The sequence below is a fragment of the Ranitomeya variabilis genome, chromosome 7 (assembly GCF_051348905.1).
Source record: "Ranitomeya variabilis isolate aRanVar5 chromosome 7, aRanVar5.hap1, whole genome shotgun sequence".
NCBI classification, from domain to species: domain Eukaryota; kingdom Metazoa; phylum Chordata; class Amphibia; order Anura; family Dendrobatidae; genus Ranitomeya; species Ranitomeya variabilis.
Genome location: NC_135238.1, coordinates 236,284,810 through 236,411,956, shown reverse-complemented (window position 1 = coordinate 236,411,956; position 127,147 = coordinate 236,284,810). Strand labels below are relative to the sequence as shown.

General features: G+C 48.9%; 3 protein-coding genes across 9 annotated transcripts; 2 read left to right on the top strand and 1 right to left on the bottom strand.

Moving 5' to 3' along the window:
* Positions 1 to 7,558: 7,558 nt before the first annotated feature.
* Positions 7,559 to 24,894, bottom strand: PECR (peroxisomal trans-2-enoyl-CoA reductase). 2 transcript variants are annotated; one of them, XM_077273244.1, is made up of 8 exons: positions 24,725 to 24,894; positions 20,413 to 20,546; positions 19,981 to 20,146; positions 19,145 to 19,226; positions 18,474 to 18,570; positions 18,217 to 18,327; positions 14,840 to 14,951; positions 7,559 to 8,887 (listed from the first exon to the last, which is right to left on the bottom strand). In XM_077273244.1, the coding sequence occupies exons 1-8, from the start codon at positions 24,834 to 24,836 to the stop codon at positions 8,799 to 8,801; spliced, it is 903 nt and encodes a 300-aa protein (XP_077129359.1). In that variant the 5' UTR covers positions 24,837 to 24,894; the 3' UTR covers positions 7,559 to 8,798. The 2 variants fall into 2 exon arrangements, with proteins under 2 accessions (XP_077129359.1, XP_077129360.1); XM_077273245.1 differs by having other exon boundaries at positions 24,577 to 24,767.
* A 5,227-nt stretch (positions 24,895 to 30,121) lies between these two features.
* TMEM169 (transmembrane protein 169) lies at positions 30,122 to 47,779 on the top strand. Of its 2 annotated transcripts, XM_077273243.1 has the most exons (4): positions 30,122 to 30,271; positions 38,891 to 39,126; positions 42,497 to 42,884; positions 43,319 to 47,779. In XM_077273243.1, the coding sequence occupies exons 3-4, from the start codon at positions 42,572 to 42,574 to the stop codon at positions 43,939 to 43,941; spliced, it is 936 nt and encodes a 311-aa protein (XP_077129358.1). In that variant the 5' UTR covers positions 30,122 to 30,271; positions 38,891 to 39,126; positions 42,497 to 42,571; the 3' UTR covers positions 43,942 to 47,779. The 2 variants fall into 2 exon arrangements, with proteins under 2 accessions (XP_077129358.1, XP_077129357.1); XM_077273242.1 differs by lacking the exon at positions 38,891 to 39,126 and having other exon boundaries at positions 30,123 to 30,271.
* Positions 47,780 to 55,759: 7,980 nt separating this feature from the next.
* On the top strand, positions 55,760 to 120,282 carry XRCC5 (X-ray repair cross complementing 5). 5 transcript variants are annotated; one of them, XM_077273240.1, is made up of 22 exons: positions 55,760 to 55,839; positions 57,230 to 57,382; positions 87,990 to 88,103; positions 90,275 to 90,458; positions 92,136 to 92,184; positions 93,220 to 93,342; positions 93,780 to 93,956; positions 94,136 to 94,250; positions 94,857 to 94,995; positions 97,036 to 97,148; positions 98,304 to 98,366; positions 99,147 to 99,284; positions 100,002 to 100,092; positions 100,183 to 100,310; positions 103,124 to 103,320; positions 111,834 to 111,918; positions 114,577 to 114,646; positions 115,306 to 115,415; positions 115,499 to 115,595; positions 116,681 to 116,748; positions 117,029 to 117,100; positions 119,711 to 120,282. In XM_077273240.1, exons 3-22 carry the CDS (start codon positions 88,008 to 88,010, stop codon positions 119,723 to 119,725), a joined length of 2,130 nt encoding a protein of 709 aa, XP_077129355.1. In that variant the 5' UTR covers positions 55,760 to 55,839; positions 57,230 to 57,382; positions 87,990 to 88,007; the 3' UTR covers positions 119,726 to 120,282. The 5 variants fall into 5 exon arrangements, with proteins under 5 accessions (XP_077129355.1, XP_077129352.1, XP_077129351.1 ...); XM_077273237.1 differs by lacking the exons at positions 55,760 to 55,839; positions 57,230 to 57,382 and adding exons at positions 65,371 to 65,435; positions 86,957 to 86,987; XM_077273236.1 differs by lacking the exons at positions 55,760 to 55,839; positions 57,230 to 57,382 and adding exons at positions 65,424 to 65,435; positions 86,957 to 87,026.
* Positions 120,283 to 127,147: the final 6,865 nt, after the last annotated feature.

Below are 127,147 nucleotides of genomic sequence, written 5' to 3'. Positions count from 1 at the left end.
ACATTTTTAGTTTTTCTTTGTATTGAAAATGAATGGAGTTTAACACAACCTTATATTTAAAAATAGCAGTCACTCATTTATCCCACGCACTACTATATTATATATATTCAGTTCCAGGGAACACCACTTTGCTGTTTATAGCGAATCTTTTGAGTGTTTGTTTTTTCTTAGCTTCAGGTTATGAAAATCATCTTTTGGGGGCGAAAAGGTGCATGGCGCAACCAGAAAACACGTTCTGGTGGAAAAAAAATCTCCAAACTGGACACTGAAAGTTACAGAAAAGAATAATTCAAAGCTTTGCCAAAACGCGCGTCGGAGTGGACACACGTCTCTTCAGGAGCCTCGGAATATGTGGTGAGATTTATCCCCAGGTGATTGCTTGCACTGTTACCATTTAGATTTATGTGCTACATCTTGACTAATGCTATGACACAGCTAACCTGCGGTGTAGATAATTACATTGTATGTATACTGTGCCATTCTGCACTGAGCTATGAAGCCATCATTGGATTATTTGATATATGGCCATAGGCCAATACTTGTATGTGATGTGCGTCCACGCTCTCCATGTGTCTATATACCCTCCCTGCCCCCAGCGCCTGACCTTACAATACACTTTTGTATTTGGATTGTTTGAGGACATTATATCCTTTTTTTTCTTTCTTGTTTGTGTCCATTCTGCTATTTAACAATTTGTCCTGACATTTTTAATAAGTCTGACTCCATGTTATATTTTCTGTTTAGTTTTTATATACACACTATAGACATGCTGTATTGTTCGATTAGTAATCTCCATTACCCCCTGTATATAACCTCCGGCCCCCCGCCATGCCATCGCCTTTACTACCATGTGACTGATCGGCCTGTGGTGCGGAGATCACTGGTACCAGCACAGTCCTGTAATAGGAGCCACTGGAGTAACAATTCCGTCCATGACATTTCTTCCTCCATCACATCCATATTATGTAGAACTGGAAGGAACTGCAGCAGCTCAGCCACGAAGTGAAGACCACGTAAAATTACTGAGCGGGGGGCCGAATGCTGAGGAGCAGAGGATAGAAAAGACATCACCGCTCTGCTGCCCCCATAACTGCAGAGTCCCGACCTCCTCTGGTATCAGCACAAACACTGCGCCCCCCGCTGGGAGCTTCATGGCCGAGCAGCTGCATGCAGCCGTACATCACCAAGCACAATGCCGAGCGTCGGATGGAGCGGTGTAAAGCCGCCACCACTGGACTCTGGAGGAGACGTGTTCTGTGCAGTGATGGATCACACTTCTCTATCTGATGGAGGAGTCTGGGTTTGGTGATTCCAGGAGGACGTTCCCCCCTGACTGCATTGTGCCCCCTGTACAGATGATGGAGGGGGATAATGCTATGGACTGTTATCAGGGGGGCTGCGGACCCTCAGCTCCATTGATGGGAAAGCTTAATTTTCAGCACCAGAAATTGTGGACAATTTTAGCTTCAGCTTTGGGGGAAGTTTGGGGAAGACCCTTATCTGCCCCCCACGACTGTGCCCGGTGCACAAGCTCCATACAGACATGAGGGGAACATAAATGGCCGCACAGAGCCCGGACCCTCAATCCCATCCTCCACATATAATAGAGATTGTGAACCCGGCCTCCCCCCCAACATCAGGGTCTGACCTCACAAATGCTCTTGTGGATGGAGGCCACCTCCAAAATCGTGTACAATTCCTTCTAGAAGAGCGGAGCCATTGTATCTGCAGAGGAGGGACTCCATATTAATGTCTATGGATGTAGATGAGGACAGAGAAGCCCCCGGAGGAGGATGTGGGGGGCACATACTTTCTCCATATTAATGTCTATGGATGTAGATGAGGACAGAGAAGCCCCCGGAGGAGGATGTGGGGGGCACATACTTTCTCCATATTAATGTCTATGGATGTAGATGAGGACAGAGAAGCCCCCGGAGGTGGATGTGGGGGGCACATACTTTCTCCATATTAATGTCTATGGATGTAGATGAGGACAGAGAAGCCCCTGGAGGTGGATGTGGGGGGCACATACTTTCTCCATATTAATGTCTATGGATGTAGATGAGGACAGAGAAGCCCCCGGAGGAGGATGTGGGGGGCACATACTTTCTCCATATTAATGTCTATGGATGTAGATGAGGACAGAGAAGCCCCCGGAGGAGGATGTGGGGGGCACATACTTTCCTCCATATTAATGACTATAGATGTAGATGAGGACAGAGAAGCCCCCGGAGGAGGATGTGGGGGGCACATACTTTCTCCATATTAATGTCTATGGATGTAGATGAGGACGGAGAAGCCCCCGGAGGAGGATGTGGGGGGCACATACTTTCCTCCATATTAATGTCTATGGATGTAGATGAGGACAGAGAAGCCCCCGGAGGAGGATGTGGGGGGCACATACTTTCTCCATATTAATGTCTATGGATGTAGATGAGGACAGTGAAGCCCCCGGAGGTGGATGTGGGGGGCACATACTTTCTCCATATTAATGTCTATGGATGTAGATGAGGACAGAGAAGCCCCCGGAGGTGGATGTGGGGGGCACATACTTTCTCCATATTAATGTCTATGGATGTAGATGAGGACAGTGAAGCCCCCGGAGGTGGATGTGGGGGGCACATACTTTCTCCATATTAATGACTATAGATGTAGATGAGGACAGAGAAGCCCCCGGAGGTGGATGTGGGGGGCACATACTTTCTCCATATTAATGTCTATGGATGTAGATGACAGAGAAGCCCCCGGAGGAGGATGTGGGGGGCACATACTTTCTCCATATTAATGTCTATGGATGTAGATGAGGACAGAGAAGCCCCCGGAGGAGGATGTGGGGGGCACATACTTTCTCCATATTAATGTCTATGGATGTAGATGAGGACAGAGAAGCCCCCGGAGGAGGATGTGGGGGGCACATACTTTCTCCATATTAATGTCTATGGATGTAGATGAGGACAGTGAAGCCCCCGGAGGTGGATGTGGGGGGCACATACTTTCTCCATATTAATGTCTATGGATGTAGATGAGGACAGAGAAGCCCCCGGAGGTGGATGTGGGGGGCACATACTTTCTCCATATTAATGTCTATGGATGTAGATGAGGACAGAGAAGGCCCCGGAGGTGGATGTGGGGGGCACATACTTTCTCCATATTAATGTCTATGGATGTAGATGAGGACAGAGAAGCCCCCGGAGGAGGATGTGGGGGGCACATACTTTCTCCATATTAATGTCTATGGATGTAGATGAGGACAGAGAAGCCCCCGGAGGTGGATGTGGGGGGCACATACTTTCTCCATATTAATGTCTATGCATGTAGATGAGGACAGAGAAGCCCCCGGAGGAGGATGTGGGGGGCACATACTTTCTCCATATTAATGTCTATGGATGTAGATGAGGACAGAGAAGCCCCTGGAGGTGGATGTGGGGGGCACATACTTTCTCCATATTAATGTCTATGGATGTAGATGAGGACAGTGAAGCCCCCGGAGGAGGATGTGGGGGGCACATACTTTCTCCATATTAATGTCTATGGATGTAGATGAGGACAGAGAAGCCCCCGGAGGAGGATGTGGGGGGCACATACTTTCTCCATATTAATGTCTATGGATGTAGATGAGGACAGAGAAGCCCCCGGAGGTGGATGTGGGGGGCACATACTTTCTCCATATTAATGTCTATGGATGTAGATGAGGACAGAGAAGCCCCCGGAGGTGGATGTGGGGGGCACATACTTTCTCCATATTAATGTCTATGGATGTAGATGAGGACAGAGAAGCCCCCGGAGGAGGATGTGGGGGGCACATACTTTCTCCATATTAATGTCTATGGATGTAGATGAGGACAGAGAAGCCCCCGGAGGAGGATGTGGGGGGCACATACTTTCCTCCATATTAATGACTATAGATGTAGATGAGGACAGAGAAGCCCCCGGAGGTGGATGTGGGGGGCACATACTTTCTCCATATTAATGTCTATGGATGTAGATGAGGACGGAGAAGCCCCCGGAGGAGGATGTGGGGGGCACATACTTTCTCCATATTAATGTCTATAGATGTAGTGAGGACAGAGAAGCCCCCGGAGGAGGATGTGGGGGGCACATACTTTCCTCCATATTAATGTCTATGGATGTAGATGAGGACAGAGAAGCCCCCGGAGGAGGATGTGGGGGGCACATACTTTCTCCATATTAATGTCTATGGATGTAGATGAGGACAGAGAAGCCCCCGGAGGAGGATGTGGGGGGCACATACTTTCTCCATATTAATGTCTATGGATGTAGATGAGGACAGAGAAGCCCCCGGAGGAGGATGTGGGGGGCACATACTTTCTCCATATTAATGTCTATGGATGTAGATGAGGACAGAGAAGCTCCCGGAGGAGGATGTGGGGGGCACATACTTTCTCCATATTAATGTCTATGGATGTAGATGAGGACAGAGAAGCCCCCGGAGGAGGATGTGGGGGGCACATACTTTCTCCATATTAATGTCTATGGATGTAGATGAGGACAGTGAAGCCCCCGGAGGTGGATGTGGGGGGCACATACTTTCTCCATATTAATGTCTATGGATGTAGATGAGGACAGAGAAGCCCCCGGAGGTGGATGTGGGGGGCACATACTTTCTCCATATTAATGTCTATGGATGTAGATGAGGACAGAGAAGCCCCCGGAGGTGGATGTGGGGGGCACATACTTTCTCCATATTAATGTCTATGGATGTAGATGAGGACAGAGAAGCCCCCGGAGGTGGATGTGGGGGGCACATACTTTCCCCATATTAATGTCTATGGATGTAGATGAGGACAGAGAAGCCCCCGGAGGAGGATGTGGGGGGCACATACTTTCTCCATATTAATGTCTATGGATGTAGATGACAGAGAAGCCCCCGGAGGAGGATGTGGGGGGCACATACTTTCTCCATATTAATGTCTATGGATGTAGATGAGGACAGAGAAGCCCCCGGAGGAGGATGTGGGGGGCACATACTTTCTCCATATTAATGTCTATGGATGTAGATGAGGACAGAGAAGCCCCCGGAGGAGGATGTGGGGGGCACATACTTTCTCCATATTAATGTCTATGGATGTAGATGAGGACAGAGAAGCCCCCGGAGGAGGATGTGGGGGGCACATACTTTCTCCATATTAATGTCTATGGATGTAGATGAGGACAGAGAAGCCCCCGGAGGAGGATGTGGGGGGCACATACTTTCTCCATATTAATGTCTATGGATGTAGATGAGGACAGAGAAGCCCCCGGAGGTGGATGTGGGGGGCACATACTTTCTCCATATTAATGTCTATGGATGTAGATGAGGACAGAGAAGCCCCTGGAGGTGGATGTGGGGGGCACATACTTTCTCCATATTAATGTCTATGGATGTAGATGAGGACAGAGAAGCCCCCGGAGGAGGATGTGGGGGGCACATACTTTCTCCATATTAATGTCTATGGATGTAGATGAGGACAGAGAAGCCCCCGGAGGAGGATGTGGGGGGCACATACTTTCCTCCATATTAATGACTATAGATGTAGATGAGGACAGAGAAGCCCCCGGAGGAGGATGTGGGGGGCACATACTTTCTCCATATTAATGTCTATGGATGTAGATGAGGACGGAGAAGCCCCCGGAGGAGGATGTGGGGGGCACATACTTTCCTCCATATTAATGTCTATGGATGTAGATGAGGACAGAGAAGCCCCCGGAGGAGGATGTGGGGGGCACATACTTTCTCCATATTAATGTCTATGGATGTAGATGAGGACAGTGAAGCCCCCGGAGGTGGATGTGGGGGGCACATACTTTCTCCATATTAATGTCTATGGATGTAGATGAGGACAGAGAAGCCCCCGGAGGTGGATGTGGGGGGCACATACTTTCTCCATATTAATGTCTATGGATGTAGATGAGGACAGTGAAGCCCCCGGAGGTGGATGTGGGGGGCACATACTTTCTCCATATTAATGACTATAGATGTAGATGAGGACAGAGAAGCCCCCGGAGGTGGATGTGGGGGGCACATACTTTCTCCATATTAATGTCTATGGATGTAGATGACAGAGAAGCCCCCGGAGGAGGATGTGGGGGGCACATACTTTCTCCATATTAATGTCTATGGATGTAGATGAGGACAGAGAAGCCCCCGGAGGAGGATGTGGGGGGCACATACTTTCTCCATATTAATGTCTATGGATGTAGATGAGGACAGAGAAGCCCCCGGAGGAGGATGTGGGGGGCACATACTTTCTCCATATTAATGTCTATGGATGTAGATGAGAACAGAGAAGCCCCCGGAGGTGGATGTGGGGGGCACATACTTTCTCCATATTAATGTCTATGGATGTAGATGAGGACAGAGAAGCCCCCGGAGGAGGATGTGGGGGGCACATACTTTCTCCATATTAATGTCTATGGATGTAGATGAGGACAGAGAAGCCCCCGGAGGAGGATGTGGGGGGCACATACTTTCTCCATATTAATGTCTATGGATGTAGATGAGGATAGAGAAGCCCCCGGAGGAGGATGTGGGGGGCACATACTTTCTCCATATTAATGTCTATGGATGTAGTTAGGACAGAGAAGCCCCCGGAGGAGGATGTGGGGGGCACATACTTTCTCCATATTAATGTCTATGGATGTAGTTAGGACAGAGAAGCCCCCGGAGGTGGATGTGGGGGGCACATACTTTCTCCATATTAATGTCTATGGATGTAGATGAGGACAGAAGCCCCTGGAGGATGTGGGGGGCACATACTTTCTCCATATTAATGTCTATGGATATAGATGAGGATAGAGAAGCCCCCGGAGGAGGATGTGGGGGGCACATACTTTCTCCATATTAATGTCTATGGATGTAGATGAGGACAGAGAAGCCCCCGGAGGTGGATGTGGGGGGCACATACTTTCTCCATATTAATGTCTATGGATATAGATGAGGATAGAGAAGCCCCCGGAGGAGGATGTGGGGGGCACATACTTTCTCCATATTAATGTCTATGGATGTAGATGAGGACAGAGAAGCCCCCGGAGGTGGATGTGGGGGGCACATACTTTCTCCATATTAATGTCTATGGATGTAGATGAGGACAGAAGCCCCTGGAGGATGTGGGGGCCACATACTTTCTCCATATTAATGTCTATGGCTGTAGATGGAGGACAGAGAAGCTCCCGGAGGTGGATGTGGGGGGCACATACTTTTCTCCATATTAATGTCTATGGCTGTAGATGGAGGACAGAGAAGCCCCCGGAGGTGGATGTGGGGGGCACATACTATATTAATGTCTATGGATGTAGGAGGAGGTCAGTGAAGCTGGAGGTCCAGCCATCTTCCTTCTAATGTGTATGGAGGGCTTCCTTCAGAGAACCAGACACTCAAGGACCAACCTCGGCTAATGCGCTAGTTCTCGAGCGATTTTCTGCATGGACTGATGGGACACATTTGCAGAACTTTTAATTCGCATCATGATTTATATTGGAAAAGTCTGGACAATCCCCTTCATAAAATAGATTTATAAAGTGATCCCAAAACATGCGAAAAAAGGAAAATCTAAAAACGTGCATTAAAATAAACTTTATTATTATACTATTACATATTTTCAAAATTAGCATACTGACTTATTCAAAAGTCACAGATCATGAAGTGAAAACAAAATAATTTAGTCATAAGCTACAATGGGGGAGGAGGCAGTGTGACATTTCATTTCTCACCATTTTCAAAATTGCTGCTTGCTGTCAGTGAATGGCAACAACTGACAGAAAATCTAAACTTAACATCTACGTATTCAGTTCTCACAGCTGAGGGTTTGCTGCAATTTCATCTGCTCTCCAGGAGCCCTTGTGAACTGCTGCACAGACACATTGAAGCCACGTATGGACAGATGGAGGTCACAGGACGTCAGCGAGCCTCCTCCTAGGGGAAGTCATTGGGGCTGTTCTTTAGCCTCTGATTGGAAACCAAATTGTTTACATTCACTGACAGCAAGGAGAGGTCTTGACAGGAGGTGAAGATGTGCGACATTGAGCCAGAAAGCTACAGAATATTTATTCACATAAACTAGAGCCCCCTGTGGGTATTGTCAGCTGTCATCCCGGCTCTGATGGGACCCACAGCCATCTTGAAAATTGGGGGTCCCCATCTCAAGGCTGCGGTTAATAGAGAGGAGGCCTCATGTACAACTTTCTCCATTGATTTCTATGGGAGTTCTGAAAACAGTTGAACCAGCACTTAAGATATACCCTTATGTTACTGCCATAAAAGGCTGAGATGAGAATAGCCCTTTAAGGCAGCCATAACAATAAGGCACTGATCGGTCAGGCATTTTCGTTCCCCCCTTACATGTGTAGCTTTGATAGTGTACGACCATTATAAGTACAGGCGGATTTACTGCAATGTTTTAGTTTCTAAGTGCCCCCTCCCCCGATGATCACTATCGGATGTATTAAAGGTCCATTACACGGGCGCTAATTGATGGTTACGAGACGATCTGCGCTGGTTTATTCACAATCCTGCATGGGGCAGAATGACGGATGATAGGACGGCTCCTGCCCCGTACAGTCTGCATGCATCCTGTGCATGTGCAGCGCTCAGTGTCTGCATCAGGCACATTTGGCTCAGCTACATCTCGTCCTGCGCAGCTGCGCCTTTATCTTTATGTCTGAGCGCTAAAAGTCAATTTTCCCATTCATCTGATAATAAGGCCTGTTAAGAACCTGCGACGCTTTAATTAGTGCTCATTATGGCATTCATTCAGCTCGGCAATTAAGCCAGGCGGCTGCGAGAATCGTGGCTTCGGACATCACAGCTTTGATGGCGGGAGGTCTGCAATCATTTTCTTCAAAGCTTCGGCGTTCTCCCCATCTGGAGCTGGCGGCCATCTATCGTGGTCTAGACAGAAATGACATGTGGCTGGTTAATACCTGTGATTATCACCTAATAAAACACAGATTACATCCCCCACTGCGACCGGTGGCCATTAACGGGTAATTGCCAACACGGAAAACTACTGTCAGAATGGAGCCACGGACGAGCCTGTGCATCCCCCCCCCCATACTGAGAAAAATGGAGTACTGTACTCCTCTCCGGAGGTCCCATAAAGAAAGAAAGGAGTGGTGGCAACCATGGGGGTCCCAGCATTCAGAGGTAGTACCCATCCTATGAAAAGTGACAACTCAATGTTGGGAATACGCCTTTAATTACATGTGAGACCCTAAAAACTGATTTGTATTCATTACCACTGATCCTCCACTGGGGGGCACCAAAGGACGGAATTTCCACCTCTGATGTTAACCCCTTCATGACCCAGCCTATTTTGGCCTTAAAGGGAACCTGTCACCACGTTTTTGGAAGATGGGATAAAAATAGCGTTAAATAGGGGCAGAGGTGGGCATTACATTAGTGTGTTTGTTATGCGTTTATTACCCACCTAAGTTGCCGAAATACCTTTGCAAAGTCTCCGTTTTCGCCTGTCAATCAGGCTGGTCTGGTCAAAAGGGCGTCTTGTCTTCCCCCAGATTTTGCGTAGTTTTCCGTTGGTGGCGTAGTGGTGTGCGCATGCCTAAAGTCCTGAATCCTCTGCCAGGGGATTTAAAAGAGCGCGCTGTTCGTTTTCATTGGTGATCGGTGGGCGCGGCCATCTTCCTTTGGCCGCGCGTGCGCAGAAGCGGCGCTCTGCTGGCCGCGGCTTCAGGAAAATGGCCGCGGGATGCCGCGCGTGCGCAGATGGATATCGCGGCGGCCATTTTCCTGAAGCCGCGGCCAGCAGAGCGCCGCTTCTGCGCACGCGCGGTCAAAGGAAGATGGCCGCGCCCACCGATCACCAATGAAAACGAACAGCGCGCTCTTTTAAATCCCCTGGCAGAGGATTCGGGACCTTGGGCATGCGCACACCACTACGCCACCAACGGAAAACTACGCAAAATCTGGGGGAAGACAACGCCCTTTTGACCAGACCAGCCTGATTGACAGGCGAAAACGGAGACTTTGCAAAGGTATTTCGGCAACTTAGGTGGGTAATAAACGCATAACAAACACACTAATGTAATGCCCACCTCTGCCCCTATTTAACGCTATTTTTATCCCATCTTCCAAAAACGTGGTGACAGGTTCCCTTTAATGACCTTGCCGTTTTTTGCAATTCTGACCAGTGTCCCTTTATGAGGTAATAACTCAGGAACGCTTCAACGGATCCTAGCGATTCTGAGATTGTTTTTTCGTGACATATTGGGCTTCATGTTAGTGGTAAATTTAGGTCGATAATTTCTGAGTTTATTTGTGAAAAAAAACGGAAATTTGGCAAAAATTTTGAAAATTTCGCAATTTTCACATTTTGAATTTTTATTCTGTTAAACCAGAGAGTTATGTGACACAAAATAGTTAATAAATAACATTTCCCACATGTCTACTTTACATCAGCACAATTTTGGAAACAAATTTTTTTTTTGCTAGGAAGTTATAAGGGTTAAAATTTTACCAGTGATTTCTCATTTTTACAACAAAATTTACAAAACCATTTTTTTTAGGGACCACCTCACATTTGAAGTCATTTTGAGGGTTCTATATGGCTGAAAATACCCAAAAGTGACACCATTCTAAAAACTGCACCCCTCAAGGTGCTCAAAACCACATTCAAGAAGTTTATTAACCCTTCAGGTGTTTCACAGCAGCAGAAGCAACATGGAAGTAAAAAATGAACATTTAACTTTTTAGTCACAAAAATGATCTTTTAGCAACAATTTTTTTATTTTCCCAAGGGTAAAAGGAGAAACTGGACCACGGACGTTGTTGTCCAATTTGTCCTGAGTACGCTGATACCTCATATGTAGGGGTAAACCACTGTTTGGGCGCACGGCAGGGCTCGGAAGGGAAGGAGCGCCATTTGACTTTTTCAATGAAAAATTGGCTCCAATCTTTAGCGGACACCATGTCGCGTTTGGAAAGCCCCTGTGTGCCTAAACATTGGAGCTCCTCCACAAGTGACCCCATTTTGGAAACTAGACCCCCCCAAGGAACTCATCTAGAGGCATAGTGAGCACTTTAAACCCCCAGGTGCTTCACAAATTGATCCGCAAAAATGAAAAAGTACTTTTTTTTCACACAAAATTTCTTTTAGCCTCAATTCTTTCATTTTCACATGGGCAACAGGATAAAATGGATCCTAAAATTTGTTGGGCAATTTCTCCTGAGTATGCCGATACCTCATATGTGGGGGTAAACCACTGTTTGGTTGCATGGCAAGGCTCGGAAGGGGAGGCGTGCCATTTGACTTTTTGAATGGAAAATTAGCTCCAATCGTTAGCGGACACCATGTCGCGTTTGGAGAGCCCCTGTGTGCCTAAACATTGGAGCTCCCCTACAAGTGACCCCATTTTGGAAACTAGACCCCCCAAGGAACTTATCTAGATGCATAGTGAGCACTTATAACCCCCAGGTGCTTCACAGAAGTTTATAACGCAGAGCCGTGAAAATAAAAAAATAATTTTTCTTTCCTCAAAAATGATTTTTAGCCCAGAATTTTTTATTTTCCCAAGGGTAATAGGAGAAATTGGACCGCAAATGTTGTTGTCCAGTTTGTCCTGAGTACGATGATACCCCATATGTGGGGGTAAACCACTGTTTGGGCGCACGGCAGGGCTCGGAAGGGAAGGCACGCCATTTGGCTTTTTGAATGGAAAATTAGCTCCAATCATTAGCGGACACCATGTCGCGTTTGGAGAGCCCCTGTGTGCCTAAACATTGGAGCTCCCGCACAAGTGACCCCATTTTGGAAACTAGACCTCCCAAGGAACTAATCTAGATGTGTGGTGAGCACTTTGAACCCCCAAGTGCTTCACAGAAGTTTATAACGCAGAGCCATGAAAATAAAAAATAATTTTTCTTTTCTCAAAAATGATTTTTTAGCCCACAATTTTTTATTTTCCCAAGGGTAATAGGAGAAATTGGACCCCAAAAGTTGTTTTCCAGTTTCTCCTGAGTACGATGATACCCCATATGTGGGGGTAAACCACTGTTTTGGCACACGTCGGGGTTCGGAAGGGAAGTAGTGACGTTTTGAAATGCAGACTTTGATGGAATGCTCTGCGGGCATCAGGTTGCGTTTGCAGAGCCCCTGATGTGCCTAAACAGTAGGAACTCCCCACAATTGACTCCATTTTGGAAACTAGACCCCCAAGGGAACTTATCTAGATGTGTGGTGAGCACGTTCAACCCCCAAGTGCTTCACAGAAGTTTATAACGCAGAGCCATGAAAATAAAAAATAATTGTTCTTTCCTCAAAAATTATGTTTTAGCAAGTAATTTTTTATTTTTGCAAGGGTAACAGGAGAAATTGGACCCCAACAGTTGTTGCCCAGTTTGTCCTGAGTACGCTGGTACCCCAAATGTTGGGGTAAACCACTGTTTGGGCGCACGTCGGGGCTTGGAAGGGCGGGAGCACCATTTGACTTTTTGAACGCAAGATTGGCTGGAATCAATGGTGGCGCCATGTTGCGTTTGGAGACCCCTGATGTGCCTAAACAGTGGAAACCCCTCAATTCTAACTTCAACACTAACCCCAACACACCCCTAATCCTAATCCCAACTGTAGCCATAACCCTAATCACAACCCTAACCCCAACACACCCCTAACCACAACCCTAACCGCAACACAACCGTAACCCTAATTCCAACCCTAATCCTAACCCTAATCCCAACCGTAACCCTAATCCCAACCCTAACCACAACTGTAACCCCAACACACCCCTAACCCTATCCGTAACCCTAACCACAAGCCTATTCTTAACCCTATTTCCAACCCTAGCCCTAATTCCAACCCTAACCCTAAGGGTATGTGCCCACGTTGCGGATTCGTGTGAGATTTTTCCGCACGATTTTTGAAAAATCTGCAGGTAAAAGGCACTGCGTTTTGCCTGCGGATTTACAGCAGATTTCCAGTGTTTTTTTGTGCGGATTTCACCTGCGGATTCCTATTGAGGAACAGGTGTAAAACGCTGCGGAATCCGCACAAAGAATTGACATGCTGCGGAAAATACAATGCAGCGTTTCTGCACGGAATTTTCCGCACCATGGGCACAGCAGATTTGGTTTTCCTTAGGTGTACATGGTACTGTAAACCTGATGGAAAACTGCTTCGAATTTGCAGCGGCCAATCCGCTGCGGATCCGCGGCCAATCCGCTGCAGATCCGCGGCCAATCCGCTGCCGATCCGCGGCCAATCCGCTGCCGATCCGCGGCCAATCCGCTGCCGATCCGCGGCCAATCCGCTGCCGATCCGCTGCCGATCCGCTGCAGATCCGCGGCCAATCCGCTGCGGATCCGCTGCGGATCCGCTGCGGATCCGCGGCCAATCCGCTGCGGATCCGCGGCCGATCCGCTGCCGATCCGCTGCGGATCCGCGGCCGATCCGCGGCCGATCCACTGCGGATCCGCGGCCGATCCGCTGCCGATCCGCGGCCGATCCGCGGCCGATCCGCGGCCGATCCGCGGCCGATCCGCTCTGTGTGCACATGCCATAACCCTACCCCTAACCCTACCCGTAACCCTAACCCTACCCCTAGTTCTAACCCTAACCCTAGTGGAAAAAGAAAAAAAAATATTTTCTTTATTTTATTATTGTCCCTACCTATGGGGGTGATAAAGGGGGGGGTTTATTTATTATTTTTTTATTTTGATCGCTGTGGTAGAACCTACCACAGCGATCAAAATGTACCTGTAATGAATCTGCCAGCCTGCAGATTCGGCGGGCGTACTGAGCATGCGCCCGCCATCTTGGAAGATGGCGGCGCCCAGGGAGAAGACGGACCGACTTCGGGAGGATCGGTAAGTATGAGGGGGTGGTGGGGGGGTGGATCGGAGCACAGGGGGGGGGATCGGAGGACGGGGGGAGCGGACAGGAGCACGGGGGAGCGGACAGGAGCACGGGGGAGCGAACAGGGGGACGGAGGGGGGTACCTGACAGAACGGAGGACTGGGGAGGAGATTGGGGGCGGTGGGGGGGGCCAGTACATGATTTCCAGCCATGGCAGATGCTATTGCAGCATCGGCCATGGCTGGATTGCAATATTTCACCATTTTCATAGGTGAAATATTGCAAATTGCTCTGATTGGCTGTTGCACTTTCAACAGCCAATCAGAGCGATCGTAGCCACGTGGGGGCAAAGCCACCCCCCCCTAGGCTGAAGTACAACTCCCCCTCTCCCTGCAGATCGAGTAAAATAGGAATTAACCCTTTCACCCGATCTGCAGGGATGCGATCATTCCATGACGCCGCATAGGCGTCATGGGTCGGGAAGGGGTTAAAGGCAATGTCCAGAATTAGACAAATATGGCTGCCGTCTGACAAGTCTATCATAGAAGAAGGCCCACTGGAGTGAATGGGGTCCTGAAAACCGGGGGGGTTGGCAACCTCTGGCACTCCAGCTGCTGAGAAACTACAAGTCTCAACATGTCCTGATGGCCAACTGTGTGATACTATAGAAGAATGCTGGGACTTGTAGTTTTAGCACAGCTGCTGATCTCTGCTGTAAACAGGTGTGGCGCTGTTTTTGAACACATCCTGCAAACCCCTTTAATCTTCAATAGCCTCCATGTAATACGTGATCTCGCACGAACCTGCTTTCTAAAGGTAAAAATATTCACATTTCTGTGAGAAACCACGTAATAGCATCCACGTATCACATGAGACTTTTATAAGACCCCATGTAATAAAACTCAGAGATCTGCATATGGCTCCACGTCCTGTGATACAATAATATATACAACCCAGAATTATATAATAAATGTGACTTCATTCTGCAAGGAAAGATCTCGGAGAATCTCCGGTCTACAGCGCACGTCGCCTACCTGGCACCTCCCAATGGCTGTGGTACAAGCTCTGCCCGGCGTCCACCTTCACGGTCTCTCCAGAGATGAAGGAGGCGGCAGGAGACAGCAGGAAACAAACCATAGGTGAGATCTGCGCAGGAAAGAAGAAGCGGGGACAATTAGGTCTTGTTCACACTAGGTTTTATCGCTTGATGTTACTGTATATACTGGGAAAGCTCGAAACGTAGATGTGAGATGTCGGCTCAGACTGATGTCCAAGGCCATGTTCACATTAAGATTTAAGGTCAGAAAAAGTTCCCGACATGTTATACAGATGCTCAGACAGATTCCTAAAAGAGACCTCCACCAGTCAGAGATCCCTCCCGGAGACCTCCATCAGTCACAGAGATCCCTCCCGGAGACCTCCATCTGTCACAGAGATCCCTCACGGAGGCCTCCATCAGTCACAGAGATCCATCACGGAGGCCTCCATCAGTCACAGAGATCCCTCCCGGAGGCCTCCATCAGTCACAGAGATCCCTCCCGGAGGCCTCCATCAGTCACAGAGATCCCTCCCGGAGGCCTCCATCAGTCACAGAGATCCCTCCCGGAGACCTCCATCAGTCACAGAGATCCCTCCCGGAGACCTCCATCTGTCACAGAGATCCCTCAGGGAGACCTCCATCTGTCACAGAGATCCCTCCCGGAGGCCTCCATCAGTCACAGAGATCCCTCCCGGAGGCCTCCATCAGTCACAGAGATCCCTCCCGGAGGCCTCCATCAGTCACAGAGATCCCTCCCGGAGGCCTCCATCAGTCACAGAGATCCATCACGGAGGCCTCCATCAGTCACAGAGATCCCTCCCGGAGGCCTCCATCAGTCACAGAGATCCCTCCCGGAGGCCTCCATCAGTCACAGAGATCCCTCCCGGAGACCTCCATCAGTCACAGAGATCCCTCCCGGAGACCTCCATCAGTCACAGAGATCCCTCAGGGAGACCTCCATCTGTCACAGAGATCCCTCACGGAGGCCTCCATCAGTCACAGAGATCCATCACGGAGGCCTCCATCAGTCACAGAGATCCCTCCCGGAGGCCTCCATCAGTCACAGAGATCCCTCCCGGAGGCCTCCATCAGTCACAGAGATCCCTCCCGGAGACCTCCATCAGTCACAGAGATCCCTCCCAGAGACCTCCATCAGTCACAGAGATCCCTCACGGAGGCCTCCATCAGTCACAGAGGTCCATCACGGAGGCCTCCATCAGTCACAGAGGTCCATCACGGAGGCCTCCATCAGTCACAGAGGTCCATCACGGAGGCCTCCATCAGTCACAGAGGTCCATCACGGAGGCCTCCATCAGTCACAGAGGTCCATCACGGAGGCCTCCATCAGTCACAGAGGTCCATCACGGAGGCCTCCATCAGTCACAGAGGTCCATCACGGAGGCCTCCATCAGTCACAGAGGTCCATCACGGAGGCCTCCATCAGTCACAGAGGTCCATCACGGAGGCCTCCATCAGTCACAGAGGTCCATCACGGAGGCCTCCATCAGTCACAGAGGTCCATCACGGAGGCCTCCATCAGTCAGAGGTCCATCACGGAGGCCTCCATCAGTCAGAGGTCCATCACGGAGGCCTCCATCAGTCACAGAGGTCCATCACGGAGGCCTCCATCAGTCACAGAGGTCCATCACGGAGGCCTCCATCAGTCACAGAGGTCCATCACGGAGGCCTCCATCAGTCACAGAGGTCCATCACGGAGGCCCCCATCAGTCACAGAGGTCCATCACGGAGGCCTCCATCAGTCACAGTTGTCCATCACAGAGGCCTCCATCAGCCGTGTGCAGGTCCTTCCTCCTATTTGCACCATATTACAGACATGCCAGGAGCTTTTTCAGATTGTTGGGAGATTTAACCCTCGGAGTGACAGACACAGCAGGGAGGCCGCCTTTCAATGGCTCCATCATTAAACAGCTACGATAAAGCCTCCATTACTGACAGGCGGTGGCAGATACATTTTTTTTTACTAGACTTTGTAGGATAAAGAAGCAGAGTCTACAAAACAAATGGATTCATTTTTGCAGCAAGACAGAAACTACAATGGCCCTCGGGACAACAGAGCCCTACGGACACATTCAGCATTTGCATCAGGAGATTTCACCAGTGACCTCAGAGGCTCCCACTGTGGGTGTGCGGCACCAGAAGGACCCGAGCTGAGACCTTAATGTACAGATGAAAGTTGCTCCAACTCAATGATTCCGGCCGGACATCTGAATAATCTGATAATTGGGTCTCAACTCTCCAAAGATTGTCGGGGACACAAGGATTGGGCAGTTCTGATTTCAATGCAAGACCCACATGTTCACTTAAGAGATAAGCTGGGGACAGATGACCCCCCAGAAAGGGGCAGACGTGATGCTCAAAGGGGCGACATGAGTCACCGTAGAGGAAGGGGGATTTAGACGAGCCGCCCAGAAGAGGGGTGGGGAGGACAATCCACGAACCGCCCTGAAGGGGACAGAAGTGACGCCTGAAAGGACTGGGGGTGGGGAAATAGGGACAGACGAGTGTGAGAGGAGACGAACGAGTCGCCCGGAAGGGACAGATGAGCTACCCAGAAGAGACAGATGAGCTACCCAGAAGGGACAGATGAGCTACCCAGAAGGGACAGATGAGCTACCCAGAAGGGACAGATGAGCTACCCAGAAGGGACAGATGAGCTACCCAGAAGGGACAGATGAGCTACCCAGAAGGGACAGATGAGCTACCCAGAAGGGACAGATGAGCTACCCAGAAGGGACAGATGAGCTACCCAGAAGGGACAGATGAGCTACCCAGAAGGGACAGATGAGCTACCCAGAAGGGACAGATGAGCTACCCAGAAGGGACAGATGAGCTACCCAGAAGGGACAGATGAGCTACCCAGAAGGGACAGATGAGCTACCCAGAAGGGACAGATGAGCTACCCAGAAGGGACAGATGAGCTACCCAGAAGGGACAGATGAGCTACCCAGAAGGGACAGATGAGCTACCCAGAAGGGACAGATGAGCTACCCAGAAGGGACAGATGAGCTACCCAGAAGGGACAGATGAGCTACCCAGAAGGGACAGATGAGCTACCCAGAAGGGACAGATGAGCTACCCAGAGGGGACAGATGAGCTACCCAGAAGGGGGAGGCACAGACAAGCATGGCAGCAGCCCTCTCAAACACAGGTCAGGACAACTTAGCTGAGGGTTCTTGTGTCTGGGGATCCAGGAGAGAAAGCTGTTGGAAGAACGCACGGCCGACATCTCTCTTGGGCCTATTCACTTATCTGCCCCAGGGTGGAGGTTTGTTAGTTACTCCAGGCTGTGGCTTCCAGTGTATTACATGGATGACAGGGGAGCAGCAGACCTCGGCCTGGGTAACATCCTACCTCTTCAGGGAGGCCGAGTCTCTTGGCTGGAATTTTAGGGATGTAATTAAAAAACATTGCAGGCCCTCCATCTTTATAATTCTCAACGGCAGTCTTCGAAAAGATGGTTCCCTGCAAAAAAAGAGAGAAGACCGTGAAATGAAACTGAAGAGACAATCTGCAATGTGTAGATGAGATGCACGTACGGGGTACACGTCTCCGGTCCAAGCAGTCGCTGGTATGGTGAGAGTAAAAGTAGCAAACATCCAGATACTTACCGGAGCAACAGAATTTACCCGGACCCCGGAGTGAGCCCACTCAATAGCGAGGCTTTTTGTCAGGTTGTCCACAGCGGCTCGTGCTGCTCCCGTGTGACTGCCGACAGCAAACACAGCAATGAATGGAAGTGCTGAACACAGAGACCACAACCCTACTCATGCTTCGCAAGAAATGGACCATCATGTAAACAGCCTCAATTTATTAAGAGAGTTTTAAGTATTATGCTCCAGAGCAGTATTCACAGTTCAGTTTTAAGCCACTGCAAACAGTCAGCAATATTGTCATCAGACATGCACCTAACAGCTTAATAATAATAATAATAATAATCTTTATTTTTATATAGCGCTAACATATTCCGCAGCGCTTTACAGTTTGCACACATTATCATCGCTGTCCCCGATGGGGCTCACAATCTAAATTCCCTATCAGTATGTCTTTGGAATGTGGGAGGAAACCGGAGTACCCGGAGGAAACTCACGCAAACACGGAGAGTATACAAACTCTTTGCAGATGTTGTCCTGGGTGGGATTAGAACCCAGGACTCCAGCGCTGCAAGGCTGCAGTGCTAACCACTGAGCCACCGTGCTGCCCAACAGCTTAGCAGAGCTCCTACAATGCAGGCTCGGGGGCTACATAACATTAAAGCAAGAGGTGATAAATTATATCTTACGCCATGATGGGAAATCCTCGCCACATGTCTGCTACAATATTCACTATGGCGCCGCCATGTTCTTTCATCCAGGAATTGTACACTAGAGGAGGACACAGACAATCAGACAAGTCTACCACCGGCAGGAGAACAGAGGACATCTGTATGGAACCTTATAATGTACTAAACCCCGTGATATTCATGGCCACTGCCCAATGGCCAAGACTGTTCAGTTCTGGTGCACTGCAGCCCCGTCACGTACTATAGACTCCAGAGCTGCACTCACTATTCTGCTGGTGCAGTCACTGTGTACAGACATTACATTACTGATCCTGAGTTACATCCTGTATTATACTCCAGAGCTGCACTCCCTATTCTGCTGGTGCAGTCACTGTGTACATACATTACTGATCCTGGGTTACATCCTGTATTATACTTCAGAGCTGCACTCACTATTCTGCTGGTGCAGTCACTGTGTACATACATTACATTACTGATCCTGAGTTACATCCTGTATTCTGTTTCAGAGCTGCACTCACTATTCTGCTGGTGCAGTCACTGTGTACATACATTACTGATCCTGAGTTACATCCTGTATTATACTCCAGAGCTGCACTCACTATTCTGCTGGTGGAGTCACTGTGTACATACATTACATTACTGATCCTGAGTTACATCCTGTATTATACTCCAGAGCTGCACTCACTATTCTGCTGGTGCAGTCACTGTGTACATACATTACATTACTGATCCTGAGTTACATCCTGTATTATACTCCAGAGCTGCACTCACTATTCTGCTGGTGCAGTCACTGTGTACATACAGCACATACTGCATTATCCTCCTGACATATTTACCGGCTTTGCAGCAGTAGAAAGTACCGGTCAGGTTGGTCTCCACCACGGCGTTCCATCCTTTAGAATTAATCGCTTCACTTGGACACGGGAATTGACCTCCTCCATTGTTGACTAAGAAGTCGATACGGCTGTAGATGCTCAGTGTGGACTGAACCAGCGATTCTACCTGTTCTCAGAGGATAGCAGATCAGAATGAAAACAAGGAGCCAGCATTGCAGAGGTTAACATGTCTGCACACAAAACCTTATAGTTCTGCTGGAGCTCAATAAAGTATAACTCCTTGTCACGCAGCAACCACATCATCACAGGAAGGGACCGAATCCCAAAAGATCAGCAAACGTTTCTCCTGAAATACTCTGCACAGCAGGCCTGCTGCCGCCGCACTCCCATCATGACCCACATGAAGAAAGAAGCTGTTGGGCGTCCGCTCACCTCCTCCTCTTTGCGGATGTTACACTGCAGCGCTGTCACCATAGACGGGTTTGTGGGGGAGAACTGGGACACCAGGTCATTGGCGGCTTTCTTCAACCTGTCAAGTTTCCGGGAGGCGATCACCACATTGCAACCTGCGAAGCACAAATAAAGGATAAGCATGGATGATTGGAGTTACAGCCGTGGAGCCCCCAATCCCCAGGATCAGCAGCCTGCGAGACCGCTGCAGCCACAAGACAGATCGTCATTGCTTCAGAGGGGATAATATTGCTGGGTGACACAAGGCGAGACACCAGAGAGTGAAGCTAAATGTATCCCCTCCGAGCAGGGGAGAGTAACAGCACGTTACAGCATGGGGAACCCCTGAGGACATGTCTGACACATCCCAAATACTCCCTGCTCCTCCCACTCTCCTGAGATACTCTGTGCTGCTGTGACCCTGCTCCTCCCACTCTCCTGAGATACTCTGTGCTGCTGTGACCCTGCTCCTCCCACTCTCCTGAGATACTCTGTGCTGCTGTGACCCTGCTCCTCCCACTCTCCCGAGATACTCTGTGCTGCTGTGACCCTGCTCCTCCCACTCTCCCGAGATACTCTGTGCTGCTGTGACCCTGCTCCTCCCACTCTCCCGAGATACTCTGTGCTGCTGTGACCCTGCTCCTCCCACTCTCCCGAGATACTCTGTGCTGCTGTGACCCTGCTCCTCCCACTCTCCCGAGATACTGTGCTGCTGTGACCCTGCTCCTCCCACTCTCCCGAGATACTCTGTGCTGCTGTGACCCTGCTCCTCCCACTCTCCCGAGATACTCTGTGCTGCTGTGACCCTGCTCCTCCCACTCTCCCGAGATACTCTGTGCTGCTGTGACCCTGCTCCTCCCACTCTCCTGAGATACTCTGTGCTGCTGTGACCCTGCTCCTCCCACTCTCCTGAGATACTCTGTGCTGCTGTGACCCTGCTCCTCCCACTCTCCTGAGATACTCTGTGCTGCTGTGACCCTGCTCCTCCCACTCTCCCGAGATACTCTGTGCTGCTGTGACCCTGCTCCTCCCACTCTCCCGAGATACTCTGTGCTGCTGTGACCCTGCTCCTCCCACTCTCCCGAGATACTCTGTGCTGCTGTGACCCTGCTCCTCCCACTCTCCTGAGATACTCTGTGCTGCTGTGACCCTGCTCCTCCCACTCTCCTGAGATACTCTGTGCTGCTGTGACCCTGCTCCTCCCACTCTCCTGAGATACTCTGTGCTGCTGTGACCCTGCTCCTCCCACTCTCCCGAGATACTCTGTGCTGCTGTGACCCTGCTCCTCCCACTCTCCTGAAATACTCTGTGCTGCTGTGACCCTGCTCCTCCCACTCTCCTGAGATACTCTGTGCTGCTGGGGGGGGGGGGGGGGGGGGATTACTACACCCTTGTCATAAACAGCCTTGCTACAAAGGTCATTTCTGCATTAGAGACTGTATCCAGTCCAGACAATCCCCTGTGATACAAAGTGAAGACTCCAGACTGATACATTGTAACAAACTATCAGGACAGCATTGAGATTGTCACAGTACACACTGAAGCTGCTACAAGTAGGAAGCTAAAATCACCAGAAACCCTACAGATAATGGGAGAGTGCAGATCTGACGTCTTATACAAGGCCTTGACTACCAGTAAGAGAAGGAAGGTGTAACGTCCACGTCACTCCGATCCTTGGAGGCCACGGCAGGATGTCGTCACTGCACATGTTCTGTGCTGCGGTGATACTGGAGATTGCCCTGAACTTTGCACATCTCAGACACCTCAAGGAGCAGAGCACCGGCCTCCCCCGACCGCCATGCTCCCCTCCATATTATACAGCATACACTTCTCTTACTGGAACACCTCTTTAATCCATGTACACTGGATGCACCAATACATTAAAGGGGTTTCCCACACTATACCATCCACGAGCTGTAAGCTGTAAGGAGAGCCACATACTTAGAGCTATAGCGGCAGTATTCATATAAATAGCGCTTACATCTGGTCTTCTGCGGCTGCAGGGAGAAAATGACATTTTATTGTCCTTGCAGCCGATGGCCTCTAGGGCAGTGTAATCACTCCCTGTACACTGATCGCCTGCACTGCAGCCAGTGTGCAGCGCGTGCTCCTAATCACTGTGACGGGGAGCGACTGAAGCCACGCCCCAGTATACAGAACAGTGACGGTTACTCCTCCCTGTATGGCTGGAAGTGAGCGGCTGCAGGGAGATTATATCTTCGTTTTCTCTCTGCAGCTGCTGCCCACAGTATAGAGGAGCAATGACGGCTACTCCTCCCTGTATGGCTGGAAGCGAGCGGCTGCAGGGAGATTACATCTAGCTCTACCCTCACCCATCCCTTGTAGATTGTGAGCCTTCACGGGCAGGGTCCTCTCTCCTACTGTATCCTCACCCATCCCTTGTAGATTGTGAGCCCTCGCGGGCAGGGTCCTCTCTCCTACTGTACCAGTTATGACTTGTATTGTTCAAGATTATTGTACTTGTTTTTATTATGTACACCCCTCCTCACTTGTAAAGCGACATGGAATAAATGGCGCTATAACAATAAATAATAATAATAATCTTCGTTTTCTCCCTGCAGCTGCTACTCCAGTTCCCTTCCAAGGGACACAAGGCTCCTCTGCATTTCTGAGATAGGACCATCTCTTCCTTGTAAATAACTCTAGGGGAGGTTTTAAGCCAAGTGGGTGTGGTCTACTCCTCATTGACCACGCCCTCTCAGTGCAAAAGACTGGATTTACATACCAGACAGAAGAGGAATTCAGGAGGACGGCATTTACTGCCGGGGAGAACAGGACATAACGGAAAGTGTCAGGGAGAGATAACGAGGTCGGGACCTGGAGGGATGTCTTTTAGGGTGCTTACCCCCCAATCAGTAGTTTGGAGGCAGCGACAATACACTGCGTCCAAAGCGGTGCGATTTCCTGACCGCGGCCATGTACCTTACCATTTTCTTCGGTGAATATTTCCGCGGCGGGGCCTTATACTGAGCCTTGTATTGACCCCTCTCAGGTCAGAGGTCGCGTCATTAGCACAGACGACATGAACGTCCCGTTCTGATCCCAGCAGAGACGCAGCCGAGTGCCGCCACCACTGCTTCTTACTAGGGGCTGAGGACAGACACCGGCGGTGACAGGACCCTACACTGGGGCCAGAAGTAATCCTGGGCCGCCGCCGTGTACGTGGGGACATAAAGGCTGAAGAAACGATATCGCCACTTATAAAGCCGCATAGTGGACAGCCCCTTTAAGAACAACGCTCTGCGCTGGCGGGTGCACCCAGAGAATATTGGTGTCCACGTACCAGGGGCACAATCAGTCCCCACCACCGCAGACACACGAGTGGGGCCGAGGCCTCACAGAGGACACGTCCCGGCCTCCCCTCACCGCGGACACGTCCCGGCCTCCCCTCACCGCGGACACGTCCCGGCCTCCCCTCACAGAGGACACGTCCCGGCCTCCCCTCACCGAGGACACGTCCCGGCCTCCCCTCACCGCGGACACGTCCCGGCCTCCCCTCACCGCGGACACGTCCCGGCCTCCCCTCACCGAGGACACGTCCCGGCCTCCCCTCACCGAGGACACGTCCCGGCCTCCCCTCACCGAGGACACGTCCCGGCCTCCCCTCACCGCGGACACGTCCCGGCCTCCCCTCACCGCGGACACGTCCCGGCCTCCCCTCACCGCGGACACGTCCCGGCCTCCCCTCACCGCGGACACGTCCCGGCCTCCCCTCACAGAGGACACGTCCCGGCCTCCCCTCACAGAGGACACGTCCCGGCCTCCCCTCACCGTGGACACGTCCCGGCCTCCCCTCACCGTGGACACGTCCCGGCCTCCCCTCACCGTGGACACGTCCCGGCCTCCCCTCACCGTGGACACGTTCCGGCCTCCCCTCACCGCGGACACGTCCCGGCCTCCCCTCACCGCGGACACGTCCCGGCCTCCCCTCACCGCAGACACGTCCCGGCCTCCCCTCACCGCGGACACGTCCCGGTCTCCCCTCACCGAGGACACACGAGTGGGGCCTCCCCTCACCGTGGACACGTCCCGGCCTCCCCTCACCGACACATTGTGTCCATTGGTCTCATACACATGTTCCGCACAGCAGCTGAAGAACTACAAATCCCAGCAGAGCACACCGACCTCCCACAGCGCGGTTCCCACTGTGTCGCCAGCATGGCATGCCGGGACTTGTAGTTCTATAGCGAGCTGAGCGGCGCCGGGTCTCTCTGCTGTCACCACGAGGAATACCAGCAATGAAAGTGTTAACAAGAGCCGCTGCACACCGGACCTAGTCCCAGCAGCTCCGCCGCTATGGCCTTCCCGATGCCGGTGCCGCCTCCGGTCACAATGGCGACTTTGTTCTTGAACAGTCCAGGAGAGAACACACCGCGGGCCGCCATGATCGCAGCAATCACGTGACGCTTCCGGATCAGGGGTCACGTCACAGTGTTTCCATGGAGACCAATGCAGCCTTAGCAACTGGTAAAGATGTCCCAGAGCAACCTGTGAGCCGGAAATACATCCCCTAATAATGTACAGGCTACAGCCCATAATATATACACCCATAATATATACACCCCGTAATGGTGCAGGGGCCATAGATGCACCCACAGATCCCCCATAACAGTGCGTCCTCCACAGATCCCCCATAACAGCATGTCATCCACAGATCCCCCATAACAGGGCGTCACCCACAGATCCCCCATAACAGTGCGTCCTCCACAGATCCCCCATAACAGGGCGTCATCCACAGATCCCCCATAACAGTGCGTCCTCCACAGATCCCCCATAACAGTGCGTCCTCCACAGATCCCCCATAACAGTGCATCCTCCACGGATCCCCCATAACAGGGTGTCCTCCACAGATCCCCCATAACAGTGCATCATCCACAGATCCCCCATAACAGTGCATCATCCACAGATCCCCCATAACAGTGCGTCATCCACAGATCCCCCATAACAGTGCATCATCCACAGATCCCCCATAACAGTGCGTCATCCACAGATCCCCCATAACAGTGCATCATCCACAGATCCCCCATAACAGTGCGTCCTCCACAGATCCCCCATAACAGGGCGTCCGCCACAGATCCCCCATAACAGGGCGTCCTCCACAGATCCCCCATAACAGTGCGTCATCCACAGATCCCCCATAACAGTGCATCATCCACACATCCCCATAACAGTGCGTCCTCCACAGATCCCCCATAACAGTGCGTCATCCACAGATCCCCCATAACAGTGTGTCCTCCACAGATCCCCCATAACAGTGCGTCATCCACAGATCCCCATAACAGTGCGTCATCCACAGATCCCCATAACAGTGCGTCCTCCACAGATCCCCCATAACAGGGCGTCCTCCACAGATCCCCCATAACAGGGCGTCCTCCACAGATCCCCCATAACAGGGCGTCATCCACAGATCCCCCATAACAGGGCGTCCTCCACAGATCCCCCATAACAGTGCGTCATCCACAGATCCCCCATAACAGTGCGTCATCCACAGATCCCCCATAACAGTGCGTCATCCACAGATCCCCCATAACAGTGCGTCATCCACAGATCCCCCATAACAGTTCATCATCCACAGATCCCCCATAACTGTGCGTCCTCCACAGATCCCCATAACAGTGCATCATCCACAGATCCCCCATAACAGTGCATCATCCACAGATCCCCCATAATAGTGCGTCCTCCACAGATCCCCTTAACAGTGCATCATCCACAGATCCCCATAACAGCGTGTCATCCACAGATCCCCCATAAGTGCGTCATCCACAGATCCCCCATAACAGTGCGTCCTCCACAGATCCCCCATAACAGTGCGTCCTCCACAGATCTCCCATAACTGTGCGTCATCCACTGATCCCCCATAACAGTGCATCCTCCACAGATCCCCCATAACGGTGCGTCATCCACAGATCCCCCATAACAGTGCGTCATCCACAGATCCCCCATAACAGTGTGTCATCCACAGATCTCCTATAACAGTGCGCCCCCCACAGATCCCCCATAACAGTGCGTCCTCCACAGATCCTCATAACAGTGCATCATCCACAGATCCCCATAACAGTGCATCATCCACAGATCCCCCATAACAGTGCATCATCCACAGATCCCCCATAATAGTGCGTCCTCCACAGATCCCCATAACAGTGCATCATCCACAGATCCCCATAACAGCGCGTCATCCACAGATCCCCCATAAGTGCGTCATCCACAGATCCCCCATAACAGTGCGTCATCCACAGATCCCTCATAACAGTGCGTCCCCCACAGATCCCCCATAACAGTGCGTCATCCACAGATCCCCATAACAGTGCGTCATCCACAAATCTCCCATAAGGGCTTGTTCACACGCTGCGGATTCCATTGTGGAATTTTCCTCAGCGGATTTGATAAATCCGCAGTGCAAAACCGCTGCGGTTTTTACTGCGGATTTATCGCAGTTTCTATTGCGGTTTCCTCTGCGGGTTTTCACCTGCAGATTTCTATTGGAGCAGGTGTAAACCTGCAGCGGAATCTGCACAAAGAATTGACATGCTGCGGAATGTAAACCGCTGCGTTTCCGCGTGTTTTTTTCCGCAGCATGTGCACTGCGGATTTCGTTTCCCATAGGTTTACATTGTACTGTAAACTCATGGGAAACCGCTGCGGACCCGCAGCTGTAGAAACGCTGCGGTTCCGCAGCAAAATCCACAGCGTGTGCACATACCCTAAGGCTACTTTCACACTAGCGTTAACTGCAATACGTCGCAAATGCGTCGTTTTGCCGAAAATACGCATCCAGCAAAAGTTCTTGCTGGATACGTTTTTTCGTCATAGACTAACATTAGCGACGCATTAGCGACGCATTTGCGACGCATTGCAAAACGTCGCGTCCGTTTTGCGACGCTTGGGCGTGTGGTAGCGGACCGTCGGGAGAAAAAAACGTTACATGTAACGTTTTTTGCTCCCGACGGTCCGCTTTTTCCGACCGCACATGCGCGGCCGGAACTCCGCCCCCACCTCCCCGCACTTCCCCGCACCTCACAATGGGGCAGCGGATGCGTGGGAAAAATGCATCCGCTGCCCCCGTTGTGCGGCGGAGACCACGCTAGCGTCGGGAACCTCGGCCCGACGCACAGCGACGGGTTGTTCCCGACGCTAGTGTGAAAGTAGCCTAAGGGTATGTTTCCACGGTAAGTAAACGCTGCGTGATTGACGCTGCAGCGTCACACAAGCAGCGTCCAGATGTTCCAGCATAGTGGAGGGGATTTTATGAAATCCCGTCTCCACTATGCGTGGAAACCCGCACGCGGCGGCCCTGCGACTCCGGACATGCTGCGCGTCTTTTCAGATCGCAGCATGTCCGTACACCTTGCGGGGACGCAGCGTCCCCGCAAGGCATATCACAGGGCCCTATGGCGAGGGGTGCGATGATCCCGGATGTGTACTGTACACATCCGGCACCATCGCGTCCCAGAAAGGGGGCGGGGCTTCGCCGCTGCGGCGATACCGCCGGCCATCCTGAGCGTGGAGACATACCCTAAGGGTATGTGTCCACGTTCAGGATTGCATCAGGATTTGGTCAGGATTTTTCATCAGTATTTGTAGCCAAAACCAGGAGTGGGTGATAAATGCAGAAGTGGTGCAGAGGTTTCTATTATACTTTTCCTCTAATTGTTCCACTCCTGGTTTTGGCTACAAATACTGATGTAAAATACTGACCAAATACTGATGCAATCCTGAATGTGGACACATACCCTTACAGTGCATCCCCCACAGATCCCCATAACTGTGCATCCTCCACAGATCCCCATAACAGTGCGTCATCCACAGATCCCCCATAACAGTGTGTCCCCCACAGATCCGCCATAACTGTGCATCCTCCAGAGATCCCCATAACAGTGCGTCCTCCACAGATCCCCCATAACAGTGCGTCCCCCCCACAGATCCCCCATAACAGTGCATCCTCCACAGATCCCCTATAACAGTGCATCCTCCACAGATCCCCCATAATAGTGCATCCTCCACAGATCCCCCATAACAGTGCATCATCCACAGATCCCCCATAACAGTGCGTCATCCACAGATCCCCCATAAGTGCGTCATCCACAGATCCCCCATAACAGTGCGTCATCCACAGATCCCCCATAACAGTGCGTCATCCACAGATCCCCCATAACAGTGCGTCATCCACAGATCCCCCATAACAGTGCATCATCCACAGATCCCCCATAACAGTGCGTCATCCACAGGTCCCTCATAACAGTGCGTCATCCACAGATCCCCAATAACAGTGCGTCATCCACATATCCCCCATAACAGTGCGTCATCCACATATCCCCCATAACAGTGCGTCATCCACATATCCCCCATAACAGTGCGTCATCCACAGATCCCCCATAACAGTGCGTCATCCACAGATCCCCCATAACAGTGCATCATCCACAGATCAACCATAACAGTGCGTCATCCACATATCCCCCATAACAGTGCGTCATCCACATATCCCCCATAACAGTGCGTCATCCACATATCCCCCATAACAGTGCGTCATCCACATATCCCCCATAACAGTGCGTCCTCCACGGATCCCCATAACAGTGCGTCCTCCACAGATCCCCCATAACAGTGCGTCATCCACAGATCAACCATAATAGTGCGTCATCCACAGATCCCCCATAACAGTGCATCATCCACATATCCCACATAACAGTGCGTCATCCAGAGATCCCCGATAACAGTGCGTCCTCCACAGATCCCCATAACAGTGCGTCCTCCACAGATCCCCATAACAGTGCATCATCCACAGATCCCCCATAACAGTGCGTCATCCAGAGATCCCCGATAACAGTGCGTCCTCCACAGATCCCCCATAACAGGGCGTCCTCCACAGATTCCCCATAACAGGGCGTCCTCCACATATCCCCCATAACAGTGCGTCATCCACAGATCCCCCATAACAGTGCGTCATCCACAGATCCCCCATAACAGTGCGTCATCCACAGATCCCCCATAACAGTGCATCATCCACAGATCCCACATAACAGCGCGTCATCCACAGATCCCCCATAACAGCGCGTCATCCACAGATCCCCATAACAGTGCGTCCTCCACAGATCCCCATAACAGTGCATCCTCCACAGATCCTCCATAATAGTGCGTCCTCCACAGATCCCACATAACAGTGCGTCCTCCACAGATCCCCATAACAGTGTGTCATCCACAGATCCCCATAACAGTGCGTCCTCCACAGATCCCCATAACAGTGCATCCTCCACAGATCCCCCATAACAGTGCATCATCCACAGATCCCCATAACAGTGCGTCCTCCACAGATCCCCATAACAGTGCATCCTCCACAGATCCCCATAACAGTGTGTCATCCACAGATCCCACATAACAGTGCGTCCTCCACAGATCCCCATAACAGTGTGTCATCCACAGATCCCCATAACAGTGCGTCCTCCACAGATCCCCATAACAGTGTGTCATCCACAGATCCCACATAACAGTGCATTATCTGCAGATCCCACTGCTCTGGATGGGGCACTTTCTGGGGGGTCTCATTTTCTTGCTTCCCATCATCAGCTAACCAGTAATAAGCAGTGATGAGCAGTAGCTGGGGTCAGTGCCTGCATGACGTCATGTGTAAGCGCTCAGGCCCCTCCCAGGGATGTGCCCGGTAGGCGGGGCTATGTCTGTAGAGGGGCTACCCTCTGCTCTTTGTGCAGGAGCAGCAGTCCTGGGATGGACACTGCTGTATCCTGATCTACCTCACATATGGGGGTCTCCCTCGCCTCCATCACCCAGGGGATAGCAGAAAAGACCCCCTTGCGCTTGGTACCAGGTGAGCAGCACTTGTATTCGTTCCTCCTAGTCTCCTGTACAGCAGCTTTGCTGCAGATCACTGCACTGACTATTGCTTCCATTAGGAGGATGAGGAATAGGAAGCTTTTGTAAGCAGCTAATTAAATGTCTGCCTCATTAATTGCTGAGGGATTTATAATTAAATTATTGGAGTGTGGGAGGAAGAGGTTAATAGGCGCCTATATAAAGCGCTGCGGAATATGTTGGCGCTATATAAATAGATTATTATTATAATATAGTGCGCTGAGGGGAGGCGAGGAGGGAGCACAGTAAATATTTCTGTTCCACTGATCCACTGTTTCTACAATGTGGATACAATGTATCAGTGCAGCCAGTGCCCCACAGATCATGTGATGGGGCTGGTAATGTGGATGATACAATGTATCACACTGGATTTAAATCTGAATATTGTTACAATGAGTCGGTGTTTATTATAGCGATCTTTGCTACATGTAGCCCTTTACAGTGACCCCTTTATCTATCTCATTACTCCCAGAATTGCAGTAAATAGAATAGGGAGTCGTCTGTTTTCCGCTGAGGTCTTCGTTCTGCCTCCCAGTGAGGGAATTTCCTATCTATTATTATATATAGCCCTACAGTCGCGCTCCCCATCCCCCCACCCTTAGGCCACATACACCAAATTTCCCCTATTAAGAGATCATGGCTCCAATATTTTATTCTGTACTGTATAGGAAAGCTTGTTTGATATTTGGTCAGTAGGAAGACTTTGCAAAAATTGTATGAAAGAATTTGTGCGTTGCCTTTAATTCTCAGCCAAATATTAAAGTGATAATGAGCCTTATAAATGTAATTATCCCATCTGTAGACTGGCTTTCCATTGTTTCATCACCATGAACACAGTGTAATCCCCAAGTATCATTCATAAAATGAATGCTGCACTTCTTAGATTGAGGATGATCACATGGCTCAGATTGGAGGCTGTAATTTCAGCCAGATCTCTTCCCTACATGTGAATGTGGTGTAGCAGGTGCATGGATTTCTGCAAGCCCCAGTAGGAGGCACCAATGTCTGCATCAGACCTGCCACACATCACTTTATGAAGGAGCATCCTGGAAGTGTCTGAAGGCTCATTGTACTGCAAAAATGGTAAAAACCACAAAGTGTGTACCATAAAACTCATCGTACGGCCACCAGAACAGCTCCAGTAAGTTGTCATACAGCTACATTATACATAGGATCCTGGATTGCTAGCCTCTGAGTGACGATGCAAAGGGGGGACAATGCAGGGATGTTATGCAGGTATGGACCCCAACCAACCGACTCAGAGGTTTCCTAGCAGAATTTTCAATGTGACAGAAGAGGGCAACTCAAGGACTTTTATATTTACAGGGAATTCTTCTATTTTGGCAATTTTTATCGATCTCCATAGGATGCAGCCGCATTAAACTCATGAAAGACCATAATTTGGAGCTAAATCCATATGTGTAACATATTTGCTTAGCTTTGATCATTTGCCTTGCAAATTCATGATGCACTTGTTATGTTTCTCATTTGAAAACCTACATCATAAGTAAATTTATTTTTTTTTCCCAAAGGCCAATAGATTCCATTATATTGCATTTGCCTCAACCTCAATAGCCAGCACTATGGCTATGTGCACACGTTGCGGATTCGTGTGCGGATTTTTCCATGCAGATTTTAAAAAATCTGCAGGTAAAACGCCCTGCGTTCTACCTGCGGAATTACCGTGGATTTCACCTGCTTTTTTACACCTGCGCATTCCTATTTTGGAGCAGGTGTAAAACGCTGCAGAATCTGCACAAAGAATTGACATGCTGCGGAAAATACAACGCAGCGTTTCTGCGGGGAATTTTCCGCAGCATGTGCACTGCAGATTTTGTTTTCCATAGGTTTACATGGTACTGTACCATGCATGGAAAACTGCTGAGAATCTGCAGCATCAAATCCGCAGCCAAATACGCAATGTGTGCATATACCCTAAAGGTGTCCCCACACAGGAATGATACTGTGTAGAAAACTGGACATGGAAAACCACAACGAACCGTGTAACAAAATTTTTTTTTTTTTTTTTGCTGGAAAAGCTACAGTTTTGGCCCATTGCATAGTGCAAAATCTGCAGTGAAATTTCTCTGCATTAATTTATATACTGCAGTTTAATTAATGTGCAGATTTTTCCCGCAGTGTGTGAATGAGACTTCATATAACCGTATCCACCTTGCTGCCACTATTATAATATGCAGGACTTTTCCTCCAGGAATATCCTGATACAAAGACCACAGCATATCTGTCTCATGTGAACATGGCCCCAAAAATCAGCATGTGTGAATTTGACCATATAAAGGGATGACTCCTTGTCCGGGCGCCGCAGATTTTTCTTTATGTTCTCTGAATATCCTGTGTTACAGCTCATTGTATAGGAAGGAAGGATCAGTCATTGATTTTTCCTCGGTGAAATCTTTCTACTTTGCCTCATTGTGCAGCTCACACTCGCCTGTTTATGCAAGTAATTGTCAAACTAAAAAGGCAGCAGTTGCTTGGGGCCCATATGGAGCCATTACTAGTGCTAGGCGTTTGTTTCCAACTTCCAGTCTGAAACCTGCTTTTCTGGGCATCAAGTGTCTTGCTACAGCTGCAGATCTCTTAAATTGCAAATTTGGGGATGCACAGGCTTTGGAGGGATAAATTGCACATTAACAAATTGGGGAGAACCCCAAATAAACACTCAATAAAAAAAAGCCTAAAAATTAACTTTTATTGATTCAATCATTAAAAATGAGTTAGGGTACATACAATATATATGTCCCTAATCTACCTATATATCCTTATATTGTTATTGCTCACTGTTAGCTTTTAGAGCAAATTCAGTAGCACCCTGGGGTGCCAGCCCCTACTTGGCAGAATAGGACATAAAGTTTAGCACACTAGTCCCCCCCCCCAATATGTTTCGCTGCAGCTGCAGTGTCATCAAGGGATCATTTCTAGCTTATGTCCCATCCCCTGATGATGCCGTGGCTGGGGTGAAACGTTGGGGGAAATAGATGAGAGAATCGCAGCACAGCTGAGGAGACGATGGAGAACAAGATTTCTCCATTGTGTGAGCCGGCGGACATTGGAGTGCAGTCCGAGGTTTTCCACGCACACAGTGACTTGAATGGTTGGGTGTGATGCAATTTGCGCAGCTGAATCGTCACTGCCCCATAGTATAACATGGTCCGAGTGCTCTCCTATAAAACATCAGCAATCTCCGGTGTGCATGCTCCTGTGAGCAAACACTTACCATGAAAGATTTTCTAGTTCTCTTTAGAATAAAAAATGACATAGCTTCTCCTATTCTCTCCAATGTTAAATGGCGTCCATGCGCTGTCCGTTGTGTGCTGTCCACGAGTAATATTGTAAGTCTATGTTCACACCACTGTACTTTCTGTCTGCGTGCTGTCTGTGGAAAATACTGACTGTGCTTGGGAAAATGTTATTCAGTAGGGCCGTGCAGGTGACCGTTTGTTGTGTGTCTGATTGAGGCTTAAACTGCAAAACTTCGATCCTTTTTATTTATTTTTTTCCCATCAGTGAATGACCACTTATCATAAACTGAAACAGTGACCAAACGCTGATGAACCTCTGATTCCGAACATTGGTGAACAAATGTTCATGTTTTTACACACGAGAAAGATTAACATCAACAATTTTTTGTGTTATGCAAAAGAAAAGAAATGGACATGTGAATAATGCAGACATTATGGGTACGGCTATTCTTTTTTGTGCGGATTCTGCATCTCTTGGCAGAAAACGCAGGTGCGGATTTGACGCATTTTTTGTGCGGATTTGCTGCGGATTTTGTGCGGATTTCTTGCGGTTTTACCCCTGCGTATTTCTATAATGGAATGGGTACAAAAACGCTGCAGATCCACACAAAAGAAGTGACATGCTACTTACCGCAAAAAAACGCTGCAGATCTGCAGAAAATCCGCAATGTGTGCACATAGCCTAAATGTTCTGTCCAAGATTCACAGGCTTGTACATGTAGCCTTACACTCATGAAGGAAGTTCTACTAATTCTGAAATGTCTCTTCTGTGGGACCTAACAGGACTTCACCCTCATTGCACTATGTGTACAAGGTGCGGATTTCCTGCGGATCCGCAGCGGTTTTTTTCCGTGCAGAAATGCTGCAGAACCGCAAGTGAATTACAGTACAATGTAAATCAATGGGAAAAATAAAAATGCTGTGCTGATGGTGTGGAAAATTCTGTGCGGAATTCGCAGTGGATTTTAAAAAGGAGCATGTCACTTTTGTGCGTTTCTGCACCCTTCCATTATAGCAAAACGCAGGGGTAAAAGCACATGAAATCTGCACAGAATCCGCAGTAAAAACGCACAAAAGCCAAGAGATGCAGAATCCGCACAGAAAACTCCACAGGCAAATCCGCAATGTGTGCACATAGCCTTATAGCCAGTGTGGATCTGTCCCATCTGCTTCCTTATCATCCCAATGACCAGACCCCTAGCATCCCCTAGTGCCCCCTCCTCCGCTGCCCAGTGACAGTCACCCAGCTGCCCTGAGAAGTCACCGCCCGGGGTCACATCTTGTCTGCGATGGTCACATTCTTCTGTTGTGGAAATTAATGCTAATTCCTGAAGCCACATTCATCATTGTCTATAGATAGCAGCCCTCACATAGCAGACCATGGGCTGTCCTCCCTTAAAGGGGCGCTGTCACTTCTTGTTAATATCTTTATAGGGATAGTTAGGTTTTGTCTTTGTGCAGAAGAACAATTGCGTAGTTCGGTGTGGAGCCATATTTAACAAGGTGATCAGAAACATCAATGTTATATATACTGGTTAGTAGATTTTATTGTTCCCCGGTATCAGCCATTGCAGATTTATTTAAAAAAAAAATTACAAAAATTGAAGCCTTCCTTCTAATATGTGTGATAAAAAAAATCACACGTCCCTTCCCCAACCATCATGATCACTACACAGTCACTACCTCCAGGGCTGAGATCTTCCAGAGTGATTTTTAACTACTTTGATATTATTTTTTTTTTTTTAAGAGACTGCTTAAGTGAAAATTGACCGATCCAGGGGCGGACATCAGAGTGGTGCGCCCGCAGTCAGAGGGCCACCGCCATCCCCAAAGCAGAGGGAATTGTGCATGATGATGATCTATTGAGCGGATATACTGGTCTTGCAGAGCGGCCCTTTTCTGTCTGTGTCCGGCAGTGGTCCGATGATATGGGGTCCCATCTTTGAGACCCTCGCTGATCTCTCTTTGGTCAGGACTGAATGAAGCAGCAGGGTCCTGCGTGGCCACTACCGCACCATCCATGCAGCGTCGTCCTTGCCCATCTCCATGGCTCCTATGAACGGCACCGCGGTGCTCGTGTGTTTGGCAGGATGCTGTTTATGGAATAGTGCAAAATACAAAAATGGTGCATCAGTGGATACCAGCACAACCGAGACCATAAGAGCACACTTTGGCCCACATCATGTGAGTGGGAACCCATGAAAGGTTGATGGGCGGCACTGAAAGCAATGGCCGCATATTGGGTCTGATATCGAGGATTATCATAGCTCTATCATCGTCATGCAGGGAGAACACCAGGCCTCGTCCTCCTGTCACATTAATGTCTGTCTTTCTGGGAAAACCTTCCATAAGGGGGTGATATTTGCACTCGCTCTTCTGGTCAGTGGAGAACGATTGACAGAACAACCACAGGCTCATGATGTAGGGTTTTAATGTGCATGAAAATGGCGTCCAATCTGCAGGCCCATGTCATAGATCGGGAGGAGCTGAGCAGATTGATATATAGTTTTGTAAGAAAAGATTCAGTATAACCTGTGATAACATCATTTAATCTTCTGCCTCTTCTAGGATTGAGTCCAGTGAGCGGAGGCATCAGTGACTGACAGCCTTCTATGTATAAGGTAGCTGTCAGTCACCGATGGGACCAAAAAACCAGAAACAGCAGAGGATTCAATGATGAAAACACAAGTTATAGGGAACATTTTCCCACTAAACTAAAAAACAATTATATGTGTGTGTGCCTTAAAGGGAGACCATATACCCCCACCACACATAATCCCACCCCCCACCACATCACCACACACAATCCCACCCCCAACCACACCACCACACATAATCCTGCTGCTCACCACATATAATCCCGCCCCCCCACCACATCACCACACACAATCCCGCCCCCCCACCATATCACCACACACAATCCCGCCCCCCCACCACATCATTACACATAATCCTGCCTCATCACCACATCACCACACATAATCCCACCCCCCACCACATCATCACACATAATCCTGCCCCCACCACCACATCACCACACATAATCCCACCCCCCCACCACCACATCACCACACATAATCCCGCCCCCCCACCACCACATCACCACACAATCCCCATAATCCCGCCCCCACCACATCATTACACATAATCCCCATAATCCTGCCCCCCACCACATCATTACACATAATCCCGCCCCCCACCACATCATTACACATAATCCCGCCCCCCACCACATCATCACACATAATCCCACCCCCACCACATCATCACATAATCCCGCTCCCCCACCACATCATTACACATAATCTCGCCCCCCACCACATCACCACACACAATCCCGCCCCCACCACTCATAATCCCGCCCCCCACCACATTACCACACATAATCCCGCCCCCCACCAAACATAATCCGTCCCCCCACATTACCACACGAGGCTCCGTCCCCCCACATTACCACACGAGGCTCCGTCCCCCCACATTACCACACGAGGCTCCGTCCCCCCACATTACCACACGAGGCTCCGTCCCCACACATTACCACACGAGGCTCCGTCCCCACACATTACCACACGAGGCTCCGTCCCCACACATTACCACACGAGGCTCCGTCCCCACACATTACCACACGAGGCTCCGTCCCCACACATTACCACACGAGGCTCCGTCCCCACACATTACCACACGAGGCTCCGTCCCCACACATTACCACACGAGGCTCCGTCCCCACACATTACCACACGAGGCTCCGTCCCCACACATTACCACACGAGGCTGCGTCCTCACACTGTTATGATCCTTAGTGGCTGAGGATCACAAATCTGACCAGCTAAGTAGTAGAACATAGGACGAGCTCTGGGGATGTGGTAACTGGACTGACCGCAACCCTGATCCTAACCGCACACACTATAGGCAGCCGTGGAACGTTCCTAAAATTCCTAGACGTCTCTTCACAGCCTGAGAAACTGGCTACCCCTAGAGAGAAATAAAAGCCTCACTTGCCTCAGAGAAATAACCCCAAAGTATAGAACAGCCCCCCACAAATAATAACGGTGAGTTAAGGAGAAGGCACAAACGCAGAAATGAAAACAGGTTCAGCAAAAGAGGCCCACTAATCACTAAATAGACAGAGGACAGCAAAGAGTCTATGCGGTCAGTAAAAAACCCTATCCAAAAATATCCACGCTGAGGATGCAAGAACCCCCACACCAACTAACGATGTGAGGGGAGAAACTGCACCCCAGAGCTACCAGTAAGCAAAAGATCACATATTAGCAAACTGGACAGAACTCATCGTATACTGAAAAACATATAGAACACAGATGAGCAAAATTGAACGAGCAACACTTAGCTTCTCTTGGAGAGACTGAAAACGGATGAAGTCAGGAGAAACCAGAACAGCACTGAATACAACGACAGCAGGCAAAAAATGAACGTCCAGGTGAGTTAAATAGGAAACCTGACTAGCAGGTAACGAGGCAGCTGATCCCAGCCACAGACCCGCAGAATGACAAAAGAGCCACCAGAGGGAGCCCAAAGACAAACTCACACAGTACCACTCACAACCACCGGAGGGAGTCTGAGAACAGAGTTCACAACATCACACATTACCACACGAGGCTCCGTCCCCCCACATTACCACACGAGGCTCCGTCCCCCCACATTACCACACGAGGCTCCGTCCCCCCACATTACCACACGAGGCTCCGTCCCCCCACATTACCACACGAGGCTCCGTCCCCCCACATTACCACACGAGGCTCCGTCCCCCCACATTACCACACGAGGCTCCGTCCCCCCACACTACCACACGAGGCTCCGTCCCCACACATTACCACACGAGGCTCCGTCCCCCCACATTACCACACTGAACCAGCGCAGAGACGGCTGCAAGACTGAACCAGGGCAGCGCCTTATTCGTTTTCAGAGGTTTCCCTGCGCCTCTGCCATATCTTTTCCATTTTTTTTTTCTGTTTAGGGTTTTTGCCACTTAATTTGACTGCAGCATGCTGTAGAGACAGAAACCCTGATTCCAGCGGTGTCACTGGGCTGCTTGTTGTAGTTTTGACAGAATCCCTGTTATATCAGCAGGAGATTATCACTAGAGGACTAGTAGACCTGCTGCCATGTAGTCCTCCATATTCATGAGTTATGTATAACCCCACCCCCACCTCTGACAGATTTCTGTGTCACTGTGCATAGGCGGAAAGCTGCCAATAGGCGGCGTTCTACACCGCTCAGCATTTAGAGCTCTGCTAGATCTACAGCAGAGAAAACATCCAATCTGTCAACCGATTAATTCTGCGTTTTGCTGGCAGGAAATCGAGGAGCCCACTTGTGTGCAGTCAGGGTGGTCTCAGGCCAGGTTATCATGGCAAGTTAGTCCAGTCATGCTCCCACCTCATCAATTTCATCAGAGATTGGGGTCTGGATATGAACGTTCGACATCTGTGTCCAGGAGATATCGCTGATACATGGTAACATGTCACATATAAGAAGATCACAGCGTCGGGCTGAGATCTGAAGCTCAAGCCGTGTCATGGCTTCATGTAAGGTCAGTGTTCTATGGAGCGATCGTACACTGCCCATTGAACTCTATAGGGTCCACACGTGCACTGTGCGGTGCAATCGCTCCCCATAATGCACAATTCTGCCTGCTTGGAGGTCTTAGTGGCCCTTTTACCCCTTGGGGCCCCTGTGCGGCTGCAAAGGTTGCACCAATGATATGTCCATCCTTGGTCGGCACGCACCATAAAGGAGCACATCTCCAGCCCCCCGGTGTTACACCCATGTACTTACAAACCTGCAACTTCAACCTCCGCCTTTTATACAAAGCTACTGTTGTCATTACTATTCCTTTGTTAATTCATGTCTTATACTCCAGTCACATCCAGAGCTGCATCTAAAATACTGCCGGCTGCCCTCTAACGACGCTCTCAACCCTGATGACTGGAAACCTGCAAATCTGTGAATGCAGCTCTGGAGGTGACTGGAGCAGATGGAAAATCCAAAGATCAGAATTTGATTAAAAGGGCTTGTCCACTACCAAGCTGCAGCCGATCCCTGGCTTCATCTTCATGTTTGAGTTCTCCGATGGTGGAGACAGCGACGCCATTGCTGATGAGGCGCTGGCGTCATGTAGCCCCTGGAGAACGAGCGCTGACTCTGCGGGAACGGCGCCGGCACGGGAGGGGAGTATAGGCTTTAGGCCGGCGTCACACTGGCGAGTTTTACGGACGTAAGAGCGCAGAAACTACGTCCGTAAAACTCGCATTACATACGGCACAATTATTCTCAATGGGGCTGCTCCTATTAGCCGTATATTACGGTTCAGTATTACACGGCTTTCTACGGCCGTACAAAATCGCAGCATGCTGCATTTGTCAGCGTATTGCGCAAATAATACGCCAATGAAAGTCTATGGGGGCGAGAAAAATACGGATTCCACACGGACCTGCAGTGTGACTTGCGAGAAATACGCAGCGGTGTTAGTGAAAAGTCGGTAATTCAATTGCCGGCTTTTTCCTTCTCCTTCACAAACCCGACAGGATATGAGACATGATTACATACAGTAAACCATCTCATATCTCCATTTTTTTTTGCATATTCCACACTACTAATGTTAGTAGTGTGTATGTGCAAAATATCAGCGCTGTAGCTGCTAAAATAAAGGGTTAAATGGCGGAAAAAATTGGCGTGGGCTCCCGCGCAATTTTCTCCGCCAGAGTGGTAAAGCCAGTGACTGAGGGCAGATATTAATAGCCAGGAGAGGGTCCATGGTTATTGCCCCCCCCCCGTGGCTAAAAACATCTGCCCCCAGCCACCCCAGAAAAGGCACATCTGGAAGATGCGCCTATTCTGGCACTTGGCCACTCTCTTCCCACTCCCTGTAGCGGTGGGATATGGGGTAATGAAGGGTTAATGCCACCTTGCTATTGTAAGGTGACATTAAGCCAGATTAATAATGGAGAGGCGTCAATGATGTCACCTATCCATTATTAATCCAATTGTAGGAAAGGGTTAAAAAACACACACACACATGATTAAAAAGGATTTTAATGAAATAAACACAGCGGTTGTTGTAATAATTTATTGTTCTCTCAATCCATCAGGAACACCCTCGCTTGGAAAAATAATAAACGCACAAGATACATACCTTCTGGTGAACCGTCTCGTCCCACGAGGTAATCCATCTGAAGGGGTTAACTAATATTACAGGCAGGAGCCCTGCTAAATGCAGCGGTGCTCGTGCTTGTAATTCCCCGGCGAATGAATGAAATGTAGGTCATTGACCTACATTTCCTTCAGTCGCGGTGATGCGCCCCCTGGTGGATGTCCTCATATGACCTGGAGCGTGGGAAAAAGTTCCCAGGCTGCAGTTCATGAGAACATCCAGCAGGGGCGCATCACCGCGACTCAATGTAAGTACAGATCCTGCTTTCCTTTCAGCACCCGGGGATTACAGGCACGAGCGAGTGGTTTATCGCAGCTCTGCCTGTAATATTAGTTAACCCCTTCAGATGGATTACTTCGTGGGACGTGATCTGACATCAGAAGGTATGTATATTGTGCGTTAATTATTTTGCCAAGTGAGGGCCTGCAAATGGATTGCGAGAACAATACATTATTACAACAACCGCTGTGTTTATTTCATTAAAATCCTTTTTAATCATGTGTGTGTGTGTGTGTGTGTGTGTGTTTTATTAACCCTTTCCTACAATTGGATTAATAATGGATAGGTGACATAATTGACGCCTCTCCATTATTAATCTGGCTTAATGTCACCTTCCAATAGCAAGGTGGCATTAACCCTTCATTACCCCATATCCCACCGCTACAGGGAGTGGGAAGAGAGTGGCCAAGTGCCAGAATAGGCGCATCTTCCAGATGTGCCTTTTCTGGGGTGGCTGGGGGCAGATGTTTGTAGCCACGGGGGGGGCAATAACCATGGACCCTCTCCTGGCTATTAATATCTGCCCTCGGTCACTGGCTTTACCACTCTGGCGGAGAAAATTGCGCGGGAGCCCACGCCAATTTTTTCCGCGATTTAACCCTTTATTTTAGCAGCTACAGCGCTGAAATTTTGCACATACACACTACTAACATTAGTAGTGTGGAATATGCAAAAAAAAGGGGGATATGAGATGGTTTACTGTATGTAAACCATGTCTCATATCATGTCGGGTTTGTGCAGGAGAAATGAAAAGCCGGCAATTGGATTACCGGCTGTTCACAGATATCGCGCTGAATGAAATATAAATACATATATATATATATATATATAATGTGTCTCAATGAGAGAGAGATATATATATATATATATATATACTGTATGTGTATGTGTATATATATATATATATATATATATATACATACTGTATATATGTTTTAATGAACATTTGAGCCCATAAATCCATTAGATGTCGGTTTTGCAAGCCTGCGAGAAAATCTCGCAGTACGGATGCCATACGGATTACATACGGAGGATGCCATGCGCAAAATACGCTGACACACCCTGACTACGGATCACTATTTTGGGAACATTTCACCGTATTTCGGCCGTATTACGGCCGTAAAATACGGACCGTATTGTCTTACGCCGAGTGTGACGCCGGCCTTATTCTGTTATCAGGGCCAAGCGAGGGGAATGAGGAGTTCTCCCAAGTAGTGGACGTTCAAGTAGTTTGAAGTGCATACGAGGTTACATTATATTTAAATAATAAGGGAAAAAGTTAAAAATATGTGATAAATTCCAGCATGTAACATGATTGCTACTGTGTAGAAACTGTCGCTACATGCATTGATCGTAGTGCACTTTTTTTTTTTTTCTTTTCTGGGGTTGTACTGCTCACGTGCAGCATTTCTGCATGCTGTGGTTATGTCTTTACTTGCTTTAACTGATATGATTTTTTTTTTTTTTTAAGGTTGGTCACTGTGGGTGGTCCGCAGCACATATAATGGATGACTAACATAACCAGGGTTTACAGAAGCTTCCAACCATGCAGGGCGAGGTCATTCCCAATGATGTTGGGATAGAGGAGACTGCCCCAAAACCAAATAAGAGCGTCCCAAACAGTCCGTTACGGGACACTCTGCGGAGAGCCGCGGCTGCCGTGTCCTTTGAGGGCGTGACAGGAGAAGCAAGTATAGAGAGGAAGAAGAAGAAAAAGAAGGAGCCTCGTCCAGAATCGATAATTGTGTATCGCTCCGATAACGAAAAGGTCCTGGAGGACGAGACGGCAGCAAATCAGGAAACTGGAGAGAGAAGCACAGAGGAAGGATCAAGATTTCTGGGGACTCCGCTGAGTGATGGTAAGTAATATCCACCAAGAAGAAGAAGTGACATGTATTCTAGTCCAAATAAGAATAACAATTGTATCTGACGTGTAATAATCACATCACCCACTGTAAACCAGACTATAGCTAGTATACCCTATGCCCAAGAATACAATTACTATAATACTGCCCCTATGTACAAGAATATAACTGCTATAATACTGCCCCTATGTACAGGAATATAACTACTATAATACTGCTCTTAGGTACACGAATATAACTACTATAATACTGCTCCGATGTACAAGAATATAACTACTATAATACTGCCCCTATGTATAAGAATATAACTACTATAATACTGCTCCCTATGTACAAGAATATAACTTCTATAATACTGCCCCTATGTACAAGAATATAATGAGAATGTACCGTAATAATGGGACTTTAATGCGGTTGTTATCTGACAGGCGGGTGGAATATGCCTCCAGACAGTCGCTATGTCACTTTAACTGGAACAATCACGCGTGGAAAGAAGAAGGGGCAGATGGTGGATATTCACGTCACGTTAACTGAAAAGGAACTTCAAGAACTCACGCGATCTAAGGAGCCTTTACAGGACGAGCCGGTGGAAGGGAAGAAGACTTGTTCTGTGGGGCCGGATCGGGGGCCGCATGTTCTCCTGTGGAGTGTTCTCTGCGTGCCGGTCGTGTTTGTTCTTTCCTTCGTTCTTTCCTTTTATTACGGGACCATTACTTGGTACAACATTTTCTTGGTCTACAATGAAGAGAGGACTTTCTGGCACAAGATCACCTGCTGCCCGTTCCTAATCATCTTTTACCCCATCCTCATCGTGGCGGTGTCTTTGTCTCTGGCCACGTACACGGCCGTGACTCAGATCTCGTGGTTGTTTGCGGAATGGTGGCTCGCGGTGAAGGACATGGAGAAGGGCTTCTGCGGGTGGCTCTGTAGCAAGCTGGGTCTCGAGGACTGCTCTCCGTACAGTATTGTGGAATTGCTGGACTCGGACAATATATCGGGGAGTTTGTCTGTGAAGGGCTCTACACTGGGGGTGGAGACCTCGGCCGTGTGACCTCTTACCCATTATTTAATTAGGGAATGCTGATGTGTGGAGAGTCCTGTGCCATATGGTTAATGCTGGTGATTAGTGAACCTGTGCCACTGCCTATTGCATGCTGGGATTGCGACCTAAGACAAGTTCATACTTAAAGGGGACCCATCACCCGGACCCCTTGCCTTAGTATCGGGGCATTTGTTGGATGTCCTACAAAAGTAAGTCTAGTGAGCAAATTTGCACCTCCCCAATGATCCCTCAATGTGCCAGTTATGCATGTAAAGGTGGTAAGCCCCACCCACTTGACCCTGAGCACTTCCTGTTTCTGCAGGGAATGTCACATGATTTCTGTCGTCTGCTGAATGAGAAGGCTGTACAGTTGTGCCCCATCTAAGGTGACCGGTTCCCTTTAAACAAATTGACATGTAATTATTTTCTTTTTTTGTATTGTACACAATGAATCACTGCATGAAAGCAGCAATCACTCCGTCAATCATTGCACTGACTGCGCAGCGGGACCTCACATCCATCACTGCACTGACTGCGCAGCGGGACCTCACATCCATCACTGCACTGACTACGCAGCGGAACCTCACATCCATCACTGCACAGCAGGACCTCACATCCATCACTGCACAGACTGCACAGCGGGACCTCACATCCACCATTGCACCGACTGCACAGCGGGACCTCACATCCATCACTGCACAGACTGCACAGCGGGACCTCACATCCATCACTGCACAGACTGCACAGCGGGACCTCACATCCATCACTGCACAGACTGCACAGCGGGACCTCACATCCATCACTGCACAGACTGCACAGCGGGACCTCACATCCATGACTGCACAGCGGGACCTCACATCCATCACTGCACTGACTGCGCAGCGGATCCTCATCCATCACTGCACTGACTGCGCAGCGGATCCTCATCCATCACTGCACTGACTGCGCAGCGGGACCTCATATCCATCACTGCATTGACTACGCAGCGGGCTCTGCGTAATGAAACATTTATGTCTTCAGATTAGTATATGAAAAGGGATGTTCCACCAGTATCTACTGGCACTCTACATGATAGATGGAGAATGTACGATTTCTAGAGATGTGACCCCCAATTATGACCTTGAAAGTGAAAGTCCCGCGTGTAAATGTAGCGGAGTGCACATATGTCCTCACATCTGTAGCATTATGGAGTGTCCATGCCTTCTGAGGACCGGATGGAGAGGTGGTCACGCATGCACTAGACCCTGGTGAGGATTAGGCTGCCGTCACACTATCGGTATTTGGTCAGTATTTGACATCAGTATTTGTAGCCAAAACCAGGAGAGGAACAATTAGAGGGAAAGTCTAATAGAAACTCATCACCACTTCTGTATTTATCACCCTCTCCTGGTTTTGGCTACAAATACTGATGTAAAATCCTGACCAAATACTGCTAGTGTGACGGCAGCCTTATTGGTGGGAGTCCCAGCTGTGAGAACTTCCGATCAGACGTTCCCCCTTTTCGTACGTGGGTGATAAATCTTGGTGGGAAATCCCTTTTCTAGCCGCTCCGACTATGCAGCATTATGCGCCGATGTCTGTTAATTCTGCATCAGAAGGTGAGTAGCGCTAACGATGGACCGCCGACGGTGTCTTCCCGGGACGCACGTGGCCCCCGGAGTCTCCTGTCTATGGGATGTTGTTGGCACCGCTCGCCTCCCAATGTGGAATGAGCAGCCCCGGGGCAAAGCTTTAACACCGCAAACTACAATCCCTCTATGTTTAATTGCCCTTTTCAGAGTTTTTATATTTATCTGATGCAACAAAGTGTTTATTTTTGTTTTTTTAACAAGCGGAACAATTTTTTTTTTTTTTTTTTTGTTTCTGTCTATTAGTGATTAATGTCGTCCACTACTTTAAAACACATTCTAAATAGGACCAAGGCGGTGGGGAAAAATAAACTCAATCCTCATCTACCAGACTGGGGCCACTCCTCCGTACGCTGCACTCTAGGACCCCCGCCGGTCCCATGGCTGCAGCGGTGCATCATATGACCCCTGCAGCCAATCAGTAGCCACTGACCGGCACAAGCTGTGAACATTCCATCCGAGCTAGAAGAGGGATCTGGGGTGCTGATTGGTTCCAGAGGCCACATGACGCCCCCTACTGGAAAAAGCACAGATCAGCAGGGGAGCGGCGTGCAGGGGAGCGGCGTGCAGGGGAGCGGCGTGCAGAGGAGCGGCGTACAGAGGAGCGGCGTACGGAGGAGCGGAGTCAGTCTTGTAGGCGAGTATCAGGTTTTTTTCCCTTGTTCCCATCTACTTTGGCTCATTTTAACATGTGTTTTAAAGTAGCGGACGACCCCTCTAATGTTCTGACACCGCACAGAATTTAGTGTGACTCTAATTTTACTAGTCTGCATTGCACCTGAAATAAAATAAGAATCTTCTCAATGAACCTAAATCCTTGAGTCGTCGCTTCTTGTAAGTTGTGGATGGTTTTGTGGAGCCGTTTCTTACTTGTATTTTGGCTGGGACCCTGAGCCTGTTGCAGCCCCCACTGGGTGGTCGCCCATCGCTTCTGCTCTCCCTCGTCACTTTCTTTACCCGTAGATCCGATGGCTTATTACCTACCTAAACTGTCGGGTGACATCTTCTGCAGCGTCCTAGAATACTTGGGGCCCAAATCATCATTTGTTTTTATTGTCAATTACTTTTCTTTCTTGACTTGTGATCTTTGTTGCCGTTTTTTTGTTTTTGCACCATAATCTTTAACATGGCATACGAGGGGTTCATGAATTTCACGAAAGATCAAAAATGTAACTCAGGATCAGTAATGTAATGTATGTACACAGTGACTGCACCAGCAGAATAGTGAGCGCAGCTCTGGAGTATAATAGCACCAGCAGAATAGTGAGTGCAGCTCTGGAGTATAATACAGGTGGTAACTCAGGATCAGTAATGTAATGTATGTACACAGTGACTGCACCAGCAGAATAGTGAGCGCAGCTCTGGAGTATAATAGCACCAGCAGAATAGTGAGTGCAGCTCTGGGGTATAATACTGGAGGTAACTCCGGATCAGTAATGTATGTACACAGTGACTGCACCAGCAGAATAGTGAGTGCAGCTCTGGAGTATAATACAGGAGGTAACTCAGGATCAGTAATGTATGTACACAGTGACTGCACCAGCAGAATAGTGAGTGCAGCTCTGTGGTATAATACAGGATGTAACTCGGGATCAGTAATGCAATGTATGTACACAGTGACTGCACCAGCAGAACAGTGAGCGCAGCTCTGGGGTATAATACAGGAGGTAACTCAGGATCAATAATGTATGTACACAGTGACTGCACCGGCAGAATAGTGAATGCAGCTCTGGAGTATAATCTGGGATGGTCAGGATCATTATAAGAGAAATAATGTTATTACAAAATGACTGGACTATTTATTTGAAAAATTATCAAATCCATAGTTACCAATGTGATGGTTATGTATCTATATTTTCTATGTTTTTTTTTCTCATACACTGGATTTCTCTTGGTCGCTGTCTTTATTCATGTTCCTTGTGACTTAACACGAGTTTGTCGCTGTCTTATAAATTCTCCCAGACGATCGTTCAGAAGAAGCCGGCGTCTTCATACACGTATTTGCACCTCTGCTGCACTGACCCACATTTCCGCTGATTGAACATGGAAGAGACAGGTTTGCTTTTTTCTTCTTTGCACTTTTGTAACAGCTGAATGCAGCGCAGTCACAAGCCATGAAAGCCGGTGACGCGGAATCGTGTTAGAACCTGCTGCTGTGCTGTGAGGACAATGTAAGACTTCAGGGTAAAAAAAATAAAGATAAAACTTGTAATAAATGACATCTTGTTGGTGAATTTCTTTTTTATGGTGCAGCGAAGGTCTTGGATGAGTCAATAACAGTAATCAGTCGGTGCACCGGCAGGGTGTGGAGTCAATAACAGTAAGCAGTCGGTGCACCGGCAGGGTGTAGTGTCAATAACAGTAAGCAGTCGGTGCACCGGCAGGGTGTAGAGTCAATAACAGTAAGCAGTCGGTGCACCGGCAGGGTGTGGAGTCAATAACAGTAAGCAGTCGGTGCACCGGCAGGGTGTGGAGTCAATAACAGTAAGCAGTCGGTGCACCGGCAGGGTGTGGAGTCAATAACAGTAAGCAGTCGGTGCACCGGCAGGGTGTAGTGTCAATAACAGTAAGCAGTCGGTGCACAGGCAGGGTGTAGAGTCCGCCGGACTCGGTGGTACCAGACTTCGCACCATTGTGGACCGGCCGGTACCCGGACACTGCCCGTTAGTGATTACAATGCGCCCATGAGATCCTGTCTCCCTCGGGGACTTATATTTAGAGGTCATGCAGATATTTTGGGAGTTTCATAGTTCATATTTTGAAATCCGTTCACAGAGACGACTGCGGGTAAATGTTCTGTTGTGTGCTCGGTTTTTAGCTCATCATACATGGGAATAAAATGATTGCCCCTGTGGGGTGTTCCAGCCTTTTAGTGCTGTGACTGCCGCCCCGGTGTCGCCCTCCGGCTGCTCTCCTGAGTATTTGTGGAGACATCTGAGCTTTATATACAGGTCTTTTCCAGACATGGCCACAAATAAACCGGCTCCTGAATAAGACGTGTTGTTGGTGAGGTCGGGTGCGGGGTCCAAGGATTCCTGCCCAGATGAGGGTTTACAAAAGACATTAATGACTGCGGATGACAAATGATGGTCCAAATCCATGCCGGTGTTATTAAATTGTTACTTCCTATCTATATATTTGTCATCTGAAATGTTAAATTGCAACAATGTTACAATTGGACCAAACATATTTGTGCGACTTGTCTGAGACTTGCTGTTGTGCGATTATTTTAGAGCAGCGATTCTGCTGTAAGTGAAGCCGCCAAGTATCAGACACGTCGCATTTCATGTTGGACTTGTATGGACGTCTACGGCAGAAGCGTCATATGAAACCAGCAACAAAAAATCCGACACATTTGAAAACCAATGCACCGCCAATCGCAACATGACTCCAAAGGGATCGTCACATCCAATGTTGCAGTGTCAGTGCGATTTTAGTGTCTCACTGCACACGTCGCCATATAGCCCAGCCTAAAGCTGCCAATCCTCTGACAACTAGTCCCCTTCCCCATAGACGTGCTCTCTGTGATAGGTGGTTGTAGGACGTCTCTGGCCGCAGCTTCTCGCACTTGACAATAATGGACCGGACATGTTGAAATCCCACATGCCCAATCCTCTATTCCCCCACACCTGCCATTAGGGGAGAGTCGCGTCCCCCTGATAAACATCAGAAGCGTTTTCTAAAGAATCCAGAGGGTTGGATGTGTACGGTCAGATTTACAAAGGTGAAAAGTATGGGATGTGATCGGAGCTAATGGCTACAGAGCAAATGGGGCCTGCAGCCAAATGATCCAAGATGGGATTAGATACACCGGGAGGGATTGGATACACGACAGGTTAGCAGTACAGTCTCCCTGGAATTCTCTCTGTAATGCTAAGAGCCAGGTTCCCTCCTGACAGCTCTGCTTATATCCAGGGGTTAAATCTCTTTCCATGGAAGTAGGTCAGAGCGGCGCCATCCAGTGTCACAGCGATTTAGATTACGGTAATCACTAGATCGGGAGGTGCAGGATCTGGAGAACTCATCAAACATATCTGGCCGTCTGCAGAAATCACCGTGCAAATGTACAGAGCATCAGTTATTACCGGGAGCAATGCTCTGCAGAACTGTCAGTCTGTGGGAGCAATGCTCTGCAGACCTATTGCAGGGGGTCCTCTCCCCTAGGGGGGTCCTTTCCCATACAGACCCTTGAGCCAGATCCCTAATGTTGCAGCTTCTCTCAATCTCCTGCACTAGGACCGGGCCCTTTATCTTGGGGCCCATAAGCAGCCACATGGTCTTAGCTATAACATTCTGGACTCTGCTGCTGCTGGATCATGGGGTCTAAAGCCATAATCATAGGGGGCATTATTCTGAATATTGCAATAATTGTGAGGCAGAATGAAACTGAGAAAGCCAAACCATTGTGGTGTCGCTGTCATGATGGAGGCGAGGATGAGAAGGGGAAGAACATGTATTAAAAGCCAGCGACGCGTTTCACAAGCGACCTGATCTCTTCCTCAGGCTTCATACAAAGACGTCTATAAGAGTTGACTTTTCATTTCTTCGTTTTCCGTTTGTATTCGGATTATTTGCTAATCTTATGTTGCTCTCTTGTGTCCACTTCTGATTCTCTTCTGTAGGTGGGACGCGTTATTTCCGTGGACCTCGGCTTCCTTCATAAGTTTTTATATCCTTCTTTGTAAGAAACAGATCAGTTGTGAAACGCGTCGCTGTCTTGTCATAAACGTTGGTTGTTCTTCCCCTTCTCATCCTTGTCTTCATCATCACACCGACACCACAATGTTTTGTTTATTTCTAATTTTTTGCTTCGCAATTGTTTTAATGAGCCTTTGTCGGCCTTAATGGGTGGAGAAGTCTACACGAGGACTCCCACCGCACTACTACTCTCATCAGAGCTGTGCGGGACCTGGAGGACTGCGCCAGGGGAGCAGATTCCATTGACTCTCCCCCTTTCTTATCATAAGGACGTCTCCTATTTTATCTTCTAGAATATTACAATAAGGACCCTGTGCTCGGTATATGCTGCTGCTTATAAATTCCAGGCTCCTTCCGGGACTCCAGCCTGAAATGGCTGATAACAGAGACAACAGCAGATTGCATTCAGCAGCTCAGACATGGACACCACAGATCACTACTGCCAGACTGGGCTCAGCTCACACACATGCAGCGCTGTCTGGCTCCTATGAAGGCGCCATTGTTCTGTGCCTTTGCGTGTAGAGAGGGAAATACAGGAGAACCAGGATGAAGCCCCCTGCGGCCATTGGCCGGACTGAGGATCTTATTACTATCTCACAGTGCAGTTCAGACAATGGCCTCTACTACAAGACCCTTATATCTCCGCTGCAGAATATTCCCTCTCTGTACGACTCCTCTTATATCTGATATTAATTGATAAATACATTTGCAGAAGTTTCTGCTCTTTTCATACTGATGTTAAATTTCATTATCCTCCGCTCACATCCAAAGCTGCAATCAGACTTTGGCTGGTTTCTTGGTATTCTCTGCTGCCCCCTGGTGGGCTTTATTGAGAATGTTTCCAAGTGTAATGTGGCCCGTCACCTTTTCTATTGTTTTATGTTTTTCAGAGGTGTAGCTTGGAGATTGGTTCAGGGGAGTGAAACCAGGTAACCCTGATTACAACTATGGTGGAGCCCCTAATAATGGATGTAGGAGAATATGAGCAGATGACCACACTGTTACTAATAAAAAAAACACTGAACTTACTGCCATATGGTGACATATAGTGGCAGATACCAATCCTGCAGAACATACACTACCGTTCCAAAGTTTAGGGTCACCCAGACAATTTTGTGTTTTCCATGAAAACTTGTACTTTTATTAATCACATGAGTCACCAAATGAATGTAAAATCTAGTCCAGACATTGACAAGGTTCGAAAAAAAGATTTTTATTTGAAATAATAATTTTCTCCTTCAATCTTTGCTCCCTTCCAGCATTGCAGACCTCTGGCATTCCAGCAGTTAATTTGCTGAGGTCATCTGGAGAAATTCCCCCCGATGCTTCCAGAAGCCCCTCCACAAGTTGGTTTGGCTTTTTTTTGCACCATACGGTCAAGCTGCTCCAACAACAGCTCAATGGGGCTGAGATCTGGTGACTGTGCTGGCCACTCCATTACAGGTAGATACCAGCTGCTGCTTCTTCCCTAAATAGTTCCTGTATAATTTGGAGGTGGCTTTGGGTCATTGTCCTGTTGTAGGATGAAATTGCCTCCAATCAAGCGCAGTCCACAGGGTATGGCATGGCGTTACAAAATGGAGTGATAGCCTTCCTTATTCAATATCCCTTTTACCTTGTACAAATCTCCCACTTTTCCAGCACCAAAACAACCCCAGACCATCACATTACCTCCACCATGCTTGACAGATGGCGTCAGACACTCTTCCAGCATATTTTCAGTTGTTCTGCGTCTCACAAATGTTCTTCTGTGTGATCCAAACACCTCACACTTGGATTCGTCTGTCCATAACACTTTTTTCCAATCTTCCTCTGTCCAATGTCTGTGTTCTTTTGCCCATATTAATCTTTTCCTTTTATTAGCCAGTCTCAGATATGTCTTTTTCTTTGCCACTCTGCCCTGAAGGCCAGCATCCCGGAGTCGCCTCTCCACTGTAGACGTTGGCACTGGTGTTTTGTGTGTACTATTTAATGAAGCTGCCAGTTGCGGACCTGTGAGGCGTCAAACTACAGACTCTAATGTACTTGTCTTGTTGCTCAGTTGTGCAGCGGGGCCTCCCACTTCTCTTTCTACTCTGGTTAGAGCCTGTTTGTGCTCTCCTCTGAAGGGAGTAGTACACACCGTTGTAGGAAATCTTCAGTTTCTTGGCAATATCTCACATGTTATAGCCTTCATTTCTAAGAACAAGAATAGACTGTCGTGTTTCACATGAAAGTTATTTTTTTCTGGCCATTTCGAGAGTTTAATGGAACCAACAAATGTAATGCTCCAGATTCTCAACTAGCTCAAAGGAAGGTCAGGTTTATAGATTCTCTAATCAGCCAAACTGTTTTCCGCTGTGCTAACATACTTGCACAAGGGTTTTCAAGGGTATTCTAACCATCCATTAGCCTTCTAACACAGTTAGCAAACACAAAGTACCATAAGAACACTGGAGTGATGGTTGGTGGAAATGGGCCTCTATACACCTATGAAGATATTGACGATAAGGAGAATAGAGGAGTATATTTGGGTATCAAAATTTATTAAATATGCAATGTATAAGTACAAACTTTAATAACATATATTCACAACCAAAAATAAAGACAACATGTAAGGTGCACATAGGATGAGGACAGGATATCCCACTGGTGAACGGGGCCCTAAAGGTGAATCAGTCTGTGCTAAGGCACAGCTGGATGGTAACGTAGCCATAAGGTGCCATGTGGCTAAACAGGTACAATACAGTGAAACCGATAGTCAATAATGGACGCCACAGGGCTCGCTTACCGCGAAGTTGGAAGGGCTGAACCAGGACACCAGGCTGGGACTACGAGGAAGACCCCCGACGCGCGTTTCGCTGACGCGATGTGCTGCTTTCTCAAGGGGATGAAATTAAGGGGCCGAGAAGGACCTTAAAAAGGGGCCGGAAGCTGGACACGTGACGTCTCACATGTCCAGGAGCGGCCAATAGTGGGCGGCAATGCCGGCGCATGCGCGGATCAGATAGCAGGTCCTGAGACCAGAAGCGGCGTCCAGCGTCACCACGCGTGCGCGGGGAGAAAGGGCCCCGGTCATACGTGGGAGGCACGAGTGACGCCGCCTTGGGGCAGGAACCGGCAAATCGGATCGACACACGCGCACTGCCACCAGATTGAAAAAAAGGAATAGTACTAACAGGTAAACAAAAATACATGTAAGAGGGAGGGAGAAGTCGACAAAGCACAATAAATTAACACAGCAAACTGTAGAAGGTACAACCAAAAGATGATATCACGTATAGAACTGTGTTAGAAAGTCTCAATCGGAATCTTGGCATACGACATCTCTCTCTCTCAAGAAGACTGTAGTGTCAGGTCAGCCACAAGCAGGTACTGGGTTGCAAGCAGGAAAAGCTTTCAGGCTTATGTCATGAAAAAGGGTTTCTTCATCATATAAATAAATCTCAGCACACCAAATAAGAATAAAAGGGAACTATGAAAAAAATAGAAGACAGAACAAAATAAATGACACATTAAAAAGAAATGTAATTAAAAAAAGTATAAAAACAGGTCCCAGCACGGGGGAAACCTGTACACTGGAATAGGGATCAGGACATAATCAGATGTTAATAAGGGAAGGGGGGAGAAACAAGAAAGATCTACATAACAGTAAAGAATCAACAAATGATCCAGTATAAAACAATGCTACGCACACTCAAAGCATTATAAAAATGAAGCAAAACTGAGCGATTCGTTCAAGCCATTAGGCACAACCGTGTTGAGCCTCACAATCCAGCCCGCTTCACGTTGTGCCAACACCTTCTTATAGTCGCCCCCGCGTGCACCCAAATGTACGCAGTCGATGCCCCTAACCCGAAGCAACCCCGCATCACAGTCATGATGTTTTTTGAAGTGGCGCGGAATCGTCTTCAGGAGAGAGGCTTCCACCACTGTCCTGGCAGCCTCGATGTCAACACATGTTCTCTGGTGCGTATACGGAGCTCCCTCGAGGTAAGGCCCACATAAATTAAGGGGCAACTACACGTGGCGTAATATACCACATTTTTCGTACTGCATGATATGTGGTATCTGATGGAGTAGGTCCTGCTATCATCAGAGGATGTGAAGGAGATAGTCCGAACGATATTGGCACAAGCCAGGCAGTGGCCGCATTGGAAGCAACCAAGCGACGGGCCCCTGGACCCAAAGGGATTACTGACAGGGGGCACGTAATGGCTCCGAACGAGCATGTTGTTGAGATTGGGGGACCTCCTTGCTGTCATGGACGGGAAATCGCGAAGTATAGAGCCCAGCGCTAGTTGAGTGCCCAAGATGGGCCAGTGTCGGGTCAGGATTTCCCTCATATGGACCCATTCATGATTGTATGTCGTTATGAATCTAATTTTAGGATCCCCTGACCCGGCCTTGGCTCTAAGACTCGTACTATAGAGAAGATCCCGACGTGGAGTCCTCCTGGCTCTATCATAACCACGCCTGATGCACCTGCGGCTGTAACCGCGTGCCTCAAAGCGGGCTTTGAGAGACATAGCCTGGGTCTGGAATGTATCCAATGCGGCCACTGCCTGGCTTGTGCCAATATCGTTCAGACTACCTCCTTGAAGCGGGAAGCGGGCTGGATTGTGAGGCTCAACACGGTTGTGCCTAATGGCTTGAACGAATCGCTCAGTTTTGCTTCATTTTTATAATGCTTTGAGTGTGCGTAGCATTGTTTTATACTGGATCATTTGTTGATTCTTTACTGTTATGTAGATCTTTCTTGTTTCTCCCCCCTTCCCTTATTAACATCTGATTATGTCCTGATCCCTATTCCAGTGTACAGGTTTCCCCCGTGCTGGGACCTGTTTTTATACTTTTTTTAATTACATTTCTTTTTAATGTGTCATTTATTTTGTTCTGTCTTCTATTTTTTTCATAGTTCCCTTTTATTCTTATTTGGTGTGCCGAGATTTAATTATATGATGAAGAAACCCTTTTTCATGACATAAGCCTGAAAGCTTTTCCTGCTTGCAACCCAGTACCTGCTTGTTGCTGACCTGACACTACAGTCTTCTTGAGAGAGAGAGATGTCGTATGCCAAGATTCCGATTGAGACTTTCTAACACAGTTCTATACGTGATATCATCTTTTGGTTGTACCTTCTACAGTTTGCTGTGTTAATTTATTGTGCTTTGTCGACTTCTCCCTCCCTCTTACATGTATTTTTGTTTACCTGTTAGTACTATTCCTTTTTTTCAATCTGGTGGCAGTGCGCGTGTGTCGATCCGATTTGCCGGTTCCTGCCCCAAGGCGGCGTCACTCGTGCCTCCCACGTATGACCGGGGCCCTTTCTCCCCGCGCACGCGTGGTGACGCTGGACGCCGCTTCTGGTCTCAGGACCTGCTATCTGATCCGCGCATGCGCCGGCATTGCCGCCCACTATTGGCCGCTCCTGGACATGTGAGACGTCACGTGTCCAGCTTCCGGCCCCTTTTTAAGGTCCTTCTCGGCCCCTTAATTTCATCCCCTTGAGAAAGCAGCACATCGCGTCAGCGAAACGCGCATCGGGGGTCTTCCTAGTGGTCCCAGCCTGGTGTCCTGGTTCAGCCCTTCCAACTTCGCGGTAAGCGAGCCCTGTGGCGTCCATTATTGACTATCGGTGTCACTGTATTGTACCTGTTTAGCCACATGGCACCTTATGGCTACGTTACCATCCAGCTGTGCCTTAGCACAGACTGATTCACCTTTAGGGCCCCGTTCACCAGTGGGATATCCTGTCCTCATCCTATGTGCACCTTACATGTTGTCTTTATTTTTGGTTGTGAATATATGTTATTAAAGTTTGTACTTATACATTGCATATTTAATAAATTTTGATACCCAAATATACTCCTCTATTCTCCTTATCTTCAGTGGTATTACGGAGTGGGTGGCCTCGTGTTAAGGCACCTTCACACGAAACGACATCGCTAGCGATCCGTGACGTTGCAGCGGCCTGGCTAGCGATATCGTTGTGTTTGACACGCAGCAGCGATCAGGATCCTGCTGTGATGTCGCTGGTCGCTGAATAAAGTCCAGAACTTTATTTGGTCGTCGGATCGCTGTGTATCGTTGTGTTTGAAAGCAAAAGCAACGATACCCAGCGATGTTTTACACTGGTAACCAGGGTAAACATCGGGTTACCAAGCGCAGGGCCGCGCTTAGTAACCCGATGTTTACCCTGGTTACCAGCGTAAAAGTAAAAAAAACAAACAGCACATACTTACATGCGTCCCCCAGCGTCTGCTTCCTGACACTTACTGAGCGCTGGCACCTAAAGTGAAAGTGAAAGCACAGCGGTGACGTCACCGCTCTGCTGTTAGGGCCGGAGCTCAGTCAGTGTCAGGAAGCAGACGCTGGGGGACGCATGTAAGTATGTGCTGTTTGTTTTTTTTACTTTTACGCTGGTAACCAGGGTAAACATCGGGTTACTAAGCGCGGCCCTGCGCTTAGCAACCCGGTGTTTACCCTGGTTACCCGGGGACCTCGGCATCGTTGGTCGCTGGAGAGCGGTCTGTATGACAGCTCTCCAGCGATCAAACAGCGACGCTGCAGCGATCAGCATCGTTGTCGCTATCGCTGCAGCGTCGCTTCGTGTGAAGGTACCTTTAGGCCTGGGGCTATTTTTTCATTATTATGTGTTAATTAGCCCCTTCGGTGCCGGCTTGTTTCCGGTAATATGTTGTCTGGTTGTGTAATACCTATGAAGATATTGCATTACAAACCAGACGTTTCCAGCTAGAATAGTCATTTACCACATTAACAATGTATAGAGTGAATTTCTGAATCATTTAATGTTAGTTTTATTGGAAAAAACTGTGCTTTTCTTTCAAAAATAAGAACATTTCTAAGTGACCTAAAACTTTTGAATGGTCGTGTATAAGAGATTACAGTACAGTTATAAATAGTGAATTACCGCTGATGTTCTTTCTGATGGAATCGTTCACTTGTCCTGTCTTTTCTATCTTTCCCAGTCCGACATGACAACTTCCCCAGCTGCGACTTATCTGCAGAGATTACAGCACAGACACATCGGACTTCTCACATTTCCAGCACCGTCCCCCTCTATCCCGAATCTACACAAACTCCTCATCCTGCTGATATCCCATTGCTGAGCCGCTGCTGCCGTATGTGTCCCTATTACTGCACCTGATACCCCAATACTGAGCTGCTGCTGCCTTGTGTGACCCTATTACTGCCCCTGATACCCCAATACTGAGCCGCTGCTGCCGTATGTGTCCCTATTACTGCACCTGATACCCCAATACTGAGCCACTGCTGCCGTATGTGTCCCTATTACTGCACCTGATACCCCAATACTGAGCCGCTGCTGCCGTATGTGTCCCTATTACTGCACCTTATACCCCAATACTGAGCCGCTGCTGCCGTATGTGTCCCTATTACTGCACCTGATACCCCAATACTGAGCTGCTGCTGCCGTATGTGTCCCTATTACTGCACCTTATACCCCAATACTGAGCCGCTGCTGCCGTATGTGTCCCTATTACTGCACCTGATACCCCAATACTGAGCCACTGCTACCGTATGTGTCCCTATTACTGCCCCTGATACCCCAATACTGAGCTGCTGCTGCCGTATGTGTCCCTATTACTGCACCTTATACCCCAATACTGAGCCGCTGCTGCCGTATGTGTCCCTATTACTGCACCTGATACCCCAATACTGAGCTGCTGCTGCCGTATGTGTCCCTATTACTGCACCTTATACCCCAATACTGAGCCGCTGCTGCCGTATGTGTCCCTATTACTGCACCTGATACCCCAATACTGAGCTGCTGCTGCCGTATGTGTCCCTATTACTGCCCCTGATACCCCAATACTGAGCCGCTGCTGCCGTATGTGTCCCTATTACTGCCCCTGATACCCCAATACTGAGCCGCTGCTGCCGTATGTGTCCCTATTACTGCACCTTATACCCCAATACTGAGCCGCTGCTGCCGTATGTGTCCCTATTACTGCACCTGATACCCCAATACTGAGCTGCTGCTGCCGTATGTGTCCCTATTACTGCACCTTATACCCCAATACTGAGCCGCTGCTGCCGTATGTGTCCCTATTACTGCACCTGATACCCCAATACTGAGCTGCTGCTGCCGTATGTGTCCCTATTACTGCCCCTGATACCCCAATACTGAGCCGCTGCTGCCGTATGTGTCCCTATTACTGCACCTGATACCCCAATACTGAGCCGCTGCTGCCTTATGTGACCCTATTACTGCCCCTGATACCCCAATACTGAGCCGCTGCTGCCGTATGTGTCCCTATTACTGCACCTGATACCCCAATACTGAGCCGCTGCTGCGTATGTGTCCCTATTACTGCACCTGATACCCCAATACTGAGCCACTGCTACCGTATGTGTCCCTATTACTGCCCCTGATACCCCAATACTGAGCCGCTGCTGCCGTATGTGTCCCTATTACTGCCCCTGATACCCCAATACTGAGCCGCTGCTGCCGTATGTGTCCCTATTACTGCACCTGATACCCCAATACTGAGCCGCTGCTGCCGTATGTGTCCCTATTACTGCACCTGATACCCCAATACTGAGCCGCTGCTGCCGTATGTGTCCCTATTACTGCCCCTGATACCCCAATACTGAGCCGCTGCTGCCGTATGTGTCCCTATTACTGCACCTGATACCCCAATACTGAGCCGCTGCTGCCGTATGTGTCCCTATTACTGCCCCTGATACCCCAATACTGAGCCGCTGCTGCCGTATGTGTCCCTATTACTGCACCTGATACCCCAATACTGAGCCGCTGCTGCCGTATGTGTCCCTATTACTGCCCCTGATACCCCAATACTGAGCCGCTGCTGCCGTATGTGTCCCTATTACTGCACCTGATACCCCAATACTGAGCCGCTGCTGCGTATGTGTCCCTATTACTGCCCCTGATACCCCAATACTGAGCCGCTGCTGCCGTATGTGTCCCTATTACTGCACCTGATACCCCAATACTGAGCCGCTGCTGCCGTATGTGTCCCTATTACTGCCCCTGATACCCCAATACTGAGCCGCTGCTGCCGTATGTGTCCCTATTACTGCACCTGATACCCCAATACTGAGCCGCTGCTGCCATATGTGTCCCTATTACTGCACCTGCTGTGTGGTTCTCTGTGCCCTCTAGATGGTAAAACAAACCTCTATAATATAGTAATGCCAGGTGCAAATGCCCTAGAAAACCGTGCCCATGTATTGCCCCCTAGAAAGTAATAATGCGCGCTGTGTGCCCCTTTTACAGTCACAGTATCCTGAGTTCCCCCTATAACAATAAGTGCCCACTTTACATTTAATAATGTCCCGAGTCTCCCCCCATACAGCTCCCCTATATACAGTATGATGCCCCCAAGCAGCATACTGACCCCCTAGGAGCCCCCAAACTGATGGCTCCCATACTGTATGATGGCCCCCTAAATACCCTCTATATAATATGACACTCCATAGTCCCCCATATAGTATAGTGTACTCCTATAGGACACTATATAGTATAATGCACTCCCTGTAGTCCTCCATATAGTATACTGCACTCCCCATAGTCCTCCATATAGCATAATGCACTTCCCATAGTCCTCCTTATAGTATAATGCACACCCCATAGTCCTCCATATATTATAATGCACTCCCCATCGTCCTCCATATAGTATAATGCACTCCCCATAGTCCTCTATACACTCACCGGCCACTTTATTACCGTAGGTACACCTGTCCAACTTCTTGTTAACACTTAATTTCTAATCAGCCAATCACATGGCGGCAACTCAGTGCATTTAGGCATGTAGACATGGTCAAGACAATCTCCTGCAGTTCAAACCGAGCATCAGTATGGGGAAGAAAGGTGATTTGAGTGCCTTTGAACGTGGCATGGTTGTTGGTGCCAGAAGGGCTGGTCTGAGTATTTCAGAAACTGCTGATCTACTGGGATTTTCACGCACAACCATCTCTAGGGTTTACAGAGAATGGTCCGAAAAAGAAAAAAAATCCAGTGAGCGGCAGTTCTGTGGGCGGAAATGCCTTGTTGATGCCAGAGGTCAGAGGAGAATGGGCAGACTGGTTCGAGCTGATAGAAAGGCAACAGTGACTCAAATCGCCACCCGTTACAACCAAGGTAGGCCTAAGAGCATCTCTGAACGCACAGTGCGTCGAACTTTGAGGCAGATGGGCTACAGCAGCAGAAGACCACACCGGGTACCACTCCTTTCAGCTAAGAACAGGAAACTGAGGCTACAATTTGTACAAGCTCATCGAAATTGGACAGTAGAAGATTGGAAAAACGTTGCTTGGTCTGATGAGTCTCGATTTCTGCTGCGACATTCGGTTGGTAGGGTCAGAATTTGGCGTAAACAACATGAAAGCATGGATCCATCCTGCCTTGTATGGAGCATCTTTGGGATGTGCAGCCGACAAATCTGCGGCAACTGTGTGATGCCATCATGTCAATATGGACCAAAATCTCTGAGGAATGCTTCCAGCACCTTGTTGAATCTATGCCACGAAGAATTGAGGCAGTTCTGAAGGCAAAAGGGGGTCCAACCCGTTACTAGCATGGTGTACCTAATAAAGTGGCCGGTGAGTGTATAGTATAATGCACTCCCCATATGCAGAATCTATATAGTATAATGCACTCCACATAGTCCTCCATATAGTATAATGCACTCCCCATATGCAGAATCTATATAGTATAATGCACTCCCCATAGGTCTGCATATAATATACTGCACTCCCCATATGCAGAATCTATATAGTATAATGCACTCCCATAGTCCTCCATATAGTATAATACACTCCCCATAGGTCTGCATATAGTATACTGCACTCCCCATATGCAGAATCTATATAGTATAATGCACTCCCATAGTCCTCCATATAGTATAATGCCCTCCCCATAGGTCTGCATATAGTATACTGCACTCCCCATATGCAGAATCTATATAGTATAATGCACTCCCATAGTCCTCCATATAGTATAATGCCCTCCCCATAGGTCTGCATATAGTATAATGCACTCCCCATAGTCCTCCATATAGTATAATGCACTCCCCATAGGTCTGCATATAGTATACTGAACTCCACTTAGGCCACCAATGCGGCCCAACAAGGCGTAGTAAGATGCTTCTATTCCCTGCTTATTGCTGTACAGTAAGGAAATAAATATTATGTGGAAACCATCAATAAGTCGGGTAGTTGTTCATGACAGATCTTAATTTGGCTTTATCTATACATTCATGGCCGGAAGTGTTCCAGAAAATGAAGCATTTCTCCAGTAAATTATTGCACTTACACATTTTTTGTTATACACGGGTTTATTTCCTTTGTGTGTATTGGAACAACACAAAAAAAAAGAAAAAAGGCAAATTGGACATAATTTCACACAAATCCCCAAAAATGATCAGGACAAAATTGTTGGCAGCTTCCAGTTACTATTTGGTTGCAGCCTCTGGAATAAATAACTGCGATCAATCGCTTCCTACAACCATCCAGAAGCTTCACTCCTCTCAGTTAGATTTTCGGGTGACTCTTCTTTTGCACACTGCTCCCGGTCTCTCATATATGAAGTCGCCTTCTCCCAACAGCGATTGTAAGATCTCTCCACAGGTGATCAATGGGATTTAGATTCGGACTCATTGCTGCCACGTCAGAACTCTCCAGCACTTTGTTTCCATCCATTTCTGGGGGCTTCTTGAAATATCTTTGGGGTCATTGTCCTGCTGGAAGAACCGCGACCTAGGACGCACACCCAGCTTTCTGAAACTGTTCACTACATGTCACCCAAAATTCTTTGGTAATCTTCAGATGTTGTGATGTCTTGCACACAGTCAAGGCCCCCAGTGCCAGAGGCAGCAAAAAAAAAAAAACATCTATGACCCTCCACCATATCTGACTGTAGGTACTGTGTTCTTTTCTTTGTAGACCTCATTCTGTTTTCGGTAAACAGTAGAATGATGTGATGTGCTTTACCAAAAAGCTCTATATTGGTCTCATCTGTCCACAAGACACTTTCCTAGAAGCATTTTGGCTTACTCGCGTACATTTTGGCAAACTGCAGTCTAGCCTTTTTGTGTCTCTGGGTCAGCAGTGGCGTCCTCCGGGGTCTCCTGACATAACGTTTAATTTCTTTCACATGTGGACGGATATTTTGTGCTGACACTGCCCCACCTGAGCCTGCAGGACAGCTTGAATATTTTTGGACCTTGATTGGGGCTGTTTGTCCAACATCCTAACTATCCTGCATTACAACCTCTCATCAATTTTTCTCTGCCATCCACGTCCAGGGAGATTAGCTGTAATGCCATGGGTTGTAAACTTCTGGATTGTGTTGCGCACCTTGGAAAAAGGAATAAGATGTATGGAGATGGACTTGTAACCTTTAGATTGTTGATATTATTCAATAATTTTGGTTCTCAAGTCCTCAGACAGTTCTCTCCTCCTCTTTCTGTTCTCCATACTTAGTGTGACACACAGACACATAATGCAAAGATCAAGTCAACTTCTTTCATATTGCCACACCTGTTACTTGCCACAGGTGAGTGTGAACGAGCATCATATGTTTGAAACAAAGTTGTTTATCCACAATTCTGGAAATGTGGCAACAATTTTGTCCCTCCCATTTTCGGGGTATTGTGCGAAGTTATGTCCAATTTGCCTTTTTTTCTGTGTATTTTATGTTGTTACAATATACACAAAAGAAATAGACATGTGTAATTGCAATAATTTTCTGAGAGAAATACTTCATTTTTTGGAACAATTTCAAGTGTGTCAACACTTTTGGTCATGACTATATTTAAGATACGACATGTACTGAAGTTCTGCTCAATAACAGATGAACATCCGCATTATCTGGTAGCACCTGTAATACATGGGTATGGTGACAAGAAATAACCTACAGATTCTGTACGAATGTCACCACCTGAGCTCCACAGACCCTCAGACAGGACTCAATCTCCCCTGCAGCTCTGCATGTGGCAGCTTACGTCTACTGACTCAGAGGATGTGAACAGTTAATGATACATTGTTATATACATGAGATTTTCACCGATGTTTGATTCTCACTGACCAGGAGCCATTGATAAAGATGCACTTTCACCACATACAGTACTTTCAAAAAGTATTCACACACCTTAGACTTTTCCATAGTTTTCACGTTACACCCACAAACTTAAATGTATTTTATTTGGATTTTCTGTGATACAAACACAATGTAGCGAGTATTTGTGATGTGTAAAGGAAATAATCAAGATTGAGCTTCCTACAGAGCGTTCATCCATCAAGTCGACATGAATCGAGATTGCACTGAAGGCCGTTAATAATAATAAGAAGAATAAAAAAGGAAATTCTACGGAGTTTTCTAATTATTTTAAAAATAGCAATCTGAACACTGTGAGGTGCATTTAAATTCAGCCCCCATTAATCTGATACCCCTAAATAAAATCCTGAGGGACTAGTTCTTCCAGCATTATGCATGGGAATCTGGCGCCTGTCCCCATCTCCCTCTGACTCTCTGCCAGAGATCCTCACTGCACAGGCGCCAGACTCCCAGCCCCGCAGTATGAACACATCATAATACACTGCGGGGCAGGATCTGGGGCCTCCGCTACATGCGGGCACAGGCACCTGGTGTAAGTTCCCGGGCATCCTGTATTATACCCCCGAGCTGCACTCACTATTCTGCTGGTGCAGTCACTGTGTACATACATTACATTACTGATCCTGAGTTACATCCTGTATTATACCCCAGAGCTGCACTCACTATTCTGCTGGTGCAGTCACTGTGTACATACATTACATTACTGATCCTGAGTTACCTCCTGTATTAGGCTACTTTCACACTAGCGTCGGGAACAACCCGTCGCTGTGCGTCGGGCCGACGTTCCCGACGCTAGCGTGGTCTCCGCCGCACAACGGGGGCAGCGGATGCATTTTTCCCACGCATCCGCTGCCCCATTGTGAGGTGCGGGGAAGTGCGGGGAGGTGGGGGCGGAGTTCCGGCCGCGCATGCGCGGTCGGAAAAAGCGGACCGTCGGGAGCAAAAAACGTTACATGTAACGTTTTTTGCTCCCGACGGTCCGCTACCACACGCCCAAGCGTCGCAAAACGGACACAACGTTTGGCAATGCGTCGCTAATGTTAGTCTATGACGAAAAAACGTATCCAGCAAGAACTTTTGCTGGATGCGTATTTTCGGCAAAACGACGCATTTGCGACGTATTGCAGTTAACGCTAGTGTGAAAGTAGCCTTATACTCCAGAGCTGCACTCACTATTCTGCTGGTGCAGTCACTGTGTACATACATTACATTACTGATCCTGAGTTACATCCTGTATTATACTCCAGAGCTGCACACGCTATTCTGCTGGTGCAGTCACTGTGTACATACATTACATTACTGATCCTGAGTTACATCCTGTATTATACTCCAGAGCTGCACACGCTATTCTGCTGGTGCAGTCACTGTGTACATACATTACATTACTGATCCTGAGTTACCACCTGTATTATACTCCAGAGCTGCACTCACTATTCTGCTGGTGCCGTCACTGTGTACATACATTACATTACTGATCCTGAGTTACATCCTGTATTATACCCCAGAGCTGCACTCACTATTCTGCTGGTGCAGTCACTGTGTACATACATTACATTACTGATCCTGAGTTACATCCTGTATTATACTCCAGAGCTGCACTCGCTATTCTGCTGGTGCAGTCACTGTGTACATACATTACATTACTGATCCTGAGTTACATCCTGTATTATACCCCAGAGCTGCACTCACTATTCTGCTGGTGCAGTCACTGTGTACATACATTACATTACTGATCCTGAGTTACATCCTGTATTATACCCCAGAGCTGCACTCACTATTCTGCTGGTGCAGTCACTGTGTACATACATTACATTACTGATCCTGGGTTACCTCCTGTATTATACTCCAGAGCTGCACTCACTGTTCTGCTGGTGTTACTCCCTAGCTGCAGACTATATGATCTTAGTGTGGAGACTTTTCACCATAGCAGCACTGACTTCAGCCAATTCTATACGTAGAAGTATCCAGACTGGCCACTAGAGGCCGCTGCGCGCCGGCCTCTCAGACTCGGAACCTACTTTCTCGTTGTCTGTACCCGGCGGAAGAATAAGAAGAGACTCAAACGGAAATCACAAGGTTGTGGCTAAATCCAAGTCGGCTAAAGGACCTGGTCCCTCTGCCGACTGGGAAATAGCCCACTCTGTGTGAGAAAGCTAAATCCCAGTCGGCTAAAGGCCCAGGTCCTTCTGTGCACTGGGATTTAGCTTTCTCACACAGAGTGGGCTATTTCCCAGTCGGCAGAGGGACCAGGTCCTTTAGCCGACTTGGATTTAGCCTGCTCTATATAAGAATGCTAAATCCCAGTAGATAGAAGGACCCTCATTGTATATAGATATATATGAATGCTGTCATGTGATTTTTTGCAGTAATATTGAGCCGCAGACTAGATATGACATCTGATTACACATTTATTTATATGTGACAATTATACACACAAATTTTCCCCTTAATCCCAGTGTGTACAATATTCTGCGCCAATCTCATCCGCGTCCCGTTTTATTTACTGGTGATCATTTTTGTAGATCACACAACTACAGATTTTTTTCCATGCATGCACCTAGGAGTGTTTTAACCCTCGGGCAATTTTCCGTTTTTTGTTTTTTTTTAATTTCCTTCCCATAACTTATTTTTCCATCCACATCGCCATTGGGATTTTTTTGTTATTTTGGCGGGACGTTCTTATTGATACCACTTTGGCGCGGATACCATGTTTTGATCACCTCTTATTTCATTTTATTGCAATGTTGCTGCGACCAAAAAAACGTAATTATGGCGTTTCTAGTTTTTTTTCTCGTTATGCCGTTTGCTGATCAGATTATTTTACATTTTGATTGGTCAGACCTTTCTGATCACGTCAATTCCAAATTTATTTATTTTTTTAAATGGAGCAAAAGCGATATTTTTTTTTCTGATATTTTTATGATATATGATGTAAGGCTACGTTCACATTTGCGGTCTGCGCCGCAGCGGCGCCGCATGCGTCATGCGCCCCTATATTTAACATGGGGGCGCATGGACATGCGTTGTGCTGCGTTTTGCGCCGCATGGCTGCAAGCGATGGACGCAAGAAACGCTTCAAGTTGCATTTTTTTTGCGTCCAACTTTCGGCCAAAAAGGACACATGCGGTGCAAAACGCAGCGTTTTAGCGTGCGTTTTGCCACGTTTTTGTTTGCGTTGTGCGCTGCGGCGCCGACGCTGCGGCGCACAACGCAAATGTGAACGTAGCCTAACTGCATCATGTGTTGTGAAGGGGTCAATACTATAATTATTGGCCAAATGACCAGGTCCTTCTGCCGACTTGGAAATAGCCTGCTCTCTGTGAGAAAGCTAAATCCCAGTCGGCTAAAGGCCCAGGTCCTTCTGTGCACTGGGATTTAGCTTTCTCACACAGAGTGGGCTATTTCCCAGTCGGCAGAAGGACCTGGTCCTTTAGCCGACTTGGATTTAGCCTGCTCTATATAAGAATGCTAAATCCCAGTAGATAGAAGGACCCTTATTGTATATAGATATATATGAATCCTGTCTTGTGATTTTTTGCAGTAATATTGAGCTGCAGCCTGGATATGACATCTGATTACACTTTTATTTATATGTGACAATTATACGCAAGAATTTTCCCCTTAATCCCAGTGTGTACAATATTCTGCGCCAATCTCATCCGCGTCCCGTTTTATTTACTGGTGATCATTTTTGTAGATCACACAACCACAGATTTTTTCCATGCATGCACCTAGGAGTGTTTTAACCCTCGGGCGATTTTCCGTTTTTTTTTCTTCCCATAACTTATTTATTTTTCCATCCACATCGCCGTTGTGAATTTTTTTTATTTTGGCGGGACGTTCTTATTGATACCATTTTGGCGTGGATACCATGTTTTGATCACCTCTTATTTCATTTTATTACAATGTTGTGGTGACCAATAAAAAGTAATTATGGCATTTCTAGTTTTTTTCTCGTTATGCCGTTTGCTGATCAGATTATTTTACATTTTGATTGGTCAGACCTTTCTGATCACGTCAATTCCAAATTTATTTTTTTTTAAATGGAGCAAACGCGATATTTCTTTTTCTGATATTTTTATGATATATGATGTAACTGCATCATGCGTTGTGAAGGGGTTAATACTATAATTATTGGCCAAATGGACCAGGTCCTTCGGCTGACTTGGATTTAGCCTGCTCTCTGTGAGAAAGCTAAATCCAAGTGGGATAAAGGACCAGGTCCCTCTGAGTGTTTTAATACTAGACCTAGCAGGATAAAGGACCAGGTCCTTCTGCCAACTTGGATTTAGCCTGCTCACTGTGAGAAAGCTAAACCCCAGTCGTCTAAAGGACCAGGTCCCTGTGAGTGTTTTAATACTAGACCTAGCAGGATAAAGGACCAGGTCCTTCTGCCAACTTGGATTTAGCCTGCTCACTGTGAGAAAGCTAAATCCAAGTGGGATAAAGGAGCAGGTCCCTTGGAGTGGTTTAATACCAGACTTAGTCAGCTAAAACACCAGGTCCTTCTGCCCACTTAGCTTTAGCTTGCTGTATATAACAAAGTCTAGTGGGCAGCGCAGTCCACCAGTGATTCACCAATCTGATGCACTGTAATGATCCCACTGGTTCACTGTCGGACTTCCGTACTGTAGTGCCCCTGTGTCACGCTGGGGGCAGTCCGGCAATCCAACCTACTACAATGTTTCCGCCAGGTTATGCGTATTGCCGGTCACTGTGCTCCTTGAGTTCACCTCAAGTGACAGTTGACAGCTCAGAGGGTCTGTGATAACCGCAAACTGTCATCTCCAGTGACCTCAGAGGTGGCGGCTTCCATGCCACCCTTAGTGTGTGTACGGCGGACACGGGGAGGGGTCACGTTTTATGATGTCACTGTGGCTTCTGTATGTATTGGAGCAGGGGATCGTCTTGGGACCTTGATGATGATGATAAATGGGTGAAAGAGGGTGTCTGTTTTTATATTTTAATTACATGTTTTTAATGTGTTTCTTTATTTTTACTTACAGTGTTAGTAAACGGGGTGTTTCATAGACACCTCTCTATTACTAACCCTGGGCTTGATGTCAGCTGTGATTTTTGACAAATCACAGTTGTAATTATACTTACAGCCCTGGCAAAAATTAAGAGACCACTGCAAAATGTCCAGTTTGTCTGATTTTTCTCTTTCTAGGTATATTTTTGAGTAAAATGTAAATTGTTCTTTTATTCTATAAACGTCTGACATGTCTCAGAATTTTCAAGAAATAAATTTAGTATTTTTTTCTAACAAAGAAAAATGGTCAAAATTAAAAAAAAAAACAGTGCTTTCAGACCTCAAATAATGCAAAGAAAACAAGTTCATAATCATTTAGAAACAGCAGTACTAATTTTTTAACTCAGGAAGAGTTCAGAAATAGTGATGAGTGAACGTGCTTGCCACTACTCGTTACTCGCCCGAGTATCGGGGTACTCGGCGAGCAGCGAGCATTTCCGGTACTATTCGGCGGTAACTGCAGTCTCCACCCAGAAGTTTTAGCGGACTTTAGAGACCCAATCACGGTGCAGGGATTGTCTGCCAGGCCATGAAACGCGGCAGCCATCTTTGTTGTGTCGTGCAGTGATTGGCTGGGTCGTACAGCATCATCCCAAGTATAAGAGACCTGGTGCCGCCCTGCTCGCCGCATTCTGTTCCTGTTTCAGCGAGAATAGGGAGAGCTGCTGCCGAGATAGGGTCGGAATTGTGGTTTTAGAGTGTAGGTCTGCAACTCTTACATCCACAACTCCTCAGAAACCAAAAGTCCTTTTTAGGGCTAATTTGTGGGTCCCGATATTGCAGCACTAGGTAGGCAGGGCACAGCATATCCACATCAGTGCAAGGCCTGCAGGCACTGTATGTGCGTCCATTGCTCCCACTGCATCCTTCCCAAAGCTCCATAACTGCCTGCAGCTGCAGCTTATTTACTGTCTATATATTTATTTTTCCTTCATTTTTTTTCAAAAATTCCCCCCCCCCCCAAAAAAAAATACAGTCTGTTCTGTCATACTGAGGCCTGTTGAAAAGTTATAGTTTGTCAGGCATACGTAGCATAGTTGTCTGTGCGACCCTTGTGCTCCCTTTTTTTTGGTGTTTTAAATTCACTGAAAAAGGCCTCATATATCTGCGTGCTCCATGTTTGGTCATTGGAGGCCGGTGTACTTATTTTTTGACTGTGTGATAGTCAAATTCTATACAGCACTATTTCGTATCAAAAAAATTCAAAGGCTACAGATTTGCCAGTGTGGTGTTTCCGTTACAGCCGTCATATATCTCTGTGCTCCAAGTTTGGGCATTGGAGGCCGATGTACTTATTTTTTGGCTGTGTGATACTCAAATTCAATACAGCACTATTTTGCATAAATTAACTTAAAAAGAAAAATGAATACAGTCTGTTAGGTCAGGCTGAGGCCTGCCTGGTGTTTGGGTTTGAAAAATCATAGATTTGCAGGCATACTGATCACATATTATTTCGCTACTAATAAAGACATTTGTGTTGAGCATTTGAAATAGTGCAGTAGTCCATTTAAAATGGTTAAGGCAAGGGGCAAAGGACGGGGAAGTGGACGTGATGGTGCATCCATAGGATGAGGCCGTGGGCAAGGTGAAAGTGGGCAACAACAAAGACCCACATCTTCTCGCTCGACATTCCTGTCCCAGTTTCTAGGGTACCGCAGCACACAACTATTGAAGCCAGAGCAGTGTGTAACGGTTGTTGGTTGGATAGCGGATAATGCTTCCAGTCACTTAGCCATCACCACCACCACCTTGTCTTTCACACGGTCAAGTCTGAGTAGCCGTGAGTGAGGCCAGGATATTCCTCACCCTGATCCTCCTTCCTCCCACCATGCCGAGTACCCTGAGACAACTGATCCCACACTTGGACACTCTGAAGAGCTGTTCCGTTTTCCATTTCAAGATTCAGAAATCTCTGCAGGTCAACTTGAAGTGGGGAAAGATGAGATCGCATGTAGAGCTGCCCAAAGCTTTGACCAGCCCCAGTCACACGAAGGCAATGGTGGGAAAGTGTCACAAGAGGTGGACCATGATGAGACCTAATTTTTAGAAAGTCAGGAGGAGGAGCAAGGTGCACATGTGGAAGACGAGGTGGTGGATGTCATAGTAAATGACCCAAGCTGGCAGGAGGACATGCGTAGCGAGGACAGCAGCACAAATGGGGAAGGAGGCATATCCCCCAACAGGCAGGAAGAAGCAGTGTGGTGGCCACAGACAGAAGGCGTGCATCCGTTCCCTGTAACACCAACATAAGTGAAGTTGCCATTCCACCTGTGAGATCTTCCCGAGTCTGGCTATTTTTTAAAGACTCTGCCGATAACCCTAAACAGGCCATTTGCAGCACCTGACATGCCTGCTTCAGCAGGGGTAGCAAAACAACCAGCCTGACCACCAGCATGATCAGGCACATGCAAGCAAAGCACCTGACTTTGTGGGCCGAACCCCAGGCTCGAGGACCACTGCATGCTGGTCACACCACTGCTTCTTCCACTGTTTTGCATAGAAGCCAATCCCTAGTACACCGTGCATGTGAAGATGCCTCTAGCCCTGCACCTCTTGTGGCCCACAGTCAAGCAGCACCATCAGCAAGCCCGTCCACGTCCTTGACCCAGCACAGCATTCAGTTGTCTATAACCCAGTCTTTGGAACACAAGCAGAAATACCCAGCCAACACCCCACAGGCCACAGTCCTCAATTCTATTATTTCTCTTCTGCTTGTGCTAGAAATGCTGCCTTTTAGGCTTGTTGAGACGGAAGCATTCCGCAACCTGATGGGGGCGGTCATCCCAAGGTACTCGGTCCCCAGTCGCCACTATTTCTCTCGGTGTGCCGTACCGGCATTACACCAGCATGTGTCCCACAACATTACCCGTGCCCTCAACAATGCTGTTACCGGGAAAGTCCACCTAACCACGGACAGGTGGACAAGTGCTTGTGGGCAGGGACGGTACATCTCAATGACGGCACACTGGGTTAACATAGTGGAAGCCGGGACCCAGTTGGACCTTGAGATGGAACACATCCTCCCCACGCTGAGGATTGCTGGCCCTATGTCAATCAGGGTTGCCCCCACAGTCTACAGCTCCTGCACCTCCTCCTCCTATTCATCCTCCATCTCTGAAATCAACACATCAGTCAGAAGCTGGAAGCACTGCAGCACTGCCTCAGCCAAGCGGCAACAGGCTGTGCTGAAGATAATCTGCATAGGTGACAAACCGCACAATGCAGAAGAGTTGTGGACAGCGCTGAAAGAGCAGTCAGATGTTTGGATGACACCGCTGAACCTACAGCCAGGCATGGTCATGTTTGACAATGGCCGAAACCTGGTGGCGGCTCTGAGGCAAGGTGAGCTCACACACGTACCTTGCTTGGCCCATGTGCTTAATCTCTTGGTTCAACGTTTTCTGAAAAGCTACCCGGAGCTGCCGGATCTGCTAGTGAAAGTACGCCGTCTGTCTGACCATTTTAGAAAGTCAGCTACAGCTTCAGCCGCCCTTGCCGTGCTTCAGCAGCGTTTTCAGATTCCAGCTCACTGACTATTGTGTGATGTCCCCCATCCCCACGCGCTGGAACTCTACGCTGCATATCTTGGAAAGGAGCAGAAGAGGGCCGTTGTTGACTACCAACATTAACAAGGCCGTCGAATTTCAGGTCAGACTCCACACATAAGACCTCAGGAGTGGACATGGATGTCAGACATATATAACATCCTCCAAAACTTTGAGGACTGCACTAAGATGGTGAGTGGCGATGATGCCATAATTAGCATCACTATCCCGCTTCTCAGCATTCTGAAAAACTCTGCTCACAATCAAAGAGGATGCATTGCAGGCGGAGCACGAGGACATGGAGAAAGGAAACATACAGGGGGATTACACTCAGCCCAGCCTCATGTCTTCTCAACGTGGATTGGTAGGCAATCAGGAGGAGGAGGAAGAACAGGAGCTACTTTCATGTGCTATAGATGGTACTACAAACACATCTGTATTAGCTTCTGTTCAGTGGGGATGACCTGAGGACAGGGAGGAGGAGGAGGAGGACAGCATCGTCAGTCGTCCTGTTGATGAGGACACGGAAGTCTTGCCTGTTAGCAGTCTGGCAGGCATGGCTGACTTTATGTTGCACTGCATTTCACGTGACCCTCGGATTATCAAAATTTTGGGTGACACTCATTACTGGTTGGTGACACTTCTAGACCCACGCTACAAGGAGAACTTTCAATCTCTTCTGCCTGAGGCAGAGAGGTGTACTAAAATTTTGCAGTACCACAGGGCCCTTGTAGCGGAATTACTTAGAAAATTCCCATGTGAGAACGCTGGCAGCAGACTTCAAGAGTTTGTTGTACAACCAAGGACTCCAAGCAAGAGAGAGACAGAAGTACAATCCAGCTCAGGCAGGGGAACAATGGCCAAGTTCTGGGACAGTTTTCTCAGACACTCCCATCGTGGCGGTGGAGCGACCCCAAACCGCCGCAGGGCCGAGGGGTACCCGGTACCGGGCCTCTGAGTCTCTGCTCTGGGGTTGTCACGGTGGCTAGGCCCGGTCCGTGGCCCTGCCTGTCAGTGGGGGACGTCCGGTGCAATAAGTGGTGGTGTAGCGGTGCAGTTGTAGGGTGCAGGTCGCAGTAAATAACGAGGACACCAGGTTGCAGTCTCTTTACCTCTTTACTGATGGTTTTAGAGGCCTCAGTCCAGAGCGCTGTTAACAGGGTTGTCAGAGACCGGCCGGTCCAAAGGCACATCAGGAGTTCTCTTTACAGGTGGGAATCAGTGTCTACCTTCTAGCGCTGGGTGTTGTAGTTCTTCCCTGCTGAGCTCCCGGGATAGTCCTCACAACTCTTTCTGTCTGTCTCTACTGTTCGTTCTCTCCGTCCTCCAGATGATATGGTAGGACGCACCCGTATGACGGGGTAGGCCTGGAGTTCTTCCGGGACCCTAGAGTCGCCCCTCTCCCACAGCTGCCTCCGTTGTCTGCTTAAGTGTTTAGTGAGACAGCCAACCTGTAATTAGCTGTCCGGCCGTGGTTTGCAGTGTACTTAAAGTCTCTTACTTGCTCGGCGTTCCGGCCACCAACTGTTTGCGCCTCAGAAGGATGTTGCCTCAGTCTAACAGCACGACTCCTTCTGGTCCCAATCTCTCTTTACTGTATTCCCGTTGTGCACTGGTTAGTTCTGCTCTGAGAAGTCTGCCAGGATCCCATCCCTGACAGGTCCTCTCACTAGCTCTTCCCAGCTACTTCTCCCTGTCTTCCTGTCCAACCCCCAGTTTTACCAGAGTGTGAGGAGTGGCCTACTAGATAGAACCACCCCCCCTGGTGGCCGGAGTGTGAAGTGTGGTGTGAGTGTACCTGGTCAGAGAAACTCCTTAGTGCAATCAGACGTACCATAGCTCCCCATAGTGGCGGAGCCACAGTACTGCAACGACCAGGACTCTGGGGCGCTGCAGCGGCACAGAGGCAAGGGGTGCTGTCACAAGAAGTGCAATGTTTGGGAAGATGGTGAGGGAGTACCTTGCAGATCGTGCAAACATCCTCCGGGATTCCTATGTGCCTTTGAATTATTGGGTATCCAAGCTGGACACGTGACATGAACTGGCTGTCTACACCTTGGAGGTCCTGGCCTGCCCTGTTGCTAGCGTTCTGTCAGAGAGGGTTTTTAGTGCCGCTGGTGGAATTATAACAGAAAAGCGCATCCGTCTGTCAACTGAAAATGCTGACAGGCTGACTCTTATAAAAATGAACAAGGCCTGGATTGGGAAAGACTTCTGTACACCACCAAGTGAAAACAGCGAAACATAACCATTAACCTCAAATACATTCTCTCTTTTGGGGAGGCGTATTCTTATGCACCTCTTCACAACCCAACATGGGTATACGCTTACAGATTTGGTCTGTTTGTTCTTATCCTCCTCCTTATCCTAATCCTCCTCCTCCAGAACCAATATATCACCAGCGTGAACGTGGTCTGTACGGTGCATTTTGGCCAAGGATGCTCTGATGGCACTCTTATTTTTTTTTAAAAAGGACAACACATTGGGGAACTGGGCATGACATTACATTGGGCCTACTTCTTAACTCGGTCTCCTGCAAACTGTCCTGTACCTGCCAGTAGATCACCAGGGTGAATGTGCTCTGTACTGTTATAGGCCAGTGAATTTTGGGCAAAGGGGCTGTGCTGGCAATATTTTTTTAAGTCCAAAAAGGACAACACATTGGGAAATTGGGCATGACATTACATTGGGCCTACTTCTTAACTCAGTCGCCTGTTGTGGATTCTGTTTTTGGGCTCCCTCTGGTGGTTACAAGTGGTACTGGGTGACTTTGGTGGGTTGCGGTCTCTGGTTTCCACCTGTCCATCATAGGCTGGGTGTTTCCTATTTAACCTGGCTTTCCTGTCATTCCCTTGCCGGCTATCAATGTAATCAGAGTGTCTCTGTTTGCCTCTGCTACCTGCTCCTATAATCTGCTGGACAAGCTAAGTTCTGATTTTCTTGTTTTTTGTGTTCTGCCTTATCATGTTTTTAGTCCAGCTTGCATACATATGAGTCTTTGCTGCTGGTTGCTCTGGTGGGCTGAAATTACTCCCCATGTACCATGAGTTGGCACATGGGTCCCAGTAATTTCAGGATGGTTTTTTGAAGAAAGGGTTTTTCGCTGACCGCCTAGATCTCTTTTGTATCCTTCTGCTATCTAGCTTTAGCGGGCCTCATTTTGCTAAAACTGTTTTCATACCTGCGTATGTGCCTTCCTCTTAATTCACCGTCATTATATGTGGGGGGCTGCTATCCCTTTGGGGTATTTCTCTAGGAGGCAAGAGAGGTCTGCTTTTCATCTTCTAGGGGAAGTTAGTTCTCCGGCTGGCGCGAGACGTCTAGAGTCCCCGTAGGTACGTTCCCCGGCTGCTGATAGTGTTTGTGTTAAGTTCAGGATCGCGGTCAGCTCAGGTTCCATCACCCTAGAGCTTGTCCTATTTTTGTGCTTGCCCTTTTGGTGATTCCCTGCCATTGGAATCATGACAGTCGCCTGCAATCTGTCCTGTATCTGCCAATAGATCACCAGGGTGAACGTGCTCTGTACGGTGCATTTTGGCCAAGGGGCAGGGCTGGACTGGGACTAAAATTCAGTCCTGGCATTTGAAGTCACACAGGCCCACTTGTCGCCTGGTGACTGTATAATATCTTTGTACAATTGTAGGTTACAAGAAGTGAGGGGAGTGTAACACAACTATATAACATATAATTACAGCTGTATCCAGCATTACAGCTCAGTCCCCATAGAATGTAATGCAGCACAGCCCCCATAGAATGTAATGCAGCACAGCCCCATAGAATTTAATGCAGCCCAGCCCCATAGAATCATGTAATGCAGCACTGCCCCATAGAATCATGTAATGCAGCACTGCCCCATAGAATCATGTAATGCAGCCCAGCCCCATAGAATCATGTAATGCAGCACTGCCCCATAGAATGTAATGCAGCCAGCCCCCCCCCCCCCCCTACAATCCAGTTATCACCCATTGATATGTAATAATAAAAAAACAAAGTCTACTCACCTTTAATCTTGCCCCGCGCTGCTGCTCCTGGCTCCGGTCTCAGCAGCTGCAGTCTGCCCGCCCGGTCACACAGCAGGTGCGCGATGATATGACGTCATCGCGCACCCACAGTGTCAGCGGCAGGCAGAGCGGGGAATGATGGGAGAGGGAGCGTCAGCAGACGCTCTCTCCTCCATCATTGCATTCAACTGTACCGGTGTCTATGACGCCGGTATAGTTGAATGCGGGGCCGGGAGTGTGCTGACAACGGGGGGAGTGTGCCGACAACGGGGGGAGTGTGCCGACAGCGGCACACTCGAGCCGCCCACTACTGCCACCGACCCTTCTGGCATTTGCCAGAACTGCCCGATGGCCAGTCCGGCCCTGCCAAGGGGGCTGTGATGGCACTCTTAGTTTTTTAAAAAGATCCCACATTGTGGAATTGGGCATGACATTCCATTGGGCTGACTTCTTAACTTGCTCTCCTGCAATCTAAAATGTTCCTGCCACTAGATCACCAGGGTAAACATGCTCAGTACTGTTATAGGCCGTTAATATTTGGGCTAGGGGCATGCGATGGCACTAGTGTACTTTTAAAAAAGGTACTGTCGGGGTCGTCACGACAATAACCCTCATTCACCAGTCATCCCAAATTAAAGTATGAGCAGAGCATTTGGTACCGGGTAAGAATGAGTCAGACAAATAGCTGGTTCAATCTCAGTTGATGCTCGTGCGTCTACCAGTATCGGCCACGATCACAGCAACTGCGTTTATTTCCGGATACACAGTACTATATTGTGTGTTAGGAGAAGGAATGCATTGGGTGGGGTTTAAGCAGTATATGTCTAGTATTCAGTCTTTCTGATTTGTCCTGATGTCTCCTGGCGAATCCTCCTTTCTTCACATTCCTCAAGTTTCAATTTAAGAAGAAATGATACTTCTTTCCTCAGAGACAAAAAGTAGGGCAAAGGTGAATACTGGCAGCCATTTTAAATACAATTACATCTACATTAGCTAGCAGATGGGAAAAACTTATTGTTTCACAGTATAAGAATACAACAGTACAAAAAGTGTATGAAGATATATCTTTTCACCTTGACAGTACCCCCTTTGGGGAATTGTTTGGCAGATCATGCACTGCATTACAAGTCTCAGAGACCCACACCACTACATTGGCCCTAATTCTTAACTGTCTCCTGCAATGTCTCTTCCTTATCTCCGACAACATGACCTGGGTGAACATGCTTTGTATTGTTATAGGCCCGTGAAGTTTGGGCATGGGTGGCTGTGATGGCAATAGTATATTTTTAAAAAAGGTACCCCCCATTGGTGAAACCACATCCTTGATAGCAAACACTTCACATTTGTGTACCTTAAAGAGCTGACTGGAAAAGCTCCTTTTTGTGTTGCCTGGTTGCGCAAATTGGACACAATACACTTCATATAAATTTGATAATGCAATGATGTTAGTTTGTCTCAGTAGTTTATTACAAATATTTCTTTGTCCACTATATTAGTTTCTCTCCTTGAGAGCGATAACTTTGGCTGCCTCAAATGTACAAATGGCGAATATACAAATGGCGATTTGTAAACAAGATTAAAATACTGTACACCGAATGCATTCAGACAATCACATAGCTGCATGTCTTGTAAAACATTTACAAATGTGACAGACAATGCTCATAATGCTCATAATGCACCATGTTGATAAATGTTTGTTTTCTCACTTCAGAAACAGTTTGAAGCCTCTATATGTTTGCTGTTTGTCGTTGTAAAACATTAAGGTTTACTGAAACTCTGCCTGTGGTGGTTTGATCTAAATCCTTGTGGTTTTTATTTTCTAGTGGTTTATGGCCACTCGTCTGATGACTCCATGATATCTCAGTTTAATACACCCGTGAAAGCTGGCCACTTGAAGGTCTGGGTGAAACTAGAGTTACTACATAGTGTAAATCACTATATAAGACCAGAGAAACATGACTAAGACAGATACCAAAACTGGGGTACCTGTACATGTACAGTGTGCTGATACCTGCATAATTGGGGACGCCCATGCAGTGTAGGTAATCTCAAAGGGGTTCTCTGTCTTGGTGTTGCTTCTCGGATATTCCAGACGGATGATATTTAAAAGCCTCTTGGTGATGATCTAAGTAGACTGTATGAAGTTAATCTTCATATATACACGTAATCAGTATATCTATGTAATCCTTATATGTAATCATTAACTTTTGTATGTTATTGGTAACATATACAAAAATGTACGCACTCACACTATTCAATCTTAATATTCCTTGAATTTTGTAGTTTGCAATGAAATTGCTTTGTATTGCTAGGATTAGACTTTTTTAAAGCCGTATCTGAACCTTAGTGTTAAAAACATGGCAAACACAATTGCCAAATTTCCTGTAAATAATTCTGCAAAGAGGGAACCATCATACCATAAAAAATACGAGTGGATTTTCATGGGCACATCCAGTATGTGTGTTCCAAGGCCTAATGGGGTGCATATGACTATGCAGCAGGGCTGGCCTTGCCGCCAATGTGTAAAACAAAGGAGTACGGAGTACAAAATGCATATTGTGAAGTGGATTTTCAGGGGCCCATCCAGTATGTGGGTTCAAAGGCTTATTGGGGTGCATATGAATTGGTAGCAGGGCAGGCCTTGAATTCAATGCAACACTTTTTCAGGAGTCCCCCCTGGACATCTTATGACAGGGGTACTGTGGTGCGTCGTAATTCTTGGCAGCCCATCCACTCACAGCATAGGCTACAACAGCTTAGGAGACCCACTGTTTCATATTGGCCCTTTAAGAAGATTAATGCCGCCTGATGCACCAGTAAAAATAGGCTCTGTGACTTTAAGAGTCCCTCCTTTATAAATGAAACAAGATGGGTCTGCTTATGTGTCACACACCACATGGCCAGTTAAATGTTACAATGACATTTCCCAGTGAATGCATTTGTAGTGGTTGAAAGCAATGTTAAAGTTGAAAAACGCTTCAAAAACGCTGCGTCTGAACTAAGCCTAAGAGGGAGAGGAAATTTTCGGCCTGGGGTTAAATATTTGGCCTTACAGGCCAGCAAAACCCATTTTGGTTTCGTTTTAATGTGTTTTTTGTGGCACCAGGAAAAATGGCATGAATCTCGGAAAAAAATTATTAAGGCTGTGAACTAGGAGTCAGGAATTTTTTCAGGGGCGATCCCCATGATGTTCCTGTGTCTTTTGAGCAGTGTTTCCATCATTTTTAGACCTTAAAAGGACCCCCGGGGGAGATCGTAGTAAAAGTACTTGGGTCTCCCATAGACTTATATTGGGTTCGCTGTTCTGGCCGAGTACCCGAGTATTCCAATTTGCTCGACCCCATCACTATTCAGAAATTAATATTTTGTGTACTAACCATAATTTTTAATCACAGCTTTCATGCATCTTGGCATGCTTTCCAGCAGTGTTTCACACTGCTTCTGGCGCAAAAATGTAAGCAGTTCTTTGTTTGATGGCTTGTGACTATCCATCATCCTCTTGATTACATTCCAGAGGTTTCCAGTGGGGTTCAGGTCTGGAGAATGGGCTGCCCATGGCAGGGTTTTGATGTGGTGGTTTCTTAATTTTGGCCAGAGCTGTATATATTACCCCAGTTGCCACTGCACACATGCAATCAGGAAGAGCTGAGTCGATGCTCAAGAATTAGCGCTTCTTAGGGTATGTTTCCACGGTCAGGAAACGCTGCTTGTTTGACACTGCGCAGAGCTGCAGCGTCAAACAAGCAGCGTCCAGATGTTCCAGCATAGTGGAGGGGATTTTATGAAATCCCGTCTCCACTATGCGTGGAAACCCGCACGCGGCGGCCCTGCGACTCCGGACATGCTGCGCGTCTTTTCAGATCGCAGCATGTCCGTACACCTTGCAGGGACGCAGCGTCCCCGCAAGGCATATCACAGGGCCCTATGGGAGCGAGCGATCATCCCGGATGTGAAGAGTTAACACATCCGGCATGATCGCGTCGCAGAAAGGGGGCGGGGCTTAGCGCCGAGCGGCTTCGTCGCTGCGGCGATACCGCCGGCCATCCTGACAGTGGAAATATACCCTAATAGATGCTCCATTTCTCGTGCGGCTTATTAGTGTTGGTAGGGGCCAATGTCCATGGACCTTCACAGCTTTTTAATATCAGCCCTTAGCTGTCTGTTTTGCCGTAGCTGGTTATTAAAAATAGAGGGGGCCCCAATAAATTTTTTGGATGAGTCCACCCATTTTTTAATAACCAGCAAAGAAAAAGCAGACAGCTGTTCACTGATTAATAAGCTGAAAAGTTAAATCTTTATTGGGCCCTTCCCAGCATAATGAGACCAGCTCACAGCCAATGTGGTCTCGTACTTTCGCGTGGTAAAATGGGGGTAGTAAGCGGTAAAGGTGAAAAATAGAACAAAAAGGGGGTAAGCAGGACAATAGCCCTGAAAACAAATGTGGATAGTAAGATCACTTAAAATAACAGAGAATAAAAAGTAATAATAATCTTGAAAAAAGAGGCATAGGTCCAAATGTAGGAGGAGGTGTAGTAGGTGGATGAGCTTGAGGCGAATGTGGCGATGAAGGTGGAAGAGGCAGGGGATGAGGTATCCAACAGTTTTTTGGAGGATTTTTTTTTTTTTTTAGGGACAGCATTTAAAAGAACATAGTATAAAATAAAATAAAAAAAGAACAATGTAGATACAGTAGTCGGATGTCCTAGTGGAGGAGGAGGTGTAGGTGGACATTGCAGTGTAGGTGGAAGAGGCAGGCCTGATGGTATCCAACATTATTTTGGTGGATTTTATTTCTCTTCCTTTTTGGTAAGGCCCCAAAATAAAACAAATGGCAAATAAAATATAACAATGTCTGGGTGCAGATGGTACATTTGTCTGGTTTGCCAAAGGCAAAGACAAGTCCTGTGGACTCCACTCCTGGTTTCTTTTAATGAATGCGAGAGTGGCCACGTTGGCTTTGGACAGGTGGATGCGCCTATGTGTGATATCCCCTGCTGTAATAAACACATGTTCCAACATTACACTTGCCACGGGGCATGCCGGCACTTCCAAGTCAAAAAGTACAAGCCTAGGCCATGTGTCCAGTTTGGAAACCAAGAAGTTAAATGGGCAGACCCAACTTAGTACATGCAGACGTGTGGACATTGACATGTACTCTTCCACCATGTTGTTATAACGCTGGCACCTGGTTGTATAGACCGTATCAGATGGTGGTTCTGGATGCTGTGTCATGCTGATGAATTTTTTTTCACATTTTAGCCATGTTAACCCTCCCTTCTGAGGTGGTGCCACAGCTGCGTTGGCGACTTCCTCCTCCTCTGCGTTGTGTTTCTTCTGTCAGGTGGGAACGCCGTCAGTAGTGCCTCTACCAGCATGTGCTTGTATTCACACATTTTGCCATCCCGCTCCAGTGACGGAACAAATAATGGTACTTTGTCTTTGCAGCAGGGATCCAGCAGGGTGGCCACCCAGTAATCAGTAAGGAAGATCTGGGCAACTCTGCGGTCGTTGCGCAGGCACAGCAGACTGTATTGGCTCATTCCGCCCTCTCTCTGTTGGAGTCCCTCAAGGCTCTGGCCTGGGGCCCCTACTTTTTCCCATCTATACCCTTGGCCTAGGATAACTCATAAAGTCCCATGGCTTCCAGTATCACCTGTATGCTGATGACACTCAGATCTACCTCTCTGGCCCAGATGTCACCTCTCTGTCCAGAATCCCGAAGTGTCTAGCAGCCATATCCTCCTTCTTCACCTCTCGCTTCCTAAAACTCAATGTAGACAAAACCGAACTCATCATCTTTCCTCCATCTCGCGTATCCCCCCTACCTGATCTATCTATTATGGTAAGCGGCATCACGCTCTCTCCCACACCTGAAATACGCTGCCTCGCGGTAACTCTCGAGTCTGCCCTGTCCATCAAACCGCACGTCCAAACTCTTGCCACCTCCTGTCGCCTCCAACTCAAACATATTGCCATAATCCGTCCCTTCCTCAGCCCTTAATCTACTAAAATGCTTGTGCATGCCCTCATCATCTCTCACCTCGACTACTGCAACATCCTCCTCTGTGGCCTCCCCGCTAACTCTCTTGCACCACTCCAGTCTGTCCTCAACTCTGCTGCCCGGCTAATCCACCTCTCTCCTCGCTACTCCCGTTTCTCCCCTCTGCAAATCCCTCCACTGGCTCCCAATTCCACAACGAATCCAGTTCAAACTACTAACACTGATCTACAAAGCCATCCACAACCTGTCCCCTCCCTATATCTCTGAACTTATCTCCCACTATCTTCCCTCACGTAATCTCCGATCCTCCCAAGACCTCCTACTCTCCTCCACACTTATTCCTCACACAACCGCCTCCAAGATTTCTCCCCAATATCCTTCATCCTCTCGAATTCCATGCCTCAACACGTCCGATTATCCGCCACCCTTGGATCCCTCAGATGGAACCTGAAAACTCATCTCTTCAGGAAAGCCTACAGCCTGCAATAACCATTCTGCCGCCTCACCACCACCAGAGCTACTGCACCCCCGACCTTTTGTCTCTTCCCCATTATCCCATAGAACGTAAATCCGCAAGGAAATGAAATTTCAACTCATAGCTGTCAAACAAGTTTATTACAAGATGAATAGTTAGAAATAAAAAAGAGAAATATATAAGTATGCATACATACAAATCAATAATAAAGAGTTTTAGAAATCAAAACAATGAATTAAACATTAAAGACAGATTAATAACAAAAGAAAAACACATTTTTTTACCAAAGTCCACTGTGCTTTAGCTGCAAAAATTGTATTGTGGTGCTTAAAGGCAACCTGTCACCCCCAAAATCGAGGGCGAGCTAAGCCCACCAGCATCAGGGGCTTATCTACAGCATTCTGTAATGCATTCTGTAATGCTGTAGATAAGCCCCCGATGTATCCTAAAAAATGAGAAAGAGGTTATATTATACTCACCCAGGGACAGTCCCAGTCCTGTCCGATGGGCATCGCAGTCCGGAGCCTCCTATCTTCATCAGATGACGTCCTCTTCGTGTCTCAATTCAGTAGACAGCGGGATGCCATACAGAAAAGAAAAACGATCACAATTGTGGGTATCCCCAACGTTTCGGCATCAAATAGCCTTTCTCAAGGGGTATCAGTTTATTTGTGATGCGACCAACAAGGTGAAAGGCTCCCGCTTAATCTTTTCAGCGTCCGGAACAAGGCTCCAAGTAAGGACAAAATGCTGCGGTCAGGTTTTGTCCTTGTCATTTTGTCCTTACTTGGAGCCTTGTTCCGGACGCTGAAAAGATTAAGCGGGAGCCTTTCACCTTGTTGGTCGCATCACAAATAAACTGATACCCCTTGAGAAAGGCTATTTGATGCCGAAACGTTGGGGATACCCACAATTGTGATCGTTTTTCTTTTCTGTATGGCATCCCGCTGTCTACTGAATTGAGATAATAAATATACATTTACTGCTGAAGATTTATGGTGTGCCGGAGTTATCTATAATACAGGTCCTTCTCAAAAAATTAGCATATAGTGTTAAATTTCATTATTTACCATAATGTAATGATTACAATTAAACTTTCATATATTATAGATTCATTATCCACCAACTGAAATTTGTCAGGTCTTTTATTGTTTTAATACTGATGATTTTGGCCTACAACTCCTGATAACCCAAAAAACCTGTCTCAATAAATTAGCATATTTCAACCGTCCAATCAAATAAAAGTGTTTTTTAATAACAAACAAAAAAACCATCAAATAATAATGTTCAGTTATGCACTCAATACTTGGTCGGGAATCCTTTGGCAGAAATGACTGCTTCAATGCGGCGTGGCATGGAGGCAATCAGCCTGTGACACTGCTGAGATGTTATGGAGGCCCAGGATGCTTCAATAGCGGCCTTAAGCTCATCCAGAGTGTTGGGTCTTGCGTCTCTCAACTTTCTCTTCACAATATCCCACAGATTCTCTATGGGGTTCAGGTCAGGAGAGTTGGCAGGCCAATTGAGCACAGTAATACCATGGTCAGTAAACCATTTACCAGTGGTTTTGGCACTGTGAGCAGGTGCCAGGTCGTGCTGAAAAATGAAATCTTCATCTCCATAAAGCATTTCAGCCGATGGAAGCATGAAGTGCTCCAAAATCTCCTGATAGCTAGCTGCATTGACCCTGCCCTTGATGAAACACAGTGGACCAACACCAGCAGCTGACATGGCACCCCACACCATCACTGACTGTGGGTACTTGACACTGGACTTCAGGCATTTTGGCATTTCCTTCTCCCCAGTCTTCCTCCAGACTCTGGCACCTTGATTTCCGAATGACATGCAAAATTTGCTTTCATCAGAAAAAAGTACTTGGGACCACTTAGCAACAGTCCAGTGCTGCTTCTCTGTAGCCCAGGTCAGGCGCTTCTGCCGCTGTTTACCTGGGGAATGCGGCACCTGTAGCCCATTTCCTGCACACGCCTGTGCACGGTGGCTCTGGATGTTTCCACACCAGACTCAGTCCACTGCTTCCTCAGGTTCCCCAAGGTCTGGAATCGGTCCTTCTCCACAATCTTCCTCAGGGTCCGGTCACTTCTTCTCGTTGTACAGCGTTTTCTGCCACATTGTTTCCTTCCAACAGACTTACCATTGAGGTGCCTTGATACAGCACTCTGGGAACAGCCTATTTGTTGAGAAATTTCTTTCTGGGTCTTACCCTCTTGCTTGAGGGTGTCAATGATGGCCTTCTTGACATCTGTCAGGTCGCTAGTCTTACCCATGATGGGGGTTTTGAGTAATGAACCAGGCAGGGAGTTTTTAAAAGCCTCAGGTATCTTTTGCATGTGTTTAGAGTTAATTAGTTGATTCAGAAGATTAGGGTAATAGGTCGTTTAGAGAACCTTTTCTTGATATGCTAATTTATTGAGACAGGTTTTTTGGGTTATCAGGAGTTGTAGGCCAAAATCATCAGTATTAAAACAATAAAAGACCTGACAAATTTCAGTTGGTGGATAATGAATCTATAATATATGAAAGTTTAATTGTAATCATTACATTATGGTAAATAATGAAATTTAACACTATATGCTAATTTTTTGAGAAGGACCTGTATATTGGACTCTTTTTCTCCAGAGCACCCCTGCCTAAGTATAGTGAGCACCCTTGACTTTTGTTTTGGTCCTCTTCGTGTCTTCACGCTGCGGCTCCAGCACAAAGTACTGCAGTGTGCAGGCCCCTCTGACCTTTCCCGGCGCCTGCGCACCACAGCGTGAAGACAAGAAGAGGAAGTCATCCTATTAAGATGGGAGGCCCAGGACCGGACCGCGACTTGGATCGGACCGCCAGCGTGAGTATAATATAACCTCTTTTTCTCATCTTTTAGGATACATTGGAGGCTTAACTACAGCATTACAGAATGCTGTAGGATAAGCCCCTGACGCTGGTGGGCTTAGCTTACCATCGATTTTGGGGGTGACAGGTTCCCTTTAACAGCCGGAGCCGGGGCGGGGGAGACGGAGCCGGAGCCGGGGCGGGGGAGACGGAGACGGAGCCGGAGCCGGGGCGGGGGAGCCGGAGCCGGGGCGGGGGAGCCGGAGCCGGGGCGGGGGAGCCGGAGCCGGGGCGGGGGAGCCGGAGCCGGGGCGGGGGAGCCGGAGCCGGGGCGGGGGAGCCGGAGCCGGGGCGGGGGAGCCGGAGCCGGGGCGGGGGAGCCGGAGCCGGGGCGGGGGAGCCGGAGCCGGGGCGGGGGAGCCGGGGAGCCGGGGCGGGGGAGCCGGAGCCGGGGAGCCGGAGCCGGGGCGGGGGAGCCGGAGCCGGGGCGGGGGAGCCGGAGCCGGGGCGGGGGAGCCGGAGCCGGGGCGGGGGAGCCGGAGCCGGGGAGCCGGAGTCGGGGCGGGGGAGCCGGAGCCGGGGCGGGGGAGCCGGAGCCGGGGAGCCGGGGCGGGGGAGCCGGGGCGGGGGAGACGGAGCCGGGGGAGCCGGGGCGGGGGAGACGGAGCCGGGGCGGGGGAGACGGAGCCGGGGCGGGGGAGACGGAGCCGGGGCGGGGGAGACGGAGCCGGGGCGGGGGAGACGGAGCCGGGGCGGGGGAGACGGAGCCGGGGCGGGGGAGACGGAGCCGGGGCAGCCCCATGCAAGCAACACCACCCCATTCTCCCCAGGCAGCCCCATGCAAGCAACACCACCCCATTCTCCCCAGGCAGCCCCATGCAAGCAACACCACCCCATTCTCCCCAGGCAGCCCCATGCAAGCAACACCACCCCATTCTCCCCAGGCAGCCCCATGCAAGCAACACCACCCCATTCTCCCCAGGCAGCCCCATGCAAGCAACACCACCCCATTCTCCCCAGGCAGCCCCATGCAAGCAACACCACCCCATTCTCCCCAGGCAGCCCCATGCAAGCAACACCACCCCATTCTCCCCAGGCAGCCCCATGCAAGCATCACCACCCCATTCTCCCCAGGCAGCCCCATGCAAGCATCACCACCCCATTCTCCCCAGGCAGCCCCATGCAAGCAACATCACCCCATTCTCCCCAGGCAGCCCCATGCAAGCAACATCACCCCATTCGCCCCAGGCAGCCCCATGCAAGCATCATCACCCCATTCTCCCCAGGCAGCCCCATGCAAGCATCACCACCCCATTCTCCCCAGGCAGCCCCATGCAAGCAACATCCCATTCTCCCCAGGCAGCCCCATGCAAGCAACACCACCCCATTCTCCCCAGGCAGACTCCCACTTACCTGATCTATGACTTTGGAGAATGACCCCCATAATACCCCAAATCTTGCACAAAAATCCTCGAAATCCAGCCATGACATCCACAGCCTCCTCCTGTCTGCTCTGCTCTATGGAGGAAGAGGCAAATCCTGCACAAAACACTCCAAAACCAAATCCTGCACGAAATCCCGCCATGACATCCACAGCTTCCTCGTGTCTGCTCTGTCTGTTCTATGGAGGAAGAGGCGCCGCCCCTTCCGGTCACATGGGCAGAGGTCCTTTAGCCGACTTGGATTTAGCCTCTTCCGAAATCACAAACGGGAAAAAAGGATGGCGCGGGCGGGGAAGGTACGAAAGCCGGGAATATTCTTCTGCCGGCCTCAGACGGTGCGGAGACATAGCCGGAGCTGCTCACACATATTCTAGCGCGCAGCCCTGTTCTTTGTGGTGCTGCACTTAATGTAGTACAGGCAATAGACGCGCCGTTACCGGTACACATCCCCTCTCACACACCGATGGCGCCGGTACAGTGTTACTCTGCTGTGTAGATTACAGGCTCACCGTCAAATAACGTGCGACTCCGACAAGTCCGGGCAGCTCCCAGCGGGCGCAGCTCCGGCAATCACCGCTAGATGGAGCGCTCACTCTGCGCCGCTGATTTCCAGCACAAGCTCTGTGCTTGCAGTTCCCGCTGTTAACCACCAGATGCCGCTGTGTTGTATGTGTGTGTGTGTGTATATATATATATATATATATATATATATATATACACACACACACACACTATATATATATATATATATACATACACACACATACACATATATATATCTTGCTGCTCTCCATCATGGCCACCTCTGGAGCTGCCTCAGTTCTCCTCAGCTGTGCTGCAGAATTGCGGAGCTCCAGGGTTCACTTTCCACTATAACCAGAATGGTCAGGATGCCGGTGTCGATTCATGATTGTAAGTGACAAAAATTAGTAAGTTTGAGCAGGATTTGGGTGATAATAATAATAATTTTTATTTATATAGCGCCAACATATTCCGCAGCACTTTACAATTAACCGGGGAAATATACAGACAATAAATTCGGTATGAGTTAAGAATTTAAACAGTGACATTAGGAGTGAGGTCCCTGCTCGCAAGCTTACAATCTACACGGAAATGGGGGGACACAATAGGTGATGCCTCCTGTTTGCGTCGTATCGGCGGTCACCCAGCTTTTGATTGGTAGCTCCTGATGGAAGAGGGCGACTTGTGGGCGTTCACAGCAGAATATTTGATGACCCCGGCACTCGGCCAGGACTTCTACAATGTGGCGTTAACGTTTCATCCTGTTTTCTTTGCAGACAGCGATTGTTCTGTGTATGGACGTCGGACTCGCCATGAGTCACTCCAATCAGGGGGAAGAGACGCCATTCGAACAGGCGAAGAAAGTCATGACGCTGTTTGTGCAGAGACAGGTGAAGACAAAGGCCTCACTATGACTTATGGCCGGGAGAAGCTGGTGGAGGGTTTAACGGTCACTGCCATGAGGGGCTGGAGGAGGGTCTGATGGTGACTGCCAGGAAGAGCTGAAGGAGGGTCTGACGGTGACTGACGGGAGGAGCTGGAGGAGGGTCTGATGGTGACTTCCTGGAGGAGCTGGAGGAGGGTCTGACGGTGACTGCCAGGAGGAGCTGGAGGAGGGTCTGACGGTGACTGCCGGGAGGAGAGTCTGATGGCGACTGCCAGGAGGAGCTGGAGGAGGGTCTGACGGTGACTGCCAGGAGGAGCTGGAGGAGGGTCTGACGGTGACTGCCGGGAGGAGCTGGAGGAGGGTCTGACGGTGACTGCCAGAAGGAGCTGGTGGAGGGTCTGACGGTGACTGACGGGAGGAGCTGGAGGAGGGTCTGACGGTGACTGCCTGGAGGAGCTGGAGGAGGGTCTGACGGTGACTGCCGGGAGGAGCTGGAGGAGGGTCTGACGGTGACTGCCGGGAGGAGCTGGAGGAGGGTCTGATGGTGACTGCCTGGAGGAGGGTCTGACGGTGACTGCCTGGAGGAGCTGGAGGAGGGTCTGACGGTGACTGCCTGGAGGAGCTGGAGGAGGGTCTGACGGTGACTGCCTGGAGGAGCTGGAGGAGGGTCTGACGGTGACTGCCTGGAGGAGCTGGAGGAGGGTCTGACGGTGACTGCCTGGAGGAGCTGGAGGAGGGTCTGACGGTGACTGCCTGGAGGAGCTGGAGGAGGGTCTGACGGTGACTGCCTGGAGGAGCTGGAGGAGGGTCTGACGGTGACTGCCTGGAGGAGCTGAAGGAGGGTCTGACGGTGACTGCCTGGAGGAGCTGGAGGAGGGTCTGACGGTGACTGCCTGGAGGAGCTGGAGGAGGGTCTGACGGTGACTGCCTGGAGGAGCTGGAGGAGGGTCTGACGGTGACTGCCTGGAGGAGCTGGAGGAGGGTCTGACGGTGACTGCCTGGAGGAGCTGGAGGAGGGTCTTACGGTGACTGCCTGGAGGAGCTGGAGGAGGGTCTGTCGGTGACTGCCGGGAGGAGCTGGAGGAGGGTCTGACGGTGACTGCCGGGAGGAGGGTCTGATGGTGACTGCCAGGAGGAGCTGGAGGAGGGTCTGACGGTGACTGCCGGGAGGAGCTGGAGGAGGGTCTGACGGTGACTGCCAGGAGGAGGGTCTGACGGTGACTGCCAGGAGGAGGGTCTGACGGTGACTGCCAGGAGGAGGGTCTGACGGTGACTGCCAGGAGGAGCTGGAGGAGGGTCTGACTGTGACTGCCTGGAGGAGGGTCTGACGGTGACTGCCGGGAGGAGCTGGAGGAGGGTCTGATGGTGACTGCCGGGAGGAGCTGGAGGAGGGTCTGACGGTGACTGCCAGGAGGAGCTGGAGGAGGGTCTGACGGTGACTGCCAGGAGGAGCTGGAGGAGGGTCTGACGGTGACTGCCAGGAGGAGGGTCTGACGGTGACTGCTAGGAGGAGGGTCTGACGGTGACTGCCGGGAGGAGCTGGAGGAGGGTCTGACGGTGACTGCCGGGAGGAGCTGGAGGAGGGTCTGACGGTGACTGCCGGGAGGAGCTGGAGGAGAGTCAGACGGTGACTGCCAGGAGAAGCTGGAGGAGGGTCTGACGGTGGCTGCCAGGAGGAGCTGGAGGAGGGTCTGACGGTGACTGCCAGGAGAAGCTGGAGGAGGGTCTGACGGTGACTGCCTGGATTTGCTGGAGGAGGGTCTGACGGTGACTGCCAGGAGGAGCTGGAGGAGGGTCTGCCGGTGACTGCCGGGAGGAGCAGGAGTCAGGGCTCGGTGTGACGGTGGCTGTCGGGAGGAGCTGAGGAAGGGGATGGAAGCTTCTAATGTTTAGTTTTATCCGGTGAAGATTCCTTGCGCTTTCTAACCTGCACTGATAAATTGTAACTAACTGAGGAGAGAGGATTGTTCTGCTGACGTGAGATTCAGAGAACGTGTTACAATTATGCCAATCCCTCAGTTGTATTGATTAGTAGCAAAGAAGAATGTGTCTGTGCACTGACAACAATCGAAGGTGTTTCCATTGTGAGCAGTTGTCTCCCGTATCCGGGGACTACAGGTCCCAGCAACTCAGTGTCCTCCTGTGAATTTGTCATGCGTTTCTCCGCTGTTTCAGGTCTTCGCAGAATCCAAGGACGAGGTTGCAGTCGTGCTGTTTGGTACCGATGGCACCGACAACACGCTGGCGGCTCTGGACCAGTACCAGAACATCACCGTGCAGCGACATCTGATGCTCCCGGACTTCCAGCTGCTGGAGGAGATCCAGGACGTGATCGAGCCCGGCGCTCAGCAGGCCGACTGTATCCTTCGCACCCCCAACCTCCACTGTGCCTTCCCTTTACTCACTGATTCATTGCTCTGTGATTACGTGGCACTTAGTGATACAGATATAATGTGTGTGATGGTTATTACAGGGTTTCTCTGTCTGCCGGCGCCCCAGATCTCGGCCAGGCTGGACGTGGGATCAAACTCGTGTAACATGACACAGGGTGTGCACTGACAACACTGATAGTGGGGTCTGGCCTCTCACTGCATCCATTAGTAACCGAGCCAGGACTGTAGCGGCCACACACGGAGGATGAGGAGGCCACACTGAGCCTTTAATAACTGCCCCATTGGGTGCTGACCGTGCAGATGACGGCGCCCACAGTGCGGCTGCGGAGGGTCACACCGCACACTCTGGGGGTCTGTCTTTTACAACCTTGAGTCTCCCAAATGCTGCAGTTAGAATCTGGGTTCGGAGTCTGTGTCCAGTTTGGTTAGAGTTGGTATAAAAATGTACGGACTCCTATCATCTATAACACAGTGGGTGCAGTAGTACAAGGCGGGATGTACTGTAAATGTTTCCATAAGAATTTGGGAAAGTTCTGAAATGTCCTATAAATGTCCGTTCTGTTCCCGATCTCAGGATGTCGGCCTTTACCGGAGATGAATCTGTGCTGCGCTTTATGTAAGGGTACTTTCACACTAGCGTTTTTTGCAATACGTCGCAATGCGTTTTTTTGGCGAAAAAACGCATCCTGCAAATGTGCTTGCAGGATGCGTTTTTTCACCATTGACTAACATTTGCGACGCATTGCCACACGTCGCAACCGTCATGCGATGGTTGCGCCGTGTTGTGGCGGACCGTCGGCTGCAAAAAACGTTCCATGTAACATTTTTTGCCGCCGACGGACCCCCATTTTGACTCGGCCCCCACCTCCCCGCACCTCACAATGGGGCAGCGGATGCGTGGAAAAACAGCATCCGCTGCCCCCATTGTGCGGCGCATTCACTGCTAGCGTTGGTACGTCGGCCCGACGCACTGCGACGGGCCGAGTACGACGCTAGTGTGAAAGAAGCCTAAGAAAGAGGGAAAGTTCTGGCTTCTGGTAACATTTCACATATGATCTTTATTCCATCAAAATCAATTAAAAAATAGTGACAGGATGGTCAGCGAGCAATGCGTTTCAAGCTTGACAAAGAACTGTTGGAAACGCGTTACTCGCTGACCATCCTGTCCATATTTTTTAATTGATTTTGATGGAATAAAGGTAGGTCATATATGAAATGTTACGAGAAGCCGGAACTTTCCCTCTTTTCTTACATTTGCCAACACGACTGGTCAGCTTGTGGTTCAGAGCACGCTGGATTTCTACGTACTTAAACATTTTTTCTGCACATGCTCAGTAGTGAGGTTGTGTCATAGTTGAGATGAATCTGTGCTGCACTTTATGCACATGCTCAGTAGTGATCGCAGCTGTGGTGTCAGTCGATGGTTTGGCTTATCGATTCCACAGCCCTGGGTAGACGAAGGTCCCACCGGGGTTCAGAATTCCTTCTCCCACTTCCCCCAGTCCTATGAGGTCCCTTTATCCCGCACCAATCCCAGTACTGCTGTCCCACTTACTGGGCTTAATGGCACTGGTATACCCCCGATGGGCCAATTCCTTTGCACCCCGTGACCGCACTCCTCATGTTTTCCTTAACCCTTCCAGTCCTGGATGCCTTGATCGTCTCTATGGATATTCTGCAGAAGGAGACTCTGTAAGTGACCGGTGACGTACAGAGATGTGATGCCTTAAAACATCAAGTCTGTGGTCTGCAAAAGCTCAGGGACCACCACTGTGGAGCCGTAGTGTTGCCGCCAGGGCTCGGTGTGTGCTGCTGGGTGTCATGGGTGCTGCCCCTCTTACTGCTCAGGCTCAGTGGGTGCTGCCGTAACTGGGGCTCGGTGGGCGCTACCGGGCCTCATTGTCCTTGCTGTCGATAGTGCTTGGTTGGCGCTGCTGGGGCTCGGGCACTGCTGTCACTGGAGCTCGGTGGGCACTGTTGGTGCAGAACAATATTGTATCATACAATTATTAGGTTCTGTAGAAGGACGTAGATCTGGGGATTTATTATGATGGAATATAGGCTGAACTGGATGGACAAATGTCTTTTTTCGGCCTTACTAACTATGTAACTATGTAACTATGAGCTGCCATTGCTGGGGCTCAGTGGTCTCTGCCAGGGCTTGCTGGGAACTTCCGGGGCTCGGTGGGCACTGCCGTTGCTGGGGATCGGTGGGAGCTTCTGGGGCTCGGTTGTCACTGCTGTTGCTGAGACTCGGTGGTCGCTGGCATTGCTGAGGCTCGTTGGTTGCTGCCGTTGCTAGGGCTCGGTGGTCGCTGCTAAGGCATGAAGGGAGCTGCTGAGGCTCGGTGGTCGCTGCCATTTCTGTGTCTTGGTGGTCGCTGCCAGGGCTTGGTAGGAGCTTCAGGGGCTCAATGGTCGCTGCTGTTGCTGAGGCTTGGTGGTCGCTGCTAGGGCTTGATGGGAGCTTCTGAGGCTCGGTGGTTGCTGCCATTGCTGGGGCTCGGTGGTCGCTGCTGTTGCTGAAGCTCGGTGGGCGCTGCAGGGGCTCGGTGGTCGCTGCCGTTGCAGGGGCTTGGTGGGCGCTGCCGTTGCTGGAGCTCGGTGGGCGCTGCCGTTGCTGGGGCTCGGTGGGCGCTGCCGTTGCTGGGGCTCGGTGGGCGCTGCAGGGGCTCGGTGGTCGCTGCTTGTTTCTTTTTTGCGATTTAAGTTTTTTCTTTTTCTTAGAGGTAAGAAATACGAGAAGCTGCACATCGCAGTGCTCACCGACCTGAGCAGCCCCTTCACCGAGGATCAGCTGGAGATCATCATTGCCAACATGAAGAAAGCCGGCATCACCCTGCAGTTCTTGTACGTGACCTGTACCTTCTGGTGCACTACAAATCCCAGCATAGCCACCACAAACGTCATTGAGTGTCCAGTATAGAAGTAATGCAAAATCGCCCTATAATAGAGAATTCTCTAGCACCGACGTTCCTGTGGCCTCTGCTTGCTGTCAGTGAATGTAAACCGTCTCTCCTTTCATCGGCCTGATGCCTCGCTGTGACCTCACACTTCTCCCACAGGTGACGGCCGTCTCCCGAGATTCACTGGAGGTAACTGATACATTGTAACGACTGCCACCCCCGTGTGAGAGAATGAGGTCAGGGTGTGTTTAGACCTGTAGGTTTCCATTCTCTGACATGAAGCGTGTGAGGAACATCTTGAGACTTCTCCATCTGCGCCTCTTATCAGACCTCTGTGCCGGTCACCGTCCGTTATAACAGTATAATTGTCTCTCCGCACAGTTTGCCCTTCCATGTGGATGAGGATGAGGATGGAGCCGGTGATGGGGGAGATGATGGCAGGCGGCTCGGCCCGGGCAAAGGACTCTCTGCCCAGCAGAAAGATGGCATCCAGATGGTGCGGCAAATCATGTTCTCTCTGGAGGGTGAAGACGGCCTTGGCGAGGTCTATACCTTCAGGTAATCGCACCTGGTGGGTGCCTCCATGTAAATAAGCAGAGCTGCAGTGTAAAGCATGGGGGACAGAGTGTGCTCAGACAGGAGGGGATAATAGCCCACATCTGACTCCAGTAGTCGCTGACTCTGCCGGCCATTTATTTGCAGGCCAGTGACCTTTTTCTGTTTTTTGGGGGTTTCAGGGACAGCCTAGAGAATCTCTCCATGTTCAAGAAGATTGCGCGGCGTCCCATGCCGTGGCCGTGCGTGCTGACCATAGGATCCAACATTTCCATACGCATCGTAGGATACAAGTCGGTGAGTGTCAGTGTTCAGCAATTATCCGCAGTTGTCAGCCAGTTGTCATTTACAGTGAGAAAAATGGCTGCTAGACAACCGGGCGCCTCTGATCTCAAGAGTCAGCCTCCACTTTGCATGATCCTTGTTTTCCCTGGGAGGAGATGTTAAGGGCATGCTGGGAGTTATAGTCCCCCAGAATCAGTGCCCATACGTACATATCCGATGGTTAGTGAATCTGGTGAGATACAAGGAGACGATGGCTCAGTATATAGATCTCCGCATTGTCAGTGAATTGCTTAAAACCAGCACAAACTCAACAGCTGGGGGTTTGTTACAGTTGTATCCAGTGCAGACAATCCTCTGTGGCACAGATTGATACGTTTTCCCTGCGCTTACACATTGTAACAAGTTGTCTTCTAGGCAGAAGAAGAACTTGTGCTCCTTCTGATTTGATCTAGACTGAACCCACGTGTAACAAACCCTCAGCTGTGACACATATTACATCTGTGCAGCTTTCTGTTTGCTTCCACTGACAGCAAGCGGAGATCTTAGACAAATAAGACCAGTAGGCGATGGCGGATGATTTGTAACGCGAATGGTTTAACCCTGTTTTCACCGCCCCAGGTCACAGAGGAGAAGGTGAAGAAGAGCTGGATGAATGTAGACGCCAAATCCCTGAAGAAAGACGACATCCAGAAGGAAACGGTTTATTGCCTGAATAACGACGAAGAGTCTGAAATTGACAGAGATGACACCATACAAGGTGCGGGCAACCGGCGGCGAGACACCGGAAGTTGGGACTGTAACTAACCCTTCCCAAAACATGATGTACATGCACAATACGGCGGGGCGGGGCTGGGGAGCGGCGGCGGGGCTGGGGAGCGGCGGCGGGACTGGGGAGCGGCGGCGGGACTGGGGAGCGGCGACGGGGCTGGGGAGCGGCGACGGGGCTGGGGAGCGGCGGCGGGGCTGGGGAGCGGCGGTGGGACTCGGAGGCGCTGTCGGGGCTCGGTGGCGCCAGCAGGGCTGGGGAGCGGCGACGGGGCTGGGGAGCGGCGGCGGGACTCGGAGGCGCTGTCGGGGCTCGGTGGCGCCAGCAGTGCTGGGGAGCGGCGATAGGACTTGGGAGCAGCGACGGGGCTGGGTGGCAGTGATGGGGCTGGGGAGCGGCTGTACTGCCCGGGAGTGGTTACACACCCGGTGCCGGCTCAGGAGCGGTTATATGGCAGCTATTGAGCAGTTACACAGCTATCGACTGTTTAGCCACTTAACTGTTGCGGTCGTCCTCATTAGCGACATTAAAATGCTGCGATCTCGGTGGGGCTCAGACAGGTTTAACCCCTTTTTCGTTCTTGTGTTTGTTTTTTGCTCCCTTCCTTCCCAGAGCCATAACTTTTTAATTTTCTCGTCAATGCGGCCATGTGAGGGCTTATTTTTTGTGGGACGAGTTGTACTTTTGAACAACACCATTGGTTTTACCCTATGATATCATGGAAAAAAAATTCCAAGAGTGGTGAAATTGCAAAAATAGTGCAATTGCACTACTTTTTTTTTTTTTTTTTTTTTTAATAAACCATGCTCACCAAATGCTAAAACTGAGCTGCCATTATGATTTTCTAGGTCATTTTGTTTTTGTAGACACTAAACATGTCTAGGTTCTTTTTTATTTAAATGGTGAAAAAAAAATCAAAAGTTTGGTAATAAATAAATAAAAATTGTGCCATTTTCCGAGACCCATCATGTCTCCATATTTCGTGATCTGGGGCTGGGTGAGGGCTTATTTTTTGCGCGCCGAGCTGACTTTTTTAATGATAACAGTTTGGTGCAGATACAATTTTTTTTGATTGCCCGTTATTGTATTTTAATTCAATGTTGCGGCGACCAAAAAATGTAGTTCTGGCGTTTTTTTCGCTACGCCGTTAAGCGATCTGGTTCATTATTTTTATAGCTTGATAGATCGGGTGATTCTGAACGCGGCGATACTGAATGTGTGTTTTTTTATTTTTTTTTATATTTTGAATGGGGCAAAAGGGTGGGTGATTTGAACTTTTATATATATATTTTTTTTTAATATTTTTGTTAAAACTTTTTTCTTTTTTTTTATACTTTTGCCATGCTTCTATAGACTCCACCAGAGACTAGATGCTGCCATAACCTGATCGGCTCTGCTACATACAGGCCATGATGAGATCACCTGTATGTAGCAGAACTGTTCACTTGCTATGAGTGCCGACCGCTGGGCGGCACTCATAGCAATCCGGCAATGACAACCACAGGGGTCTCCTGCCAACTCATCAGCGACCCACGGTAATGTGACACAGGCGCAGATGTGCGGGATTAGGGACGCGCTTCTGGCGCGATCACATTAAATGCCGCTTGCCGCTGTCAATAGCTAACGGGTTAACAGTCGCCGGTGGATGGCGATTCCACCCGCGGCTTTTAGGGGCACATGTCAGCTGTAAAAAACATGTGTCAGGAAAGATGTGGGATCGCCGCTGGAGCCCACATCAAAGGGACACTACATGTACGGTGCATGTCATGAAAGGGTTAAAAGGCCATGCACAACACATAATATCAGCAACTGTGGAAATGTGACAGTGTTGCTTTAATAAATGTCCACCTCTACATACAATTCTGGGAGTGATGGCATTGCTGGCGTTCTGATACTCTGGACGCCATACCTAGTTATTAAGGGGTTCTGTCTTGTGACCTTGGGCATGCTGGGAGTTGTAGTGTGGCAGTGGCTGGGAAGACTCGTTCTTTTTGAATCCTGTGACACATTTTCTCCTTTGTCTCTGATCAGGTTTCCGCTATGGCAGTGACATAATCCCGTTCTCAAAAATGGATCAAGATCAGATGAAATACAAAACCGAATCCAAGTGTTTCTCCGTTCTGGGGTTCGCGAAGGCGTCACAGGTCCCTCAAACGTTACTGTCCCTTTAATTGAACGGCCATAAATTACATCAATTCCTATGATGCAAAGCCACACGTCACAGGTTACACTCCATTCTCTACTCACATCCAGAGCTGCATTTATCCTTTGCCTAAGGCTGGTTTCACACTTGCGTTTTGATCTGCAGCGTTTTTTTAAAAAACGCATGTGAAAAAACGCATGTAAACGCGGCAAAACGCCGCGTTTTTTAGACGCATGCGTTTTTGCATGCAGAAAAAAAAACGCAGCGTTTTGCGGCGTTTACATGCGTTTTTTCCTGCGTTTGCGTTTTTTAAACGCATGCTGAGAAGTGTGTGACAGCTGCCAATCATCAAAATCAACTAGAAAACCCACTAAAAACAGAAATAGTTAGGGTTAGGATCCCTAGTAACCCTAGGGATCCTAACCCTAACCCTAGGGATCCTAACCCTAACCCTAGGGATCCTAACCCTAACCCTAACCCTAACCCTAGGGATCCTAACCCTAACCCTAGGGATCCTAACCCTAACCCTAGGGATCCTAACCTTAGGGTTAGGGTTAGGATCCCTAGTAACCCTAGGGTTAGGGTTTTCTTGTTTTTTCTTGTGGTTAGGGTTGGGGTTTTCTTGTTTTTTTCTTGTGTTTTTCTGAAAAAACGCATGCGTTTTTAACGCAAACAAACGCATGTGCTTAAAAACGCATGCGTTTACATAGACAGCAATGCATTTTTTTGCTGCGAATAAACGCATGCGTTTTTTTGTGGCAAAAAAACGCCGCTAGAAATTACTACATGTTGCATTTCTGCAAATGAACGCACGCGTCAAAACGCACGCTAAAAAAAGCATGCGTTTTTAATATTAAGTATAGAGAAAAAAACGCATGCGTTTTTTTAGCGCTAAAACGCTGCAGATCAAAACGCAAGTGTGAAACCAGCCTAACACTGTACTGGGTGCAATGCATCGTGTGCAGAGCAGAGCACATCAGCGGAGCATGTCAGCAGAGCACGCACCATGCAGAACCTGAATATGCAGTAAGATGTGACATCTTGCAGCCTTAGAGGTTACCAGCATAATTCTAGATGCAGCTCTGGATGTGACTGGAGCATGTAGGATTCAGTTCCCTGTGTGCTCTTTTTCATGGTGACCTGTGTCTGGTTTCAGATCGAGAGGACGCATTTTCTGGGCAATCAGGTTCTGAGGGTCTTTGCCCCCAGTGATGATGAAGTAAGTGCCAGTAGATTTAACAGGAGCTGATAACTGATCTCATTAACTCTTCCCGACGCCGTGTGTCCATGTGCTACGGGTGTATGGAGCAGATTCCGGCTCAGCGAGCTCTGATGACTGCTGTTAACCATTTACATGCTGCAGCCAAGTATTTAAGTGGTTCCACTTGTTGTTCACAATCCCGTAGCCTGTCCCCCTCTCCCACCAATGGGTTTACCATGGCAGCTGGAGTCTACTGAAGACCCCGTCGCCACCATCTTTGTGCCGCTGTGTGTTGAAATCTGAACATAAAATAATGTAACAAATAACCACATCTGGTGCCGCCGCAGCCATAAAAGCCCAATGTCTCAAAACCTAAAATGAAGTAACTTTTACAATCATCGATACAAAGAAAAACATTGTAATGACAGAATTGTTGATTTTTTAATTTATTTAGCAACAACAAAAAAATGCAATAAAAGTGATTAAAAAAGCAAATTATCCCCACAATGGTATCTGTGCAAAATGTCTGCTCACCACGAAAACAAACCTCCCCCCACAACCCTCGCTCAGCTGCATCGCCTGAACAACAAGCTGCGGGTGACAGCGAATGGCGACATATACACTTAATTTTTTTTTTTTTTTTTACAAAGTTTCTGAATATTTAAAATATATGTACAATCCGTCCTTTAGATCCTTCTCCTTTCATGTCGGCAGCAGATCCACAAATAATGTACAAATGTTCCTGCTGGATCCCCCGCACGGCATCGGCCTCATGTGTTTCCTGGTTCTGTTCCTTAGGCCGCCACCATTGCGCTGTCCGCATTGATCCGCGCACTTCATGACATGGAAATGGTCGCTGTGGTGCGGTACGCCTACGATAGGCGGTGTAATCCCCAGGTCGGAGTGGCATTTCCACTCATCAAGGAGAAATACGAGGTGATTACTATGTAACAGGGTGACAAACAATAATAGTGTCATGTGCAGTGCATTGTGGGAGAAAAACTGCTGCACACATATAGATAAACCGGGGAGTGCAGCTCTGGGGTATAATACAGGATGTAACTCCGGATCAGTAATGTAATGTATGTACACAGTAACTGCACCAGCAGAATAGTGAGTGCAGCTCTGGGGTATAATACAGGATGTAACTCAGGATCAGTAATGTAATGTATGTACACAGTGACTGCACCAGCAGAATAGTGAGTGCAGCTCTGGGGTATAATACAGGATGTAACTCCAGATCAGTAATGTAATGTATGTACACAGTGACTGCACCAGCAGAATAGTGAGTGCAGCTCTTGAGTATAATACAGGATGTAACTCAGGATCAGTAATGTAATCTATGTACACAGTGACTGCACCAGCAGAATAGTGAGTGCAGCTCTGGGGTATAATACAGGATGTAACTCCAGATCAGTAATGTAATGTATGTACACAGTGACTGCACCAGCAGAATAGTGAGTGCAGCTCTGGAGTATAATACAGGATGTAACTCAGGATCAGTAATGTAATGTATGTACACAGTGACTGCACCAGCAGAATAGTGAGTGCAGCTCTGGATACACTATTATGTAGATATTTTGGGGTTGTGTATATGTGGTTGATACTATCCCAGTGCTGGTACATTGTTACAGATTTCTCCTCTGCTTACAGTGTCTGATATATGTGCAGCTGCCGTACATGGAAGACCTTCGTCAGTATCTCTTTCCATCGCTCAGCAATAATAATAAGTTCCGGCCCACAGGTAGAGCGTTCCTTACCTCCAGATGTCTCTGTATGACTGTGGTTGTTTGTTACGCTTTCCTCCCAACACTAAACTTTCTTTTTGTTCCAGATGCTCAGCTCACCGCTGTGGACTCTCTGATTGACAGCATGAGTTTAGTTCATGAAGATGATGAAGGGATTGAAGATTTATTCAAACCAAGCAAAATTCCAAATCCCCAGTTCCAAAGATTGTTCCAGGTAAACGCTCTTTCAGAAAGAGACTTGTACACTTGTTCATCCTGAGCTTCCTGTGTTCAAAATTATACAGCCACCACTAGGGGGAGCTCACTACATACAGATTTATACAGCCACCACTAGAGGGAGATCACTACATACAGATTTATACAGCCACCACTATGGGGAGCTCACTACATACAGATTTATACAGCCACCACTATGGGGAGCTCACTACATACAGATTTATACAGCCACCACTAGAGGGAGATCACTACATACAGATTTATACAGCCACCACTATGGGGAGCTCACTACATACAGATTTATACAGCCACCACTATGGGGAGCTCACTACATACAGATTTATACAGCCACCACTATGGGGAGCTCACTACATACAGATTTATACAGCCACTTCTAGGGGGAGCTCACTGTTTGGAGCCTTGCAACATGCATAAGAGTTAAACAAATAGATTTGCAGGACCTTGCACCAGTGGCCATGTCAGTGTTTTGTGGCCATTGGATCTGAGCTCTTTGAACTTCTTGTTATGTGCTGGTTTTCTAGGCATCTCTATGATTAGTAGGCCCTGTGTAAGGAGGTGCATGGGGCTCTGGCTTGCTGGCTACGGACTAACAACATGGCCACGGTTCCTGGGAATCTTTTGTTCAACTCTCATATTTGTGCTTTAATTCTCTTTCCTCCAGTAATGAGACACATGACAGATCTGGTGCCCTATTTCATAAATACTAAATTCTAGTTAGTGGATAGGTCATTTTGGTGAGAGCTGCAGTCGCTTCGCTGCTCCTGGACACCTTCACTATGGACTAATTTATGACATTAGTGATGAATCCGCGTCTGAGCGCTTCTTCTAGGTCACCACGAGTCTTCATGACTGAGCCCTCGAAGTCTGAACCCACCGTGTCCGCTCACCTGTGATGATGGAGTCATGACACGACGATCCCTGTATATAATGTCCTGTGTCTGGGGAACCTGGGTTTCCATTCTTATGATGGCCGATACACCTTGCACATCATCACTCTGCTTTCCTGGCTCCCTGGTGGCAGACCTGCTGACTGAGCCCTGACTGATCCACTACATCACCTGGCAGATCTGCTGACTGAGTCCTGACTGATCCACTACATCACCTGGCAGATCTGCTGACAGAAGCCCTGACTGATCCATTACATAACCTGGCAGATCTTCTGACATAGCCCTGACTGATCCACTACATCACCTGGCAGATCTGCTGACGTATCCCTGACTGATCCACTACATCACCTGGCAGATCTGCTGACATAGCCCTGACTGATCCACTACATCACCTGACAGATCTGCTGACAGAAGCCCTGACTGATCCACTACATCACCTGGCAGATCTGCTGACGTATCCCTGACTGATCCACTACATAACCTGGCAGATCTTCTGACATAGCCCTGACTGATCCACTACATCACCTGGCAGATCTGCTGACGTATCCCTGACTGATCCACTACATCACCTGGCAGATCTGCTGACATAGCCCTGACTGATCCACTACATCACCTGGCAGATCTGCTGACAGAAGCCCTGACTGATCCACTACATCACCTGGCAGATCTGCTGACGTATCCCTGACTGATCCACTACATAACCTGGCAGATCTTCTGACATAGCCCTGACTGATCCACTACATCACCTGGCAGATCTGCTGACAGAAGCCCTGACTGATCCACTACATCACCTGGCAGATCTGCTGACAGAAGCCCTGACTGATCCACTACATCACCTGGCAGATCTGCTGACGTATCCCTGACTGATCCACTACATCACCTGGCAGATCTGCTGACATAGCCCTGACTGATCCACTACATCACCTGGCAGATCTGCTGACAGAGCCATGACTGATCCACTACATCACCTGGCAGATCTGCTGACAGAAGCCCTGACTGATCCACTACATCATCTGGCAGATCTGCTGACGTATCCCTGACTGATCCACTACATAACCTGGCAGATCTTCTGACATAGCCCTGACTGATCCACTACATCACCTGGCAGATCTGCTGACATAGCCCTGACTGATCCACTACATCACCTGGCAGATCTGCTGACAGAAGCCCTGACTGATCCACTACATCACCTGGCAGATCTGCTGACATAGCCCTGACTGATCCACTACATCACCTGGCAGATCTGCTGACAGAGCCATGACTGATCCACTACATCACCTGGCAGATCTGCTGACAGAAGCCCTGACTGATCCACTACATCACCTGGCAGATCTGCTGACGTATCCCTGACTGATCCACTACATAACCTGGCAGATCTTCTGACATAGCCCTGACTGATCCACTACATCACCTGGCAGATCTGCTGACATAGCCCTGACTGATCCACTACATCACCTGGCAGATCTGCTGACAGAAGCCCTGACTGATCCACTACATCACCTGGCAGATCTGCTGACGTATCCCTGACTGATCCACTACATAACCTGGCAGATCTTCTGACATAGCCCTGACTGATCCACTACATCACCTGGCAGATCTGCTGACAGAAGCCCTGACTGATCCACTACATCACCTGGCAGATCTGCTGACAGAAGCCCTGACTGATCCACTACATCACCTGGCAGATCTGCTGACGTATCCCTGACTGATCCACTACATCACCTGGCAGATCTGCTGACATAGCCCTGACTGATCCACTACATCACCTGGCAGATCTGCTGACAGAGCCATGACTGATCCACTACATCACTGCTGCACGGGAAGGTGTAATGGCGGCGTGGTCCCAGATGTGGTCGCCTCCACCGTGCCGTCAGCACTTACCTGTGTCCCTTGTATATGACAGTGCCTACAGCACAAGGCCTTGCACCCTGATGACCCCCTCCCGGACATTGAGCAGCGCCTCCTGGACTTGCTGCAGACCCCGGCAGAGGTGAAGACCCAGTGTCAGGCTGCACTGGAGAAGGTGAAGAGCTGCTTCCCCTTACAGGAGTCCAGCAAGAAGAAGGAGCAGGTGACGGCCCAGCACGTCTTCCTAGATAGGTACGTCCCGCAGCTCTCGTGTACCGGGGTGCCCTCCACGTCTTACATCTGCTTCTTACATCTGTGCAGAGTCCTTTCTTCTTGCGTCTATCACAGTCAGTTAACACTTTCATCACCTCGGCTGAGTTACATGCTCCTCAGTGTAGTAGCCTGGCACAGAAGCCGTCATGGCTGTTCCAGGTCTGCTCGGGGTTCAAAAAATCACAGGGAAAAAGTCCTCCCCTAAAAGAAAATTAAGATAATACATTTGTTTTATCAATTAAAACGATCATTTGTTACATTTACCATAAAATATATTTTGGAATTTGGTTCCTCTACAGTCGTGACGACTGGTTACATAAAGGTAACTTTTTTTTACGTCATTGTGAAGTGCAACAAATAGAATTTCTCCTATGCCTCATTGGGGGACACAGACCGTGGGGTGTTATGCTGCTTGCCACTAGGAGGACACTAAGTGATACAAAGAAAGTTAGCTCCTCCCCTGCAGTATACACCCTCCTGCTGGCTCTCGGCTCCTCCCCTGCAGTGTACACCCTCCTGCTGGCTCTCGGCTCCTCCCCTGCAGTATACACCCTGCTGCTGGCCCTCAGCTCCTCCCCTGCAGTATACACCCTCCTGCTGGCTCTCAGCTCCTCCCCTGCAGTATCCACCCTCCTGCTGGCTCTCAGCTCCTCCCCTGCAGTATGCTCCCTCCTGCCGGCTCTCAGCTCCTCCCCTGCAGTATACACCCTCCTGCCGCCTCTCAGCTCCTCCCCTGCAGTATACACCCTCCTGCTGGCTCTCAGCTCCTCCCCTGCAGTATACACCCTGCTGCTGGCTCTCAGCTCCTCCCCTGCAGTGTACACCCTCCTGCTGGCTCTCAGCTCCTCCCCTGCAGTATACACCCTCCTGCTGGCTCTCAGCCCCTCCCCTGCAGTATACACCCTCCTGCTGGCTCTGCTCCTCCCCTGCAGTATACACCCTCCTGCTGGCTCCCAGCTCCTCCCCTGCAGTATACACCCTCCTGCTGGCTCTCGGCTCCTCCCCTGCAGTATCCACCCTCCTGCTGGCCCTCAGCTAACCAGTTCTTGCTTAGTGTCTGTAGGAGGCACTTGGGTCTGTTTTCAGACCCCAACTTTCTTATTTTAATTTTTATTTTTCTGTAAATTTTTATTTTTTATTCAACGGAGTGAAGGGGGCGACGGATCCCTTTTATAGGGCCCGCTCTCCCCCGAACCAGCAACAGGCGAGCACGGCGAGTATACCTCCCCGTCCCTCTCCTGCGACGCTGGAGCACGCCAATTTTTACTGGGGCGACGGGTCTCCATCTTTGGTCCCGATCTCCCTTCCCCCTGCAAGACGGCGAGTACTTGGAGCCTGCTCTAATGTTCCTCTCCAGGGGCCCCACATACAAGGCCCACATCACATGGCGTTGCACAAAAGGGATTACAGAAGAGGATGACAGGATGGATGGAGCGCGCAGGGACAGGGGGACCTGCATTACCGGACTGTGAGTACATCAGGAGTTCCCCTCCTGCGCTCCGGATCGCTTTGCGGCCACGCCGCCGCACACCGCCGGGCAGGCCAGAAATTTAGTCCCCGGCTTTTCAGCCGGAGTAGGCCGCAGTGGCCTCTATGGGGCAGGCGCCGGCAGTACTTGCGGCAGAGTCCCTGGAGAGAGGCGCCGGCGGTCGGGGAACTGCGGCGGTTAGCGTCGCCCCGTTGCGGCCGCCACGCATCGCCAGGCAGGCTGGAAATTTAGTCCCCGGCTTTTTCAGCAGGAGTAGGCCGCAGTGGGCCGATCCCTCCCACGGCCGTAACCCCGCCCCCTATATCGGCGCTTCTCGTCTGGGACGAGAGGCGCCCTGCAGTTCTCGGGGGCCATTCTTCCTCACGCTGCCTGCATGGAAGATGCGGTCCTGGGGGTGCCACTGGCCGGTACGCCAGCGGCAATCATTCGGCGCGCGGCCCGCCGACGCGCTCCACCGGCAGGCTCCATAAATTTAGTCCCCGGCTTTTTCAGCCGGACTAGGCCGCAGTTGAAATCCCCTTCAGGGGCGAAGGTGCCTTCACGGTCCCGATGGGCTGAACTTCGTGGATGTACAGAAGCCCCCCTCCGGATGGCACAAGGAGGCGGACGGTTCCTCTCCACCTCCCTAACAAAAGGGATGATGGATTGAGGTTTATCCCTCTATCTCTGCACCTGAGGTAACGCCCATCCACGCTGCAATACCCGACATCCGCGGCGGCTCCATGCCGGGACGCGCACCGTTGGTGAGTGGATCCTGGCAGCGATGGGCTTCTGCAGCGGGATATTCACAGGCAGTCTCAGGCTTCCCGGTGGCCCACCTCCTTGAGGTAACGCTCCAGCCGGCTACAAAATTTAGCTCCCGGCTTCGGCCGATGTGTAGGCCGCACCCCAGAAGCGCACTGTGGCACCTTAAGGCTGCTCTGCCTTTTTTTCTGGCGTTTTTCGCCTGGCACGAAAGCACTCAATTTTCTAGAGCAACGGGCATGACCACCCCTCACTTCTACGCTGGCGCCGGCTGCAGAAATTTACGCCCCGGCTTGGGCCTATTCATGGAAGTCTCGAGGCTCCGCCCACGTTGTGCCTGTGGCTCCGCCCCCTGAATTGGCGCTTCTTGCTCGCTGCGAGATTTTACCTACACCCGCATGACCAGTATTCCTGGTCTTAAAGGCACGTGACCAGTATTCTCTGGTCTTAAAGGCACGTGACCAGTATTCTCTGGTCTTAAAGGCACGTGACCAGTATTCCCTGGTCTTAAAGGCACGTGACCAGTATTCCCTGGTCTTAAAGGCACGTGACCAGTATTCCCTGGTCTTAAAGGCACGTGACCAGTATTCCCTGGTCTTAAGGGCACGTGACCAGTATTCCCTGGTCTTAAGGGTACGTGACCAGTATTCCCTGGTCTTAAGGGTACGTGACCAGTATTCCCTGGTCTTAAGGGCACGTGACCAGTATTCCCTGGTCTTAAGGGCACGTGACCAGTATTCCCTGGTCTTAAGGGCACGTGACCAGTATTCCCTGGTCTTAAAGGCACGTGACCAGTATTCCCTGGTCTTAAAGGCGCGTGACCAGTATTCCCTGGTCTTAAAGGGAACCTGTCACCACGTTTTTGGAAGATGGGATAAAAATAGCGTTAAATAGGGGCAGAGGTGGGCGTTACATTAGTGTGTTTGTTATGCGTTTATTACCCACCTAAGTTGCCGAAATAACTTTGCAAAGTCTCCGTTTTCGCCTGTCAATCAGGCTGGTCAGGTCACATGGGCGTGGTGTCTTCACCCAGATTTGGCGTAGTTTTCCGTTGGTGGCGTAGTGGTGTGCGCATGCCCAAAGTCCGGAATCCTCTTCCAGGGGATTTAAAATAGCGCGGTGTTCGTTATTGCATTGGTGATCGGTGGGCGCGGCCATCTTCCTTGGCCGCGCGTGCGCAGAAGCGGCGCTCTGCTGGCCGCGGCTTCAGGAAAATGGCCGCGGGATGCCGCGCGTGCGCAGATGGATATCGCGGCGGCCATTTTCCTGAAGCCGCGGCCAGCAGAGCGCCGCTTCTGCGCACGCGCGGCCAAAGGAAGATGGCCGCGCCCACCGATCACCAATGCAATAACGAACACCGCGCTATTTTAAATCCCCTGGAAGAGGATTCCGGACTTTGGGCATGCGCACACCACTACGCCACCAACGGAAAACTACGCCAAATCTGGGGGAAGACAACGCCCATGCGACCTGACCAGCCTGATTGACAGGCGAAAACGGAGACTTTGCAAAGTTATTTCGGCAACTTAGGTGGGTAATAAACGCATAACACACACACTAATGTAACGCCCACCTCTGCCCCTATTTAACGCTATTTTTATCCCATCTTCCAAAAACGTGGTGACAGGTTCCCTTTAAAGGCGCGTGACCAGTATTCCCTGGTCTTAAAGGCGCGTGACCAGAATTCCCGGGTCTTAAAGGCACGGGACCAGTATTTCCTGGTCTTAAAGGCACACGACCGGTATTCCCTGGTCTTAAAGGCACACGACCAGTATACCCTGGTCTTAAAGGCACATGACCAATCCGAAACTGGTCATAAATGAGGAGCCCTCTTCCGCTGAAGTTTATCCCAGTGTTACTAGTTCCCTCAGTCTAAACTCCCTCATAGAGCTTTTGCCATCCAGTCCGGATATGCGATTCACTGGATAGAAGCCTCTACGTGGGACGCTATGCCTGGTCTGATTTTTAAGGGTGACAGGCACTTTAAAGGGCGCCGGTCTCCCCACACCATCAACAGACGGGCACATGAAGGTCGGTTCCAGGTATCCTTTTCTGCATCCAGGCCTAACGCCAGACAACCTGTCCTGTCCACCCGGAGACCTGAACTCTGTGGATGTACAGAGGCACCCTTTTTCGGGCGTCTGAGCACCCCCCTCTGCATCACCACTATTTAACAGAAGATGCAAGAAGGCGAATGTTCCCTCTCCACTTCCCTGTTAAGAGGATGGTGGATCGAGGCTCCTAATTTTTAACTCTGCAATGACCTGCTGGAAGCAGCGGCGCATTCTGCCACTCGGCAGATTAACCGGGTACAATCTCCTGTGGTTTACCTACCAGTATCCCTGCCCGATATGTCCTCAATTAAAAATGCCACGATCTGTCAAATAGCACATCTGGTTTGTTCCGTTTTGCGGCTACGGGTCCAGCCCTCTACCCTCCCTAGCCGCCGCATGGATTGCTAGAGCAACGGTCTCCTGCCTGGAGACCTTAACTACCTTGATTCACACCAGTACCCCTTTCCTGAAGACAGTTCAGCTGGTCAATCAAATTTTTGAGCGGGAGACTAACGAAGGATCGTACGTTCCTACAGCCCCGACCAACAGTGAAAGGGTTGTCCAGGACAGTCCAGATCTAAGGGATCTTGGTTCCTAAAAGGGGAACGAGAAGTAGGACCGATCCCGGACCTCAAACTTCTAACAATTTTTTCACAAGGTTCTTCTTCTTCGAATGGAGTTCCTCCGCTCAGCCATTACTTCAACAAAAAAGGTGCAGTTTCTGGCATCCATCGACATTCGGGATGCCTAACCTCTTCAAAAATTCCTTTGCTTTTCCATTCGTGAACAGCATTTAAGTCACGACCTTGTCCTTCGGCCTTGCTACCGCACCCAGAGTGTTCGCAAGGGTCATGGCGGCAGTCATCTTGCACCTAGAGGCGTGGCCGTCCTGCCCTGTTTGGCCGACTGTTTACCCGCCCTTGCAGGACTACGCTAAGTCGTCTATATCACTTGTGATACCCTCTCCCCTGGGCTGGTGGCTAGACTTAGACAACTTCTCATTTCCAGCCCAGCAGATATCCTTTTTGAGGATGATCCGGTACTCTTCCAGAAGGATGGTAAATTTCCCTCCAGACAAGGTCATGGTTTTTCAACAGGGAGCTCGCGCTCTTGCTCACTCATCCCCTCATTTCATTCGATTTGCTGGGAGGGTTCAAAAAAAAAAAAAAACGGAGACGACAATGGAAGCAGTTTCCTTCGCTCCGTTAGTTTTCAGCAAGTCAAGCAGCCTTTCAGATGATAGTCTCTGAGCTCCTTCTTCATCCAGGGTTTTTTCTCCCGGTTCCATGGTTACTAGTAACTTCCAATGCCAGTCCTCTTCTCCCGATCATTGCTCTGGAGATCTCAAAGGTAGTCCTATAGTAGGTCCACTACCTTATGGCGGGTCAACCCATCCGATATCAATTGGACGGACAACGCCACGGCTGTCATACGTCAATCATCTAGCGAGTACCCACGTTCAAGCACCATGGCCAAGGTACCTCACATGGGCCGAGATCTATCACTCGGTGATCTTGGCAGTACATGTCCCAGGAGTAGAACTCTGGGCTGCGAACATATTTAGCTGTCAGGGTTTCACCTCAAGTGAGTGGGAACTTCACCTGGAAGTCTTCCATCAGACCCGCCTTCACTGGAGCTCTACAGTTGTAGTTCGGATGGCGTCCTGACTGATCGCCTGTGTACTCGAGTTTGTTGTTCGGCCTCGAGATCCAAGAGCCATCGCACTGCATGCTCCGGTTATTCCGTGGTACCAGTTTCCACTTCCGAAAGCTTTTCAGAAGCAGAAAGGGCCCCAGTGATCCTCGGAAATCCGCACTGACCACGTCAGTTCGCTTGCGGAGCTGATAGCTTTCTGTCTTTCTGCAACAAAACTGCAAGTAGGGACCACCTCGCAGGATGTTTTCACATGTAGTTTTTCCCTATTGCATACCGTTAGATCATTGGGATCTATTCTATTAGGGAAGGTCGCCCCCTTTTTTCTCGGCGATATCCTCATCCTGACGAGTCTTCGGTGCTAACGGGTCTTTTCAGACTTTTTTCCCTTATTTCCTTCAAGGCAAGGTTGTCCTCAGGCCTTCCCCGTCCCTAGTTACCAAGGTGGTATTGTATTACTACTGTCATGAGGGTATAGTTCTTCCCTCATCTCTTTTGGCACCAGTCCACAAAATGGAATGAGTTCCCCATATTCCGAACGAAGCGAGTGCTTTGAGTAGGTACGTCTTGAGGACGGCGTCCTTCCGAAGGTTGGACACTGTATCTTGGGTTTCCTAACGGCAAGAGGAAGGCTTTCTGACGTTTACAGGAAGGGTTTGGCCGTCTTCATCGGCCTTTTAGCCTGGTGTATTCCTTTCACCATCCAGGAGTCCTTCCGTGTTAGATGACAGCCTATCTCCCTGTCTATCGTGGGTTTTAGGCACCAGGCGTCGACAAGACACGCCTGCAAGCTTGCGGATTCGTCCAGTCCGCATGCATTCTTGAAGCATTATAATTCCCAGACTTCCACAGATGTGACTCTGGGCAGGCGGACTCTGCAGGCCACGGTGGCGCACTTGTAAGTAGCAGTTACACAGGGCCTGATCTGACGTTGTCCCCACCCAGGGACTGCTTTGGTACGTCCCACGGTCTGTGTCCCCCAATGAGGCGAAGGAGAAAGAGGGATTTTTGTGTACTCACCGTAAAATCCTTTTCTCCGAGCCAATCATTGGGGGACACAGCTCCCACCCTGGTATTGGCTTATGCTTGTTTTTATAATCCGATATGCTATACTCTCATATATAATATGACATGCTGTAAGCTAATATGTTGTTACTGATCTCCTACTGCTTTTTGCACCGAACTGGTTAGCTGAGGGCCAGCAGGAGGGTGTATACTGCAGGGGAGGAGCTAACTTTCTTTGTATCACTTAGTGTCCTCCTAGTGGCAAGCAGCATAACACCCCACGGTCTGTGTCCCCCAATGATTGGCTCGGAGAAAAGGATTTTACGGTGAGTATGAAAGAAAAGAAAAGAGGGATTTTTGTGTAAAGAAAGGATAATAGTGATTACTTTCACCCCAAGAGAGCAGCAGTATAAGCTACGGTCTGAGCCTCTAAAAACAAGCGATTGCACAGCGGCGGGAAATAAAGCGCCAGTGGAAAACTCCCTGTTATTGCTCAGTGTTTAGCAGGTAAATAAAATCCTGATGCCGCTGTGATTTATGTCCTGAGGGTGATTGACAGGTGGCCGCAGCGCTGCTGCCACTCACTGTATGGTAACGTGCCCGGTCAGGCAGACATTAGACTGGAGTATGTGGGTGCTCCGTGTCCAGATGAGGGGTTCTCTGTGTCCTGTTCACACATTACAGAAAAAGTGTGAACACCTTACATTAAGGGGGATTTTGCAGAACGGAGCGCCAGGTTCCGACCTCTGCTGCCTTTATGATCGGGGTTAGGTGGGTGCTCGTTAATGGCCCCGTTACTGCAGATGCATGGTATGTAAGCCGTACTCCATGTTGCTTCTTTGTCATCTGCAGATGACTTTCCAGGCGCTTGACAGCGTGAGCGGCGCTGCTGCCCGGGGCGTATAATTAGACGCCACTTGGGTGAACGTCACGGGCCGATTCCATGCGTCTGGCGCTCGTGTTACTGCTGCGCCGTCTCTTTCTCAGTCTCCTTTGTTAATCTCGGTGACGTCCATCTCAACCAGATGAGAAGCCACAGTAATAAGCGGGTGAGGCGCGTCCCAGCCATACACACTGCCAGCGGCTGAGGGGTTAATGCCGCGCTGCTGCCGAGGCCAGACTCGTCTATTAGGCTGCAGGCTGGATTCCTCATTTGCAGCTTTCCACTGTTTGATTACAGCCCCGGCTCCTGACAAGTCTTCTGATTAGCTGATTGCAAATTATTGATTTCTGCTCTGGAGCACAATAATGGAAGCTTGACCTGTCTGATCTGTGCTGCGAGCGCAACTCCCACCCTCACCAGACGGGGGCAGCACAGGAAGAGCCTGACGACCTCATATTCCTGTGCATCATGTGGCAGCTGCAGGGTAATCAATGATCCACAGGTGGAGGAGAAGACACTGCACAAGTGATACTACGGGGGACACCCGGGGTGGGGGAATGTAAGGGGTATCCCACAGTCACTGTAATGTATACAGGCTCTGTTCTCAGGAATCCATCTCTGCAGTGTTAGTGCAATCATTTATCATTAATGTTATTTATTGTAGTAACCAGGAGCCCGAGTCCAAGAGAATGAAGACCGAGGACGAGGATTTCAGCGTCTCCCAGGTGGCAGATGCAAACGTCACGTCGGTAAGCCCCAGCGTCTGCACATTACACACACTCCAGACAATCACACTGTAGGATTTGTACATAATTTACTTGCATGAAATAAGTATTTGATACAATATAAAAACATTAATATTTGGTACAGAATGATTGTAATCCTTGATGGTGTAGTGTGTTACTAACGGTAATGTTTGAGACTGTGGTCCCAGCTCTCTTCAGGTCAGTGACCAGGTCCTCCCGTGTAGTTCTGGGCTGATTCCGGACCTTTCTCAGAATCACCTTACCCCACGAGGCGTATGTATGCATGTTGCCCCAGACTGAGGAAGACTGACAGTCATCTTGTGTTTCTTCCATTTTCTAATAATTGTGTCAGCAGTTGTGGCCTTCTCACCAAGCTGCTTGTCTATTGTCCTGTAGCCCATCCCAGTCTTGTGCAGCTCTACAATTTTGTCCCTATTGTCCTTAGACAGCTCTTAGGTTTTGGCCATGGTGGAGAGGTTGGAGTGTGATGGATTGTTTGGACAGGTGCAATTTATACAGGTAATGAGTGCAGAGTAGGAGGTTTATTACAAAAAAACTAACAGGTCAGAGAGGCAGAATTCTTGCTGGTTAGTCAGTGATCAAATACTCAATTATTGTTTGATTCAGTCTCTCACAGGTGAAGTGTACCTACGATAAAATTACAGATCTCTCCATTCTCTGTAGGTGGGAAAACTTGCAAAATCGAGAGTGTATCAAAGACTTATTTCCCCACTGTATACCGTATTTTTTAGACTATAAGATGCACCCCAAATTTTCAGAAGAAAAATAGGGAAAAAAAAATGTGTCAAATGGGGGTCCATCGTACAGTCCGAATTCAGCTTATCGGGGGGATCTGAGCGCTGGTGGAGTGTGGTCACAGGGGGTTGTTCGGTGCTCCAGCGATATGACTCCCATCCCAGACTGGTGTGGCAGGTTCGGCGGTGCTAAAGGTGCGGGTACTCTGCTGACGTTTTCTAAAAGCCCAGAGGCCCTGCACATCCATTGCTGTGATGCGGTGGCCTCTGGGAAAATAACCGCCGGGGGTGGTGCATGCTCAGATTGAGATGTTGGCAACGAGATCTCGGCGTGGCTCCACCCATGAAGAGGACAGGGCTGCATGGCTCCACCCATGAAGAGGACAGGGCAGCGAGTCTCCACCCGTGAAGAGGACGGGGCCGCGTGGCTCCACCCATGAAGAGGACAGGGCTGCATGGCTCCACCCATGAAGAGGACAGGGCAGCGTGGCTCCACCCATGAAGAGGACAGGACAGCGAGTCTCCACCCATGAAGAGGACAGGGCCGCGTGGCTCCACCCGTGAAGAGGACAGGGCCGCGTGGCTCCACCCATGAAGCCAGGAGCTGTCAGATAAGATTAGGAAATGTGCCCACACCGTAGTTTTGGGGATGTATTGGTCAGTGTTGGTTACATCCCCTGTGATGCCTTTCCGGTGAGGACTGCAGAATGCAGGTGCTGAATGTGGCAGCCTGTCCGTTGTGAATGACATCTCCGTGTGCGGTGGGATTATGGGGAGGGGGCATCCTCATTATATACCCCTCGTAGTGCAGCTCTCTAATATAATGGATGTCCTTCCTTGCTCCTGCTGATTCTCACCTTCATCCGTGCAGTGTTTCCTGCGCACAGATCAGACGGCGTCCGGTTTGGCCCCGGGTGATGCTGGACAGAGACGGCGTCTGATCAGTGGGTGGATTTCCGCACTGAGTAGATGGCACATCCAGATTTCCTGTCTGTGGGGCTGCTGTAGGGGGCGTCATTCGTGCTGCCGAAATGCTGAGACCCCTAAATAACTTACATGTGGAAATCCCATTGAGGCGCCTGGCAATGTGCACCTGTAGCCTTAAAGGGTCGTCCACGCTCCTGTAAAGGAAGCTTCATCCTTGTACAGTAAAGTTCCGTAACTCTCAAATGTTCCATATCTCCATTATCCATGGTACAACATCTCTGCTTGCTGTCAGTGAACTGATTTTACATAAGTATAAACACCCATCCTGACCTGCGCTGACACTGATCTGTGTAATTTACAGCCATACATTGCTACAAGCCCTGCAGCTGTGAATGCACTGAGGTCCGCACATACTTGCAGCCTATTGGAATACGGTTGTCTTCATTCACTGGCAGCAAGCGGTGGTATAATGAAGAACTGATACAATGTTTTCATGAAACTGTTGTTAGATCTATTGCTTGTCACACAGCTGATGGGTTTGGTGCAATGTATCAGTGTAAATAGCGGTCAGTGACATCTAGTGTGGGATCCCAGATTGTGTGCAGGGTCCCGTGGTGCAGATCTGTGCCCGCTGACAGCCGGGATTAATGGCGCTGCCGATCCTGCCAGACTCTTGTCACAGTGATTGAGTGCCGCGAAGCGCTGGGTCACACAGGTCTGGCGATATGTGGGGTATACAGGGACATAGATGCTCATCACAGCGGCCGACGCTCAGAACGGGGACTTGTCATTGGGCCGATGTTATAATGACACTAATGACTGCTGAGAAGGAAGACACCGTCCGTAAGACCCCGGTTCCATAGGATGCTTCACCAGCCGCCCACTGTCCTGGACAGCCCTGGTGTAACTACAGATATACAATGTATCCATGTATATACTGTGCTGTGACCACTGCTACCACCCTGTCGCCTTATTCCAGGTGGGAAGTGTGAACCCAACTAATGACTTCCGTGTGTTGGTCAGACAGAAGAACGCAAACTTCCAGGACTGTAAGTTCATAGATATTTGTGATTTCTAAGATTGTTAAATGTCCCCCCGAGCCCCAAAATAATACCGGTCACACAGCTTTGTACATTTATTAATTTAGTCTGTGTCCAGTAACCTCTTCAGAAAATCCAACAACTGGTCACTCCAAAAGTTTATACAGCCTGTATATACATTGCTGTACTTCTGGTGCAGTCACTGTGTACATACATTACATTACTGATCCTGAGTTACAGCCTGTATTATACTCCAGAGCTGCACTCACTATTCTGCTGGTGTAGTCACTGTGTACATACATTACATTACTGATCCTGAGTTACATCCTGCATTATACCCCAGAGCTGCACTCACTATTCTGCTGGTGCAGTCACTGTGTACATACATTATATTACTGATCCTGAGTTACATCCTGTATTATACTCCAGAGCTGCACTCACTATTCTGCTGGTACAGTTACTGTGTACATACATTACATTACTGATCCTGAGTTACCTCCTGTATTATACCCCAGAGCTGCACTCACTATTCTGCTGGTACAGTCACTGTGTACATACATTCCATCCAGTTTTATACTCCAGAGCTATTTTTAATTGCTGCTCATTATCGTGAATTGCCTGCCTACTACTACCCCCAACATCTCTCATCCTTCTTCCTTTCCTTTCAGTAAGTAAACAGCTGGTGAATCGGATCTACGAATTCCTGGACATCAAACAGTTGCAGTATTACATGAAGAGCATGAGCTGCATTAAGTGTTTTAGAGAAGAAGCAGTTCGGGTCGGCAATACTCTCTGTTACCGGCTCTTTTCTAGCAGTGATCTGTAGATGTGCTCATTCTTTACGTCTCTTATGCCCCGCAGATGTCTCACGCCCCAGATTTCAATGACTTCCTTCAGTCTTTGAAGGAGAGGACGGCGAGCAGCGTTTTCAGAGAATTCTGGGAAATCGTGGTACAAGGTGGGTGATTTGTGTCTGTAGCACGGCGTACCCTAGGTGTTATAGATCTGTGGATTATTTATTGGGATCGTCCACTTTAATCTGTGTTCCAAACTGGACATTTTCAAAACTTCTGCTCAACCCTGCACTGATACATTGTATCAACCTCCGGGTGTTGCCGACACATTGCAGCAGCCCCTCAGTAGTGAGACATATTGGACAGATGTGACCAAGAGAGTTCACATTCGCCAACAAGGGATACGAAGTAGTTAGAGTAACCAATGGACAATCAGAAGAGACCCTGTAATCACCCACCACAGTTTTATTATTTTCTGTTATTTTTCTCTGCATTTTTGCTGCTACAGCTTTTTTTTTTTCATTGACGCAGTTGTGTGATGCTCAGTTTTATGGAGCACAATTGTTAGCTCTGTTTTGGGGTACAAATAATTAAGAAACCTATCCAGCTCGCCCAAACATTGAAGGAGCCAGCGAGTCCTTGGCTCGGACGAAGTCCTCATGAGTAAGGACTGAGATTGTGAGAAACTTGTAGGGAAAACTCTCACGTTTTATATTTTTTAATGTTTCCTATAGTTTTGGGAATGTTCTGTTTTATTGAATCCTACAAATAGTTTTTTGCTAAATTTTATCCAAAAAAATCGGCTGGATAGCCTTAACTTTATCCTACAAATAAATGATCTTGTGATTTATACTTTGTTTTCTACATTTATAAATAAAAGATTTTTTTTATTTTTTATTTCTTACGGTTCTCATTTCTCACCAAACAACCCGATGAATTCTCCAGGGAATTGTAGTCATGTGGATACAGAATGTGTCACTTTATGGGGGTTTTATTTGTAAATATTGAAGTTTTAAAATGTATTTTGTATAAAAAAAGTGATTTTTATTTTAGTCGGTCTTTTAGTGCAGCCATACGTGCATTCTCTTTTCTTTCTCTTACACAACGCCCCTTGAGGCTGTAGTATTTGCTGCTCCGGCGAGATGATGGTGCTTGGTCGTATCAGATCGAATGTGTCCTGTTATTGGGGTCCCTGCAGTTAGCGGTGGTCCGGCGTCCCATAATGTTTGTCATCATCTTTGTTTTCCAGATGGAATTTCCCTTATAACCAGTAAAGAGTCTGCAGGCAGCGCAGTGACTCCTGACGAGGCCCAACAGGTACCGGATTCCTAATCTGAGGTTGCCCGGGTGTCCACCATCGCCCTGATACAGCGCCTGTACCCCCAACCTCACATTTATCGGCCAGTCTGGTCAGCAATCCCCCCTTCCATAAGATGACCGCCTCTGTTACAAGAATGGCAGTATGTGTGGGGGGAGGGGAACCTAAGGTTGCAGAGTTCTCGCTTTTCCTTCCTATCCTCTGCTGTCAGATTTAACCCTTCACCTGCTGCACCGTCTAATAACCGCCCCTTTAATCACATCTTCATCTTTCATGCAGTTTTTGGCTCCAAGTGAGGAGATCAAGGAGGACAAGTCTGTGATGGAGGAGGGCGGAGACGTGGACGATCTGGTAAGATATACAGGTGGACAGCGCGCAGATTAGAGCGTGCAGATGAGTCGCGAACATCCATATGGTCAGTAACTGCAGGCAAAAAGAGCCAATAATCTGGAAATAAAAGATTCCGACGTGCAGCCTCGTGTTTGCAGAAATAACTTTCATACCTGTTGAATTCTGCATTATTTTCCCGAAATTCCTTCTTGCTGTCAGTGAATTAAAACTTTGTTTTCATTCAGTGACTAAATAGCTGAAGCGTTTTCTGCAGTGAAATCAAGTCTGGAATCACTTAAAGAGAATCTGTCGCCACAATTCAAAACTATACACGACGTAAAAAAAATGCAGACTTGATGAAACTGATGTACTTACTGTGAAAATCCATGTGAGAATGGCTGTGTGATCCTCTATAAACGGTTCCCTGATGTATACTTGAATTAACGATGGTGTCCACTACTTTTACATGGATGGCCTACACTTCACCAAAGTCTGACCGCCCGGGGTCCAGGCACCTGGCACTATCGCCGATCAGCTGTTCTCAGTGCCAGCGGCGGCCACCGGACTGAGGTACCTACTTGTGGAATTGCTCTGTCCGCTTGTAGTGGCCGGGGCTTGTGGCTGCACATCTGCCTCCTATTGACTTGTACAGTAACCTGGGGCGGCCACTACAAGTACTTCCGGTAACCGCTGATCTGCGGGGGTCCCAGACCCCGCCACAATCAGATTTTAATGACCTATCCTAAGCAGTGGATGTTTTTTTTTTAGTTTGACTCGAAATGCTCCTCTTTATATCTGGAATTTACAGCCACAGTATTCTCAGTAAGTACACCAGCCTCATCATGTCTAAAAGATCTATATAATTTTGTATTTATGTTGTGTAGTGAAAACTGGTGACAGATCTGTTTTGTTTCTTTAACAATTTTTCGGCAATGCAGCACTGGGGTATAATACAGGATGTAATGTATGTACACAGTGACTGCACCAGCAGAATAGTGAGTGCAGCTCTGGGGTATAATACAGGATGTAACTCAGGATCAGTAATGTAATGTATGTACACAGTGACTGCACCAGCAGAATAGTGAGTGCAGCTCTGGGGTATAATACAGGATATAACTCAGGATCAGTAATGTAATGTATGTACACAGTGACTGCTCCAGCAGAATAGTGAGTGCAGCTCTGGGCTATAATACAGGATGTAACTCAGGATCAGTAATGTAATGTATGTACACAGTGACTGCACCAGCAGAATAGTGAGTGCAGCTCTGGAGTATAATACAGGATATAACTCAGGATCAGTAATGTAATGTATGTACACAGTGACTGCACCAGCAGAATAGTGAGTGCAGCTCTGGGGTATAATACAGGATGTAACAGGATCAGTAATGTAATGTATGTACACAGTGACTGCACCAGCAGAATAGTGAGTGCAGCTCTGGGGTATAATACAGGATGTAACTCAGGATCAGTAATGTAATGTATGTACACAGTGACTGCAGCAGCAGAATAGTGAGTGCAGCTCTGGGGTATAATACAGGATGTAACTCAGGATCAGTAATGTAATGTATGTACACAGTGACTCCACCAGCAGAATAGTGAGTGCAGCTCTGGAGTATAATACAGGAGGTAACTCAGGATCAGTAATGTAATGTATGTACACAGTGACTGCACCAGCAGAATAGTGAGTGCAGCTCTGGGGTATAATACAGGATGTAACTCAGGATCAGTAATGTAATGTATGTACACAGTGACTGCACCAGCAGAATAGTGAGTGCAGCTCTGGAGTATAATACAGGATGTAACTCAGGATCAGTAATGTAATGTATGTACACAGTGACTGCACCAGCAGAATAGTGAGTGCAGCTCTGGAGTATAATACAGGATGTGACTCAGGATCAGTAATGTAATGTATGTACACAGTGACTGCACCAGCAGAATAGTGAGTGCAGCTCTGGGGTATAATACAGGATGTAACTCAGGATCAGTAATGTAATGTATGTACACAGTGACTGCACCAGCAGAATAGTGAGTGCAGCTCTGGAGTATAATACAGGATGTGACTCAGGATCAGTAATGTAATGTATGTACACAGTGACTGCACCAGCAGAATAGTGAGTGCAGCTCTGGAGTATAATACAGGAGGTAACTCGGGATCAGTAATGTAATGTATGTACACAGTGACTGCACCAGCAGAATAGTGAGTGCAGCTCTGGAGTATAATACAGGGTGTAACTCAGGATCAGTAATGTAATGTATGTACACAGTGACTGCACCAGCAGAATAGTGAGTGCAGCTCTGGAGTATAATACAGGATGTAACTCAGGATCAGTAATGTAATGTATGTACACAGTGACTGCACCAGCAGAATAGTGAGTGCAGCTCTGGGGTATAATACAGGATGTAACTCAGGATCAGTAATGTAATGTGTGTACACAGTGACTGCACCAGCAGAATAGTGAGTGCAGCTCTGGGGTATAATACAGGATGTCACTCAGGAACAGTAATGTAATGTATGTACACAGTGACTGCACCAGCAGAATAGTGAGTGCAGCTCTGGAGTATAATACGGGCTTTAGCTCTGGATCGGTTCTGTGGGGTATATTCTATATTACGGCTTCTTTCTTTCTGCAGTTGGATATGATATAACAGACACATTATGGGACATCAGACAACGCTCCGGATCTTCCGTGTTTACATTCTTCCTTTTCTTCTTTGGATCTTGCTGATTTCTGGATGGTTGGAGATCGTTGGCTGCGGACATGTGATGGAACTGATAAATGCTAATAATTTCGTACACCTTGATTTGCCTTTTTCCTCGCAGTGCTGGTGATGGTACTTTGGGGCTACGTCTCACCTCACAGACCCCCTTACTGTACATTCCAGCACTTTTCTCTTATACTATATATTACGCTCCAGCGGCCGTTAAGCATCTGCGCTTTGTGTCTGACAAGGTTCATAGATCTGACGTTTCTGCTAGCAGAATTGTGATTGCAGCTCTGGATCAGCTATCTCAGGACACGGGAGCAGGAATCACAGGAATATGCACTATGGGGGAGATTGAGGGAGGTGACGGCCATGGAGGAGGCGCACACTTGTGTCTATAATGCACTCGCCCCAGAGACTTGTTTGGTTTCTACTTTTTGCCTTTTCCTTAATATCTTGATTTTTGTACTGTAAAGAGATATAATAAATTTCAGACTCTAGCCTCTTCTCTTTTGGGACCGCCGCGCTGATCAGTTGTGGGGTCAGACAATGCACGCGGCATCGACCATACAGAGAGGGCCGGGCCCTGGTCGGCAGCATCGACCATACGGAGAGGACCGGGCCTTGGTCGGCGGCATCGACCATACGGGAAGAACCGGGCCTTGGTCGGCGGCATCGACCATACGGGGAGGACCGGGCCCTGGTCGGCAGCATCGACCATACGGAGAGGACCGGGCCTTGGTCGGCGGCATCGACCATACAGGAAGAACCGAGCCTTGGTCGGCGGCATCGACCATACGGGGAGGACCCGGGCCCTGGTCGGCGGCATCGACCATACGGAGAGGACCGGGCCCTGGTCGGCGGCATCGACCATACGGAGAGGACCGGGCCCTGGTCGGCGACATCGACCATACGGAGAGGACCGGGCCCTGGTCGGCGGCATCGACCATACGGAGAGGACCGGGCCCTGGTTGGCGACATCGACCATACGGAGAGGACCGGGCCCTGGTCGGCGGCATCGACCATACGGAGAGGACCGGGCCCTGGTCGGCGGCATCGACCATACGGCGAGGACCGGGCCCTGGTCGGCGGCATCGACCATACGGCGAGGACCGGGCCCTGGACGGCGGCATCGACCATACGGCGAGGACCGGGCCCTGGACGGCGGCATCGACCATACGGCGAGGACCGGGCCCTGGACGGCGGCATCGACCATAGGGCGAGGACCGGGCCCTGGACGGCGACATCGACCATACGGCGAGGACCGGGCCCTGGATGGCGACATCGACCATACGGCGAGGACCGGGCCCTGGACGGCGGCAACAGCGATTATACGGAGAGGATTGGGCCCTGCTGGTGCAATTACAGGGATGAGCTGCTGCTGATTGATTTGCGGAGAAAAGAGCAATGAGAGGGAGGCGAGAGAGCGCTGCACGGATGGTAAGATGCCATCACCAGGCACACATGAGCATTATCACACACCATGGGTTTAGATACATTCAACAATGTCACAAAGGATAGGATTAGATACACGGCTCAACAGACAGTATCACACAGGATAGGATTAGATACACAGCTCAGCAGACAGTATCACACAGGAGAGGATTAGATACTCGGCTCAGCAGACAGTATCACACAGGAGAGGATTAGATACACGGCTCAACAGACAGTATCACACAGGATAGGATTAGATACACAGCTCAGCAGACAGTATCAGACAGGATAGGATTAGATACTCGGCTCAGCAGACAGTATCACACAGGATAGGATTAGATACACGGCTCAGCAGACAGTATCACACAGGAGAGGATTAGATACACGGCTCAGCAGACTATCACACAGGATAGGATTAGATACACGGCTCAGCAGACTATCACACAGGATAGGATTAGATACACGGCTCAGCAGTCAGTATAACACAGGATAGGATTAGATACACGGCTCAGCAGACAGTATCACACAGGAGAGGATTAGATACACAGCTCAGCAGACAGTGTCACACAGGATGGGATTAGATACACAGCTCAGCAGACAGTATCACACAGGATAGGATTATATACACGGCTCAGCAGACGGTATCACACAGGATAGGATTAGATACACGGCTCAGCAGACGGTATCACACAGGATAGGATTAGATACATGGCTCAGCAGACGGTATCACACAGGATAGGATTATATACACGGCTCAGCAGACAGTGTCACACAGGATAGGATTAGATACACAACTCAGCAGTCAGTATCACAGGATAGGATTAGATACACAACTCAGCAGTCAGTATCACAGGATAGGATTAGATACACAACTCAGCAGTCAGTATCACACAGGAGAGGATTAGATACACGGCTCAGCAGTCAGTATCACACAGGAGAGGATTAGATACACGGCTCAGCAGTCAGTATCACACAGGAGAGGATTAGATTCAGCATTGTTGCTCCTGTTTCCGGTTTTGCAGTGATTCCAGATTATTGGATGCCGGATTACTGGACTTGGAGTGCGAGGTGCTGGTAATTATAGACATGTTACTTTCCTCGCATATTGTGTGACTGCGGCGCCGTCTTTGTGCGCTGCGTGTAATTGGGCCGATCAGGTCACTTGTAATCATTTGCTTTTTGCAGAGACGTGAACATTGGATGAAAAGAATCATTTCCGTAGCCAATTATCAGCATAAACACAGACAAAACCCAGAATAATTACTGCGCCAATTCAGGCAGATTTGATTACTGTTAGCGAGTGCCGCAGAATCCCAATCAGTTCTGTGCAGCGCCACAAATCGCTCGTCTTAATTCACGGCCTCATCCAGAAGCATTGTGAGACCAGGAGGCCGGACGTCAGCGAAGATCGGCGTCTACCCACTGCACCTATTGGTAGGCGATTGGGGAGAGGGGACTCGTGCCGCCAGAGTCATACTGCCAAAATCATCATGTGGCCCAGGGGGCTTGTAATCCTATAATCAGAGATTCCTGGTTTATCAAATGTTCTAGATTATCAGAAGAACAGAAAACAAATTAACCTTACCTTTTAAGGATCCATGACCTCCAGGGACACTGTTCAGCATTACGCTCAGTTTTCACTCCTGATAGCCACCACTAGAGGGCACTGAACCAATTCATACACGCCTATTGACTATTATAATCTGTACACAGGAGCTCCCCCTAGTGGTGGCTGCAGACAGGATCTTATCATGTATCTCTGTATACAGGGAGCTCCCCCTAGTGGTGGCTGCAGACAGAATCTTATCATGTATCTCTGTATACAGGGAGTTCCCCCTAGTGGTGGCTGCAGACAGGATCTTATCATGTATCTCTGTATACAGGGAGCTCCCCCTAGTGGTGGCTGCAGACAGGATCTTATGTATCTCTGTATACAGGGAGCTCCCCCTAGTGGTGGCTGCAGACAGGATCTTATCATGTATCTCTGTATACAGGGAGCTCCCCCTAGTGGTGGCTGCAGAGAGAATCTTATCATGTATCTATATACAGGGAGCTCCCCCTAGTGGTGACTGCAGACAGGATCTTATCCTGTATCTCTGTATACAGGGAGCTCCCCCTAGTGGTGGCTGCAGACAGGATCTTATCATGTATCTCTGTATACAGGGAACTCCACCTAGTGGTGGCTGCAGACAGATTCTTATCATGTGTCTCTGTATACAGGGAGCTCCTCCTAGTGGTGGCTGCAGACAGGATCTTATCATGTATCTCTGTATACAGGGAGCTCCTCCTAGTGGTGGCTGCAGACAGGATCTTATCATGTATCTCTGTATACAGGGAGCTCCCCCTAGTGGTAACTGCAGACAGGATCTTATCATGTAGCTCTGTATACAGGGAGCTCCCCCTAGTGGTGACTGCAGACAGGATCTTATCATGTATCTCTATACAGGGAGCTCCCCCTAGTGGTGGCTGCAGACAGGATCTTATCATGTATCTCTGTATACAGGGAGCTCCCCCTAGTGGCTGCAGACAGGATCTTATCATGTATCTCTGTATACAGGGAGCTTCCCCTAGTGGTGGCTGCAGACAGGATCTTATCATGTAGCTCTGTATACAGGGAACTCCACCTAGTGGTGGCTGCAGACAGATTCTTATCATGTGTCTCTGTATACAGGGAGCTTCCCTTAGTGGTGGCTGCAGACAGGATCTTATCATGTATCTCTGTATACAGGGAGCTCCTCCTAGTGGTGGCTGCAGACAGGATCTTATCATGTATCTCTGTATACAGGGAGCTCCCCCTAGTGGTAACTGCAGACAGGATCTTATCATGTAGCTCTGTATACAGGGAGCTCCCCCTAGTGGTGACTGCAGACAGGATCTTATCATGTATCTCTATACAGGGAGCTCCCCCTAGTGGTGGCTGCAGACAGGATCTTATCATGTATCTCTGTATACAGGGAGCTCCCCCTAGTGGTGGCTGCAGACAGGATCTTATCATGTGTCTCTGTATACAGGGAGCTCCCCCTAGTGGTGGCTGCAGACAGGATCTTATGTATCTCTGTATGCAGGGAGCTTCCCCTAGTGGTGGCTGCAGACAGGATCTTATCATGTGTCTCTGTATACAGGGAGCTCCCCCTAGTGGTGGCTGCAGACAGGATCTTATGTATCTCTGTATGCAGGGAGCTTCCCCTAGTGGTGGCTGCAGACAGGATCTTATCATGTATCTCTGTATACAGGGAGCTACCCCTAGTGGTGACTGCAGACAGGATCTTATCATGTATCTCTGTATACAGGGACCTCCCCCTAGTGGTAACTGCAGACAGGATCTTATCATGTAGCTCTGTATACAGGGAGCTCCCCCTAGTGGTGGCTGCAGACAGGATCTTATGTATCTCTGTATACGGGGAGCTCCCCCTAGTGGTGACTGCAGACAGGATCTTATCATGTATCTCTGTATACAGGGAGCTCCCCCTAGTGGTGGCTGCAGACAGGATCTTATCATGTATCTCTGTATACAGGGAGCTACCCCTAGTGGTGGCTGCAGACAGGATCTTATCATGTATCTCTGTATACAGGGAGCTCCTCCTAGTGGTGGCTGCAGACAGGTTCTTATCATGTAGCTCTGTATACAGGGAGCTCCCCCTAGTGGTAGCTGCAGACAGGATCTTATCATGTGTCTCTGTATACAGGGAGCTCCCCCTAGTGGTGGCTGCAGACAGGATCTTATGTATCTCTGTATGCAGGGAGCTTCCCCTAGTGGTGGCTGCAGACAGGATCTTATCATGTATCTCTATACAGGGAGCTCCCCCTAGTGGTGGCTGCAGACGGGATCTTATCATGTATCTCTGGGGAGCTCCCCCTAGTGGTGGCTGCAGTCAGGATCTTATCATGTATCTCTGTATACAGGGAGCTCCCCCTAGTGGTGGCTGCAGACGGGATCTTATCATGTATCTCTGTATACAGGGAGCTCCCCCTACTGGTGGCTGCAGACGGGATCTTATCATGTATCTCTGTATACAGGGAGCTCCCCCTAGTGGTGGCTGCAGACGGAATCTTATCATGTATCTCTGTATACAGGGAGCTCCCCCTAGTGGTAGCTGCAGACAGGATCTTATCATGTATCTCTGTATACAGGGAGCTCCCCCTAGTGGTGGCTGCAGTCAGGATCTTATCATGTATCTCTGTATACAGGGAGCTCCCCCTAGTGGTGGCTGCAGTCAGGATCTTATCACGTATCTCTGTATACAGGGAGCTCCCCCTAGTGGTGGCTGCAGACGGGATCTTATCATGTATCTCTGTATACAGGGAGCTCCCCCTAGTGGTGGCTGCAGTCAGGATCTTATCACGTATCTCTGTATACAGGGAGCTCCCCCTAGTGGTGGCTGCAGACAAGATCTTATCATGTATCTCTGTATATGGGGAGCTCCCCCTAGTGGTGGCTGCAGTCAGGATCTTATCATGTATCTCTGTATACAGGGAGCTCCTCCTAGTGGTGGCTGCAGTCAGGATCTTATGTATCTCTGTATACAGGGAGCTCCTCCTAGTGGTGACTGCAGACAGGATCTTCTCATGTATCTCTGTATACAGGGGAGCTCCCCCTAGTGGTGGCTGCAGACAGGATCTTATCATGTAGCTCTGTATATAGAGAGCTCCCCCTAGTGGTGGCTGCAGACAGGATCTTATCATTTATCTCTGTATACAGGGAGCTCCCCCTAGTGGTGGCTGCAGACAGATTCTTATCATGTGTCTCTGTATACAGGGAGCTCCCACTAGTGGTGGCTGCAGACAGGATCTTCTCATGTATCTCTGTATAGAGGGAGCTCCCCCTAGTGGTGGCTGTAGACAGGATCTTCTCATGTATCTCTGTATACAGGGAGCTCCCACTAGTGGTGACTGCAGACAGGATCTTATCATGCATCTCTGTATACAGGGAGCTCCCCCTAGTGGTGACTGCAGACAGGATCTTATCATGTATCTCTGTATACAGGGTGCTCCCCCTAGTGGCTGCAGACAGGATCTTATCATGTATCTCTGCATACAGGGACCTCCCCCTAGTGGTAACTGCAGACAGGATCTTATCATGTGTCTCTGCAGTCACCACTAGTGGGAGCTCCCTGTATACAGAGACACATGATAAGATCCTGTCTGCAGTTACCACTAGGGGGAGCTCCCTGTATACAGAGATACATGATAAGATCCTGTCTGCAGCCAACACTAGGGGAAGCTCCCTGTATACAGAGATACATGAGAAGATCCTGTCTGCAGCCACCACTAGGGGGAGCTCCCTCTATACAGAGATACATGAGAAGATCCTGTCTGCAGTCACCACTAGGGGGAGCTCCCTGTATACAGAGATACATGATAAGATCCTGACTGCAGCCACCACTAGGGGGAGCTCCCTGTATACAGAGATACGTGATAAGATCCTGTCTGCAGTCACCACTGGGGGGAGCTCCCTGTATACAGACAGGATCTTATCATGTATCTCTGTATACAGGGAGCTCCCCCTAGTGGTAACTGCAGACAGGATCTTATCATGTATCTCTGTATACAGGGAGCTCTCCCTAGTGGTAGCTGCAGACAGGATCTTATCATGTATCTCTGTATACAGGGAGCTCTCCCTAGTGGTAACTGCAGACAGGATCTTATCATGTATCTCTGTATACAGGGAGCTCCCCCTAGTGGTAACTGCAGACAGGATCTTATCATGTATCTCTGTATACAGGGAGCTCTCCCTAGTGGTAGCTGCAGACAGGATCTTATCATGTATCTCTGTATACAGAGAGCTCCCCCTAGTGGTGGCTGCAGACGGGATCTTATCATGTATCTCTGGGGAGCTTCCCCTAGTGGTGGCTGCAGACAGGATCTTATCATGTATCTCTGTATACAGGGAGCTCCCCCTAGTGGTGGCTGCAGACGGGATCTTATCATGTA

What these genes read in the sequence shown, in the direction of transcription:
- PECR (XM_077273244.1), bottom strand. Translation starts at nt 24,836, where the DNA reads ATGGCGGCCCGCGGTGTGTTCTCTCCTGGACTGTTCAAGAACAAAGTC. An exon ending in TTTCTACTGCTGCAAAGCCG is followed by an intron (nt 19,227 to 19,980) that starts GTAAATATGTCA and finishes GTCCTCCTCTAG; the next exon opens with TGTACAATTCCTGGATGAAA. An exon ending in CAGCCATTGGGAGGTGCCAG is followed by an intron (nt 8,888 to 14,839) that starts GTAGGCGACGTG and finishes ATTTCTGTCTAG; the next exon opens with ACCACGATAGATGGCCGCCA.
- TMEM169 (XM_077273243.1), top strand. Translation starts at nt 42,572, where the DNA reads ATGCAGGGCGAGGTCATTCCCAATGATGTTGGGATAGAGGAGACTGCC. An exon ending in GGGGACTCCGCTGAGTGATG is followed by an intron (nt 42,885 to 43,318) that starts GTAAGTAATATC and finishes GTTATCTGACAG; the next exon opens with GCGGGTGGAATATGCCTCCA.
- XRCC5 (XM_077273236.1), top strand. Translation starts at nt 86,970, where the DNA reads ATGGCGCGGGCGGGGAAGGTACGAAAGCCGGGAATATTCTTCTGCCGG. An exon ending in CAGCACGTCTTCCTAGATAG is followed by an intron (nt 103,321 to 111,833) that starts GTACGTCCCGCA and finishes TATTTATTGTAG; the next exon opens with TAACCAGGAGCCCGAGTCCA. An exon ending in TTAGAGAAGAAGCAGTTCGG is followed by an intron (nt 115,416 to 115,498) that starts GTCGGCAATACT and finishes TATGCCCCGCAG; the next exon opens with ATGTCTCACGCCCCAGATTT.